A 131450-nucleotide genomic window follows, 5' to 3' on the forward strand; every position below is an offset into this window, starting at 1 on the left:
TGTTTTCAGTCTTCCTAGAGAGGGGAACTTGCAGGAAGGCTGGCATGCGGAGAAGAAACGCCAGCCTGGAATGTGGGGGTTCACATTTCCCTGCTCCATCTTGGGAGGCTGCAACAGGGCACCCCACCCGAAGGGTCCCACAGAACAGCTTCCCGACGATGGCTGCGCACGGGAGCAGCTCTAGGGAGTGGCGGTTTCCCTCCGCCGCGAACACCCCGGGTTCCAGGGACTGGAGCAGACATCTGCGCGAGCGCTCAGGGCCCGCGCATGCGCGCTCCGACTGCTTCCGGAAAGGCGCGGGCAGGAAAGATGGTTACTAGGAGACCGGGCGCACGGGTCGGCCGTCTGGGCGCTGCGTGGGCGTGCGCCTGCGCGGCGCGGATGGACCAGGGCAAGGCGGGCCGGCGGCTGGTTACGTCGCTACGTGCTCGGCTGCGCGCGCACGACGACTTGTAGTCCTCGCGGGAGGGCGTGTCGAGCCAGGTACGCGTGCGCACCGGGGCAGGGGGCGCGCCGGACGGAAGCGGAGCGGCGGCGCCGGGGAGGTGGAAGGAGTGGCCCCCTCAGGTACAGAGCGTGCGGGCGGGGCGCCGGCCGGCCGCCAGCTAACCGCTCCCGCCCTCTTCCCCGGGGGAGGCCTGCCGAGCGTCCGCCTCCGCCGGGGCGGGGCCCACGGGGTGGGAAGGAGGAGACAGGGGCGGGAATGGAGGGCGGGACGGGTCTGGATCTCCCGCAGGGCGGGCGGCCTCTCAGTAGCCGGGATGAGCTCCGGGGAGGACGACGGCCCGGGAGGCCGGGGGAGGGCTGCGGAGCTCCAGGGAGAAGCCGCGGAGGTGCGCTGGGCTACCGGAGAGCCACTCCCGGGCGGCTGCAAGCGGGTGGGGAAGAGTTGACGGGGAGCCCCAGGGTGGGCGTCGCTGCTTGAGCGGCTGCGTCGCGGGTCGCCGGCCGGGTGGGTTGGCTTCTAGGAGCAAACCTTACCCTAGTGTCTGGGGAGTTAAGGGTTGCGCCCAGTTCCCATGGTGATCGCTTCGCTTCCTGCCTCAGCGTGGTTGTCCCGGGACTGTTCTGCTTAGAGACACTGTGAGGTGAAAGCGAAGCTGAGGCTTTTGGGAGCTCAACCAGTTTTTTCCCCCCGAGCCCCACCCCTCACCCCCGGGTCTTTCCACCCCCTTTTCTTTACAGACTGGGAGGCAGGTGAAGGCAGAGTTTGAGATTTTGCATGAAAAACATCACATCATTTCGTTTAAGTTGTATAGAGGAAAGGCAGTGTTTGAAAGTTTGTTTGAAAGCTTATTTAAGCCTCAAATAGGCGTCAGCCGTGCACTTGATACCAAAGAACGCCGAAGTCAGTATGTACACAAGTATTCGTGTAATTGATTGTGTATATCCCCCAGCCAACGATTTAGACTTTTAAGAAAAGTTCGCACAAGTAACACTGTTCGGTGTTCTAACCCCTGCAGATCTGTGTGTCCCAGGATATTCGTTGTTTTAAATTTATTCGTTTTAGGGGCTGAGAGATGGCTCAGTGGTTAAGAGCACTGATTGCTCTTCCAGAGGTCCTGAGTTCAATTCCGAGCAACCACCTGGTGGCTCACAACCATTTATAATGTGATCTGATGCCCTCCTCTGGCCTTCCGGGAAACAAGCAGGGAGAGCAATGTATACATAATAAATACATAAATAAATAAATTTTTTTTAATTTTAGGATTTCGAGCATATTTTGTTCACTCAGGAAATCAAACGTCACGATAATTTCAAACAATAGTTTGTTTAAAAAAAGAATAGTATGTTAGTATAAAGGGAAATTCTCGCATTTAATTCTGCTTTAAGAATAAAAGAATTGTTTGCATTTTAATTGAGCAATGAACTAAATCCTTCGATCTTAATTATTTAGGAAGAAATAAGATGAATATTACAAAAATCAATATTCATTTCAAACCCCTAACCTTGATATTATTTAATAGGGATTTCAAAAACATGTTTTACTTACTTTCCAAAGAAGAATCACTGTTGTGGCCCAGAGTATAACCAGGAGAAGTGAGTCTCCGGGTTGTTTTCTGTCTTCTGCATAGTTTGGAAATAATTTGGTTTTAAAGTCCTCCACAAGTAGAGGCCATTAGAGGTGTTATTTATTCCTTCACGGATCACATGCTCTTCTGCTCCCCAGATTGGCACTGTTGGCCATTTCCTTCCTTCTTTCTTTCTTTACATTTGTTTATTTATTATTTATATAGTATTCTGCCCACATGTGCCTGGATGACAGAAGACGGCATCAAATCTCATTATAGATGGTTGTGAGCCACCATGTGGTTGCTGGGAATTGAACTCAGCACCTTTGGAAGAGCAGCGGGTGCTCTTAACCTCTGAGCCATCTCTCCAGCCCCTCCTTGTTTTTTCTAATAGTTTCATTATCTACTTAGGTGAACACACACCTTACACAGTCTGCCTTGTTACGGAACTTTATATCAGGGGTACTGTAACAGGCTCTCTACAGGGTCCTTACTCAGCACTTAAAGATTGTTTCCTTATTGTTTCTAGTTAGTTTGCTGGTTAGTGAGTATACCACAATTTACTCCTGGTAGACAGTAGGGTTTTTAAATTGTTTTTGGCAATACTCTCTGACAGACCTATGGGCATTAAAATCTATGCAACTCATGTTTTGAGGGGAGGCAGTTTGAAAGGTAGTTGTTTTTGTTTTAGTTACACTGTTAGTCTCAGTCTTACATTACCAAATCCCTTTGCTCCAGAAAAGCCTTCAGAAAACAACTAACTCCTTCTTGTGTTCCTAGGAGGTTTAAGCAAACATTGTCTCTCCACTGTTTCCTGCTGCATCTAGGAGATAAGTTGTTTCTTTAGAGACTGGATTGTAGAAACATGAGTTTAGAGCTTAACTTAGAATGACTAGAAAGATTTTGTTTTGTTGTTGGTTTTTTCACCTTAGGAAAAGTTTGAATATATTTTTAATGTTTTGTTTGAAGTGAATACTTCATACTCTCCCCAAAACATACTCACTTTTGTCATAAATATAAACATGCATTCATAACATTTTTGCATGGTTATCCAAATCTTGTGATAGGGAATTCTATCCTACTTTGAAGAGTCTGTAAATCTAAATTTTTGAGGAGAATTGTAAGAAAAGAAAACAAAGATTTAACCCTAGTTTAGCTTTTGCAGAACCAGCTTTCAGAATTGAATTGAAAACATTCCAGTTTTGTTTGTTTGTTTGTTTGTTTTCTGAGACTGGGCTTCTCTTTGTAACTTTGGCTACCCTGGAATTCAAAATGTAGAACCAGGCTGGCCTCTAACTCATAGCGATCCACCTGCCTCTGCTGCCCAAGTGCTGGGATTAAAGGAATGTGCCACCACCTGGCAATATTCCAGTTTTGCTTTTTATTTTGGTTTTTTGAGACAGGGTTTCTCTGTGTAGCCTTGGTGTCCTTGGACTGAATTTGTAGACCAGGCTGGCCTTGAAATCGAGACCCGCCTGCCTCTGCCTCCCCAAATGCTGGCATTACAGGTGCACACCACTGTGCTGGGCAAATATTCCAGTATTTTAAATTATTGTATCAATATAATAAGTAGACACTTGCCAAATATGTAGTATGAGACTCAGTTTGCTTAAGAGCAATGATACTTTGTGTGTTATGTGTGTACCTGTGCACATGTTATATGCACATATATACATGTGTGTGGAGGCCACAATTTGGCATTGGTTTATTTTAGTCAGTTTCTACCTTACTTTTGAGGTAGCATCTCTCATTGAGCCTGGAGTTTGTCAGTGCAGCTATTATGGTTGACCAGCAAGCCCCACTGACCCTCTTGTCCCTACTCCTTCAGTACTAGGGTTATAGGCACACTGAGTATTTTTTAAGGTTTATTTATTTATTTATTTATTTATTTATTTATTATATATACAGTGCCCTGCCTGCACATACACCTGCACACCAGAAGAGGGCATCAGATCACATTATAAATGGTTGTGAGCCACCATGTGCTTGCTGGGAATTGAACCCAGGACCTCTGGAAGAGCGGACAGTGCTTTGACCTCTGAGCCATCTCTCCAGCGCCTCCCCCAAGTCTTATTTTACATGGATGCTGTGATTCTTATACTTGTACAGTCATACTTTCCTGACCCTGATGATACATTAATTAATTTTTAAAAGTTAGTATACAGAACAGTCTCGTGATTCCATTTCATACACATTGTTGTATCTTGATCCTATGTGCCTCCCTATCCCCCCAACCCCCATCTTTTGCTGATTAAAAAAAAAAAAACACATAATCTTCTATTTCACTGAAAATTAAAATTTGTGTTATTTTGCTTTTTACATTCTTGTGTCAGAGTACGGTACATATTCTTTTGTTTGTTCATTTGTTTGTTTTGAGACAGGGTATCTCTGTGTAGCCTTGGCTGTTCTAGACTCACTTTGTAGACCAGGCTAGTCTCAAACCCACAGCAATCCACCTGCCTCTGCCTCCTGAGTGCTGGGATAAAGGCGTGCGCCACCACACCTGGAACAGTACATATTCTTAGCTTGCGTTTCCTCATGTTATTCACCTTTCTCCTTCTACTAATCAACATTAATTTATATGTCTTGTTTGTTTCTCTGCTGTAGGGCTTCGTTGCCTGCAAAGACTGTAGGGAATCCTTTCTTTTTAAAAATGAATTACATACATGTGCTTGCCTGGCTGCCTGCCTACCTGCTTGCTTGCCAGCATGTGCACATGCCACAGTACACATGTGGGGATCAGAGGATAACTTGTGACAGTTGGTTCTGCTCTTCTACTGTTTGGGTCCTGGGGCTCAAACTCAGGTCTTCTCAGCCACAGTGACTGTTGTGTTAAGTCATCTCACTGGCCCTGGCGTTAGGGAAATATTGAAGTGGGTTTGTATATGCAGGTTTGATATTATTCATGAGAATTCCTAAGATGAGAAGTGTTGCCGTTTTAGAGTGTGGAGACTTTAGGATGTTGCAAGTACATGCTGCATCCCAGGGATGGGGCCAGTGTAAACAAAAAATCCATTAATGTTTTAATATGAGCCTCATGCACATGGCCTGAAGGTAATTTTCTGTAACATTTTTGGTGCACTGAGGTTTTGACTTTGGCCACTCATTAGTGGTCAACTATAGAATTTTTCTTTTCCTTCCTTCTTTTCTTTTCCTTCCTTCCTTTCTTTCTTTCTTTCTTTCTTTCTTTCTTTCTTTTTCAAGACAGGGTTTCTCTTTGTAGCCCTGGCTGTCCTGGACTCTCTGTAGACCAGGCTGGTCTTGAACTCACAGAGATCCACTTGCCTCTGCCTCCCAAGTGCTGGGATTAAAGATGTGCGCCATCATAATCGGCTAGAATTTTCTATTTGTAACATCATGTCCTAACTCAGAAAGTTTTGGACTTGGGAGGATTTCAGGTTTAAAATTTCAGATTAAGGATGCTTAGATTTTATTTGCATTTTCTTGAGAGACCCAGAACTTGTTTGATTCTGAGAGGGGTCTCTTGAAAAGAATTATGTCTTCTTTTCTCCTCTTGGCAGCAGTGGACCTTCCTTAACCTTAGTCTTCTTCTAACTTTTATTCTGCCTCTTTGACTCTTGTAGTTATGCTGATTCAAAACTTATATTTTATATTTTGATTTTTTTGTTTTGGTTTTGGTTTTGGTTTTTCGAGACAGGGTTTCTCTGTGTATAGCCTTGGCTGTCCTGGACTCACTGTGTAGACCAGGCTGGCCTTGAACTCATGGAGCTCCACCTGCCTCTACCTCCTGAATGCTGGGATTAAAGGCGTGTGCCACTACGCCCAGCTATATTTTAATTCTTATTTATTATTAGTCCTCTTCAGAGGACTTTTATTCCACCACAGAAACTGCTTTGTTCAATAAAAATTCATTATTTTGAAAATGTTTTATTAACTCTAAATATTTATTGAGTAAATACAAATGTTTCATAGATGCACATTTGTGTGTGTGTGTGTGTTTAAGTTTTTTGAGACAGGGTTTCTCTGTGTTGTCTTGGCAGTTCTAGGCTTGATTTGTAGACCAGGCTGGCCTGGAACTCACATTGATTCACCTGCCTCTGTCTCCCAAGTGCTGGGATTAAAGGTGTGTACCACCACGCCCAGCAGCTAGCAACTAGACAACAGCTTAGACACCTTGAAATTTATGTATTCCAGTTGAAGGAAATAGACAGTAAACAGGTGAACATATAATGGTATAATTTCAAGTATTGATAAGTGCAGTTGCCTAAGTAGAGAGTGACCAAGAGAGAACCTACTTTAAGTAGGAACTGAGAGAGAAAAGACTTTTTGACATTTGAACCAAAGAGCTGATGTTGAGGGGCTGGGGAAATGGCTCAGTGGTTTAGAGCATGATTGTTCTTCCAGAGGTCCTGAGTTCAATTCTCAGCACCCACATGGTAGCTCATTACAACCATCTACAATGGGATCTGATGTCCTCCTCTGGTGTACAGATGTACATGAAGACAGAACACTCATGTACATCCAATATGTAAATAAATCTTTAAAAACAAGTCAGGCGTGGTGGTGCACGCCTTTAATCCCAGCACTTTGGAGGCAGAGGCAGGTAAATCTCTGTGAGTTCAAAGCCAGCCTGGTCTACAAAGTGAGCGAGGACAGCCAAGGCTACAGAGAGAAACCCTGACTCGAAAAACAAAACAAAACAACAACAACAGCAACAAAAAACCAAAGCTGATGTTGAGAAGATGCCAGTCAGGTAAAAGGCTGAGGAGAGAATGTTCCTGGAAGGGAGAAATGGGAAGAGAGCAACGGGAGTGGAACTCATTCTAGTTAATTTGTTTGGCACCGTTATAGCAAAACACCATACACTTGCTAGACAGCAAATATTTAATCCTAACAATTTTTCAAGTCAGAGCAACACATTGAAGGAACAGAAAGATAAACAGTAAAGTTGATTGATAAATGAAGAAGAAATTCCAGATCTTTAAAGAAAAGGCACCAACACATAGACTTTATCCTAATTATAGTAAAAAGCCTTTGGAGAGATTTTGAGCAGCCTTGCAACATTTTCAAGTGATTACTTTGGTTCTAGGGTGAAGGTTAAGTTTTATGAAGCAAGGGAAGGACAGGGCAAGCAGCAGGGAACGTGCAGTGATGTAGGAGGGGAGGTCGGCACCTGGTGTAGGCACATGCAGAGAGTGTGTTAAAATGGATGATGTCTTAGTTTGGGTTTGTATTGCTGTGAAGAGACACCATGACCATGGTAATTCTTACATAGGAAAACATTTGATTGGGGCTGGCTTACAGTTCAGAGGCTTAGCTCATTATTCTCATGGCGGGAAGCATGGTGGCACACAGGCAGCTACGATGCTGGAGAGGGAGCCGAGAGTTCTACATCTAGATCTTCAAGCAGCAGGAAGAGAGAGACACTGGGCCTGGTTTGAGTTTCTGAGACTTCAAGCCAACCCCAGTAGCATATTTCCTTCAACAAGACCACACCTGCTCCAACAGGGCCATACCTTCTAATAGTGCTACTTCCTATGGACCTATGGGGGCCATTTTTCATTCAAACAGTCACATTCCACTCCTTGGTCCCCATAGGCTTGTAGCCATATCATAATGCAAAATGCATTTAGTCCAGCTTCAAAAGTCCCCATAATCTATCACAATGTCAACACTGTGTAAAAGTTCAAAGTCTTTGGTGAGACTCATGCAATATCTTAACTGTAGTTTCTTATAAAATAAAAATTAAAAAGCAGATCAGATACTTGTAACAATATTATGGCACAGGATATATATTACAATTCCCAAAGGGAGGAAAGGGAATGTAGAGGAAATACTGAACCAAAGTAAGACCGAAAACCAGCTGGGCAAACTCCAAACTCTGCATCTCCATGTCTGACGTCAAAGCACTCCAGATCTCCAGCTCTTAGTTTCATTGACTACAATGCACTTTTTCTCTTGGGCTGATTCCCTTCTCTGTTAGCAGCTTTCCTTGACACCTTTCTGTCATATAAAGAACTCTAGAGGCTGGAGAGATGGCTCAGTGACTCATATGATAAAAGACGAGTTTAGATCCCAAGAACCCATGTGCTCCAGTTTGATTTAATTGATGTGATAAAATACCTTGAACAAAGAAACTTGGAGAAGAAAGGATTTATTTCTGCTTAGAGTTCATTTTAGTTAATTTTCTGTTGCTGTGACAAAATACTATGACCAAAGCAACTTACAGCAGAAAGGGTTTATTTGGAGCTTACAGTTCCAGAGGTGGGAAACATGGCTGCAGACAAGCAGGCATGGCACTGGAGCATCAGATAGCTCATATCCTGATCCATAAACAGGAAACAGAAAGCTCACAGCAGCGGATTCTGCAACCTTAAACTCACCTCCAGTGACATGCCCCTCTGACAAGGTCCTGCTTCCTAATCCTCTACGTATCCACCTACTGGAACCAAGTTTTCAGATACCTGAGACTTATAGGGGACATCTCATTCAGACCACCACAAAGTGACAGTCATGAAGAGAAGCCGGGCAGGAACCGAAGCAGAGACCATCGGGTGATTTGCTTGCTTGCTTGCTCCCCATGGCATACTCAGCCTGCTATCTCATACCACGTAAGACCACCTGCCAAAGAGGAGTTCCACCCACGCAGGCTAGACCCTCCCACAACAATCATTAATCTAGAAAATGTTGTACAGATTTGCCTACAAGCCAGTCTGATAAAAGCATTTTCTCAATTCAAGTCCCCTCATCTCATGTGACCTTGGCTTGTGTCAGGTTAACAAAAACCAACCAGATGGTAGCATGCCGCTGAAATTGCAGATTCTGTGCTAGGAAGTGTGGTGGAGGCAGGGGAAACCTTGGAAGCTTATGGGCCAGCTAGCCTGGCATATGCAGCAACAGACAAGAGACCCAGTGTAAAACAAGGTAGAACGGCTACAGCTGATACTTGAGATTGTCCTCTGTCCACCACACATGTAGATACACACACACACACACACACACACACACACACACACACACACACACACACACAAAGAGTCCAGGCAGACTGGTGGAAATATACTTTCAGAAATTGTTTACTTTTTAAAAGATTTATTTATAATGTATGCAGTGCTCTGCCTGCGTGTACACCTGATGCCAGGAGAGGGCATCAGATCTCATTATAGATGGTTGTGAGCCACTATGTGGTTGCTGGGAATTGAACTCAGGACCTCTGAAAGAACAATCAGTGCTCTTAACCCCTGAGCCATCTCTCCAGTCCCCAAAATTGCTTATTTTTAAGCTTCAAGTAAATGTTTAAAGAAGACATCTAGAAAACACGAATACCTAAATTGTTCTCTAATCTATATATGCATATGTGTATACATATATGTATACATGTGTGTGTCTTGTTGATGACATCATCATAGCATTAAATAACAGAAAAGATCTTAAGAATATAGAATTCAAACTGAGCTTTAAAATGTTAGTGAAGCGTGTTTCTGGGTGTATGTATTAAGAATGTGTAGAATCATTCTTGGTGCTAGTCATGGACTAAAGTTTTCAAAGTGGAAGGGAACAAAGTATGAATAACTTTGCATTTTGGGCAAAAATAGATCTTGGCAATTCAGAGTGAGGTGGGTAGGCACTAAGGACTATAGGACAGCTTTTTAGAGTTGCAGGATCTTAGGTGACTGTGACAGAGAGTCTACGTTTACACAACATTCCTTTGTGATTCATATGCTTACCAAAATTTAAAATTAGTTGCCAGAGTGTAAAGTTATTTATTCTGTTTTCCTGAGTGAAATATTTGTAACTAGGAGCACACTTCTCAATAGAAACTGTGTGAGAAATGGTAGGATTTTTATACAGCTCATAAAGTCCTAAATGATTGATAACATCAAGTAGTTTATGAGATATATGCTGACATTCCAGGTTGGATAGTAGCTAGAAACGAATATAAATGTATTTTCTATCTTTTTTAGGGAAAGAAAAAGAAGGAAGTAGATCTGCCAACCTGCTTCCTTGCCAGGCTGTACAGGGTGTACTTAGGCTATTAGTAGGGAGATCCCCCCCCATGGGGTTTCTCTGTGTAGCCTTGACTATCCTGGACTCACTTTGTAGACCAGGCTGGCCTTGAACTCACAGAGATCTGCCTGCCTCTGCCTCCTAAATGCTGGGATTAAAGGCGTGCGCCACCACGCCTGGCTTGTTGAATGTTTCTGTAAATATTAATATTCTTTCTCCAATTTTTCTGTTAGAATATTTCTTTTGTCTTTCTACTTATAGAACTTGTAAATGTTAAAGAAAGTATCCCCTATGGATGGGCAGCAAACTCTGTGTTCCTGTACAGTGGCAATAGCTAATGTGACTAATGGCTGCTATATTTGACAAGCACAGGTCTGGAAGTAGACTCGTGTTTGCTACCAACTCATATTCTTGAGGAATGTGATAGAATAGGGCATGTATCTTCAAAAAGCATGTTCGGTGTCAGTTTTATTTGGAAGGCATAGATGAAAATTGTTTCCTGTTGCCATATTTTTTCTTCCTTTTTAAATTTTTGGGATTATATTTTTTGTTTGTTTTTGAGACAGGGTTTCTCTGTATAGCCTTGGCTCTTTTGTACTTGCTTTGTAGACCAGGCTGTCCTTGAAGTCACAGAGATCTGCCTGCTTCTTCCTCCCCAAGTGCTGGGATTACAGACATGTGTGTCACCACACTCAGCTTAAGATTTTTTTCTTTTTTTTCGAGACAGGATTTCTCTGTGTAACAGCCTTGGCTGTCCTGGAACTCTCGTTGATCAGGGTGCCTCAAACTCACAGAGATCAGCTTGCCTCTGCCTCTCAGATCAGAGGTGTGCAGTACCACACCTGGCTTGAGAGTGTATTTTAATTACATTTCTCCCATTCCTTTCCTCCCTGCAAAGTCTCCCATATTCCCCTCCCCCTTCGAATTCATGGTCTCTTTTTTCATCAGTTGGCATTACGTGCGAGTATGTATTTGTATATATGTAAGTATTTCTTATAACCTGTTGAGTCCATATAACGTTACTTGTGTGTAGTTTTCAGGGCTGACAGTTTGGCACTGGAATAACCAATTGTTGGTTCTTCCCTGGGGAATATAATATCTCTTGCTCCCAGTTTTACTCAGTTGCCTGTAGTTCTGTGTAGGGTTGAGATCTCATGGGCTTTCCCCACGCAGTTTGGCATATTCTTTGGGGTCCTCCTTACTCAGCTCACATTTAGGCAGTCCTGTTGGTGAAATTTTATGAATGTAGCTTCTTATGTTACTAGGAGACACAGTCTCACAGCAAACTCTTTGATCCTCTGCCTCTTACAATCTTTCTGCCCTCTCTTCTGCAAGTTCCCTGAGCCTTAGGTGTGGGAGTGTTTTGCAGATGTGTCCACTGGAACTGGGCTCCACGACTTTGCCTATCAGTTGGTTGTGGTTTTCTGTAGTGGTCCCCATCTGTTGTAAAGAGACGTTCCCTTGGTGAGGGGTGAGGTTTACATTTATCTTTTGGGCATATGCATACGTGTTTGTACATTGTTGTTAGGGAGTATGCTGGCTAGTATGTTTGTAGTACATTAGTAGAGTCTCCGCCAATAACCTTGCTGTCACTAACACTGATTAGTTGTCTAGGTTTCCAGTACCAGGCATGAAATCTCTCTTGAATTATCTCTTTTGTTTCATTTTAAAAGATTTATTTATGTTTATTTATTTCTGTGTGTGTCTGTGTATTTGTGTGTGTTCATGTGCACACACTTGTATACATGGATACCCACAGAAGCTAGAAGGAGGCATCAGATCCCTTGGAACTGGAGGCATTCATGGGCTACCTCCACCCTAGAACTCAGTTCTCTGATTAAGCACTCTTAAGTGCTGGACCATCTCACTAGCCCCAGGTTTTATACCATAAAATCTTAAGGAAATATAACTTGGTAAACTCCACTTCACTGATGAGAAAGTTAAAAACATTAGAAAATAAGAATGAAATAGAATGTTACTAATTTTCAAAACTTACTGTTGTGAAAAGTCACACCTCTTTTTTAAATGGAGCGCCTCTCTATTATATTTCATTCTTTCTACTAGGTTACCACCAAGGAACATCAATTTGGTCTCGGGGGTCCAGTTTCTGAAGCTGGAAAAAGCCAGAATACTCTCCAACTAGAACAAGAAGTGAGAACCCAAGATAGATTCATCTCTACACTGAAATTACAGGTTGGGTTGGCCTTAGTTTACATATTAATTCTTCTCTTAATTAATTTGGCATGTGGATGTATTTTAAAACAAAAAATGGAGAGTAATTAGGTTGTTTAAATCTAATGATTTTAAAGTCACTTTTTAAAATAACCACTTTTATAGAATAGCTTCAGAGTTAGTGAGGGAAAACTATGTGTCATGTGGTGTCTTTTTTCTTTTTCCAGGACTTACCATGTTGGCCTCTATCTCATAAGAATTCTTTTGTGTTACCTCACAAACTCTGGAGTTACAGTATGGGCTGTGCCATGCACACCAGCTACTTGTTAATGTGGACTCAGCTGTTTCCAACCGTGTGAAATAGTGGTCATTTCTGTGACAGACATTGCTGTTAAAGTCCCAAGTGGTCAAGGAGTTACAACACTTAGTTAGCAAGAAACAAGTAGGATTTCTTTGAACTTCCAAGTTAGCAGAGATTTGAACTGTTACAGCCCAAGAATAGCTAGACAAACCACTCAGACTCTGGTCTCAGTCGGATAGGGATGGTTTATTAAACGCACACCCAAAAGACTAATAGTGATTAGGGACACAGAGTAGACTCATGAGCCAAACTGTGACATTGACCTGTTTTTAGGGCAGCCCTTTTATAGGAGAACCAAATGCAGAAGACAAGGTGAGGGAAGTAATACATTATATAATACATTTGGGCCAACTAGACAAAGTATAATCAGCTAGCCTTTAAGCGGACTGGTTCCAAGTGAGCTAAGGGGGGCAGTGGTTAGGGTCTTCCAGAGTACAACCAGAGTACAGCCAAGCGCAGAGATGACATAGAGTACAACCAGAGTACAGCCAAGCGCAGAGATGACATAGAGTACAAGCAGAGTACAGCCAAGCGCAGAGATGACATAGAGTGCAACCAGAGTACAGCCAAGTGCAGAGATGACATAGAGTACAACCAGAGTACAGCCAAGCGCAGAGATGAAATAGAGTACAACCAGAGTACAGCCAAGCGCAGAGATGACATAGAGTACAAGCAGAGTACAGCCAAGCGCAGAGATGACATAGAGTACAAGCAGAGTACAGCCAAGTGCAGAGATGACATAGAGTACAAGCAGAGTACAGCCAAGCGCAGAGATGACATAGAGTACAAGCAGAGTACAGCCAAGTGCAGAGATGACATAGAGTACAACCAGAGTACAGCCAAGTGCAGAGATGACATAGAGTACAAGCAGAGTACAGCCAAGCGCAGAGATGACATAGAGTACAACCAGAGTACAGCCAAGCGCAGAGATGACATAGAGTACAACCAGAGTACAGCCAAGTGCAGAGGCAGCAGGGCACGAGTTATGACACCACTTGGTCATAGTGAAATATAAGGTCAACTTCACCCTCTGGCAGAGTCTGTTAGTGTCAGCCATAAATGGCTACTTCTAGGAAGCAGTTAAAAACGTTTGAACTTAGTTTTACCTCATACACAAAAATGGGCACTGAATACTAAGTGGCTCCAGCTATGTTACAAAGAGCAGGCCTTAACAGAATATAGCACTCCGTATTACAGGTTTGGGAACGTGTATTCTCCCGGTGCCGGCACATGGTATAATAATGCCTCTTAGAACAGACCTTCTAAGGTCTGGGGATGTAGCCCAGCTGATAGAGTACTTGCCTAGCATTCACAGAGTCCTGGGTTGACCCCCAGCACCACATAAACTGGGAATAGTAGAGCCTGTCTGTAATGCTAGCACTCAGGAGGTAGAGACACGAGAGTCGCAAGTTCAAGGTAATCCTCAGGCTTCACAGTGAGTTTGAAGCCACGTAGGGCTACGTGAGACTCTGCCTGGGGTGGGGACTTCGGGAAAGGTAAAGTAGACGTATCATTCTCTTTCCTGTTTCCTCCTGTTCAATACAACTTCAAACTGTTCACGTTATATATAAAACAGTATAACACCTTTCTCCCTTTTATTAAAATAGATTCTTTTCTCATTCAATATAGTCTGAATACAGTTTCCATTCCCTCTACTCAGAGTTCCTTCCCACCCCCTCTCCTACCCAGATCCTCTCCCTTTCTGTCTGTATTGGAAAAGAACAGGCTCCTAAGAAATAACAACCAAACATAAAAATATAGTAACATAAAGCAAAAAACATCTTATTGAAAGTTGGATAAGACAAACCAACAGAAGAATAAAAGAGCCTCAAGAGCAGGTACAAAAATCAGAGACTCACTCACTCACACATTCAGAGGGCCCATAAAAGTATGATCTGAAAGCTGCAGTCTGTGTGCAGGTGACCTGGTATAGGTTCTGTGAGTTCATATGAGCTTTGCTTTGTTTGTTTGTTTGTTTGTTTGTTTGTTTAAGAGGGCCTTCCTCTCCTGGTGTCCTCTGTCCCCTTTCTCTCTCCTACTCCTTCCACCTCATCTTCCCTGGAGTTCCCTGAGCTCTGAAGGGAGGGGTTTGATGGTAAGTGACATCTTGTTTAGTGCTGTGTGTTTCAAGGTCTGTCTCTCTGTAATGTCTGGTTGTAGGTCTCTGTATCTGAACCAGTTTGCTGAGAAGGAAACCTCTCTGATGATGGTGCATATGGCACTGGCCTCTGAGTGAAGCAGAGTGTCATCAGAAACTATTTCATCTTTACTTTCCGCTTCATGAGGTTCCCGTACCACCCCTCAACTGCTCTTCAACTCTAGGTGTCTCTCCGCTCCCCACTAGCTTCCCGTTTTCATGCCTCCCCCACTCTGTCCCACCCATAAACTCTATTCTGTTTCCTTCTCCCAGGGAGATCCATGTGTCCCCTCCTATCCCTTCCTCTGTGGCTATCTTCTTGGGAGTTTTGGATTGTAGATTGGTTACCTTTTTTTTTTTTTTTTTGGTTTCTCTGTGTAGCCTTGGCTGTCCTGGACTCACTTTGTAGACCTCAGCAATGCACCTGCCTCTGCCTCCTGAGTGCTGGGTTTAAAGGTGTGTGCTACCATGTCCAGTGCTTATCATTTACTTAGTGGCTACTCTGCAGATATAATCAAATGCATAAACTGTGGACACAAGAATAAAGACGAGTTAGGGAATCTCAGCGCACACGCACACGCATGCGCGCACCCCCCGGCGTGCTATAGTTCTTATATTCTCTTTTCCTCAGTATATCCCAGAACTGATAGGCCAGCAATTTGAAGGGGCCGTAAGCACATGCAAAAAAAAAAAAAAATCTAGAAAAGCACAAGGCAGGTGACTGTAAGATAGGAACTTTTTGCTCTAAAGCAAGCAGATTAAAACTTAAGACTTTTCTTGTCAGCATAGGCCAGAGTCTAGACTTGAATCTGTGCTAGGCTGTGACAGGGGACCTCAGTTGTGCCTCTTCTTGACCTCATTCCTTACCTCTACCCGTAACAGGAGTTGGAATCAAAGAAAGCTGAGGGAACCAAGACTTGGATTTTCATCAGGTAGTAGGGAGGGACATGGTCTTTGGTCAGTAGAGACCACAGGGGTTTCAAGATACCTGCCTTCACCCTGTAGTAAGAGGCGGCGCCCTCTGCCAGGGCGTGTCAGAGGAGAGAGGCCAGAGTCAGGACTTCTCCTCACAAGGCCTCACTCATGATGTGAATCTGAGTTGTTCCCCACAGGCTCTTGTTTTGATTGGTCAGTCTCCACCTTGTGGTGCCATTTTAGAGTTGGGAGGTGAGATCTGGCTGTGGAGGTAGCTCACTAGGGATTGGCCTTTGAAGGTTATAACTGCCCATGGTTCTGGTCTGCACTCTGCTTCCTGGTCCACCCAGATGTGAGCCAGCCATTTGGCCTGTGTCAGAACATTTGAGTAAGGCTGAATTAGAAGGTAATGAACTAATTTGTTTGGTGGAGGAAATTTCACATGTTGTTGTTTGTATAGTGGTGGGAATCAAAGCAGGGCCTTGCTTGTGCTAGACAAGCGCACTGCTCATTGAGCTGTAGCCGCAGGTCTTGAACTAGAGGAGCTCCACACTGCAGACTGCTCAGCTGTAGCTTGATATTGTTCACTACATTTGGACAGCTTTATAAAGAGGATCAGGAAGAACAGAAAGATGCGGAAAATATGCAGTTTGGGGGCGCATGTAATGTGTTTAAAATTGCAGCAAAAGGAAGTGTGAACAAAGCAACTATAATTGTTAATGAAGAGAAGCCATTTACTGTGCACTGGGACAATAGGAAAGGTGCCTTTACAGGGAGACCTGACTCATGAAAGGCTCAAGGACATAAAACTGAAAACTTGTTTGATAGATTTTTCTATAAGAGAAAGCCTCAAGGGTTTCCTTTTTAAGGCAACCTAGGGAAGGCTCTCAGTGCACAGGCACTCCGAGGCCACTCACGCTGTGCTCCCAGTTCTTGAGCTGGCAACACACATGACATCATCTACATGATGCTAATTTTGGAGGCATGCAGAATGCAAAAATTTAGTTATCTTGGAAGTTAACACCAATATTTTTGACAAAAGTTCAGGAAGCTAAGCAGTGCATAGCTTGGTCAGATTTCCTGCTGGGAGTCCTTCAGTGGACTTGGCATGAAGCTTTGAGGGTGAAACCCAGGTTGTGGTGGAAGACTCAGGGTGTTGGAGATATGGAGAACGTGAGATACCTGCTGAGGAAGCTGCAGCATCAAGTAGATTTTTTCCAGAGAGTCTTTGTGCACTACACACAGCAGGGCATAGAAGCAGAGCTACCTAGCCTATTGGAGGTACACATACACCAGATTCTGGGCACAGAGGACTTTAGCCTGCTTCTTCTAAAATACTTATGCCATGAATTGAGTAAAAATAGGGTTTAGTATCAAGGACAGTAGGGAATTCATGTAATTATTGATGAACCATTTGTTTTATTTACCTACTTAACAATAAATTGAGCAACATGTACAGAATACATAATTCATGATACATAAAGTAGTTTTTTATGTTGCTTAGAAGTTAATGGAAAGCCGGGTATGGTGGCGCATGCCTTTAATCCCAGCACTCAGGAGGCAGAGGCAGGTGGATCTCTGTGAGTTCGAGGCCAGCCTGGTCTACAAAGCGAGTCCAGGACAGCCAAGGCTAACACAGAGAGACCCTGTCTCAAAAAACCAAAACAAACAAACAAACAAAAAGTCAATGGAAAGGACAGGTAAGTAAATTATTTTAATCCATCTTATAAAATACTAAGAAAGTACTGAGAAGTTAACTCAATGAAGTGCTTATACAAACCACAGAACTTGTGTGAAAAAGCCAGGCATGGTAGGGTTTGCTTGTATTTTCAGTTCTGAGGAGGTGAGCACAAGCATTTTGCTTGGATTCTCTGGCCATTAAGAGACCCTTTCTTAGTGGGGGCATGGCGGTGCACGCCTTTAATCTCAGCACTTAGGAGGCAGAGGCAGGTGGATTGCTGTGAGTTCGAGGACAGCTTGGTCTACAAAGCGAGTCCAGGACAGCCAGGACTGCAAGAGAAACCCTGTCTCAAAAAACAACAAAACAAAACAAAACAAAAACCACCACCACTACCACCACCACCACCACCACCACCACCAACAACAACAACAAAAAACAAACAAACAAACAAAAAACAAACAAAGAAAGAAAGAAAGAAAGAAAAAGCCAAAGTGAATAGTGCTTAAGGTATGACTTTTGAGTTTGTCTTTGGCCTGCATGTGAACACGTGCATACCACACGCATTCACAGCATGAAGCATGGGTTGCCAAGGAAGTAGCTCAGTAGGTAGAGGACTTGCTTTACAAGTGTGAGAAATCCAGATTCCCAGCACTCATGCGTGAGCTGGTAACCCTGTACTCAGGAAGTACAGCCAGGAGTCAGTTGGCTAGCTAACTGAGGCAAACCTTGGAGCACTGAGTTAAATTGAGGTACTCTACCTCTATGAGCAATGAAAGAAAACTCTATGTCAACTCCTGTGTTTCACATGTATATACATGTGCACACTTACTCTTTCATCACTGTCTGCCTATACATGTAAATACGCACGCATGTATGCCAAAAACCCTGCACAGTACAACCCACATAAGACAGATGAATTGGAATTGTTTACACTCACAACCTATGGTTTATTAAAGAATGGCACAGTAGCTGAGATGAGAAAGGTAGGGGAAATAAAGAAATTCATGGGATAACCATTGAGATGTAACAAGAATAAATTAATAAAAAATTAAAAAAAAAAGAAATTCAGTGTAATGATTTGAATGTGAAATGGCCTCCATGGGCTGGAAGTGTTTGGGTGGTGCTCCAGCACTCTTAGGACACCTTTGGAGATGGGGCTGGGTTTGAAAGTGAGTGACTTTAAGGTTAGAGCTGCCTGAGCGCACGGCCTCAATGTGAAGAACTCCGCCACATCCTTCATAGCCCCTCAGAAACCACAGCCTCAAATAATCATTTCTTCTCTTAAGTTGCTTCTCTCAGGTGTTTTGTCACAGTGACCAGAAAGGAAACCAATTCCCTTTGGAAAGGCCTGCCATGAGAATGACGATCAGATAGGCTAGCACATGGTTTCTGTTCAATTGGCTCGTTTGCATGAAAGGAAGCAGAAGGAGCATATTAAATACTCTGGCTAGTAGGCCCAGAACAAGCCAGCTTCTCAAAGGAGGCCTAGAGAGCTGAGGCCTATAGAAATTTCCTGAGGCTTCTCCTGAAGAGCATGTTGTGACATACAGAATATTATGCTGTAATACTTAATTTGTTCTAAAATGAGTACAGAGACAGTCTCTACTGTGCCTATAGCTTAGGTGCGTACACCACTGACTGAAAACCAGGCTGGACAGATGAGAAGGGTTGGGGTCACAAATGGTGACTTGGCATCACATTCTCAGTGACACGGTGACTTCCAGTTTATATTTTCAAAGAATTTCTTTTGAAATTAAAATAATTCCAACTTTTAATAGCTACACAGACTATTTTAAAGCAACTTAACATATATTCAGATTTCACATGTGCACTTTCAGAGATTCAGAGTGCTTTCTCCCATTGTTGTATGGTAGTAAGCCAAGCAGGAAGGGAATAGGAGATACTTCTGAAATACAGGCCTGTCAAGATAAAAGATTGAACTAGGGAAATATTTTATATATTTATAGATCCTCTTCCTTTTGCTAAAAAAATTCATTGCTTTTTGTTTTCTGGTTTTGATATTGTAGACTTTAAATCTCACATATTAGTATGCTTTACAAAGTGCCATAGTGAAAGTTAATTACCATAATGACTTATTATGTTTCTTAATGTAATTTATTCAGAATAATAAATGGCATCATTGCATATTTACTTAAGGTGATTTATTGTTGGATATGGTGATACATACCTTTAATCCAAGCACTCAGGAGACAGAGGCAGATGGATCTCTTGAGTTTAAGGTCAACCTGGTCTATATAGGGAGTTCCAGGTTAGCCAAGGCTGTGTAGTGAGACCATGTTTCAAAACAAATGTTTGCTTTTTGTTTTTTGTGACAGGGTTTCTCTGTGTAGCCTTGACTGTTCTGGTCTTGCTGTATAGGCTGGCCTCAAACTCAGAGATCCACCTGCCTCTGCTTCCCGAGTGCTGGGATTAAAGTCCTGCACCACCTTGCCTGCCTTTAGGATATTCTTCATGGAGGGACATACGTAATTTTTGTTCTTGATTTTTTGTTTTTTGGAGATAGGATTTCTTTGTGTGCCTTGGCTGTCTTGGACTCTTTGTAGACTAGGCTGGCCTCGAACTCACAGAGATCCTCCTCCCTCTGCAGTACTGGGATTAAAGGTGTTGCTACCATGCCTGGCTCAAAATACTGTTTTAAAAATAGTATTCTTTTATTTAAAAACTGCAGTTATAAAAAAAATTAATTTGGTGGCTAGGAATGTGGCTTAGTAGTAGGCTGCTTGCCTGGCATGCATGGTGGCCTAGATTTGATTCTTACCAGGTTGATTAGTTAATTACTATTTTCATATAGTGTTTTTTCCAAATTGGTAATACCCACATGGTACAAAATGAAGAAGATACAAAAGATTGTACAATTAAGGTATTCTTGCCTGAGAAACAGATGTGCTGTTCTGATTCTAACATGTATTTCTCAGAAGGAAGCGAAGGGACCTTTTAATGTGATTATTTGCTTTCTGATTGTAACAGATTCAAGATCTCAAACAGACAAATCATGACTTGGAAGAATATGTTAGAAAACTCTTGGATAGTAAGGAGGTGGTAAGCAGTCAATTAGAGGATTTAACCAGCCACAATGAGCATCTTTGTAAAGAGTTGATTAAAATTGACCAACTTGCAGAACAATTAGAAAGAGAGAAAAAGTTTGTGGTGGACACTGCTGACAAGGAACTTGAAGAAGCAAAGGTACTAAACTTACCACTGATAATATTTTAATTGTATTTTAAGCATGTGATTGTTAAATTAAGTTGGAAAAGTGAAAATTTCACATCATTTGGAAGCTTTTTAGTTTGCCATATGTTGTCTATCATAAGGATTAAGTTACATTTTTTCTCACACTTTGTTGTTTTACAAATTTTTGCTCATATTTCTCCATAGGTTTTATGATGCTATTATGAAAACTTCAAGCAACAGTAATAGTCTGTACATACAATAATGCTCTGCTTCCCCATTTCTTCTCTGTGTATGTCTACAAACAGATAAACTCCCCACCCCTTTTTTATAGTCTTGCTCCCTAGCCAGGCTTGCCTTGAACTATGGGTCTTCTTGCCTCAGCAATCTTTACCTGTTCTGTTCACTTAAAAAAAAATCTCTTGGGGGCTGAAGAGATGGCTCAGTGATATGAGGTGCTCTTCTTAGCACTCACATGGTGCCTCACAACCATTTATCACTATAAGATCCAGTGCCTCTCCAGATGTGCTGATGCACATGAAGACAAAACACCCACAGTCATAAAATAAACAAATCTTTAAAGAACTCAACTTAGAATGATACTATGTATTTGTTGAGTGACACAGATAATATTTGATATATATTTTGACTACTATCTTTTCCTTCTCTTTTTGACTAGATTATAAACTCCCCAGGGCAGAGACTTGTGTTTTGTTGCATTCATTGTGCTTCCCAGCATGAATCAACATCACATTGTCAGGCACACAGTAAGCCTCCACTAACCAGTTGTTAGGAAGGTGAAAAAACACTGGATTAACAAGTGTTTCTTTGGGCTAGTTGTAATTATTTTTCAGGGTAGGATTAGTACTTTTGTTATAAAGGTTACATATGTTTATGGGTATAGCTCAGTGGTAGAGTACTTGCCTAGGAAGGTTCAGTCCCCAGCACCAGGTGCAAACAAACGAGAAGATTTCAGTTCACCTAGGAAACCATAATGAAGGAAATGAAACCCACCACTGTCAGCCTTGTGTGAGACTCACTCTTTCTTCTTCCATTTGCACATTATTGGTTATGTATCGTCTGTATCTGTGACATTGTACTTATGCTTTTTGAGGAAGATCACACTAGATATTGTTTCACTGACTTTTCATACTCAAGAACAAAAATCTTTACACATTTTTATACTAGACTCATGCCTTTTTAGTGTTTGGATAGTCAAGGTTCTCTAGAGGAACAGACATAATGAAATGAATCTGTATTTACAAAGGGAACTTTATTAGAGTGGCTTACAGGCTGTGGTCCAGTTAGTCTAACAATGGCTATCTTCCAACGGGAAGTCTAAGAATCCAGTTGTTGTTCAGTCCACAATGCTGGATGCTGCTTCAGCTGGTCTTGCCAGAGTCCCCAAGAAGCAGGAATGAAAAAGCAAGGGATGCCGTGTTCTCTAGTGACAGCGAGGGCAAGCTGGCAGAGAGCAAGCACTTCCTTCTTCCATGTCCCTTATAGAGGCAGCCACCAGAAGGTGTGGCCCAGATTAAAAGTGTATCTTCCCATCTCAAAAGATCCAGATGTAGCATGGGTCTTCCCATCAAAAGATTTAATTTAAGAAAAATCCCTCGGGCTGGAGAGATGGCTCAGAGGTTAAGAGCACTGTCTGTTCTTCTGAAGGTTCTGAGTTCAATTCCCAGCAACCACATGGTGGCTCACAATCATCTATAGTGAGATCTGGTGCCATCTTCTGGTGTGCAGGAGTACATGCAGGCAAAAACACTATAATAAATAAATACATCTTGAAAAGAAAAAAATCCCAGGTGTGCCCATCTCCTGAGTTCTAGTTAATTCCAGATGTTGTCAAGTTGACAACCAAGAACAGCCAGCACAGTAGCATAAAATAGAACAGTGAAAAATTAATGATTCAGAGTTGTACATAAGTTTATACAAGCTCTAAGTTATATTCCAAACATTAGGTCCCTTAATATTTTATAAACGTCAGAGGAAACTTAGAAGGATAATAAAGAAAAATGAGACAGGGTTGTATTTAATTATACTGATAGAGCTCTTAATAAGTGTTTGTGAGGCCCAGGGCTTAGATCGTAGCAAAGATAATTGTTCCAGGAAAAGTCAAATTTAAATTGTAACATCAGTTCAGGATAATAATTTAAGAATGAGAGGATGTTAATGAATTATGAGTGTATTCATTGAACTTATTTATTGGCTTTACGCAAAGAGCTTTACGGTCGTAAAAACAGTCACTTGTTTTGAAACATACAGTATAGATGTGTCACATATATAGCTATACATGATAACTGTGCTGTAAAACCTAGTATGTGTTCCATGTCATAAAGTTGAAGGAAAAAGTGTTTGTGGGTTGGGTGAAGGCATTAAAGTTGTTTAGCAGAACCCCGTGTATACTCAGGTAATTAAGTTTATTCCTTCTCAAGTCTCTGATGGGGTTAAAGACCAGATAGTTTAGTTTTACAACTGTTTAGGGGTTGCTTAGGGGTTAAGATGTTTTTTGGTCTAGATGTTCTAAGTTGATAATGATAGATTCTGTTTTACATTCAGAATTTTAGATGCACCAAGATAGGAAAGATGTTTTCTTCAAGGCTGTCAAATACAAATAGCCAAAACACTAAGAATGTTACCTTTAAATAATTCCTGATTGTTTCATGGTTCTTCTTGCTGTAGGTAGTTTATTGTATATATGTGTAATAATATAAATGTATATATAAAAAATAAAAATATTTAATAATAAAAAAGGAAAAAACTTTTGAGAAATGGAAAAAAGTAGTTCAGAGAAGATTGATTGGGCAGTTTGAGAATACTCCAGTTTTTTTAAAATATTTATTTATTTATTTATTATGTGTACAGTGCTCTGCCTGCGTGTACCCCTGCAGGCCAGAAGAGGGCATCAGATCTCATTATAGATGGTTGTGAGCCACCATGTGGCTGCTGGGAATTGAACTTAGGACCTTTGGAAGAGCAGCCAGTGCTCTTACCCTCTGAGCCAGCTCTCCTGCCTTTTTACTCCAGTTCTTATATTGATTTCCTGTTGTAATCTTCAGAATTATAGTTAATTTCAACATTTTGATTCAGTTAATGAAGTAATTTGGTACAATATAATAAATTAATATTTTATGAAAAATATTGGGTAAAGGAACCACTTTTCCTTTTTATTTTCTTTTTAAAGATTTATTTATATATATAAGCACTCTATTGCATGTATACCTGCAGGATGGAAGAGTGTATCAGATAGAAGAGGGTATCAGATTCTGCTATAGATGTGTGAGCCACCATATAGCTGCTGGGAATTGAACTTGGGACCTTTGGATGAGCAGCCAGTGCTTTTAACCCCTGAGCCATCTCTCGAGCCCACTTTTTTTTCATCCAGGTTTTTTTTTTATTGTTGAAAGTACATAAGCACAAGGGACGATTACCTTCTGCTTAAAATATTTAGTCTATGTGCTTTTGTTTTAAGTGGATTTCTTTTTATATGCTTTCCAATTAAATCAGTTTAATTGAAATTCTGATTTTTCAGATTGAACTCATTTGCCAGCAAAATAATATAACAGTATTGGAAGATACAATTAAAAGGCTTAAATCTGTAAGTACATTTTTCATAAGTACTTGGTGAGCAGTCATTTTTACTTAGTTAATAAGCTACTAAAAGAATTAAATGTATTCTTTGATTTGTGCCTTTGTGTACAATTAAAATATTTTTGTTTTCTGAAATAACACCCACTAAAAGAGGTTTCTGGGCATCCGCATCTTCAGAGTGCCTCCCTGCCTCCCTTTCAGCACTGCTTTGTCCTCCTAGAGGTTAACGATAGTGCTTGGCTGGTTTTAGTGAAGAGCTTTTTAGCTGTTACCAGCTTTAAAATAGTGGCCTCAAAATTTGTAATTTTCAATATCTGAGGTACATTCTTCTATACTTTTAAGTTTTATGCCTTTTGTAATTAATATTTTTAAGTTATAATTTATGTTTTATTTATCTAAAATACAAAATGAAAAGTCTTCTGTTTAAACATTTTAATCTGTCATTTAAAATACTTAAAACACCATCTGAAACATGTCAACTTTTCCTCAGTACTAATAAAACAAATATAAAAATATTTTTTTAAAGTTTCTAAATATATCCATGTGAATGAGAGTTCATGGGAAGGCAGCTGAATGTATGGACTGCCCAGGATTCATTAGCATATCCATTCATTGGATGAGCACTGAACAAGCACAGACACTGGAACATGTACTTTAATAGCAGCTCATAAAGATTTCCAAAGTCTGTCATTTTGTTTCTGAGATTTGTTTCAGGACTGGATGTTTCTAAAATCACTAATTTTATTTCTCTCTTATCTCTCTATCTCTATCTATAATTATATATATGAAGTATTGTATTTTTTATATATAATTAATGTTAACTATATATGATACACTTTTAGATATTCTATTAATAAAAATACTAAATTTAATGTTTTGAAGACTCCTTTGTGTTTTTTTTTTAAAAAGGATGCTATAATTTAGCTTGAAATAATTGCTTAATTTTTTTCCTCCTTGGCAAGATAATTTTAAAGACTGAAAAAGCACAAAATAAATCTTCTAGACTTGATTCCTTTGTCAAGACTTTAGAAGCAGACAGAGATTATTATAAGACTGAAGCTCAGAATTTGAGAAAAATGATCAGAAATAGATCTAAAAGTCCAAGACGCCCATCTCCATCTTCCAGGGTAGGTTTGTAGAAATTCTTTAATCTTTTAGTTTGTTTACCATGTACTGACTTTTATGCTTTGATTTATCTAATTTGGGAATAACTAATTTGATTTTGTATGAATTACAGTATCAAGGAGGTGAGATACAGGTCTCTTGGATGAGTATAAGCTGTGGATGGGAGATAATTAGACCAATTTAGTGCAGTTTGACATTAAGTGATAAAAGAGGTAATTTTGTTGGTGTTCATTCTTTCCTTTCATTCTGTAGTCAGTTCACTTAAGTAGATCCCGTGCTTTCCCAGCAGCAGCAGCAGCAGTGGTGGCGGCGGCATGGTTTCTTCAGTGTCAGTGAGAGAGTGAGAGGACTAGCACAGGAACGCTGGGGCACAAGCACTCTCAGCAGTGGGAGGCAGGGGCAGAGGATTAGGAATGCAAGGCTAGCTCTGGCTTCAGAGTGAGTTCAAGGCCAGCTTGGACTACATGAGACTGTCTCAAAAGCAAAATACAAAAAACAGAAAAAGAAACAAGAACTTAAATATCTTAAATAATAATTCTAGGGTGCAAACTGTGATGTAGACCTATTGAAGTCAACTACAAGAGACCGTGAAGAACTGAAATGCATGTTGGAAAAATATGAACGTCATCTGGCAGAAATCCAGGGCAATGTCAAGGTTCTTACGTCTGAGAGAGACAAGACTTTCCTTCTTTATGAGCAGGTGAGTGTGCACACACACATGCGCGCGCGCACAAACACTCACACACACACACACACACACACACACACACGCACGCACACTGTGTAAGTGACAGCAGGCGCTCTAGGGCTTTGCAACTCTTCCTTAGGTCTATGACTGTAAGTAAACATGGTACTCAAATTAACATAACAATTGGAACGACAGCTTTTCCTAAGATACTCTCTTTTCCTTTTCTTCTATTGTGATGCTGGGAGTCAAAGCCCAGGACCTTGTGCATTCTAGGCAAGTATTCTACCACTGGCTACGTCCACAGCCCTGTTCAAGACACTCTTAGTGAAAGGTAACATAGTTCCAGTGTAGTAAGTACAAGCACACATGCATGTTATTCTTCTATCTGATAAAACATATACATGCATAAACAGCTTGATCTTGGGAATAACGAATGAGGATGGCTGCAGTTGTAGCTCACTGATGGAGTGCTTGCTGGCGTGTGCAGGGCCTCGGTTCTGATCCCTAGCACACCACACAACAGTTGTAGCTCACTGATGGAGTGCTTGCTGGCGTGTGCAGGGCCTCAGTTCTGATCCCTAGCACACCACACAACAGTTGTAGCTCACTGATGGAGTGCTTGCTGGCGTGTGCAGGGCCTCAGTTCTGATCCCTAGCACACCACACAACAGTTGTAGCTCACTGATGGAGTGCTTGCTGGCGTGTGCAGGCCCTCGGTTCTGATCCCTAGCACACCACACAACAGTAAAACCAAAAGAAAACCATAAAGAGAAATGAGAGTCTCAAATGATGGGATGGGGTATGCTCAAGGTAAAACCTTTAGGATTTGATTTGATGGGGGAAGGGTAAAAGATTCTGTTATATCACTTTGGTAACTACCATATATGATTTGCTTAAATTTAGAGATGAAAATAACTTTGTAGTTTATATCTACTTTCTACCTAATATGATACAGCTTTTATAAACTATTCACTCAATTAAAATTAAATCCTATTTATCATATTTTAATTTATTTGATAACAACTATTTTAAAAATAATTACAGTTACTATATCCAGGCTTTTGGAGTCACTGTGTGGGTCATGACTACATATAGGTCACAGAATATGGGAGTGTGAAAGTTTTGCAGCAGTGAAAATTTTCGAATATACAGCCAAAAAACTAATTAAGAGTCAAACACATAGTCAATTTTGGTAGGAACCTATATTTCCTTGTTGGCTTCACTGAGCCTTGCACAGCATGCACACTTGGTCCTCTTGTACTGTGTAACCCTGATGCTGCTTCCTGAAACTGTACTCAGATTTGACATCTTGTCTATTATGAGGTGCAGTGTTGTTACTGTGCCACAAAATTTTCTGCTTCTGCAAGAACGTAATGCTTTGTAGGGCACAGTGACCCACACCTATAATCCCAGGGCTCGGGAGGCAGAGGCAGGCAGATCGCTGTGAATCCAAGGCCAGCCTGGTCTACAAAGGGATTCCAGGTCAGCCATGGCTACACAGAGAAACCCTGTCTGGAAAAACCAAAAACAAAAACAAAAACAAAAAACAACCAAAAAGAATGTAATGCTTTACTTTGAAAAGCAAGTGGTTTCAATATTTTTCCATTGTCATTCCTTAACTTGTAGTACCAAATTATCTTTGAATTGTACTATATTAGAATGTTATTTTGAAATATATTTCTTTCTAATTTATAATCAGGAAGTACCTGATTGATGTGCTATGCTTATTTCACATACCTAGATACATATAAAATTTTCTCAGGTAAAAGAAATGAGTGGTAAAAGTTCCCATACTCTGAGGGGTAGAAAAAAATTAAAGTAGACCTTGGTTTCATTAGTATGTAATATAGTTGGAGAGTAAAGAATAGTATCTTTTACTATTTATTTTTGTAACTATAAGCTAATCATATCATTGTCTATTTTTGCACCTGTAAGGTATCTGCTTAGAATGCATCATAAAAAAAGAAGTTCTGGTGATTAAGGAAATTTTGTCAGAATATGTGGCACTTAAGCCCTGAATTATGATTTGGGACTTCTGTTATCCTGAAAGGGACAAGGAGGAATGTCCTGAAGGAACCGTGTGGGGCAGAGGAGGGCAGGAGATGACAGAGACGGACAGGACACTTTAGAGTAGGGTAGGCTGAGTGTGTCCTTGGGGGAAGGGGCAGTGAAGGCTTGGAAGGTGGACTGACTAAGGCAGAGCCTCCACCCCGCGTATAAAGTGTCTTCAGCCTGTAGACCATGCAGGCTGCAGGGCAGCTACTCAGTGCTGTTGCAGGATGAAAATGGCCACTGACCCCCCTCAGGAACAGTCATAGGGGAGAGGAATAAGGGGAAAATGGGAGGGAGGGAAGAATGGGAGGATACAAGGGATGAGATAACCATTGAGATGTAACAAGAATAAATTAATAAAAAAATTTAAAAAAATAGCCACTGACGATGCATGATAGAGCAAACTACAGTAAGCCTCATGGACACTGACATTTGAATTTTATGTTGTTTATCATTATGAAAAATTGTCCTTTTCATTTTTTTCTCTGACCATTTTAAAAATATGAAAAATGTCTGTAGCGTATCAATCTGGTTTTCCTTTTTCCTTTTTTTGGAGGCAGAGTTTCTCTGTGTAGCCTTGGCTGTCCCAGACTCGCTTTGTACACCATGCTGTTCTCAGACTCAAGAGACCTGCCTGCCTCAGCCTCCCTGCGTGCTGGGATTAAAGGTGTGCACCACCATTGCCTAACTCTTTATTTTTAAGCAATTGACAATTTATTATTTATTGAAGGCAGGAGCAATACAACCAAAATAGCTTTTAAAAAATAATTTTGGTCTGGTAGCAAATATGACATGATCTTTCTATATTAACATAGTAATTTTTCCTTCAAGAGAATAGAGGAGGAAGGGACCATGGTTTCCTTAGAGAATTGTTACAGAGGTTCATGCACGAAGCAAAGGCATTATCGGTGGAAATAAATACAGGAACAGATGCCAGATAAATTTAAGGACGATTTGACAAGACTTAGTTTAGGGGAGGACAGACAAATAGAAGTGTTTGAAATTTTGTTTTGAATGATAGAATTGTGAAACAGAAAGGGGAGAAATGAGCCACTGATTGTTTGAAGGAAACTTGTGTGCTTGATGGGGGATGATTGAGTAAGATGCTGTATGTTCCGGTGGTACCTGCTACCTAGCAGTAAGACACTGAGGACTGGAAGAGGGAGAGAGGTGGGTACTGAGTGTGCAGCTTCAGAAGCCAGCGTCTTAGAGGGCGTTTTGAGACCTCAGAAGGACTCAATTCTAAGTGAGAAGGCCCTGAGGAGAGCAGAGAAGTCAGCGTGTACTCTTCAAGAGGCAAGAACGAACCTTTGAAAGATAGAGAACAGGGACACAAAGGGAGAGTGGGAACCTAAGAAGAAAGGTCCTGAACCAGTGTGGGTGCTGCCAGAAAATAAAGGGGAGCAGGACCTGGGAAAAGACCAGTGCCGTTGACAGACTCCTTAGTTCAAGTTGTGCAGTGGTGGTGGCTGAAGAGAGAGGGGCAGGTGTGCAGTCCTGACAAAGGCAGAAGAGACCGCATGGTAGACGGGGCAGTAGGAGGCAATGGCAGGCTGTCAAGCTGAGGGAGAGAGAACTAGTCATGGTCAGGTGATGGGCTTGCTGGGGAGCAGGCTTAGGAAGAGCCAGCAGGAGGGCTCTGCTCAAGGTGAGAGGATATACTTATTATTAAGTCAGGAAAATTTTAGAAAACACTTGAAGAAATGTGTTTCTGGTGAAGGCTAAGCTATAGATACTGAAAAACTATCTCTCTCTCTCTTTTTTTTTTTTGAAACCGAGAAACCAGCTGAGTGATCAGAACTAAGAGTCAGGAAGCAGAGTGGGATGTGAAGCCATGTGTACATGCAGGAGATCTGGGCCCTCAGGATTGTTGACCAAGTGTTCAGAGGCCATGTTGGAGTGTGAGTAAGGAGTGCCGGGCTTTCTGTCAGGGTAGCAGTAGCCAAGACATAGGAACAGCTCATAGAGAGGTAAGAGGATGTCCAGAAGGGTCAGCACTGCGTAGTGCTCATTAGGCAAGGCTTCCACCTGAGGGTGCTGAATTCAAATTTACACCCCAAAGTAGGGGTGTGTGTGTGTGTGTGTGTTTGCTTGCACTTATTTGTAAACTTTTGAAAACAAAAATTCTACCATTTCTTTATTTCTTTGATGCTTGCATATTATTTCAGGTTTCAGTTTTAACCAGCTGGATATACTGTATGTGTAATTTAAAATTTTCTTTTTAAAAATTCTGTGTATGTCTGTTATAGGCACAGGAAGAAATTGCTCGACTTCGACGAGAAATGATGAAAAGCTGTAAGTCTCCTAAATCCACTACAGCACATGCTATCCTTCGTCGGGTAGAGACGGAAAGAGATGTAGCCTTCACTGACTTACGAAGGATGACCACAGAGCGAGACAGTCTGAGGGAAAGGCTAAAGGTGTGCAAGTGTTTTGTCTGTCTTCATAGGTTCAACACAAGTGCAATGACACTGAGTGCTCTGTTGTGTTTTGTGTCCTAAACAGATTGCTCAGGAGACAGCGTTTAATGAGAAGGCTCACTTGGAACAAAGGATAGAGGAGCTGGAGTGTACAGTTCATAATGTAAAACAAAGCCTCTTTGGTTCTGCTCCCCATGCTTTCTCCCTTTCTCCTTACTGTGTTAAGGACGATTCCTTCATTTTTCTAAGACTGTGTTTGTAGTCCTAAAATATTTAAGGTAGTATGTATGATGTGTTAATTTCTTAATCCCATGTCACCTTTCTCACAATTGTTTTACTCTAGAAACATGACTGCAGCTTTTTATTTTTGGTATTTGGTTACAAAGCATTTTTTAAAGTTTTTTTTTTTTTGAGACAGAGTTTCTCTGTGTAATGGCCCTGGCTATCTTGGACTTGCTTTGTAGACCAGGCTGGCCTTGAACTCACAGAGATCCACCTGCCTCTGCCTCCTCAGTACTGGGATTAAAGGCATGCTCCACCATGCCCAGCTGCATTTTTGTTTTTATTGTTAAGATATACCCTCAAGAGTTTGTTCTTGTTTTTGTTTTTAATTTTATATATTTTTTATTATTATTTAATTAATTTATTCAGATTACAACTCAATTGTTATCCCATCACTTGTATCCTCCCCTTCTTCCCTCCCACTTTCACCCTATTCCCCTCCCCTAGGTCTAAGACTGAGGGGGACCTCCTCCCCCACTATATGTAAGAGAAATATAGGAGATGGGGAAATAGAAGGACCCAGAGGGTCCTAGAAACCTACAAGAAGAACATCATGATGGGTGGATCAGGGCCCAGGGGGTCTGCTCAAACTATTGCACTAACCAAGGACAATACAAGTAGTAAACATTGAATCCCTACTCTGATCTACCCAATGGACAGGACATTCTCCACAGTTATGTGGAGAGTGGGGACTAAGTCTGACATGAACTCTGGTGCCCCATATTTGACCACCTCCCCTTGGTGGGGAGGCCTGATGGCATTCAAAGGAAGCATATAGCCTCAAGAGCTTTAATTTTCATTTTAATTTATTTATTTACTTATGGAGTGGGACACAGGGCCTCATTATGTAGCCCAAGTTGGCTTTAAACCCATGGTCCTGGTGCTTCAGCCTTCTGACTGTTGGCAGTATAGTACCGCTACATTTGCTAAATTTTCAGTTTTTCTAATCTCCCTGTTCTGTTAAAAATAATCTTGCCAAATAAGAGTATATTAAGCATTTGAGATGTTCCAGATACATGTTTGCAGTGTTTTAGGTACATAAACAGTTAAGAGTTTGAATGTACTGAAACATTCGTTGAGATATTTTGCTATAATAAGTAAAAAACAGACAAGAGAGAAGGAGTTTTATTTTATAATCCTACTTTATATGTAATATACTAATCTTGGATAACAAATGAACCTTTTTGAAAATTCAGTATGTATGGTCAAACTGAGATAGACAGGCTTTATAGAAAAGCTTTGTCGTGACTTCTTTTCATTCCTGCTATGTAATACTTTGCCTATAAAACCTTCCACAGTGCTCAAGTCTATCCTAGTAGATTGTCTCGTTGTGTAAATTGTGCCGTAGCCTGTGGTCTGTAGAAGGAGCGTGTCTCCACTGCTCAGACAGGCAGGCTCCTTGGGATGGTTGGTGACTGTCCTTCTACTCGTGCAGCTTGATGACGAACGTATGGAGCAAATGTCAAATATGACTCTGATGAAAGAGACCATAACCACTGTGGAAAAAGAAATGAAATCATTAGCAAGAAAGGCAATGGATACCGAAAGTGAACTTGGCAGACAAAAAGCAGAGAATAATTCTTTGAGGTAAAAACTACATTGCCATTTAACAACCAACAGTTTAGTTTACTTAACTGGTCTGCTTTATAGTGCATTTCATATTGAAACATAATTATCTTTTACCTTCAATTTATGAAAAGATTTATAGGAAGCAGTTGTAGAAACCTCAGCAACATATAATGATGTCCCCAAAATTACTTAGCTAGGACACACCCTTACACTCATTTTAACCTTACATTTGCAACATGTATCAAGTTTAATCAAGCAGTTTTTATAATATGAGAACTGAGATAGTTAACCTTGGCATTTTATTATTTAATGTACTTTTATAACTTTAAATTCTGTCCCAAGATCTGAACAATTTAGGAAAGCTCAGACTTAGAAGCTTAGGAAAGGATGGTTTCTAACACAGGAGTAAATTGATTAGGCTTTTCGTTACATTGGTGTAATGGCACAGAGATGGCCACTAGAGCACTGTGTGGGCACCTTTCTATATATATATCTGAGGTTCTACATATTTGTTAGTGTGAAACAAAGCTACTCAGATTTCAGTAGAGCTGAATTTCTCTTTATCTGTAGACATGAAAGATGGTAGTTGATGTGGGTGTGAAATACACTCTCAGGTCTACAGATAATATCGATAATATTGGACCGCGTGTGAGTTGGTCCCAGAGTCCCCTTGACCTTCCCAGGACCCAAGGTGCACAGTAGGAGGCACTTGTCAGACCTTGGAAAAACACTTCTTCCTGACAAAACTGTTATAAGCTCACACAAAATGAAACTGATATCCAGGCAAGAAACAGCAACAAAGCACACCTTAGGAAATAAAAATAAGTAAAGAAAAGTTAAAATCACCTGTAACTCCATAACCCATGGAAATATTAGTGCAGAACTGCTTCCAGCCAGATTCATGTCCATGTGTAGCATGGAAGTGTCCTGTGTAACTGGGCTCAGCCTGTGGCAGTTCATACATGTTCTTACGAAACATCAAAACATGTTAGTGTCTTGTAATATGTGTGCTGATCTGGGTGGAGTGTGTGCTTCGTCCCTTTGGTGCAGGATCTTGCTGTGTGGTTCTGCACTTTTGCAGGACCCTGCTTTGGTAGGCTCACAGTGCGCACCCTGCCCAACAGTTTTAGGGGACTTTTTTTTATGTATACTTATTTGAAACATTTCAGTGATGTATAACTGAAACATATACACTAAAATGTCAATATTTTATATATTAAGGTTGAAAATGTTTGAGCTTCAAATCCATTACTACAATCAAGATTCTGGCTTATTCTGAACTCTTAAGTGTCTTCCTATAGTTTTTCACATACTATGCTGATTCCCTGTTGACTATTGGTTTATTTTAGGCATATAGGTATTTGGATTTTCTAAAAATTTAAACCAATGAAATCATATTGTATATGTTGTTTAATCAGGCTACTTTCCTTCTTCATGTATTCGTATCAAGTATAATTTACACTCTCTGATTGCCAAGTTGCATTCCGTTGTGTGACTATGTGCATCCACAGTTCATTATTTCCAGTTTGGGACTATCATAAAAAAAGCCACTAAGCTCTTTCCTATATAAGTCTTTGTGTGGATATATGTTTTATTTCTCTGATTAATATCTAGGAATAAATGACTGAGACATTTGACACATTTTCCTTTCAGGGAAACCATTAAAGTATTTCTTAGTGTGACTATAGCATTGTGCATTTGCTCAAGTAGTGTTGGGTTTTTCAGTAGTTACATATCCTCACTGACATTTGGTATGCTCTTCAATTTTAATACCAGCTACTATCTTGTTGTATAGTTCTATTTTAAAATCTTATAAAAATTTTAGCTTTATTGTGGAATAATAAAAATTATATATTTAAAGAATACAGTATAATGTTTTGATACATATACATTGTGAAGTGATACTTCGTGCACTTGGCTGCTTCATTCACTGCCTCCCAGGCCCTGTCTATGCAGGTGAGTACCTACAGTTGCCATGTTGGCAGTTCTTTTCTGGCCCTTTGTGCCTTTCTTATCTTTGTAAGCTAGTGGCCTTCTGTATCGAGGCTTCAATTCCATTATCTTTTGTATATTTTGTTCAGTTCTTTATGGTTATCATGAGGTTTACTACTACATTGTACAGTTAGGACAGTCTTTTTAACTGATAACAATATCATTCATTGGAAATGCAGATGAATATTGGAGATAAGTATACTTCAGGTGCATATGCACGTAAGTGGCTTTGATAGGTCATTTTGGTAGGTGTATCTTTCAGTGCTGGAAGCCCTTTTTAAAAACTACACTCATAGATCAATGCCTTATTCAGCAATCTTCAGAGAAGCTTCTTCCTACAGCAGATAGGGACAAACACAGAGGCCCACAGAATTATGCAGAGAGTGAGAGACGTTGGAACACTCAGCACTAAGTGGGATGTCTTCATCAAATCCCTCCCCTCAGAGCTCAGGGAACCCAGTGGAAGACGAGGCAGAGAGAGACTGTAAGAGCCATAGGGGATGGAGGGCACCAAGAAAACAAGACCTTCTAAATCAGCACGAGCAAAGCTCATGTGAACCCACAGAGTCTGAAGCAGCGTGCACAGGGCCTGCATGGCTCCATGCCAGCTCCTCTGCATGAATATTACAGTTTCTAGTTTAGTGTGTGAAGGGGGGCAGGGGGTTTCTCTGATTCTTGTACCTTTTATTGGGCTCTTTTCCTTCTGTCAGTTTGTCTTGTCCAACTTTGATATGATAGTTTTTGTTTTATCTTATAATATTTTATTTTGTTATAATTTAATATCCTCTCTTAGAAGCCTGTTCTTTCTAATGAGAGACAGAAAGGGAGTGGATCTGGATGGAGGGGAGGTAAGGAGGAACTGGGAGGGATAAAGGGAGGGGTTTAAAAACAAGAAAAAATACACAAATAAAATAAAACAGTAGCTGACCTTACAGGAGTGAAATGGCATTGCAGTTTTGTTGTGTATTGTGTAACACTATGCCTGCTTTTGCTAAAACACTCTTGAAGTTTATATCTAGATGTCTATAATTTCCCCAGAAGTGGGGAGTTTTTGTCAGTGTTTCTTTAAGTGTTTGCCTTTTCTCTTCACCCCTACATGGTGAACATTAGCTCTCTTGAGGGTCCTATAGTCTTTTATTCCTCTTTACTCTTTCTTTTCTAACAGTCTCTCTAAGCACCATGCCTTTGTGTTCACAGATAATTCATCTGCTTCGTCACATTGACTGCTGGTACTAGTTCATTTTTAATCTTCATTGTTTTTAAGTCCAGAATTTCTGTTGGGTTAACAATTTTAGTCTATCTGCTGAATATTTCATCTGAATATATTTGTGTTCTTGATTTCCTTGACATGTCTATTTATGTTCTATTATGACTTAATTGCCTTAATCATTTATTTTGAAAAATTGGTCATGTATCTTCTAGATTTATATTTTTGAGGGATTATGTGAAGTTTTTTTTTAATGGTTCTTGGTTTGAGTTCATGTCTGCACATTTGAAAGCTGAGTTTCAGTAGGGAAGCATCTTTACATAGTAGCAGTACAGTATTTGGTTCACACAGTGGTGAAGGCTCCGCAGCTCAGTCTTCCCTCAGGTGTGTCAGCTGAGGTTGGTGTCAGCTCAGGCTGTGGGTGTGTCCTCAGCAGCCGGGGCTGTGATGTCTGAGTGATGGTGAGGGCTGTTGCAGTGCTTCTGCTTGTTTTCTCTTTTCTCCAAGGAGAGATTATGAATGAAGACATCAGTCTTGACATCAGTGTAGCATATGTGGCACACCTATCCCCAGAGCCCAGGTCCACACATCGCTGTGCTTGGCTGCTTTTGCTCCAAGGATATGTTTGCTGCAGCAATGGTAGTGATCCTTGTGGGATGACTGGGGAAGTCAGACATGAGGAGTGACAGTGACTCTGGAGCTCAGGGCATCTGCTGGCTCATTTCGGTGATATACAAAATATCTGGTCCTGGGTGTTTGTGGAGCAGTGGTAGAGTTATAGTGCATATTGTAGGCATATACACAACGTGTGGTGACAGGCCCAGGGCAGTATTAGCCTGTGGAAGTGCTGTTTCTGGCATCTGAGCTGCCCAGATCACTTATGGCTCTGTGGTTTGGAGCACATGTGGATTTTGGAAGAATGCTCACAGTCCAAGGGCAGAAACACAAACAACATAAAAACAAACAAACAAACAAACAAACAAAAATCAAATGTTAGCATGAATGTGTAGAAACTGAACCCCTTGCACACTGTTGGGGAGAAAATAAGACAGAACCCCTCTGAAAACCAGTGTGCTGGTTGGGTTTTTTCAATTTGACACAAACCTAGACATGTCTTTGGAGACAGAATCTTAATTGTAAAAATGTCTCCATAAGATTGGCCTGCAGGGAAGTCACCATGCCATTTTCTTGATTAATAATTGAGATAGTAGAACCTAGACCACTGGAGGCTAAGTGGTTGTGGGATGTTTAAGAAAGAAACTAGTTTGACTTTATTAAATCCGGTTTACAGAAAGGCACAGAATTAAAGGTGTATGCGAGGCCTTAGCCACACCATAATCACATGTTTACAATAAACAGAAAGTTCTTAGAATAAAGGTGTGTGTTAGGGCTGAAGCACACCAAACAAGAACCAGGTTTTTACAATTCACAATCTCAGGGTTCACAATGGGAGAAAATATCCAGCAGCAACATAGTTTCATTCTTTATGGCTACATAAAATTTCATTGTGTATGTATACCATATTTTTAATCCATTTTTCTGCTGATGGGCACTTAGTTGCTTTCATACTTTCCTCATAACTATTATGAATAGTGCTGCAATAAACATCAGTAACAAGTTTCTCTGTGATATGTTAGAGTTGTTGTGGTAAATACCTAAGAACTGTATAACTGAGAATATGGTAGATTGGCTTTTAAATTTCCTTCTAGGAATTTTCATGCTATTTCCAGGATGGCTAGAAACCTCCTTTTGAGTTACACATGTTAATCCTTAATGTATCCCATGTTTTAAAATACAATATACTCAGCCAGATGTGGTGGCACACACCTTTAATCCCAGCATTCAGGAGACAGAGGCAGATGGATCTCTGAATTTAAGGACAGCCTTGTCTACAGAGTAAGTTCTAGAACAGCCAAGGCTGTACAGAGAAACCCTGTCTCTAAAAACTAACTAAACATATAAAAATATAACATATTCAGTATGCTTACTTAATGTTTTAATTCTCTACTATATGTTTATGATTAATAGCAAGAAAATTACAGTTTGGCAAAACTTTCTTTTCTGTTATTTGTTTTTTTGTTTTTCTAGTCAGGGTTTCACTGATAGCCCTGACTGTTGTGGAACTAGCTGGGTAAACCAGGGTGGCCTCAAACTCACATCCATTTGCCTCTGCCTTTTGACTGCTGGGATTAAAGGCATGTGCTACCACCACCTGGCTCAGCAAAACTTTTAAAGACCATGGGGAAATTTTTTGTAATGATTTCTCTTTATTTCTTTATGTACACTGGTGTTTTTCCTGCATGTATGTCTGTGTGAGGGTGTTGGATCCCTTGGAACTGGCATTACGGACAGTTGTGAGCTGTCATGTGGGTGCTTGGAATTGAATCTGTTATCCCCTGAAAGAGCAATCAGTGCTCTTAACCACTGGGCCATCTCTCCAGCCCCCCACAGAAAATTTTTTAATAAATTATTAACATTTCTCTGCATAGACTTCTTATACAATCATTTTAGGATCCTATGGGGCTGGAGACTAAAATGACTACATGTGACTGGGATAATATGCTTTTTAAAAATATGGCCTATTGCTGGGTGGTGGTGGCCCACGCCTTTAATCCCAGCACTTGGGAGGCAGAGGCAGGTGGATCGCTGTGAGTTCGAGGCCAGCCTGGTCTACAAAGTTAGTCCAGGACAGCCAAAGCTACACAGAGAAACCCTGTCTTGAAAAGCCAAAAAATCCCGCTTATGTAAGTGGCTTAATCTTTTTATTTTAATTGCTAAGAACTACCCTGTGGGATTGGTAAAACTACATATGTTGATTCTGTTGGTGGATGTTTGGGCTTATTACTTTCCTTCTTTACTGTAAGGAATAAGTTAGGGAGTGTGTGTGTGTGTGTGTGTGTGTGTGTGTGTGTGTGTAAATCTTTTGTTTCTATTTCTGTTTTCTATATATGGGTATATTGCCTGTATATGTCTGTGCATATGTGTGCAGTTACTGTGGAGGCCAGACAAGGGCATCAGATTGTCTGGAACTGGAGTTAGAGTCAGTTGCTAACTGCCATATGGGTGCTGAACCAGTTGAACCTGGCTTCTTTGTACGAGCACCAAGTGTTCTTAATTGCTGAGCTGTCTCTCCAGCCCCATACATGTTGTTGTTTTTTAGCCATTTTTTTTTATTCTCTTGGGTCAATAGTAGAATTTTTTGGTTACATGATAAGTATGTCTTTAACTTGACAAAAAAATGACCAAATAGTTTTCTGTCATGATTGTTGATTTAATAATGCAACTAATATTTTATGAAGCCTGTCTTTTTAGGGCTCTCAAAGAGAATTAAGCCCTATGCCACTAAGATAACTATTATAGACAGTAAGCATCTTATGATTCTAGATTCTATAAATCTAATATGATTGTAGTTTGTACTATTGAGAAATTGAGACATACTACTATTGTAATTTTACTTAATTTTTCTAGAACCCCACTTCAGAAAGGTTTGTGGATGATTTTTGTTGTTGTTATTGTTCTGCCTTCTTGGGAACATTTATTATTGTCAGTATCTGATATCCTAAAGACATTTTCTACCTTTATGTAGCTCTTTGTGAGTTGATGCAAAGAGGCTTCTATAGCTCTTTGTGTATTTTTTACTCACTTCCTTTGTAGATACTTTATTTGGTTATTTAACTTTTCATATTAATTAGCATAGGATCCTAGAATTCTCATTCATTTGAAAACTTAATGGAAAGTTAACTTGTTTCTTCTGAATTAGGCCTTTTGAGCATAGACAGATTTCAATATCAGTATCTATTATAGAACTCTGGGTAGACCAGATGACAACTATGCTAGATGGAGGAACATTTTTGTTGGATTTCTTACCACAAGTCACTTCATAGTATACTTTTCAGGATTACTTTACATATCTATCATGTGGGCCTGATTATGAGCTATTTTTTGAGGAAAGCATACTATTCTGTGCATTGAAGTTCATTTTCAACTTATTTTAGACTAATTCTTAATGCTATCAGTTTCAATCTCTTCTAGTAATTATTTCTAATATTAAAAAAAATACTGAATGAAGAGAGTGGGCAGCCTTGTCTTGCTCATGATTTTAGTGGAATTGCTTTCACTTTCCATTTAGTTTGATGTTGGCTATCAGCTTGCTGTATATAGCCTTTATTATGTTTAGGTATGGTCCTTGTATCCCTGATCTCTCCAAGATTTTCATCATGAAAGGTTTGTAGGATTTTGTCAAAGGCCTTTTCTGCATCTAATGAGATGATCATGTGATTTTTTTCTTTCTGCTTGTTTATATGGTGGATTACATTGATAGATTTTTGTATATTGAACCATCCTAGCACCCTTGGATGCAGCCTACACTTGGTCATGGTAGGTGATATATTTGATGTGTTCTTAGATTCAGTTTGTGAGTATTTTATTCAGTATTTTTACATCAATGTTCATAAGGGAAATTGGTCTGAAATTTTCTTTCTTTGTCAAGTCTTTCTATGGCTTAGATATCAGTGTGACTGTAGCTTCATAAAATGAGTTTAGCAATGTTTCTTCTGTTTCTATTTTGTGAAATAGTTTGAGGAGTATTAGTATTAGCTCTTGTTTGAAGGTCTGGTAGAATTCTGTAATAAGCCTGGGTTTTTTTTTTTGAGGGGGTGGGAAACTTTTGATAACTGCTTCTATTTCCTTAGGGGTTAAAGACTGTTTAGATAGTTTACTTGATCTTGGTTTAACTTTGGTAATGAATACAGTACTTGAATTTCTAGCTAGAGCAATAAGACACCTAAAGGAGATCAAGGGGATACAAATCAGAAAGGAAGAAATTAAAGTATAACTATTCACTGATATGATAATATACATAAGTGACCCCAAAAATTCTACCAGAGAAGTCCTACAACTGATAAACACCTTCAGCAAAGTGACTGGATACAAAATTAATTTAAAAAATAGTACCCCTCCTGTATACCAATGACAAGTGGGCTGAGAAAGAACTTAGGGAAACTACACCCTTCACAATAGCTACAATAATATAAAATATATTGGTGTAAGTCTAACCAAGCAACGTCAAAGACCTGTACAATAAGAACTTCATGTCTCTGAAGAAAGAAATTGAAGAATATATCAGAAAATGGAAAGATGACCCATTCCTGTGGATTGGCTATCTCACCCAAAACAATCTGCAGATTCAATGCAGTCCTCATCGAAATACCAACACACTTCTTTACAGACCTTGAAAGAACAATTCTAAATTTCATATGGAAAAACAAAATACCCAGAATAGCTAAAGCAATCCTATACAATAAAGAACTTCTGGCTATATCTCCATCCCTAACTTCAAGCTATATTTCAGAGTAATAGCAATAATAATAATAGTAATAGTAGACTGGTTGATCAAGGGAATAGAATCAAAGACCCAGAAAAAACCCACACACCTATTGGCATTTGATTTTTGACAGAGGAGCCAAAAACCATACAATGGAAGAAAAAAAAAAAGACAGCATCTTCAACTAATGTGCTGGTCTAACTGGATGTCTACATGTAGAAAAATGCAAGTAGATTCATATTTATCACCCTGCACAAAACTCGTCTAAGTGGATCAAAGACCTCAACTTAAAACCAGATACACTAAATCTATTAGAAGAGAAAGTGAGGAAAAACCTTGAACTTATTGGCACAGGAGACAACTTCCTAAGAAGCTCTAAGACCAACAATTAATAAATTGGACCTCTTGAAACTGAAACGCTTCTGTAAGGCAAAGGACACTGTCAACAGAAGAAAATGACAACCTACGGACCGGGAAAATACCTTCACCAACCCTACACCCTACAAAGGGCTAATATCCAAAATATATAAAGAACTCAAAAAAATAAACACCACCAAAATAATTAAAAAGATGAGGCACAGAGCTAAACTGAGAATTCTCAACAGAGGAATCTCAAATGGCTGAGAAACACTTAGGAAATGTTCAGTGTCCTTAGTCATCTGGGAGATGCAAATCAAAAGGACTCTGAGATTCCATCTTACACCCATCAGAATGGCTAAGATAAAAAAAAACACCTCAAGTTACAGGACATTCTGGCAAGCATGTGGAGAAAGGGAAGCATGCCTTCATTGCTGGTAGGAGTGCCAACGTATACAACCATTTTGGAAATCAATCTGGCACTTTCTCAGAAAATTGGGAATGGTACTACCTCAAGACTCAGCTATACCATTCCTGGGCATATACCTAAAAGATGCTCTACCACACAACAAGGACATTTGCTCATCTATGTTCATAGAAGCCTTCTTTATTATAGCTAGAAGCTGGAAACAACCTAGATGTCCCTCAGCTAAAGAATGGATAAAGAAACTGTGGTGCATTTATACAGTGGAATACTATTCAGCTATTAAAAACAAAGAAATCATGAAATTTGCAGGCAAATGGGTGGAACTAGAAAAGATTGTCCTGAGTGAGGTAATCTAGACCCAGAAAGACTCACATGGTTTGTGCTCACTTATAAGTGGATTTTAGCCTTATAGTACAAGATAAGCATACCAGGAAGCACAGACGCAGGACAAGTAAAATGGAGGATCCGAGGGAGAATGCTTAAATCTCACTCACAAGGGGAAATAGAATAGACAGAGGTAGTGATTGAAGAGAGAAAAGAAGACAGGAGAGGGAGTGCCTCTGCCTCCTCAGTGCTGGGATTAAAGGCATGCTCCACCATGCTCAGCTGCATTTTTGTTTTTATTGTTAGCATATAGCCTCAAGAGTTTGTTTTTGTTTTTTATTTTATATATAATAATAATAATTATTATTATTATTTATTTAATTTATTCAGATTATAACTAAATTGTTCTCCCATCACTTGTATCCTCCCATTCCTCTGGCTTTCACCCTATTTCCCTCCCCTAGGTCTATGACCAAGAGGGACCTCTTCCCCCACTATATGGTCATAGGCTATCAAGTCTTATCTTGGTTGTCTGCTTAGTCTTTCTTTGAGTGTCACCAGGCCTCCCCACCATGGGGAGGTGGTCAAGTATGGGGCACCAGAGTTCATGTCAGAGTCAGTTTGTGCTCTCCACAGAACTGTGGAGAATGTCCTGTCCATTGGCTAGATCCAAACCCTGACACTATTGATGATACTCTGCTATGCTTGCAGACAGCGGCTCAGCAGAGTTGTTTTCTGAGAGGCTCCACCCAGCAGTGCTTTGAAACAAATGCTGAGACTCACAGCCAAACATTGGGTGACAGGTAAAGAGTCTTGTGGAAAAGTGGTGGGAAGGAGAAAAGGACCTGGAGGTGACAGGAGCCCCACAAGAAGACCAACAGAGCCAACTAACCAGGGCCCAGAGAAACCTGCTGAGACTGAAGCACCAACCAAGGACCTTGCATGGACCGGGCCTAAGCCCACCACACAGATGTAGCTGAGGTGGGAGTAAGGGATGGGTGCCGTCTCTGAGAAGGACTCTCTTGCCAGCTTTTTCATCACTTCCCCCTGGTGGGACTGCCTTGCCATGCCAGGGGACGAGGCCATGCTCAGTCCTGATATGGCTTGATGAACAGGGATGGATGGGAAGGGGACTCCTTTTTTTCTGAGGAATAGGGGAGGGGCATGGGGAGAGGGAGGGAGAGTGGCACTGGTAGATAGGAGGGATGGGGCTGTGACCAGGATGTAAAGTGAATAAATAAAAATTAAAAACCATAAAATACTTAATGGTGGATAGAAACTATTTTAAATGCATTATTACATATTATAGGTTGGTTTATTAGTTTCCTGTTATTCTAGAATTTTTGGGTTTGGTAGTTTCCCTGGAGATTACACCTGGCTTTATGTGATAGAAAAAAACATCAATTCAATAGGTCTGAATGAAGTTATCTTAGAACAGGGTAAAAATATTTCCATATGAGCAATAGTGAAAAATGCTTCGAAAGTATATACTCAGTGACTTTTAATAGTAAGACTATATGAAGAAATCAAGGAAAACCCATGAAGTAGAAAGTTTAGTTTTAGAAATTATCAGCAAATATCTACACAAAAATGAATAAAAAGTTCTTTTCTGGGGCTGGAGAAATGGCTCAGTGGTTAAGAACAATGACTGCTCTCTCAGTGGACTGGGGTTCAATTCCCAGCACCCACATGGCAGCTCACTGTAACTCTGGGATCCAACACCATCACATAGATATACAGAGAAAACATCAATAAAAATAAATAAATTTTAAAAATGCTTTTCTTCTGGTTGTTTTCTCTAAGTCTCACAAAATAGTAAATTGATATTTGCATATGTTCACTTGTGTACCTATGCTAACTGGCTTAGCTAACTAATTATTTGAGATAGAGTATTACCATATGGCCTTAGCTGGTCTGGGACTCAGAAATCTGCCTGCCATTGCATTCCATGCACCAAGATTAAAGGTACATGCTAACATTCCTAGTTTTTTTAAAGACTTGTTTTATTTTATCTTAAATTATGTTTGTTCTGAGCAGTGATGGTGCATGCCTTTAATCCCAGCACTTGGGAGGCAGAGGCAGGTGAGTTCAAGGCCAGCCTGGTCTACAGAGCGAGTTCTAGGACAGCCAGGGTTACACAGTTAAACCCTATCTTAAAAACAGAAAAGCAAAAAAGAAATTATATGTGTATGCATCTGTGTGTCTTTATATGGATCTATACACAGTGTAGGTGCTGTGGAGGTCAGGGACAGCGGAGCTTCGTGGAGCTAGAGTTACAGATAGCTGTGGGCTGGCAGCCAAGTGGGTCCAAGGGCAGTGCATGCTTTTGATTGCTGAGCAGCCCCGCTAACTGGTCCAGCAACAGTAGGAGTTTCTGAGTTTGAGAGATACAGTTTATCCTTTCTTTCTTTCTTTCTTTCTTTCTTTCTTTCTTTCTTTCTTTCTTTCTTTCTTTTTTCGAGACAAGGTCCCTTTGTGTAGCCTTGGCTGTCCTAGACTCTGTAGACCAGGCTAGCCTCGAACCTGCCTCTGCCTCCCAAGTGCTGGGATTAAAGGCATGAGCCACCACACTCGGTTGAGAGATACACTTTTTCTTTTTTCTTTTTAGAAAATTACAAGGCCAGTTGACAATAGAATAAATTTAACTACTTATGCTAAAACCTTATTTTTCTTTCATTGTGTTCAAAATTACACAAAATTACCACCTTAGCTTTTCTACATGTTATGTATAATACTATTAATCACAACCACATTTTATGTTACTACCCCATATGTTGGGGTGCCTGAGGAACTCAGAGTTGTCAGATGCCCTGAAGCTGGAATCACAGGCAGTTGTGAGCTGTCTGACATGAGCTCAGGGCCTTTGGAAGAGTAATGCCCACCCAGCTTGCTGACCCCTGGTCTCTAGTTGCTTGGTCTCTAGTACACTTGCATGTTGAAAACTGAACTATATCCATTCAGCAAGTCCCTTCTCTCCCTTCCCCCAACACCTGTTATTTACCGTTACCATCTACTTTCTTTTTCTGAGAGTTGATTATTTTAGGTAACACATTTAAGTCGAATCTTACAGCACTTATGTATTTATGACTGACTTGTTTCCTTCATCATAATGTTTTAATGTCTTCAGAGTTCATCCATGTTATAGAAAAAGACAAAGGATGAACCATTTTGCTCTTTCTTTCTCTATTCCTACAACTTGAGCTAAGATTTTAAACACTGTATTGAATAAGAGCAGAGAGAGTGGACACCTTTGTCTCAGAGGCAGTGAGACAGTGCTTACAGGTTTCCCCCATTTAGTGTAACATAGCTTTAGGTTTGTCACAGAACCTTTCTTATGTTGATGTGTGTTCCTTCCATTCTTAATTTTTTTCAGAGCTTTTATCATGAAGGGATGTTTACCTTTCTCAAATGCGTGTTCGGTATTTGCTGAGGTTACCGTGTGATTTCTAACCCCGAATCTGCTGATGTGCTGGTACATTTACTGACCCATCCTTACATTCCTGGAATGAAACCAGTTTGGTCAGAGAATATGATTACTGTACAGGCAGACCAGTCTCTATTTTCAGAGTTCCCTCAAAATTAAGCACTCAGCTAGAGATACAAGGACATGGGAGCCAAATAGGGCACTGAAACGTCATAATTCTTGGCTCTACAGCAGTGATAGAAGACTCTAGAGCAGTGGTTCTCAGCCTTTATAATGCTGTGGCCCTTTAGTACAGTCCCTCGTGCTGTGCTGACTCCCAGCCAGTAAATGATTTGCTACTTCATTGCTGGGCTTTTGCTCCTGTCATGGGCTGTAACGTAAATGCCTGATGTGGGAGCCCTGTGCGTGTGGTGTGAGACCACAGGCCACTGCTGTCTCTTTTCTGACCTCAGGCTGGGTATTAGAGGGCTCCATGGTTGTGCTCAGACGATGAGCTCATCGCCTAGCCCCAGAGTTGAAGCTACGGACCCCTTACCTTGCCCTGCGCCAGCTGGCCTTGCTCCTGTCTGAAATACTCCACTGGTCTGCACCCTAGCCACGCCTCCTTTGCCTGCCCCCTGGAGGCCTTCCCCTCCCCCACGGCTGCCTCCTGTGGTTGTCTTCCACCATGAGGCTGTGGCAAGTTGTCCCCAGGTTCCTTGATTTGTAGTTGTTGCTTGTTGTAAAACCCTCAAAGTCGGGAGGTTCTGTTAGGCCATTAGGCTTTCATCTGCTGAGCAATCCTGCCCTCTATATATGCACAGTTTCTTCATTGTTTCCACCCCCCGGGTAGCTTTGCACAAACCAGCTTTGTGGGTATTTCTGAGATCCTTTCTGTTCTTTTGGAAGGGTCTTGGTTTTGAAGTCTTCTGTCCAGATTGCACATAGATGAGGGGTTTTTGAAAATTATATTTGATGTTGATGATGATGATTAGTGTATGTGTACTTGTGCCACAGTGTGTGCTTAGAGGTCAAATGCGGTCATCTTGCCAATTCAGTAGTTGTTTTTAATATGCAAAAATGGGCATATGAGAAAACAACATATTAGGTAGCTTAGCCAAAGAACCTGGGAGATTTTCTCTGTTGTATTTTCTTACACTTGAATCATGAGATTTCTGGAATAGATTTTTCTTGAAAGTGTCTCATGTAGCATAGGTTGGCTTTGTACTCTGAGTGGAGGATGATCCTCCTGCCTTCACCTCCCGAGGGCTGCAATTATAGCCGTTCACTGCCACCCTATCATTGAATGCCTACTTTAAGGTTTGATTTAGTTAGTAGTGACTTACCAGTTTGTCTATTTTGATTACTATGTATATTTTCTCAATTTTTATTCTTTTTCTTGTATAGGGAACAAGTGTTCTATAGAGATCCTTTCATAAAAGAAAATATATGGTTGTATAGTTTTAATAATGCAAGGATAGCTAATGTATATAATAATGTTTTAAATATGCCTAGATGTGGGAAATAACCAGCTTTTTTCCTTTTTATAACATCTATTTTGTCATATTTACACTTTTGTATTTCTTGATGGATTAAATGAAACTCTTCAGACCTTTTATATGTATTTGTTTTATGTTTATGTGTTTTGCCTGCCTGTATGTATGTGCACAGTGTGCCCATCTGCTGCCTGTAGAGATCAGAAGATGGTATCAGCTCTCTGGATGTAACTTCCTTGATCTGGAATTACAGATGGTTGTGAGCCAAACTCAGACAGGGCAGGAACACAGAGTAGGAGCTGATGGAGAGACCATGGATGGTGCTACTTACTGGCTTGCTCAGCCTGCTTTCTTAGGGAACCAGGAGCACCACCTCAGGGGGTGGCTCTCCCACATCAGTCACTAATTAAGAAAATGCCTTACAGTCTTGCCTATAGAAGAATCTTGTAGAAGCATTTTTTCATCCTAGGCTCCTTTCTAGTGTGGTACTTTTTTTTTTTTTTAACTTTTGAAGATTATAGGATAATAACATTTTCCTTTTGATTTTCTCTCTCCAAACCTTCCTGTGTAACCCCCTTTTTTCACTAACTCTTATTGCATGCATATTTGTATAAACATATATATCCCTCAATATAGCCTATTTAGTCTGTATAATGTTACTTGTAGGCATGCTTTTAGCACTGACTAGTTAGCATTGAACAACAAATTGATGTGCTCTTCCCTGGGGGAATACTATCTCTCCAACTCCCAGTTAGCCTCAGTTGCCTTTAGCTCTTTGTGTAAGGTTGACGTCTCATGGGCTTTCCCTGTCCACTTTGGCATGTCCATTAGTGGCATCGTTGGTTAGCTCACATTTAGGTGGTCATGTTGGTGAGACTTCATGGGTGTAGTTTCTGATGTTACTAGGAGACACAGTCTCACAGCTTGATCCTCTGGCTCTTACAATCTTTCTTCCTTCTCTTTTACAATGTTCCCTGAGTCTTAAACGTGGGAGTGTTTTATAGATATATCTTTGGGACAACTCTGCATTTTTATTGGTTGTGGTTTTCTGTAATGGCCTCCATCTGTTCTAAAGAGAAGCTTCCTTGAAGATGAGTGGAGTGTAGGTATAAGAACAAATGTTTATAAATTGTTAGGTATGATGCTGATTTAGTAAATTAGTAGCTGTAGGTTCTCTTCCAGTAACCATGATTTCACTAGCACTGAATAGTTGGCTAGGTTTCAGGGCCAGACATGGAATCTCTCTTATAGAATGGGTCTTAAGTCCAGTTAGTGAGCTGGTGGTTACCACCAAGCTATGTGTACCACTACTGCACCTTAGGATTATCATGGCGTGCTGGTCATTGATGTGGATTATAGCCATCATCTCTCTATAGGACTGTTGGCTGCCTCTCTTCTTAGGAATCTTGCTTGATGCTTTCATTTTTGATTGCTTTCAGTCTGGGCCTGTAAAAGTAAGGCAAAACATATTCATTTGCTATGATTATAATTATGGCTTGATTCATTTGTTTAATTTATTATTGTTGTTGTTGTTTTCCAGACAGAGTTTCTCTGTGTAACCCTGGCTGGCCTGGACTCACTTTGTAGACCAGGCTGGCCTCAAACTCACAGAGATCCACCTGTCTCTGCCTCCTGAGTGGTGGGATTACAGGCATGTGCCACTGTGCCTGGTTTATTTATTTACTTTTTTGTTTCTTCCCTCTCTTTTCATTTCTTCAGTGTGTGTGTGTGTGTGTGTGTGTGTGTGTGATTTTTTACTGTCTGTATAGCATTTTTAGTAATTAGGTATTATTTGTCACATTTAACACTTTGAGTAAAGTATAAAAATATGCCTCTCTAGTTCTTTTTTTACCTGAAAATTATATAGACACATCCAATACATATTAATCTTATCTATTCTCCACTCTCTTCCTCTAACTCTTCTCCTTTCTCCCCAGTATATTTCCCTTCACGTTTCAAGTCATACACACATACACACACACACACACACACACACACACACACACACACAAATCCTCTATATATACAAACATATATACACACATACATAAATATAGTACACACATAAACACACACACACACAACACACACACACACACACACACTGCCCATTTGCATTTGCACATGGCTGTGGGGTTATCCACTAGGGGCATGGACAAGCTACCAATGACCACTGCTTGAAAAAAAGTAACTCTCTGTCTCATATCAGCAGTCAACTACTAGTAGATCCTTGGCTAGGAGTCTGGCCTTGGAAGCCCCTCCTCCCTCCATGCTGGAATTTTTAACTACCTTGACCTTGTGCGGGTAAGCATAGTTGTTGAGAGTCTGTATGTCCAACACTCATCTTATGTCCTGAGGATAACATTTTGTAGCACTCCCCTCCACCCTCTGGCTTTTACATTCTCCCTGCCTCCTCTTCCGTGGTGCTCCCTGAGCACTTATTCTCAACACTTTGAACAGATAGGAGTCTTTGCATTAACTACTACCTATTGCAGTAAGAAGCTTCTTTCCCAAGCTTGAGAACAGTTCAAACCTATGGATAAAACCAGAATACGTGAGTACAGTACCAAGCATGGAATCCCCTCTGTGGAGCAATCCAGTCACAACAACAGTTGATTACCCCCACAAACAACCTTGTCACTATTGTACCATTGTGTCATCTTGCCTGGCAGGTCAGAGTTTTAACCTGTGTAAGACTGTCATGTCATTCCTCTACTCCCCTGGAAGCCTACATAGCACCTTTCAGCACTGTGGAAGCTAAGCCAGCAGGGAGAAAATTTATTTGGTATCTTCAGCAATAGGGTCTTCGTGCCTAGTTATGGTGGTCAACCAAAACAGCAATGGCAACCACCTATATTGTTTTGGGTGTCTCTGGGGCAGTGATTCTCAACCTGTGGGTCATGACTCCTTCACAGGGGTCACCTAAGACCATCGGAAATAACATATTTACATTACAATTCATAGCAGTTGCAAAAGTACAGTTTTGAAGTAGCAACAAAAACAATTTAAGGTTGGGGTCGCTACAACATGAAGAACTGTATTAAAGAGTCCAAGCATTAGAAAGGTTGAGGCCCACTGCTCTGGGGTATCTCTGACAAATAATTCATGAGGAGGTGTCCCATGCCTAACACAGATTTTCATTTAATAACCCATGTCTTCTAGAGCATGTCTGTTCTAGAGCATACAAGATACCTGTTCAAGCTTATTTTTGTTGTTGTTGTTGTGATACTCTTTTTTAAAAATTGGTATTTCTTTATGTTTGTGAGTGTTTTGTCTGCATTTATGCACATGTACCACATGTGTATCTGGTGACAGAGGAGGTCAAAAAGGGCATCAGGTCTCTGGAACGGGAATTATAGATGGATGTGAACCAGTTTTAGGTGCTGGGGACTGAATTGTTGTCCTCTGCAGGACCAACAAGTGTTTCTACCTCTGCAGCCCCAGTTGTTATATTCTTAGTTAGTTAGCTCACTTTCAAGTGTATTTTCATAATACTTGTATATCCTAGATTTGGTTAATCTACCCCAACCTTCATTTCATTTCTTTGAAGTTCTTTTACCTTTATACACTTAGAATTACCGTAATAGACTCGGATCGATGCCTCCTTGTTCTAGGGTTTCATCTTTTATTAGCCATCATTCCTTTGAACATTGCCTTTATTCTTATCCTTCCATTTTGATTTGGTAAATCCCAGGCCTTCTCATTTCCATCATATGTCTCTTCCTCTCTCAGTTTCCCACCATCTTACTTGGTGTTCTTGATAAAGGTGATTTTCCCTCATCTGTTTGCTCCATTTTGCTACTTGTCTCTTTAGCTTTATCTGTTAACTTGTCCATTGAACTTTGTTGTTGTTGCTGGTAAAGTTTTTATGTTAATTTTATGATTAAGTCTTAAAAAGCTGTTGTTTTTCATTTGAATTTTGTGTTCTATTTTAATGTCTGTTCGATAGTGCTGTACTCTGAAATTTGAGGGTATCTAATTCAGTTATAAGCTATTATTAAATTTTTATTGTTTTCTAATATAATTTGTGATTTGAAAAGGGGATCATTTTCAGCAGGGCTATTTCAGAGCATTAGTTTTAGCCTAGATTGAAAGTGTTGTCTCCTGAGAAGTTTTGCCAGTGTCACGAGTTTATGTATCCAACTTGGAACCAACTTTGACTTTTATTTTCTTTTATTACTAAGATTTTTATCAGGAAGAATTCTCCAAGCTTTTAACAACTGACAGGTACTGTTGGCTGATCTTCCAGTAGTGGCATAGGTCATTGGCCTTATGTGGGCTATGTTAGTCTGTTTTTTGTGATAAAGCTATCTGTGGCATCTTTTTCTTTTTGAGGCTACTGAGACAGACAAACCCAACTATGACTAGTGTAAGTTTTATGGCTTTCATTATGCAGTAGTAGACATCCCTTATAAATCATTACACATTGTCCTACACTTAAAGCACTTTTTCTAGGGACTGATGGTGCATACCTTTAATCCCAGCACACAGGGCAGAGGCAGCTGAATCTCTGAGTTTGAGGCCAGCCTAGTCCACAGAGCAAGTTCCAGGACAGCCCAAACTACATCAAGAAACCATGTCTCATAAAACCAAACCAACCAAACAAACAAATAGAGTGGCTTCACTGTTAAAGTTATTTTTATAAAACTGTGTTTCTCCTTTTTTCTCTTAGCCCACTATCACACAAATAATTGAGACTCCGTTATATTATTTTAATAAGTTCCACAGCACAATAACTGAGCAGTTATTAATCTATTCTAAACCCTCTAAGCTAATTTGGCTTCCTCCCAGCATACATCCCAGATATTTTTGCACTGTGTAGCTTTTCCTGTTCTAGCTCTCTATCCTGGTCTCTCCTGGATATCTCCCATGTTTCACTCCCCTACTTCCTCTTTTAACTCCTCCTCCCCTGGCTAGCAGGAAGTCTAGTCCTATTCTCTCTCCTGCTCTGAGATTGGCTGTAAACTGCTTTATTGTCTTATTGGGACAATTGGGGAGCAGTATTTACACAACATTGAGACAGGAGATTCTTAGAACAAGGGTTGCAGCCACATATGGAGGGGGTACAGAAATCAGCGTTTGAATTACACAATAACCTTATGCCTGCACTTCCCACATTATCTTTAAATGCTTAAGTGTGGTTTTGGTGAAAGGACTTTCATATTTCTAGAAATGGAAGTCTGTTTACTTACTTGTGGACTGTGTACTTCCTGAGGGTATGGACAATGCCATTGCTTCCTTGACACCTAGTATTTAGACAATTCCAGACAGTAAATGTTTGTAGAGTAAGTGCTGTTCATAAGAAAGATAATTATAAAAGTGAAAACCCAAAGTAAACTTAAAAGTCTAATAGCAAGGAAAAAAAGTAAGTGATTATTACTCATGTGATACTTCCAGCCAGAAAAATCATGATCTGGAGAGCTGCAGTAGAAGACTTAAATTAAGATACTAAATATTAAGTATAAGTAAATGTGATTCAATTTAACTATATAGTATGATAACTATAAAATGTGTATAGCAAAACACAACAAAGCAAGAAACCTCACTCTGTGTGTGTGTGTGTGTCTCTGTGTGTGTGTGTGTGTGTCTCTGTGTGTGTGTGTATGTGAGAGAGAGAGAGAGGGGGGGGGGAGAGGTCAACACTGGGAGTCCTCCTCTGTTGCTCTCCATCTATTTTTGAGTTCCAGTCATTCTCTTTCTGAATCTTGAGCTTGCTGTTTGAGTAGGCACCTGTCTTCCCTGCCCTTGAGCTTGCTGTTTGGGCAGGCACCTGTCTTCCCTGCCCTTGAGCTTGCTGTTTGGGCAGGCACCTGTCTTCCCTGCCCTTGAGCTTGCAGTTTGGATAGGCACCTGTCTTCCCTGCCCTTGAGCTTGCTGTTTGGGCAGGCACCTGTCTTCCCTGCCCTTGAGCTTGCTGTTTGGGCAGGCACCTGTCTTCCCTGCCCTTGAGCTTGCAGTTTGGGTAGGCACCTGTCTTCCCTGCCCTTGAGCTTGCTGTTTGGGCAGGCACCTGTCTTCCCTGCCCTTGAGCTTGCAGTTTGGGTAGGCACCTGTCTTTTCCCTGCCCTTGAGCTTGCAGTTTGGGCAGGCACTTGTCTTTTCCCTGCCCTTGAGCTTGCTGTTTGGGCAGGCACCTGTCTTTTCCCTGCCCTTGAGCTTGCTGTTTGGGCAGGCACCTGTCTTCCCTGCCCTTGAGCTTGCAGTTTGGGTAGGCACCTGTCTTTTCCCTGCCCTTGAGCTTGCAGTTTGGGTAGGCACCTGTCTTTTCCCTGCCCTTGAGCTTGCAGTTTGGGTAGGCACCTGTCTTTTCCCTGCCCTTGAGCTTGCAGTTTGGGTAGGCACCTGTCTTTTCCCTGCCCTTGAGCTTGCAGTTTGGGTAGGCACCTGTCTTTTCCCTGCCCTTGAGCTTGCAGTTTGGGCAGGCACCTGTCTTCCCTGCCCTTGAGCTTGCAGTTTGGGCAGGCACCTGTCTTCCCTGCCCTCTCCCACCCCAGCGCTGGAATGACAAATGCATGCTTCTAGGCCAGCCTATCATTTGAGTACTGTGGTTCTGAACTCAGGTCCTCATGTTTGCACAGCAGGCATTTTACCGACTGTGCTATCTTTCTAGCTCCTTACTTAGTTAATTTTCTGTACTGTGGTTTTTAAATAATGACAGTATTAAAAGTGAAAACATATATTAGTGTCCTTAAAAGCTTTTAGATTTAAATAGCAGAGATAGTTTTATAAAATGGTATTTTAGTTTTTAAAGTATAAAACATGAAACTGTGTACAATTTTTTATTTTTATTTTTTGTTTTCTGTTTCAAATTTCAGTAAGCAGTTCCTAAAAAGTAATTTTTCTCCTTTTGTTAAAAAGATGTTTCACTTTTAATTTTAATAAAATTTTTTTCATAAAAAAAGCTTTTAGATTTAACTATACTAAAACATAAAAATTCCAGAATTAGTTTTTATTATTAAAATATTTGCAGACTTTTATATGAAAATACAGAAAAAGATCTTTCTGATACTCAGCGACATCTTGCTAAGAAAAAATATGAGCTACAGCTTACTCAGGAGAAAATTATGTGCTTGGATGAAAAAGTTGGTAAGTTTTTTTCTTTTATTGCCTTTTATATTTCTTAAGTTTGGTAGAAGTATACATTTTTCTTTTCTTTAGTTCTAATACATACATATATATACATATATATATACACACACACATATATATATGTGTGTGTGTATATATATACACTTAAGGAGAGGCCGTTAGGTTTAAGTTATGGCTTGAAGTTTGTAAGTAAAGAGGTAGTTAAAGCTACAGCTCCTTTTTCTTTCTGATAATTACTTATAATCTGATACTATTTGTATAATGTTGCAGCTTACTCAGAGCTATTGAGAGGAATTGTATATGTATTTCCACTTTGGGTAGAAAACATTCACATATTTGTTCAGTCTATAACAGTGTTTGAGTTTACAAAATCACTTTGATAAAAATTTTCATTTATGTTGATATAATCACATCTTACTGTCCTTTGAAGCAACAGATAAATTTTTGTCAGGATTATGGAAAACTAAAGAAGAGGAAATTAAGACTGGGCAGTCAGCCCACCACTGACTAACACTTTAATTTTATCACTGTAGGAGGTAGAGACAGGCAGATCTCTATGAATTTGAGGCCAGCTTGGTATACAGATCAAGTTCTAGGACTGACAAGGTTACACAGAGAAAACTCTCTCGAGAAGCCAAAAAAAAAAAATAAATTTTTTTTTAGTATTTGGAATTTTCAGGAAAAAAAATAGTCTTTCCCAGCAATACATACAAGTAACATTATAAGGTCTGAGCAGGTTGCATTTAAATATTTACACAGATACACACATAGAACAGTTAAAAAAAAAAAGAGGCCGTGAATTTGAAATATAGTAAGGGGGCTACATGTGAGGGCTTAGAGAAGGAAAGGCAAAAGGAGGATGTGTGTGTGTGATGTAATTGTGGTATAATCTAAGATAATTGCCTAACTCTCCCGTTGTTTAGGTAGCATGAGTAACTAGGTAGGTGGGGTTGCTGTTGATTGGGACAAGAAATACTCAGAGACAGTATAATAAGATACCATATATATAAACAGTATTTTAAAATCATGAAGTCACCTAGGGGGAGGAAAAACAAAACCAAACCAAAAAACAGGAGAAGGGAAGCCAATCTAGAATAAAAAGAAACCAAAGAAGTAGGAAGAAGACACAGAAGTGACTCTATTTGGAAAGAAAGGTGTTTTAAAGCAGAGGGTATGACCTCTTCTCAGAATCTTTGAAAAATAGAATAATATGGGGCTAAAAATATCAATTAGCTTTAGCATATTGGCAGTTTTCATAACGGTGACCAAAAAAAGCTCAGAGTGTTATTTGTGGAAGAGGCAGTGGTTTAGGAATGGATGAGAAGACAAAATATGCGCTCGCACACACACACACATACACACACACACACACTCACACACGCACACACGCCTTCACACTAAGAGGTACAGTCAGAATCCCTGAAGTGAGCCAGGAAAGCAGTAAGACCCACTTACACGTGGAATGTCCACTAGTGGCAGTGGGTGTTGTGAAGTCAAGCCAGCCTGCGCCTTTCTGTCAGGCTGGGGAGTGCATATGCCTACACATGCAAAACACAGGGCTCGACTCTTGAGACCTTTTGTGTTGGATAGTCAGTCAGTGTGCTCTTCTCTGGAGAATGCTGTTTTTTCTAGGATTCCAGATGTTAGAGATAATTTCATCTTCCATTCGCCTAACAAAAATTTATCTGGCATTTCTAAGAAGAGTAAGATGTGATGATATCAACACACAGAGGAACTTTTATCCAAAAGATTTTTTTTGTAAGCCCAAACAATTAAAAGAAAATAACAAGAATCCATCATGGTAGTTTGTGCTTACAGTCTCAGCACTTGGGAGGTTGAGTTCCAGGCAGTCTGGGCTACATAACAAATCCTAAGCCTGCTAGAGTTATGTGATGAGACTGTCTCAAAAACAAACAAAACAAAGAATTCATACAGACAAAATACAGTGAACTGAAAAGTAGCCAAGAACAGAAAATGGTAGTTTGAGTGAGATCTGAAGCTAAGGACTTTGTTTCCTCAAGGTAAGACTTAATAGATTTCTAAAGAAATAGATACCTGTAGTTTATAATTTCATTGCTGTGATAAAGTATTCTGACAGAAGAGACTTAGGGAGAAAGGGCTTATTTCAGTTCACAGTTCCAAGTGCCAGTTCATCATGGCAAGAGTCAAGACAGGTGCTTACAGCAACTGGTCACAGTATGTCTGCAGTCAGAAGAAAGCGACAGACACATGCTTGCTGCTCAGCTTGCCTTCTCTACTCTTTACACAGTCCAGAGCCTACTGCCTAGATGATGTCCCCACCCCCAATTAGAAATGTCTTTCCATATCAATTAACCTAATCAAGATACAGGCATGCCAAGAGGCCACTCTCTTAAGTGGTGCTAGCTTGTCATGTTGACAGCACCATGATAGCTAGATGATTGATTGATTGGTTTTCAGATATAAAAACACCAAAACATGTGTTGCCCGAGGGTCATTACTGCCTATATATGCAGAAAAACATGACATTGTTAAGTACTACATACTGCCATGTTAAGTACTACATACTGCCATCCAAGCGCTGTACCGGAAGGGCTGTGGGCAGAGATTAACTCTACCAGCACTCTCCTAGAGGTCTGGTCTACCAGCGTTCTCCTTCTAGAAACTCCTAGAGACTAACAAAGTCTGGCATTGGAGCCAGACTTGTTGGAGCTTTATGCCAGGTAATTCTGTTATCCAAGAACATCTACCTCTCCAACAGTTCTCACCCACTGTGCATTAGAATCACTGTGGGGTATGGGGGATGGTGTGCTTGTCAAAATACTAGTTGGTGTGCCCACTATCAGAAATGTTGATTTAGTAGGACCATAGAGAGCCTACAAATGTGTATTTCCTAAGTGGTTCTGACAGACCACAGTTTAAAAACCTGATTTGCACAAGTTATTTATGCCTTCAATATTGACATCAGTTTGTCAGCATTCTCACAAATAGAATACCACAGATGACTCTCTTCCTTAGGAATTTTAGAAAAATAAGGAAGAATCAAAATATTGAGATAATTGACTCTAAAGCTGATTTAACTGAATATTTTATTACATTTTGTTGTCAACTTTACATTCAGCAGACACTGTAGGCTAGGGAGGAGAGGAAGTTAATGGAGAAAATTCATAGGTGTTGTGATATTCCACCTATCTCACTCATTTCTGCCACAGATCACTCTGAGTAGATAGTGATGTAGAGCTTTCCTTTGCTATAATTCAAAGGTATTTATTGTGCTTTTACATTATGAGCATTTAGAACTTTGTGATTCACCATTGTGATCACAAACAAAAACATTTTATTTGGGGTATGACACTCTTAAGTGATTAGATAACATAGGGCAACTAGTTGGAAAATATTTCAACCTGATGAACTGAAAAAAGACTTTATCTTGATTAAAACAACACCTTTATGATTATTTAGATAATTTTACGAGGCAAAGTATTGCACAGCGAGAAGAAATCAGCATTCTTGGTGCAACCCTCAATGATCTGGCCAAAGAAAAGGAATGCCTACAAGCATGTTTGGATAAAAAGTCTGAGAATATTGCATCCCTTGGAGAGAGTTTGGCAATGAAAGTATGTCCTGGGAACTGGTAGACAAAATATGCTTAAATGAGATGTTTACATATTAAACTGTAATTTAATGGGTTACTTAATTAAAAATAAAAGAGTAGGATTTTCTTAGATTTTTCTAAAAAGCCAAAACTTTAAAATCTGAAATGTTTTAAGTGAGTTTTAGGAAACATGCATAAAATCCACGAACTAATGTTTTAAACTTACTTTTCCATCATGAATTAATGATACACGTTCACTGATAATTATTCAGTATCACAACAAAGTAGGTTTTTTTTTAAAACATTTTAAGTCTGTCGCCTGAGAAAGTCATATGTTCATTCCATTAAAATTGTCTTTTTGAGCCAGGTGTGTTGGCGCACACCTTTAATCCCAGCACTCAGGGAGGCAGAGGCAGGCCAGTCTCTGTGAGTTTGAGGCCAGCCTGGTCTACAAAGTGAGTCTAGGACAGCCAAGGCTTCACAGAAAAGCCCTGTCTTGAAAAACAAAAACAAAACAAAACAAAAACTGCCTTTGTGGTTGTAAACTAGGAACACATTTTTTTTGTTTTCTGTTTTTGAAACAGGCGGGTCTCACTGTGTAGCTCTGGCTGGCCTAGAACTCAGTATGTAGACGAGGCTGGCTTCAAACTTCCAAAGATCTGTTTGCCGCTGCCTCCCAAGCGCTGGGCTTAAAGTGTGCACCATCAAGCTCAGCTTATTTAAGGTATTTGGTACAAGCTTTAATGCTGTTGTCAGTCATTGAGAATGGGCCGTGTGTTGCTCATTCACAAAGCTACTTGAAAGGGCAACCATGTATTTTTTTTTTCTTGTTAAACAATAACAAAAGATTTCACCAGAAAGACAGAAAGATACAAAAGTGCCCTTTTAGCCCATAAACTGATTATGAAGGCAAGTCTAGTGTGTTTTTGTTTTGTTTTAAGATTGTATCATTGGATAAGGTCTTTCTCTATTTTAAGGGAAGTAATTCATTAATACATCCATCTGTCCATCCAGTCTTTCAGCAAGTACTCATTGGCATGAACTAGGTGTTATAATAAAAAACAACTGAGGGTGGTTGGGGGCCATAGACTGAGAGAATAAGATTTTGTTACTACAGGACAGGTAAGCACCATAGCGCGCAGGCGCCCTGTGTTAACTGGAGTTTGGCAGAAGCATGTTTGATTCAGCCTGGGAGTTGGGCCAGGGGAGGAAAAGGATCCAGGAAGTCTTCCAGGGAGGACATGGCTAAGATTTCATAAAACATGACTAGAAATGCCAGAGAAGGACTTAAGGGAAGAAGACGGTGGAAAGGCGACAGACAAGCAGCATAGCTTACACTAGTGTCCACTGCCTCTCGTGGGAGAATTTCAGGGCAGTTGTAAATAGTTTATGGTCAGAGCATAGGCTGCAAGGAGCTACGTAAGGACAGAGAAACAATCATGAAGACACATGAGATGCTGACTGGACTCTTAACGATGTGATAATGTGAGTGAAAGGTTGCAGCAGGCTCTCTTTTCAGAATGAATATTCTGGCAATTATAAATCTGCATAAAAGATGGAGTGTAAGGGACTGAGAGCAGCGAGAAGGACTAGTAAAGAGTACAGTGGTGAGGCCTGTCTTAGGGGGCATGAGAGAAACAGCTCTGTTAAGGACGCAGGGCTGAGACACGCTTCCTGCCTCATCAGTAGTCCTGCACACGAAACAGCATGCCTGGGAAGGTTCCTCATTCCCCAGCGGAGTTGGAATTGTCTTCGTGACATGTAAATTACTAGTCATAAGCTGCTGGAATTTTAGGTTTGGAGAGAAAATTGAAATGAATAGATTTGGAATAATGAGCACAGTTGAAGTCATGTAAGGAAATGGTGTGTGCATGTGTGTGCTTGCTTGCTGAAAAATGATCTTTTACAAATTTATGATTTCTTAGGCATCCTTATATTCAAGACAATAAGCACGATATCCTTTTAAAACACTTGACATTTAGAAATGACTTTTTCTTCTTTCAGAATACTTTTTTTCATGCAATGTGCACTCTTTCAAATTCCTCTTAAAGTGTGAATTGTGTTGTGTTTCCTTTATGAGGAAGACTAAGATACAAGTCCATTTCAAAATCAAAAACTTTAAGATTTTATGAGATGTTCATCCTCAGAATGGAAAATAGTGTGTAAGCAGCATTAGGGAGCTAAGAGTGATGGCCAGGCATCGTGGTACATCCCAGTAAACCTGGAGAGGCAGAGGCAGGACCATCTCTGTGAGCTCAAGGCCAGCTTGTTGTACATAGCAAGGTCCAGGCGAGTTAGAGATACATATACTCCATCTCAAACACCCCAGACAAACAAATGAGACAATGTTCTCTGCAGTGATATTTTAGAACTGATCTAACCAATGTCCACAAGTAGAAAGCAAGACTTCCCATGGTCTAATGGGAGGACATGGAAGTACCCTAACGTGGAGAGCTCTACATTAGAGTGAATATGACTATTTCCCCCCTGGTGATTTTAGCTTTTATTTTAAAGGTTTTATTTTTATTCATGTGTGTGTTTGTATGTGAGTGTGTTGCAAGTATGTGTGAGTGCCTGAGGAGGCCAGAACAATACGTAGGATCCCCTGGAACTGGAGGTACAGGCAGTTGTGAGCCACTTGTCATTGGCTGTGGGAATCCAGCTGTGGTCCTCTGCAAGAGTAGCAGCAAGTCCTCTTACTACTGAGCCAAGTCTCCAGCCCCAGTAATTCTAGTATTAAGAAATGTTTTGCTACTTGGTATCAGTTAATGGTAGAGAATTGTAGCAAGCTTGTAGATTAAAAACTGGAATTGGAAAGTTTCTTATTTTGTTTTGTTTGAGACAAGGTTTCTCTGTGTAGCCTGGCTGTCCTGGATTCACTTTGTAGAGTGAGTTGGCTTCAAACTCACAGGGATCCGCCTGCCTCTGCCTCTGCCTCCTGAGTGCTGGGATTAAAGGCGTGTGCCACCATGCCTGGCGTAGTTTTTCTTTTTTATAACTGTGTTTTAACAGTTCACATGAACGCATGTCCCTCACTAGAAGAACATACTCAGGTTGTACAAAGAATACTAAACTTTCTTTTTCTTTTTAGGAATATTAAATTTTCTATTGTTAGTAGGTTTGAAAAAAATGGTGGTACTAAAGTTCTACTAAAAGAAAAACTGTCTGAAAGGATATGTTACTGGATTCTAATCAATAATTTTTGGCTTGGATATTTTACAATGTTCCTACAGCATCTCACTTTTTTATCCTTTTGATAAAAAAAAAAAAGCCCTGTTTAGGGTTATAACGTATATTCCATGCTTAATCATGTAATGACTTTCAAGGCACTCGATGTTTGTTGATGCCTTCTCTGATTACAGAGTGAGCTATCTTCCCAGATCCCCAAGTATTCCATTTTAACGTGTGTGTGTGTGTGTGTTTCTTCAATTAATTTGTTCTTTAGGGGGATGGAGTGTTTTGTTAATGGCTGTTTTAATCGTACTCTGGCCAGGTGTGTTTGGTCACACTGTCAGTGTAGAATCTTCATCATTCTATCAAGGGCAGAAGCTAAAACCACCCTACAGTGGGCACATGAGTAAAAGAAGACCGTGCGTGGTCACTGAGAGCTTTAAAAGGTGCGATCATCGCACCAAAGGCAATATATTCAAATCCATTTCAGCCTCGAGCTTTAAAATATACTGGGACAGATATTTGAAGTTTATATTACTAATATAAGTAATACATTCAGTTACTTTTTTCTAAGAAATGAATTTCGTTGCCTACAGTTCTGTGTGTAGGACTGAGACAAGGGGAAATCACACCAATTGGGTGTCCAATACCAGATGTCAGCACTGTAAACATACATGCATACTGAGAAGTTTGTGTGTAGGAATATATGTGTGTGTCTGTATACATACATGTATATGACAAAAATTAATTTTAAAAAAAGGGGTCCATGAATTTGAAAGAGAGCCATGGGAGAGTCTGGAGGGAGGAAAGGTAAGAGATGTGACATAATTATATTGTATTATATTATACTTTAAAAAATAAATAATTAAAAAGAAATACATTTAGTTATATATTCACTTTTCTAAGTTTTATAACATGAGGAACATATGGAAGTAAATTAGTGCCATTTACTATAGGATATTTCATCACCAAACCATAGTGGCTATGGAAGTCTTATGTAACTGGATGATTACACAAATCTTTTAACAATATTAGTTACATGATCTAATAAATATATTAACTTTTCTGAGTGCAAATATGCACACTGATTATAGGCTTTAAAGTGTGGGGAAGAATATGGCATAAATGTTTAAAAGCAAATGAATATTATTGAGGGGCAATTTTTATTCATTTAGCTTTGGTAGAAATAACTTTTAAATGACATTAACTTAATGTTTGTATTAATTTTAAGGAAAAGACCATTTCAGGCATGAAGAATATCATTGCTGAGATGGAACAGGCATCAAGGTAAATCATTTAAAAACATTTGAGCATTTACTGGAGGCAAAGTACTTTTTATGTGTGATACAAAGGGCTTGTGTTATGTGTCAGATACTTCCTCTGAGGCCCAACAGAGGTGTAGGTTGGCTCAGGGAATAAAGGAGAAGATGGTATTCATCAGGTGAAATAAAGCGAAGGGCTTCCAAAGCAGAAATGATAGTAAAGGACCACAGTTTGTGTTCAAACGCTCCTTGAACTACAAGTAGGTGAGTATATTTGGGCCCTCAAGTATAAGAGAAGTGGAGGAGGGCTGGAGAGATGGCTCTGCTGTTAAGAGCACATCCTGCTCTTGCAGAGGACCCAAGTTCAGTTCCCAGCACTCACGGGGTGGTCCGAGGAATCCCACACTCTTCTGCTCTACAGCAGGCACACATGTGGTGCATATACACACATACATACAAGACATGCATACACGGGACATTAAGTAAATCTTGGGAAAAAAGAAGTGAAGGAAGGAGAAGCCAAACATGTAAAGAGGCCATTGCACTACACAGATGAGTCTTCATTATCATCCTCTGGGTAGTAAAGACCATTCAAGTTTTTAAATTTCTAAGATAATTTTTTGTTTAATTATCTAGGAGGAAGAAATGGTAAATTGGGCTTTAGAAAAGATAAGGGGAAACAGAAGGAATGAACTGTTTATGATGAGGGATTTTAGGAAGATGTCAAGCTGCCAGGTCCCCATTGCACATGACAGGAGGAGTATTAGAAAAAGATGATTTTGCCTCTGGATTTAAAAAGCCTGTGTGACCATGTTGCAGATATGTCCAGGAAGCATGAGTACGCGGTGTTAGCAGGGGAGCTAACCCTGGACACAGTGGTTCCATGGGCTGCATGGGGCCGGGAACTGTGTTAGGTTCTCTAGAGGACCAGACCAAATAGCGGCTGAGTACTCCATCATGGCTGTCTGCATGCTGTAGGAGCAGAGAGCTCCACAGCTACCCAGGCCACACAGCTGGATGCCTCAGCATCCTGAACTAGAGTTGGGGCCTAGAGCTCCTGGGAGAGCTGCTGGTGCTCTGTCTACGCTGGAGTACTGAAGAAGTTGACGTCTGATGACAGTCACAGCTGCCATAATTGCCTACATTCAAGAAGAAGGGCAGGGCCAGACAACACTGCTTTTTCCTGGAAGAGCCATTCAGAGAGTGCTGCCCACTTTGAGGATGGGTCTTCCCAGGTAGTTAAGCTTCTCCAGAAACACCATCACAGACATTTCCAGAGGTGTGTTTCCTGGGGTGTTAAGTGTCATCAAGTTGATAAGACTGGTTGTAAGAGCTCTACTCCTTAACAACTTGACAGTCGCACCCAATGTCTTTCTTAATTTATGAATGAATACTGTAACAAGATCATAAGTCCAGGTGATGTGAAATAACTATCCTGTGTCCAACTGAAAACACACTAATTCTTCCTCCAAAAAGATGGCAAAGTCCCTTGAGGAATACTTACTGCCTTGATAATTTATGAATTATGTTTCATAATATAGATATAATGGTACTTAAGTTCTGAAAGCATGTATTACATGCTAAAGCATATATAAGACAGGAAAGAAAACCACAGAAATCTGATTAATATGTATAAATGTACACACGTGTACATATGCACACATGTGTATGTACTCACACAACCAGGAAATATTGGTGACAATCAGAACCCTAGTTAATATATAACTGGTAATGTGGCTGTAGCTGATAATGTACGACTCCTTCCACATTTCCTTTGCCTTAAGAAAAACAAATCTAGCTGGGCAGTGGTGATGCATGCCTTTAATCCCAGCACTCGGGAGGCAGAAGCAGGTGGATCGCTGTGAGTTCAAGGCCTGGTTGGTCTACAAAGTGAGTCCAGAACAGCCAAGGCTACACAGAGAATCCCTGTCTTGAAAAACCAAACCAAACAAACAAACAAAACCCAAGCAACCAAACAAAAAAACAAACAAACCTTAGTAAATTGGGGTTCTTTATATAGAAGGCATGACCCACACCTTCACTCCTGAAGGATCTACAGTTTTTTATCATCCTCCCTAGGTTAAGTTGTAGTTTCTTTCCCTTTCCCTTAATCAAAGGGTATTGTAACACTAGGAGATGCACTGAAGGACTGCATTTCAGAACATGTTGTTTCTTTCCTCCATTGTGGGATACTATTAATCTTCCCCACCCCACCCCACCCCTGGGATCAATCACTCCTAATACTTTAATTCTGTCCATAGCATTTTGACTCAGGAACCCCAAGTGACCAGGGGGATGCTTTAGCTTTCAGACCAGTGAAATGGTTCTTGCACCTTCTTTTTTAAACACTCTTTCCTCTCTAGAACCAAAGCTTGTAGGACAACAAAGCATAGTTGTTGTGGAAATAGTAAGTAAACGTTCTTCTAGTGCATCATCAGGGATGATGGAGAGCGCTGCCATTCTCATTTGTATTTCTTAATTCTTGGACCATGAGTACTGGCTGGAGGGAAATAGAACCATATATTGGGCATTGATTCAGAACAGATACAGCCTTCTGGAAAACTCTGCCCTAGCCCTCTGGGTTATTGCCACATATTTGGTTCTGTAACTCCATCTTTAAAGGCTATTTCACTGTTCTGTCAAGTCAACTGCTTTGAGATGGTTGGGAACAAGCTAAGACCAGTGGATTCCCTGAGCATAAACCCACTCTTGGATTTATTTGGCTGTGAAATAAGTTCCCTGGTCAGAAGAATTGCTGTGTAATACCATGGCATAGGATGAGCCATTTTGTAAGCATTATGTGGAGGAAAAGTAAATCTATAACCAGAATAAGTACCTGTTCAGTAGGACTAAGTACTGACCTTTCTCTGATGTAAGTAATGCAACATGGTAAGAGCCAGATCCAGGTATCATCAAATTCATTAAAGAAATTCATGCTCATATTTCTATTGCTTTACACTCACTTCTGACAGCAAAGTCTTTATTAGGCAGAGTTCTTTGGGGAACACAACCAATAAAATGTATGTATGTATGTATGTTAAAAGGGAACTGCCTTACAGGCTTGGAGCTAGGTATTCCAGCAGTGCCAGTATGTTTACCAGAAGGGCATGGAACTTGGTGGCTGCTCATCTCAAGAAACAGGATGCCTCAGCTGTTCCAGATTGGCTGGGGACCTTGAGCTCCTGTAGCTTGTATTAGATGGAAGGCCAAAGAAGCAAGTGTGATAGCAGTCGAGGAAGGAGGCAGTAAGCATGAAAGCACACTTAGAAGTGCAGGTAGTGTGTGCACGACCTTCCTTCAGGTGACACTGCTTCCCCTCAGAAAGCCAGTTGGACAGTGTTGTCCACTTTGAGAGTGAGTCTTAAGCAATCAACTCGTTCTCTCTTGAGCCACTCTCACAGACACGGGGACCATGTGTCTCCTATTGTTTAAAACCCTGTCAAGTTGAAAATTAAGACTTGCAGGAGTCATGGACAGGACAGGGCATACTCTGGAGGAGTAGGACTGGAGGGAGAATAATGGGCCATGTACCCCGAAAAACAACTTTTAAGGTTGCAGAGGAAGAGGACTGCCGAGGAGAGTCAGCCATAATAGCTGGAGGTGTGGTGAAGGCCTTCCTATACGTGTTGGACGTTTTGAGATGCAGCTGGCTCTATAGAGCATGCTTTTCATACTGAAGTGGTGGGACTGCTAGAGAAACTGGAAATGTGGTCTTTGCAGGGTTTGTTCCTTTAAATGTAAACGTTTTCAACCTCTGCAGTGGTTTTCATTCTAATTGTCCATCTTCTATCTTGTGAGAATTTGTTATTCTATTTCAGTAAAATATCTCTTCTTATGTACTATTTGATTTGTGGAATAGACAGTCTACTGAAGCCCTAATTATGTGCGAACAAGATATTTCCAGAATGCGCCGGCAGTTGGATGAGACAAATGATGAGCTGGGTCAGATTGCCAGGGAAAGAGACATCTTGGCTCATGAGAGTGACACTCTTCAGGAACAGTTTAGCAAAACCAAACAAGAAAACCAGGTATACTTTTTCCCAGAATCTTTTATTCAAAGAAAAACTATTATTTCTTCTGAGGCACAGCCCTCATTTCATTTTGTAGAAAAGCTCAGACACTGCAACTAGCAACACTCTTGTTTTTTACTTTCATAACAGATTATGTCATATAATTTCTAGATGAAATTCTCAGACATAAAATATTAGATATTAAAGAGAAAGGAATGGGAATATAATGGATTTGTTTTAAACCTTAGAAAAACTTCCATACCAAAGGGTAAGTATTTGAATAACCAAAACAAACAAGAATTAAAAACTATGAGAAAATTTAAATCAGGGGCATATTTATAAGATACTACATATTACCGTGTTTAAATATTATGTATGGACTACCGTACATTTTTGGGGGACCTTTTTAGCACTATGATACTTTTTAAAAGGGAAATTCTAGTTTTATTCTGCAAGCCAATACATTTCATTCTGACAATCTTCAGCTATAATAACAGTATTTAAATTGAAGGTTAAAACATTCTATTTTTGAACAAACAAACAAACGAACAAAAACAACTGATAATATATCTCCTCAGGTGCTTGTCAAGCAGGTGTGAATGCCTGAGTCTGAGACCTAAACCATACAAATCTGGTATGGTGCTAGATGCTGCTGGTCCCAGCAGGCAAGAGGCAGAAGCAGGACCAGAAGCTCAAGGTCGTCCTTGGGTACACATAAGTTTGAGGTCATTCTGGGATAGGTGAAATAACAGCTACTATTGACATTTAACATATATTTCTGCTTATTTAATACAATTCAAATTATTAATACTGTTATTTACTTTCTATTGCTGTGATGAAACACCACGACCAAGGCAACTAACTCATAAAAGGAAGTATTTAATTGTGGGCTTGCTCACAGTTTCAGAGATTAGTCCATGATCATCATGGCAAAGAGTGTGACTCCAGCAGCCAGGCATGGTCCTGGAGCAGCAGCTAGAGCTTACATCCTGATCCACAGGCAGCAGGCAGAGAGAAAAAGAGACTGGATCTGGCATGGGATTTTGAAACCTAAATGCTCATCCCCACTGACACCCCTCCTCCAACAAGGCCGCAGCTCCTAGCTTCTCCCAAACAGTTTCATTAATGGGGGGTGGGGGGTGGAACCAAGCATTCAAATACTTGATCCTAAGGGGTCCGTTTTCATTAAGTCGCCACACTGCTTTTACATACACCTTTTAAATGTAGGTGGAATGGAAACTGTGCTACTTAACATCATGCCTCTTCTATTTGAGGAGGCAATAGAACCAGTTATTTAAGACTCACATGGGGTTGGCTCTCACTGCTAGGCTGTATTATAGTGCATTTTAAATCCTAAGAATCTAATAATCTGTAGAAATGGGTGATAAATGAAGCATTTACTGTAGTGTCCAGGATGCCACTTATATCTGACCATGTAAATTTCTCTGCCTCCTTCAACTGCATATTCATGATTGGTCATCAGAAGAACACTATCATCACAAGAGTTTACATATGTTCCAAGGTAGTTTTCTTCTCCCCTTAAGTCATGTAAGAGGGGTACTTCTTTACACCACAGGCTAAGAAACAGCACCATAGAAAGCATGGAGAATGGAGACCTTAGAGAGGTTTATCTTTTTTAACATCATGCCTTTCAACAGAAATGTATGTTCATCACAGAACTCTTCTAAAGAAGGAAAGGAAAAAATACTTCCCGGTGTCTTTACCATCCAGTTACTGTTATGTTAGCTTTTAGTGTGTATTTTTCCGATTTCATAGCAATTTACAATTTTAAAGATTGTAAATAGAGTGCTTTATATTTCATATATAGAGAGTGTCTTTTCCTTAGCAGCATTTGAGAATGCCTCAGTACATCTCTATGACAATGGTTCATGGAGTTCCTTTGTGAAAATTTTGTTTACAATAAACAGTACGTGGATATGCCTATTCCTCACCAACTGAAACTTTAGCTCCTCACTAACGTGGTAGGCAGACACTGTTCCATTGTCCAATTAGCCTATCTGTGGCTACTAGTAAAAGTCTAATTTAGTGTGACCAACTTGTGCTCCCTCATGATGACTTGTCTGTCTGGGTCCTGGGATGACTTTACTTGTTTTCTCTTTGGCTTGTTTCTTTACCACTTTCATATGGGTTTTTATATGGTTGTTATATTACTTTTATATAATCATCATTTCAAGTATTTATAATTTGCTTTAGATGTTCTCACATATAGGAATTTTTATTTATTATAGTCAAATCTAGCTATCTTTTTTCCATAGGCACTGGCCAAAAAATTGAATGATACTCATTGTGAACTAAATGACATAAAACAGAAGGTCCAGGACACAAATTTGGAGGTTAACAAGCTGAAGAATATACTGAAATCTGAGGTACATATATACATTTGTTCCTTGCTCCTTTGTTCCTTGACACCTACAGGTTTTCATAAGACTTAATTTAGTGATAAATTACACTCACTAGAATAGTGAACCAAGTCTTTCTTTACTCGGATATTGAAGTTTTGACTGTGGCAGATTAACTACATACACTTAGAATCACCAGTGTCCTAAAAGATGGCTCAAGAGCATGTTTCCATGTTCTCCTTCAGTACGCTAAACTCAGGGTAAACATCGCAGACAAGTAGATTCTTCCTACCTGAAGAATAAGGGCCATAAAATGCTATGTTTTCTGTTATAAATGGCAGAGAGGCTCTTCCTGATTGTTGGACAGGGCAGAATGGATCACATTGTTATTAGACCACCTGCTTTTAAGAGCCAGTATGTCATTGTCATTTGCATATCTCTGTCAGCCATTATTTGACTGGTCGTGTGTGTGCATGTGCGTGTGGGTGTGCATGGGTGTGTGAGCTCTGTAATATACAGCTCATCTCATCACAACAGAGATGTGCTTCAGTAAAATATCTAAAATAGTATAATAGATCACTATCAAAGATGTGGTGTTCCCTACATAAGACTCAAAGCATCAGTGGGAACTTCCCTCAGTTGTGTATTTTATTTAATATATCATTTGATATTCGTATGCAACCATATTTTGAGCATTTGTTCATAGTGTACATAAATTACAGTTTTAAGGGCTTGGGGAGGTAAGGCATCTTAGGACTTCTAGATTATACCCGTTGCCTTCAGGAGCTTTGGGATTTCTGTCTTGAGAAGCAGTACTTTAGCGTGTGCTTAGGTTAATAGGGTAAAGATCCTCTTCTAAGGCCACAAGATGGCAATAGTAACAGTAATTGTAACTGGGAGAACATACATTTGATTAGAAAAGATAAGTGTTACTGTGTTGTACTTTGGTTAGGATTGCTGACAGGGAAATGCACTGTTGTTGGGAAGGAGAGTCTCCTGACATTAGTGAATTATAACTGAAGTTTAGAGAACAAGCTAGGCGGAGCATGGTACTAAGGCTTTTTTCTTTCTGTGCATTTGTGTTCTGTGTTCTGTGTGTGTCTATCTGCATGTGAGTGTGAATGTCTGCAGAGGCTAGATTCCCCCTCAAGCCGGAGCTACAGGAAGTTGTGCCCATCGTAGTTGCTGGGAGCCAGACTCAGGCCTTTTGTAAGAACAATATGCGTGCTTAACTGCTGAGCCGTCTCTACAGCCACTAAGATAGAATATTATTTTGAAGTAGCTAGCAGTGGTAATTTAACATAGTGTATTATGTGTAGAACTGAATTTCCCCTATAAAAAGTGGGTCCTACTTAAATTCATTCATTTATGATATCACTTTGAAGACATAAAAATCTGGTTCCCACAGGTGGTGCCTCCAGCTCAGTGGTAAAGTACCTGGCTAGTCTGTACAAGGTTCTGTATTCAGTCCCTAGCACTGCCCAAAATAAATGTGGCTCTGTATTGTATGTACGACTTATACATACGTGTATATTATTAGTGTGCATTTCATATTTTACTTTGAGCAGTTTCTGACAACTTAGTAGAAGAAAGCCCAACAGAGATTATAGTCTGTGACCTCAGGGCCTGGAGACATGGCAGAGTGGTAAAGAGCACTCCTGCAGATGACCCAAGTCAACCCCAGGGACCCCAAGCCTCTGGTCGCCAAGGGCACCAGCACTCATTGTGCATACTCCCCCAGTTAACAATAATAAAAATAAATCTTATCAGACACTGACACCTAAGATATGAAAGAGTGCAGAAATTGTGTGGCCAAACCAGTGCAATGAACTGGTCGCAAGCAAGGGAGCACTGATGAGGTCAGCATCTCAGGCCAGCAGCAGCAGCAGACAGTCATGGGAAGGGTTCGCTCAAGAAGCAGCACAGGAACGTGCTTGTGCAGGTCCTGAGGGGTCAGTTGTCACGTCCCTGTGTTCCTTACAGGATGACTGTAGGTGAAGGGGAGTGGGATTCGTTCACAGTCACATTGTGAGTGACTTCCCAGTGGCCCAGACAGCAGTGTTCACATGCACTTTGCATTAAGTAATAACACAAGATTTACTCTTCAGGAATCCGAGAACCGGCAAATAATGGAACAACTCCGAAAAGCCAACGAAGATGCTGAAAACTGGGAAAGTAAGGCCCGCCAATCAGAGGCAGATAACAATGCCCTCAAGCTGGAACTTATTACTGCTGAAGCAGAGGGCAACAGATTGAAAGAAAAAGTTGACGCCCTTAACAGAGAAGTTGAACAAGTACGTTTGTAGAAATGCATCTACAGTACATCTTGTATCATAATTAAGTGAGCTTTGCTTGGCTTTTCATAAATTTAATGTGTTGATGAACAGTTAAATTATATAAATGCACTGTAAATTATAGCCTCTTAATTATTCTCCTAAGTACCCACAACCAGAATAATCATCATTTTTCCTTAAGTTGGGACCTGTTTCAAAAAAAAAAAAAAAGAACAAAATTAAAAAAAATAATGAATCAGATCTATTCTTATCCTACAGATATAAGAACATTAGTATGTTACCACATTTGCTTCATATACCTTTGCTTAAAGAAACAAAACATCGCCGAGCATAGTGGTGCACGCCTTTAATCCCAGCACTTGGGAGGCAGAGGCAGGCGGATCTCTGTGAGTTTGAGGCCAGCCTGGTCTACAAAGCGAGTCCAGGACAGTCAAGGATGCACAGAGAAACCCTGTCTCAAAAAAACCAAAAAAACCAAAACCACCACCACCACCACCACAACAAACATCAGAGTCAGGAGCAGTGGCTCAGTGGTCAAAAGCTCCTGCTGATCTTGCAGCGGATGTGAGTTACATTCCCAGCTACATGCGGTGGCTCAGACCACCTGTAATTCCAGCCCCATAGATTGGGTCCCTCTTCTGATCTCCATGGATACCAGCATCATATGGTGCATGCATGCACACATACACAAATAAGTAAGTAAGTAAGTAAATAAATAAATAAATAAATAAAACCAAACATTACAATTATAACTTCTCACCCACATATTGGGTGCATATACATTTCACATTATTTGGCTACTTTTCATGAGTTCACACACTTCCTGTGCACCTCTCACCTACCAATGATATATAATGCTTTCTGTTTTCAAGTCAGTCTTGTAGAATTGTATGTATGTGTGCACATGTCAATGTGGTGGCATGTGTGAGTGGAGGCTGAAGTTGACATCTGGCATCTTCCTCAATCTATTTCCTCAATTTGGTTTTTGAGACAGGGTCTCTCAATGAACCTGGAGCTTGACAATTAGCCTGACTGGCTGGCCACCAGGCTCCAGGCCCTTCTGTGTCAGCTGACCCAGTGCTGGGATTACAGGTGTATGCTACCATAACAGTCTTTAAAAAACATATGGTTTCTGAGAGGTCTAACTCATGTCCCCATGTTTCCATTACAAGCATTTTACTGACTGATGTAGCCTCCTAGACCTATGCCCGCCGTGTGTGTGTGTGTGTGTGTGTGTGTGTGTGTGTGTGTGTGTATGTGTAAGACTTTATTTTTAATTATATGTGTGTATGTATATGCATGTGTGAGAAAGAGGGAGGGTCTTTGTGTGTGTGAGTGCAGTTTCCACGGACATGAGAAGAGGGTTTTGGATCTCCTGAGTTACAGATGGTTGTTAGCAGCCTGACTTGGGTTCTGGGAACCAGACTTGTGGTTGACAGTGCAGTATGCTTTCTTAATTGCTAAGTCATCTCTCCAGTCCCTGTCATCAGGTACTTGCCTGGAACATCTGAAGGCCTGAATTTATGCCAGGCACTGCAAACAATTTTATTTAAGTAATAAAATGTACGAGTTATCTGTTTGCAACTAGCCTTTTTAAGGTCAGCAGCAATTCATTTGTTTTGTTAAAAACATACTTCAAAAAGTGCAAATATTTTCTTCCTTAAGTTATCTCCATATTAAGGGCAATATAATTTTTCCCTTTTCTGTAGTAAAGTGTTCTGTAACAAACATTATTTTTATTTCTCTTGGCTCTGTTTCTTAGGCTTATATCTGGAAGAAAGTACCTAATCTAAGACACACACAATTTCACTTAGTTTATCAAATTTTTTCTAAAAGTTTACTCATGCCAGAAATCATGGGTTATACTTTGTTTAAATACTATATTCAATATTATCAGCATTTAAATTTTTCCACAGTTGTGTTTTATGTTTCCTAGATTACAAGTAAAATTGAGTGTCTTTAAAAGCTTCTTTTTAAAAACTACAACTGAATCTTTTAATAAAATGATGAGTATTTCCTTTAACACCACAAAAATTATACAGAATCTTCAGAAGCAACAGTATACATCAGAAATTAATTTGAAAAATTTCCTTCCATATATTGTTAACAAAGTACTTTTTTGTTTTTCTTTCTTTCTTTTCTTCCTTCCTTCCTTTCTTTCTTTATTTCTTTCTTTGGTTTCATTTTTGCTTTTTTGAGACAGGTTTCACTATGTAGTCCTGGCTGTCCTGGAACTCCCTCTGTAGATCAGGCTAGTCTCAAACTCACAGAGATCTAACTGCCTCTGCCTCCCAAGCATTGGGATTAAAGGTGTGTGCCATTACTACCTGACACACAAAGTACTTTTTAAAATAAGTGTCTTCTGTGTGTTCTAAAAATATTTTGATGGGCGTGTAGGACTTTCAATATGGCTCAGATGTGTGAGGCTTTTCCGTCAGCAAGAGTGAAACCAGTACTAGAAGGCCAGTACTAGGAAGCTGGGCGTTCTTGGCAGAAGGCTGACACTTGCCTGTTTCAGATTTTGTCAGCAGCAGGTGGCACACACCTGATGAAGAAACAAGTTATAGGGTTTAATGTTTCTTGACCACTTAAGGTTCCTCTTAGATGGGTTTTCTCTTAAATTTCTTTTGAATGGGATTTGAATTTTTTAAAAACTTTTTGTGTGCATGAGTGTTTGTCCGGACGTATGTGTACATGGGGCCCATGTAGGCCAGAAGAGGGCGTCAGATTCTCTGGAACTAATTATAGATGACTGTGAGCAGCCGCGTGGGTGCTAAGGGCCAGACCCTGGTCCTCTGCAAGAGCAGGAAGTCCTCTCAACCACTGAGCCAGCTCCTCAGCCCACTGAATGCATTTCTCTTAAACATGTACACATTTTTCTATGCAATTGTTTGGTTGTTTATTTTTGGTTTTTCAAGACATAGTTTCTTTGTGTAGCCTTCTCTGTCCTGGAACTTGCTCTGTGGAAAAGGCTGCCCTCGAACTCTCAGAGATAAGCCTGCCTCTGCCTACTCAGTCCTGGAATTAAAGGCATGTGCCACTGCCACTTGGCTTTGTATTTTTCATATTAAGTATCAGGAGTCCTCTATATATTTTTTATTACAACCCTTTTGAAGACTTAACAGTTGCAAGATAAAGAGATGTTAAATCCCGATCACTTTGCATTGTTATTAACCTTTTCCCATATGATTTATAATCTTATGTTTTCTTTAAGGAATTCCTTAGTGTCCTATGACCTGGAAGATATTTTCCTATATTCTTATTTAAGCTTATATAGACTTTGAGACAGATAGGAGAGAGAAAGAATAGAGAAAATGTGTGTAATTGTTACTAAAGTACACTCAAGGGAGAGGGAGTGTGTGTAACTTCCTCAGTACTCTCACTTACTATACTTTACAGTAGAAATTAATGTCAAAGGAGATAGAACTGTTGATACCCTGATGGAACCATTGCATATTATATGGGTGTATTATATTCCACAAATATGTCAACTTAAAAACAAAAGTTATTCTAAAAATGTCCGCATGTGAAATATTTTTAAGCATATGTCTTGCATCCCCTCTTCTTTGACCTTTGGGGAAGGGGTGTAAGATACGTGTCCCATTTATGGTTGAGCATTCCAGACACTTATTCTCTGCATTTTGATCATTATAAGTTTCTACATTAACAACCATCCACTGTACAAAGACACATATCTGATGAGGACCAAAAACTGCACCAATTTTGACACTGTGTCCCTTTAGCAAAAATAATAGCAGGCTTACCCCAGAACCTGTGATCTCTCTAGCTATGGGTTCTTGCCCAGATTTTCAGTACTAGGTATGAATTTCATCATGTGTGGTGGATCATAAATCTGATGAGAAAGTAGTTGGTTATCCTCATAACAGTCACAGCACTTTTGCATCCAAGGTGCATCTTTTTAAAAAAGATTTATTTATTTATTATGTATACAGCATTCTGCCTGGATTCCAGAAGAGGGCACCAGATCTAATTATAGATGGTTGTCAGCCACCACGTGGTTGCTGGGAATTGAACTCCTGACCTTTGGAAGAGCAGCACTCTTAACCCCTGAGCCATTTCTCCAGCCCCCAAGGTGCATCTTTCCATGCCAGTTGTTGTTATAGTTGCAGGGTCAATACTATTATTAAGTCCTGACCCTGGGCAAGACTGTTGATGGCTCTCTACCCCTAGCAGCCTGCACAGCACCTCTAGTATATGATTGCTTCCGGGTCAGCTCCAGCTTGACCAAAGTGTGTGGAGTCTCTAGCTAGGGTCTCGCTGTCATCTTTTTCCCTTTGAGATAGGATGTCAGTGTATAGCCCAAGCTGACCTTGCCTGCTATGTCTCCCATATTATAGGGGCGCACCACCACACCAAGTTTGTACCTTATTCATTTATTGAGAATGATTCTTATGTCATACAGTTTGCCTATTGAAAGTATATTCACTGGTGTTTGGAATATTGAGAGTTATGGCCCTGTAAAAATGAGCACTTTTGAACATTTGCATCACTCTTAAAAAAAACAGTGTACTATTTAGCTATCATGGTCAGCTACCTCACTTTCTTTCATGTCTTTGATACATGTTGGGTTAAATTTTTTTAAAGGATTTCTTTTTTTTTTCTTTTAAAGATTTATTTATTTATTATTATGAATACAGTGCTCTGTCTGCATGTATACCCGCAGGCCAGAAGAGGACATCAGATCTCAGAGATGGTTGTGAGCCACCATGTGGTTGCTGGGAATTGAACTCAGGACCTCTAAAGGAGCAGTCAATGCCCTTAACCTCTGAGCCATCTCTCCAGCCCCCGGGTTAAATTTTATACATGGTATTAACTACAATTTTTTATCCTTAACATAAATCATATTTGGTCATATTGTGTGTGTGTGTGTGTGTGTGTGTGTGTGTGTGTGTGCTGAAATTTGTTTTCTAGATTTTTTCTGTTGTGGTTGAACTTTTTCTTACAATAGCCTGTATGGCTTTAGCATCCAAGTGATACTGAGTTGATACAGTAACTTAGAAGTATCCCTTCTGCTTGTAGTGTTTGTCAGATTTGTATATAGTTGCTGCCACCTCATTAAAGCGTTGATAGAATTGAAAGCTAAAGTCACCTGAACCTGTGCTTTTTGGGAAGTTTTAAAATTGCTAGTCAGACTTTTTTTTTGCTATAGGCCTGTTCTATTTCTTTTATATTCATTTAATAGTGCTTTTAGGAAAGTGTCAATTTCATCATCAAAGTTAATTTAATGATAGAGTATATCTTTATAATCCTTTTATTTAATAAATCATAATTGCTTGGTTTCATCAAATTGAGAATATTTACTCAAGTATTTTTTCTCCCTTGCCTTTTTCTCTAAGATTCTGAAATTTAAAGTACAAATATGTGGACCATTTGATACTATTGCACAGATTATGAAGGCACTGTATATTTTCCTAGTCTTTTCTTCTTTTTTGTTTCTTCTTCTATTGTTTATGTATAGTTGCTATTTTTGTGTGTTGTGGGTGTATTATGTGATAAATACATATGAGCACATTTGTGTCTTTATACAATGATATAATTCATTGAATAACAATACATTCATAAGCTGAATAAATTATATTAGTTGCTATTTGCCCAGTAATACCAGTTTTCCTCTATAGCTAGTTGTTGGCAGCCACAGGTGGTTCTTTTATTGTATTCCTCTTTACTAACAAGCACTTACTACTTTGCACCTTACATGTGTGTGTACATGGATAATAGAATGTCCAAGGAGAGTTTAGAATGTCTGTCGTCAAGATGGAGGTGGTAACCTGACACAAGTGCAAAAAGAATCTCAAGGGGACCAGATAAGACAAGACTCCTGAGTGCACAGGTGCAGAGCTGCTCGGGGCAGCGATGGGAGCAGGAATCCTTTGCCATGGCAGTTTCCCTGGACAGCATTTGGTCTTGGAGGGCTTCTTCTAAAGTCCCAGGAAAGGTTATATTTGCTTTCATAGATAAGCCCAGACATCTGTTTTTTTCTGATTTGGTATAATTTCTGGTGTCATTGTTTATTGCCATGATACTCAGAGCTCAATGGCTAGTCAGAGACTTCGTCTTAAAAAATAATGTAGAAGCCGGGTGTGGTGGCGCATGCCTTTAATCCCAGCACTCGGGAGGCAGAAGCAGGTGATCATCACTGTGAGTTCGAGGCCAGCCTGGTCTACAAAGCAAGTCTAGGACAGCCAAGGCTACACAGAGAAACTGTCTCAAAAAACCAAAAAAAAAAAAAAAAAACCAAAAAAAAAAAAAGTGGAAAGTGACTTAAGGAATACACTAGATGTTGACCTCTGATCCCCTCCCCCTCCACCCCCCATGATGTTAAACTCAGATTAAGGCTGTTGCTATGTAAGATGAGTCATTCAGGGTCAGATGCACACTGAAAGCTGGTATCCATGCAGCATAGACTCACCGAGGAGGCCCTCCATGTTCTTCCAAGTCATTGTCTCCTGGTACTGCCACCTCTGCAGTTTTTCATCTGTTTATAATGATTGATGTCCATTCTGGTTGTGGATCCAATTTTTCTGAAATTTTACATGTCTGGCATGTTGGGTTTATACTTGTTAGTTTTATTTGCTGAGACATTTTGATATATACTTGTTTGCCTTGAACTTGCAACATAGCCTTGAATTTCCAATCATCTTAGTAGAACCTACAACCTCCAGAGGATTCTTTTTCTTTTTCTTTCCGTGGTGTTTTTCAAGACAAGGTCTCTCTGTGTAGACTTGGCTGTCCTGGAATCGCTTTGTAGACCAGGCTGGCCTCGAACTCACAGCGACCCGCCTGCCTCTGCCTCCCAAGTGCTGGGATTACAGGCGTGGGCCACTGCGCCTGGCCAAGGTGAGCTTTCCGAAACCAAGAAGCTTGGCCAGTTCTCCTCACCTGGGAAGGTCACAGGCCACAAGCCCACCGTACTGGGCTCATGCATCTCCTGTTACTTTTCTGTGACTGTCGGCTCCACTCAGGGCAGCCTTTTCTCAGTTCTTGGAGTGTTGTTCTTGCATCCAAACAGAGCGGCGGCCCTTGGCATCTTTTCAGCTTGCACCGCCTCTCCCTGCTGTGTGTCTACTCACTATTCGTTTACTCAGGGGAGCCTTTCCTGGCTTTCTGCTTCTTCCAGCACAGGTCAGTTTTGTTGTTGTTGTTTCCAACTTTTTCCAGAAATATGTTCTTAATGTGTTTCTACATTCATCTGTAACATATTTGATTGATACAGGTCTTCTCTGTAGTAGAAGTTTGTGAGAGCAGAGCTAATTTTGCGTCCCACTGAATTAGTACAGAGTATCCTGCAAAAGTGTGATGGGTGGGTGGACAGATGGATGGCTAGAGAGAGGACGTGAAGGATGAGTGAGGAGGGCTACAGGAGGAAGGGAGATCGCGAGGGTGAAGGGGACATTGAATTATGCCCAAATAATGTGTGTCAGGAATTTTTAGTGTTTTATACTTGTAAAAGCACACACAGTTTTTGCCTCCTAGTTGTCCTTCATGTTACAGCAAACAAATACTGCTCTGTAGGTGGCAGTGCACTTACGTAAGCGTCGTGCTGGGGAAAAGGTGTGGAGAGTGGAATTATTTTGAACATTTGAAAGCATTTATGTAACTTGAATCTCGTATTACGGCTTTTAAAATATGCTTTTCCCATAATTGGTTGTGCTTAATTTGTACTTGATCAGAGCTTGTTCTCTCAGAAGTATTAGTGTTAGAAACTTGTCAGTCTTCATTGTAGGATGGCAGAACTGATACAGACGTGTCAGTCAAGGCTTGAGAAAGCGCTCTCTGAATGGGGCGGTGGCTATTATTTTGTTGTGGTGGTGGTTGTTGTTCTTTGCAGCAGCAACAGTTAATGTATTGTAGACCATGTAAACTGTGCAAATACAGATACAGCTGTAGACTAAACTCTGTATATCACAGTGGTGTTGAACCTGCAGGTATCTTAACAGGAAACTGATTTTATCTCCCTCCCAGCAGCACCTGTATTCCTGAGGTCAGCTGCTCTAACCCTGAGGGGTTCGCCCCACTGTTGTCCATGTCGACTTTCTTACCTGTGCATTCGTCTTGTTTTTGCAGCACTTAAATGCAGAGCGCTCTTACAAATCTCAGATTTCCACTTTGCACAAGTCTCTTGTGAAGATGGAGGAAGAGCTTCAGAAGGTTCAGTTTGAAAAGGTGTCTGCGCTTGCTGATTTGTCCTCCACGAGAGAGCTCTGCATTAAACTGGACTCAAGCAAAGAACTGCTTAGCCGACAGCTGGTTGCCAAAGATCAGGAAATAGAAATGGTATGGAATACTTTAGAATTGCTGTTACTTTAACAGTACTACAATTTTGAAAAAGGGTTTTTGTTTTTTATATAAAATATTATATCAAATAATTATGCCTTTTTGCTTTAAATTTTGTTTTTATTATACTTTAACATTTTTATTTGTAAAGTTTAAAAGGTTCGTTTGTGACAGCTGTGTTCTAAAGAATTCAAGAACATTTAAAAAGAGACAAAAATCTTCCTTTGAGCTTGTAGTTTGCAGTTATGTTTAGCTAGAATTATAAAGCACACTGACAGAGCTGTGAGCAAAGAACCATAGCCTTATCCATCTGAATTATAACCTTGTGACTTTCTTTCAGCTAAGCTTACCTAATAATTGAATGAGTTATTTTAAGTTACAATGCATTTGACTGTATCTACTTTTTGCCTACACTATGGATATAACATTCAAACCATACAGGCTCATGTTCTCCATGACTTCCCAATATTGACATAAAAGTAATTTGAGATGAATAGAGAAATAGGAGGAGTCCATAAGGAATTACTGCTGAGCATGGATGGGTGAGGCATCCCTCATGAGCAGTGGTCCATGTGGATTCTTGAATGAAAACGAGTACTTTTTAGTGACCAGTGTGATGTGTTTGAGAAATAACTGGTAGCAAATCTGGAGAGATGGAATTCAGCTCTTAATATAAAGATGCTGAACCGTTGGTCACCTTGGTTATTAATTATTACTAAACCTTACTGAATTTATTATTGGGTTAATCTATCCTTTATGATGCATTTGAGAATCACTTGTTTAGTTTATTTTATAAGAATATACTATTAATATTTTAATTATGTGGTATCTGCCCAAATCACCACTCTTTTTTTGTGGTTGCTGATTTTATAATTTTTTTATTAATTTATTCATATTACATCTCAATGGTTATCCCATCCCTTGTATCCTCCCATTCTTCCCTCCCTCCCATTTTTCCCTTATTCCCCTCCCCTATGACTGTTCCTGAGGGGGATTACCTCCCCCTGTATATGCTCAAAGGGTATCAAGTCTCTTCTTGGTAACCTGCTGTCCTTCCTCTGAGTGCCACCAGGTCTCCCCCTCCAGGGGACATGATCAAAGGTGAGGCACCAGAGCATGTGAGAAAGTAACATCCCACTCTCCACTCTACTGTGGAGAATGTTCTGACCATTGGCTAGGTCTGGGTAGGGGTTTAAAGTTTTACGGCCTGTATTGCTCTTTTAAATTATTTTTATTTCATCATGGACTTTTAAAAGATTAATTCGCTACTGTAAAAACTTAAAAAATATTTTATTTTACTTAAAAATTTACTTGATTTTTTTAATTGTAAAAGTGGTAGCATGTTACTGTAACAACTGAAATGATGTAAAATCAAAGTATCAGTTATAATCTCATAGTTTATAAAAATAGGATGCCACTTGCAAGTAGAGTACAGTCTTATTGTAATTTTAAAGTTTTAAATCCTAGCCCTCAGCAGAACTGTATATAAGGCTTGGTAACAACTTAATTGAAAAATTTTTTTTACTGTTTTGTAGCTTTCTCCTCACACAGCTTTTCAAAATTAAGTGTGACATTAACTACCATGACTGTTTCTGTATGTGCTTTTTTATGCAAACTATTTATGTAGATGTCTTAGTTTCTTTGGTAAGCTGTGATGTCAGATGCCAGGATCATCCTTTTATTTTTGTACCACTTCAGTTATCAAAGACATTGATCTTAAAAAAAATTTTGTGGTAGTTTAAATGAGAGTGGCCATCATAGGCCACTCATATGTTTGAGTGTTGTCAAGAACTGTTTGGAAAGGTTCAGGAGGTGTCACCTTATTGGAAAAGGCTGAGCTTTGGGGTGTCAGCAGCCCACACTGTTCCCAGGTAGCAGCCTTTCTGCCCCATTTGTGTATAAGGAGGTGAGCGCTCAGCTCCTCAGCACTGTGCCTGTCTGCCTGCTGCCTGCTGCCTGCTCCCTGCCATGATGGTGATGGACTGACTTCTGAAACCGTAACCCCCAGTGTACATTTTATACTATAAGTTGCCTTGGTCATGGTGTCTTATTACAGCAACAAAGACAACTTGTGGTTTCTAAGGTGATAGATTGGCCTTTAATAAATTAAATGAAGAGTACCTGTTACCTAGTTCCCCTTAATGATTACATTTTGAAAAATTATAGTCTGGTATAAGTATAGTATTAGCACTGGTCTAGGCAAACAAGAGACTTTCCACTGCAGATCTGTCCTGTTTCCCCTTTTCAGACTTGCGTCGTTCTCCTATCAGCATGCTCATTACCTCTGCCAGCCATCTACCTGCTCCCCACTTCTGTGATTTTTCTCATTTCATGGGTGAGGGACAATGAAAGAGGGCAGTCGGGGCGTACATATAAATACATAAATATCCTCTATTTTCAATGCCAGCTAAAATTAATTTAAAGGAATGTTAATATATACTAAATCACATGATACATATGTTTTGGCCACTGGCTTTTTTCTTCTTCTCAGCCTAAATCTCTGTAGTCTCAGGTTGTTGCATCTGCCATTGTTGACTTTTTACTGCTAAATTTCTGTGCTGTTGGTGTAACAGCTTAACTATTCTCCCGCTGAAGATCATCTGGGCTATTTTCAGTTTGGAATTTTTGAAAATAAAGTTACCATAAACATTTGTGGGAATTTTCTGTTGTTTTATTTGCTTTTTGAGACAGGGTTTCACTGTGTAACTTAGTTGCATGCACATAGGTCTTCATTTCACTGCAATGCTCACAAATGCTAGTTTTAGGTGATAGTTGATTGTATGATTACTTTTTTAGAGAAGTACAAGCAATTTTCCTAGGTGTTTATATCATTTTTTCTTGTCTATTAACAATGAGGTAATCTAGTTTCTCCACATCCTTCTTCAAATTTGGTGTTGTCACTTAAAATTTTTTTCTCTAGCATTCTTATGTGTGTAAAGTGCTGCCTGAGGGTGATTCAAATATGCATTCACCTACGGATTGCAAAGTGGCACTTTTCTTCATGCTCCTGTTTGCTATCTGTGTGTCTTTGTTGTGACATGTCTCTCGTTATTTGTCCATAGTCTCATTGCATTGTTTGCTTTCAAATGTTAAAACTGGCCTTTAACATTAAACTGCTTTTAACATTAAGTTAAAAGCAGAAAATTTGCATAAACCTCTAAACAAATATAAAACTTGAAATAGTAATTTGAAAGCTTCCAGAAAGCAAACTGAGGCCTCCATTGCTTTAGTTGTGAATTCTCTTAAATGTTTAAAGATGTGCTGATACAAAAATGTTTAACTCTTCCAAATAAGCGAGAACATTTCTTAACACATTCTAGGACTCCAGTGTAATGCCCAAGCCTGGCTAAAACCTACACTCAAATGTTGGTGTTCAATTGAACTGGCATGCTAGGTGTGTCTGTGCCTTTATGGGGAAAGCATTCAGGTGTTCATCATGAAGTATAGTAGTTGCTGTAGTTTTTTCATAGATGCTTTTTATAAGAGTGAGAACATTTTCTTGTGTTCCCAGCTTATAGTTTATTTTTACTTTTGTAGTGATTGCAAGAAAAAAAAAACCTAAAGACCAATATTTTTTTTTTCTGAGACAAGGTTTCTCTGTGTAGCCTTGGCTGTCCTGGACACACTTTGTAGACCAAGCTGGCCTCAAACTCACAGAGATCTGCCTGCCTCTGCCTCCCGAGTGCTGGGATTACAGGCGTGCGCCACCACCTGGCTCAAGACCAGTATTTCTTATGACTGTAAGTTCTTTAAAAAGTCGTAATGTGATAACTACAAAACCAAATACATAGCTAAGGAGATTCCATGCTATGTAAAATGCTTGCAGTTTACTTCTTTTTTACTTACTCCCAATAACCCGACTACAAGGTTAGGTTAGTGATTTGAGGTCTTCTGGAAAGGTCACAGACCTACACTTGGATCCCAGCACTCATGTAAAAGTTGGTCCCGGAGAAGCACTGGCAGGTGGGTGCCTGGAGCTCATTGGCCAGCCATTCTAGCCAATCAGCGAGCTCCAGGCTCAGTGAGTGTCTTAGTGAGTGCTGTGAAGAGAAGCCATGGCCACGGCAATTCTTACAAAGGAGAATGTTTCACTGGGGCTGGCTTACACTTTCAAAGGTCTACTCCATTGCTGTCATGGTGGGACAGTGTGGCATATGGCGAACATGGTGCTGGAGGAGGAGCTGAGAGTTCCTCATTCTGATCCGCAGGCAGCAAAAGGAGACTGTAAGCCGTATTGGCATTAGATTGGGCATAGGAGACCTCAGAGCTCTCCTCCACAGTGGCACACTTCCTCCAACAAGGCCACACCTCCTGATACTCCCTATGGCCAAGCATTCAAACACGTGAATCCGTGGGGGCATTCCTATTCAAACCACCACAGTGAGGAGCCTTGACTCCAAAAAAATAAGGTAGAAAAGCAATTGTAGAAGACACCCAGGTTGACCTGTGACCTCTACACACATGTTCACACACACACCCATATATGTGCATGCACACTCCCATACATGTGGACATACACATACACCTCTCTAAATCTTAACAGTCCATAAAATGAATTTGCACCCAATGAAATGGGAGTTGTCCCGTGAATGTAGGATTGGTTTGTACCTGAAATCAATGTAAAACATATTATAATAGTCAAAGACAAAACCTGAAAGATCTTCTCAAGTAGATGAAGAGAAAGAATTCGACAAAAATCCAATACCTTTATGTAAGAAAGAATAACTATAATTTGGGAATACAAGGACACTTTTTCAATTTTATAAAAAGCATCTCTGAAAAGCCTACAGTAACCATTATAGTTGATAGTGAACAGTGAATGTTTTCCTCCATAATGAGATGCCTAGCACACCATTTTGTTGAGGGTCTAGCCAGAGTAGCAAAGTAAAAAAACAGAAAAAACAAGCATTCAAATTGAAGAAGACATCTAAAACCATGTCTGCAGGTGACATGATCGTCTATGTAGAAAGGAAACTGCTACAAACTTACTAGAACACATAAACACTGTGAAATTGTAGAACACTCACCCAATATGTAAAAATTAATTCTATTTCTTACTTCCACCTATTAGCAATTATCAATTGGAAATGAAAATAAAAACAGTTCCATTAAATTAAATGACATAAAGTGATAGCATCTGCAAAGCACAAAGTTCTTGAGAATAAATGTTGACGTTTATTTGTTACCATGTGCATGATATGTACATGATACGTGTGTGGGCAGGTATGCATGTATGTGGAGATGAGAGGGTACCTGTGTAGAAGCAGTTCTCTCCTTCCTCCTCTCCAGGGCTGGGTGCCGTCGGGTCTCCAGGCTTGTGTGGCAGGTGCCCTCCCCTGCTGAGCCATCTTGCCAGCTTAGGAAGAAATGCATTTAAAAGAAGTATAAAACTCCCATTTAACAAATGATAAAAGACTGTTAAATTATCAGCTGAATAAGTGGAAAGACATCCAGAACGTGGTAAACCCTAGAGACATAATAGATCTAGGGATTGTTTATTTGTTTGCTTGTTTTTATTTTTTTTAAGTATTTTTTTTAAGAATCTTGGGTTTGTTTTATATGTATGAATGTTTTTCCTGGATGTTTATTACATGTATGTTTGGTGCCTTCAGAGGTCAAAAGGGGGTGTCATGTCTTCTGGAACTGGAGTCACATGGTTGTAAGCCACCATGGGGGTCCTGGAGTTGAACCCAGGTCCTCTATAGGAATAACAAGTGCTCTTAAACACTGGGCCATCTCTCCAGACCATCCCCCAATATAGGGTTTTTTTTTTACTACTTTTTGGGAATTTCATATATGAGTATTGTGCTTACATCATTTTTCCTTTTCACCCTCCAACCCCTCTTATGTTCCTCTTGACTCCCTCAAATTCATGACTTCTTATTCTTTATTGATACATGGGTATATATGTATGTATGTATGTATTGTGTATGTATATATGTTCTGGACATATTTAGTGTTGCTGATGCCTACATATGCTTAGGGATGACGGCTTGGGGTGGGATAGCCTACCAGTGGGCTTGTGCCTTGGAGAAAACAGATCCTCCTTCTGTGGGAGCCACAGGTCTTCAGCGAGGGGTGAGGCCGTGTGAGAGTCCCCCACCCACACTGGCATGTCAACTAGTGTGTGACTGTCAAGTCTTGTTTAAACATCTATACTTTTGAGATTTCATGGTTTTATTCTTTTAAGGATAATATTTTTACAGATATTGTCAATGGCTAATATTTGGTAATACTAATATGTTAGAAGTTATTGGATACTTTAATTTCATGAGTTGTATGGCATATTAATTATACCCCAATGAAGCTGCTGTCAAAGAAAGTGCTATCTTGTTTTTTAGTCCTGCCATCAGAACTGAGGAGTCCTTGTCCTATTTGTGTTGTCAGCATACACTGACAGAGTCACAGTCTGACAGACTGGAACAGTGTCTGGTTGGCTTTAAATTCAACTGCAGACACTTGGTAATATCTAGACACATTCTGCATTTACAGCGTGGGGAATGCCACTGCACCTAGTGAGGAGAGACACGGATAGTCTAGCATCCTGTAATGCGTGGAGCAGCAGTTACTCAAATCAAATGTGAATGTTAGGGCAAATGGGGTGTTGGAATAAGAAACTCTGGACGAGAAATAGCACCTTGCTTTATTTTGTAGCTGCCTGGTTACTAACGAGGCATTCTGCTTTGCTTTTCTGTGGCTGCACTAAATACCATGACCAAAGCAATTTAGGGGAGGAAAGAGATTGGTGTTTTTTTTTTTCTTCTTACACTTCACAATCTCTCATGGAGGAAAGTTAGGAAGGAACTAAAGGCAGGAACCTGGACCAGAAACTGGGAAGGAACACTGCTTACTAGGTTGTTTTTTTCTGGCCTTACTGGAGGAAGTGTGTCACTGGAGAGCCAACGCTAGGCCCAGTCTCCCCTGCCCACCATCTTGTGGATCAGAATAAGCTCTCAGCTACTGCTCCATGCCACCCCCGCCTTCCTGCCGCCATGCTCCTCACCATGATGGCCATAAAATAACCCCTAATCTGTTTGTAAGTCTCCAGTTAAATGCTTCCTTCAATAAGTTGCCTTGGTCATGGTGTCTCTTCATAGCAATAGAACAGTAACTAAGACAGGTGTTTTGCCTTCATGTACGTCTATATTTCACCTTCATGCCTGATACCGGTGGAGGGCAGAGGAAGGTGCTAGACCCCCTAGAACTGGAGTTAGAGCTGTGAGCTGCCAAGTGGGCGATGGGAGTGAAACTCAGGGCCTCCGGAAGAGCAGCCCCTGCTCCTCCTTACTGCTGAGCCATCTCTCCAGCCCCTCAACTAGCTTTCTAATGCACTAAGACCCACCTAGGCATGGTGCTACCTACAGTGGGATGGACCTTCCCTATCAATAGTCAGTCAATAGGATTAATCATGTGTCAGTCTGATTGAGACAGTTCTTCAATTGAATTTCCTCTTCCCAGTTGGCTCTAGGTCTGGTAAAGTTGGCAGTCAAAATTAACAATCCATCCCTTGTCAACTTAAGTACAGGCATGCCACTGTTTGACCGTAACCTTTTCTTGCTTTGTCTTCAAGAATGCATGCTAGTATTAGTAGCATAACACAAAACAAGTCCAACTTTTCAAAGTCCCACAGTCTTTAAATTTTCTAGTACTTTTTAAGAATCCAAAGTATCTTGTCTATGGGCTCCTATAAAATAAAAATTTTAAAAACATGTTAAGTACTTCTCATTCCAAAAGAGAAGAATTAGGGCATAGGAACAGTTAGATTAAGGCAAAGCCCCAAATCACCAGTGTAAATAAAATCCTGTAGTCCACCGTCCATTATCCAGGACTTACACACAATCTTCTGGGCGCTGGGGCACAAGCAGTTGTCTCTAAGGCTCAAGGTGGCTACATTTGATGCTGTCTTTGGCAGATATTCCACGGTCCTGGTCCTGGTCTCCACTGCAGCTTAGGCTTCACCTTCACCGCTGGCCTTTCTTCAGGGACTCCAATGCTAACACACTGTTCCGAGCCTCGGTTTCTCTTTGTGACCCCTGTAAGCATGGGGTCTTTATTGGAACAGGAGCTGTACCTTCACCAACGGCCTCTTCTAACTTCTAGTCTCTGCAGGGAGGGTTCCCTGTCACACAGTGCCAAGCCCATCCTCTCCATGACACCTCAGCGCCTTCAAAACTAGTACCACGTGAGTGACTCGTACACACAGCCAGGTTCAGCTGCCGCCTTGAGATGTTTCCTTCATCTCCTTGGACTGTAGTTTATTTGTTGACTCTGAGGAAATACATTTCTCTTCACAGGAGATGCCACCTTGATGATGTTGATCTGTTATTAATCACAGATACTCTTCAGCTCCAGAGCACCAGCATCCTAGTAAAGCACAGGTTTTGCTTGCACAGATTCCTAGCACAAAATGTCACATAAATGGCTCCGATAGGGTCTTTGCTTCCCACTAAACTCCACATCCCAGACATTCTGGTTAGTTTCACCTTAGAACGACCTCAGTCCCCTGGGAAGAGGGCACGTCTCTTGAAGAATGGCCCGGATCAGATTGGCCTTAACTGTGAGAGGTCGTCTTGGTTAATTATTGATGATGAAGGGCCCAACCCACCATGGGTGGTGACACTTGTGGGCATGTGGTCCTGGTCTGTGTAAAAAAGCTGGCTGAGCCAGGTGTGGTACCACGTGTCTTTAATCCCAGCACTTGGGAGGCAGAGGCAGGTGGATCTCGGTGAGTTTGAGGCCAGCCTGGCCTATAAAGTGAGTCCAGGACAGCACAGCTAAGGTTACACAGAGAAACTCTGTCTTGAAAAACCAAAAAAAAAAAAAAAAAAAAAAAAAAGCAAACCAAAACAAAAGAAAGCTGGCCGAGCATAAATAGAGAGCCAGTAAGTAGTGTTCCTACATGGTTTCTGCTCTGACTTCCCTCAGTTGCAGACTGTCACCTGGACATTTCAGCCAAATGAATCCTCTCCGGCTTGTTTTTGGTCATGGTGTTATCACAGCAGCAGAAAGAAAAGGAGAACAGAGGTTCCCTTTCCTGATGTGTTAGCTATCTAATTGTATTTCTTCTTTTGAAAATTTTGTGATCATAATTTTTTTTTATCTCTCCTTGGTTTAGAAAGTTCTTTTATTCTCTGTCTACTGTGGTACCTGTTCCTCCCCTAGTAATTTAATTTCTCTTTTATTAGCTTTTAAAGTTTATCTTTCATAAGTAGCCTATTTAAGTGCATTTATAATTTATTGTAACTTATATTACAGGATAAGAAATCATGCTTTTGGCTGATATTCCTCCTTTTGAAGAAATACTTAGCTTACTGAGAACATTTTGAGCTCAGAATACCCCTCAAAAGGGCAAGTTTCCCCTAGGTTTATGTTAGGGCCCTCAGACTCCTTAGCTGTAGAGCACAGTGACATGCCGTAAGGCATTTAGACCTAACTCATCCACTTCAAGGCGATGCTACAGGCATAGGCGCCATCTTGTCAACTGTGCAGAGCTATAGAAAAAGGCATCAAAACTGGAGATAGAAATTGGTTGCAGTTTGAGACTGATAGAACTTTTAAATTAGTGAATTCTCTGATATGGCCTGAAGGGTGGGGAAAGTGGCACCGCATGCGCATTGCTGTATGCAGTTAACAGGAAACAGCTTCACAGTGTGCCCCACAGAGACTCACGAGTTTCTGACAACAAGTCAGCTAAGTGGATGGGCGGGAGTAAGTATGGCTCTGTTCCTGTCACACAGATGGAGAACGAGTTGGATTCTGCGCGCTCGGAAATAGAACTGCTCAGGAGTCAGATGACAAACGAGAGGATCTCCATGCAGAATCTCGAGGCTCTGCTGGTGGCCAACCGAGACAAAGAGTACCAGTCCCAGATAGCGCTGCAGGAGAAGGAGTCGGAGATCCAGCTTCTGAAGGAGCACCTCTGCCTGGCTGAGAACAAGATGTGAGCTGGCCGCAGTGCACTCTGGGATCTAGGCATGGGAGCGCGCAGGGTGCCGTTAGTTAAACTGAGAGTTGGGAGGATTATGACTGGCCTAAGATTTAATACCGTGGCCTAGTTCTTGCTACCTAAGATTTTTAGATGTAACAATCTCTGCTGATAGTTTTGAGCTCATAGTTTTGGATATCATGAGAGTCTGATAGAAAATGCTGCCATTAGGACACGTAAAGCAAGCACTGTGAAACCACAAGGACTTTTACATTTTGGGCTGTCTGGTATTGCTACCTGTCTCCCCATTTGCCACATCGTAGTTGCCTGTGTGTCTGTAAGACTATATGCTGGGTGCCCAGAAGAACTGAACCCCACAACATTGGGCACACCCTCAGAATTTTCATCTTAGCATTTTTTTTAACCCCCAGTAATACTAGCCTTTAATTTGAAGACTGTTAGTTTGATATTCAAGTGGAAGTGTATGCTGGGTAGTGAAAGTATATTAAAATTGGCCACTATCGGGGTCCTCAGCCTCTGCTCCTCTGTGGCCCATCCAGACGACTTTGTCATCCTGCTCAATTCTCATGGCTGGGCCTGGCCCCTGGGCAAGCGTGGCCAGCACATTCTCAGCATTTCATCAAGGAGCCCCAAGCCAGGGCTGGTTTCCTTGACAGTACTCTTGGGTCATCTTGGCAGTGACTGGGTCATTCTTGTCAGCTCCAGCCAGTGAGGCAGTTGTGAACCTTGAGCAGGTCCCTGGGGTCCTTTTCTTAGACTGGTGGGAAGAAATCTATCTTGGTAAAGAGGCAGAATTTCCACCATGAGTTTCAGACTGCTGCTAAGTGCTGTGGCACGGAGCTGGCCAATGTGGGAAGCTTTTATAAAATGTATGGTTATGAAGAACATTTGCATAAATGAATAATAAAGGTTGATGATGTATAATATCGCCCCATTTGTGTGTACAGAAATGGAGACAAGAGTTGCTGAGGCTTTGCAAGAAATCAAGTTTATAACTGAATTTATCTAGAACATGCCAAGAAATTTGTCCACAAAAATCAGTGTGTGGCTTAGCACATAGCTCAGTTAGTAAGGTGCGTGCTACACAAACATAAGGATCCAAGTTTGTGTCTCCAGCTGAGAGCAGCAGCATGCGACTGTAACCCCAGCCCTGGAGGTGGAGACAGAGAGATCCCTGGGACTCATTAGCCAAACAGCATTGCCAGATGGAAAGTGAATGAACAAAATGCCCAAGTCAGCCTCTGGCCTCCCCTCCACCCCCCCACACACATGTGCATCTACACACACACACACACACACACACACACACACACACACACACACACCCATCAAACACAAAATAACTTGCAAACATCACAGTGTAGCTGGGATCTAACTAAGATGTCATTGCCAAATATGGTTTAATATATACTCATAGAATTACAAGCGTATTTTGAGTCTAATCAACTGTCACTCTCATCTTTTGCACAGGGCCATTCAGAGTAGAGATGTGGCCCAGTTCCGAAATGTTGTAACACAGTTGGAAGCAGATCTGGACATTACTAAAAGACAACTAGGCACAGAACGGTTTGAAAGGTAAGTTAGTCTCTAGGCAAGACTCAGTGTGAGCATGTTGTTTCTTAGCTAGCAGTAGGTTTCTTGTTTTGTTTTTGTCTTTTTTTTTTTTTTTTTTTTTTTGGTTTTTTGTTTGTTTGGTTTGTTTTGTTTTGTTTCTGAGACAGGGTCTCTCTGTGTAGCCTTGGCTGTCCTGGACTCACTTTGTAGAGCAGGCTGGCCTCAAACTCACAGCAATCCCCTGCCTCTGCCTCCCAAGTGCTGGAATTAAAGGCATGTGCCACCACGCCCTGTTAGCAGTAGGTTTTATTTTGGTGGACTTCTCTGTGTGTTCAGATACGTGTTATTTGTTTTTGTTTTTGTGTGTTTGTTTGCTTGTTTTGAGATAAAGTCTCACTCTAGCCCAGGCTAGCCTCAGACTGCTGATCCTCCTGCCTCAGCCTCTTAACACACCGGAGTTCTCTTGGCTCAGTTTATTATTTCATGATGAGTATGTTTAAAGTTTGAGTTGAGCTACAGTCTTATGATAGGTGTAATAATACCACTAAATGTAAACTTTAAACTTGTCACTATTTTGCCATAGGGAAAGGGCCGTCCAGGAACTTCGCCGCCAGAATTACTCAAGTAATGCTTACCATTTGAGTTCAATGAAGCCAAATACAAAATGTCACTCACCAGAACGTGCTCACCATCGATCTCCTGACCGAGGTCTCGACCGATCATTAGAAGAGTAAGTGTGCAAGAACCTGGACAAGTGCAGTGTTCACAGAGAGATTTGAGAGAGCGAAGAAACCGATATTTAAACCCGATTACATAAAAATAAAGGGTTTTCATCTATAAATATGAGTTTTATATGAATATTGTACTAAAATGAAATAACTAAGGTTTATCTAATATTTGTATATACTGTTTCATTCCTTTTCTTTTCTTTTCTTTTTTTTTTTTGTAACACTCAGGATGAAAGCTAAGGCCTCATACATACTAGACAAGCACTGAACACTGAAGTGCATCCTCGGCCTATGTGCCCTAGTGTCACAATCTGAGTTCCTATTTACTGCTGTACTGTTTCTCATGTACATTTACAAGATGGGGGTTAATTACTCTTGCACCACAGAATGTATGTGCAGTACTAAGGTATTTACTACTTGTTTTTATTTTAGACTAATTGTTATATTTCACAAATGTTTAAAAATTTATTTGGGAATAATTTAAAATTTGTATGATGTCACAAAAGTAAAAATACCTCTCACTCAATTCACTATTGGTAAAATTTTGTCCCATTTATTTTATTGTATAAAGAAATGTCTCATGTACCCACACCTCTGAGTGTTTCCCCATCACCTCTCTCCCTGTGTCTCTGTCTGCCTGTCTTCCTGTCTGCTTCTCTTTCTCTCTCTCTTACAAAGATACCAGTGCCTCCAGCTCCAAAGCATCACCACAGACTGTCTTAGTCCTTTTTGTATTTGTATATTCCTTGTGTTCCCATGAGAACTGAGGCTTAGCACCACCAGTGTACGTACCGTACCGTTGCTGACTCACTCGCCCAGCCAGAATGCATCTGAAACACCATCAGTTCAGCAAATAGACTAATTAAAAAGCTCAAGGTCTGTTCCCAGGTCATCATTCCTGCCCTTGTCCCTTGCATCCTGTTTCCTGAGAGCATTTAGCCAAATACCAAGTTCATGAACAGCTTACATTTATTCTTTTATTCCTCAATATCCACTGATATTTGTATTACGGTCAGTGTGGCCATAATGTATTTTCTGTAATAGTCTAAAATACTAAAAATTAAATATTAAAAAATCTTCTCAATTTAAAAAGTGTGTGTGTGTGTGTGTGTGTGTGTGTGTGTGTGTGTGTGTGTGTATACATGTCCATATGTAGATATATATGGGTGGTATTTTGCCTGCATGTATTCTGTACACCAGTTGTGTGCCTGGTGCCTACAGAGGCCAGAAAGGAGGGTCATCAGTTCCCCTGGAACTGGAAGTGCAGAAGGCTGTAATTACCATGTGGAATCAAACCCCAGTCATCCGGAGGAACACCCAGAACTCTTACTAACCACTGAGTTTTTCTGTAGCCCCTCAAAACCCCCGAAATTCAATGTACCAGTTTTGGTTTATTTTTCTCTTATTAATTTCTGTTCTTTCATTACTTCCTTCCTGTGCTGTTTCTTTCTGTGGTGGAGTTTCCTCTTAGCTCTTTGGGCTGGGAATTAATGAACTTACTGCTGTTCTTTGTTTAATTGGCAGAGATATGTAGGTCTCTGCATTTCCTCTGCTGCTGTTTTAAGTGATCGCAATGTATCCTTAAATGTTTTACTGTTCTCTTAATTCATTTGTGAAACTCTGCAGTTTCTGTTTTGTTTTCACTTCTACCAACGAGTTGATGAGAAATCGTATAATTTCCAGTTAGAGGCACGTGTTCAGTCTTGGCTTTGTTCTGCTGTTTGCGGCATGGCTAGGAAATGTCTCTATCACTTCTGCTTTACGAGCTCTGCAGTCTGCATGGTGTGCACATGGCGAGCTTTTTAGAAATGTGTGCACTTCAGCATGTACGTTTCTTTTTTACAGCATAGAATTGTATTTATAAAGCACTGAGTTCGTGGTTTTATGTTTGTTCATCCTTTTTTGTTGTTGTTGTTTTTAAGACAGGGTTTCTCTGGGTAGCCTTGGCTGTCCTGGAACTCACTCTTTAAACCAGGCTGGCCTCAAACTCAGAGATCCACCATCCCGAGTGGCATACACACCACCATCCTGCCCTTACGGTCATCTTTTAAGTAGATCTGTTACCTTTTGTCCACTTGGCCCGGCTTGTGTTGTGAGTAGTATTTTAAGGTCTCCTGTATGTTTTAATTTCTTGCATGTTTTAAAGCCCAGAATTTTCTGTTTATTTTCAGGAACAGAACAATACCCACAACATCAATTCTTAAAAGTCTGTAGTGATATAATAACGGGGTGAAATAAAAAGAGTACTGTTTATAGTAACAGGAACAAAGTTGTTTTCAGAGATGACAGATTTTTATATGCTGATAAGGAAGGATCTAGAGATAAAAATTTTGGAATTGTTAAGTATATTAGCACATAGTAACAAGCTTTTGGAATAAAAACCTATCAATATCTAATATTAGTCTACATGACACATCAAACAAAACACAATTTCAAAAGGCAGAATTTTCAGTGGCATCAAATACTGGGATTTTAATCTAACAAATTATTTTTAAGTAATCATAAGACACTAACGTGAGAAGTTCAGCAATGACAGTCTCCTGGAGCCAGCAGTACGTGGCCGGAGCTTGCTTTCTTTAGAAGTGGTGGTTTCCTCCACTTGCTTCTGGATTAAGAAGAGACTCCAGGCTCAAAGAATAATTTTCTTTGTGTTATGAGTAGGCATGTGCATGTTTGTGTAAGTGCATACAGAGGCCAGAGGTCAACGTTGGCTGCTGCTTCTCATGCGCTGTCCACCTTTTTTGTTTGTTTTAAGACAGGATCTCTCCCTGGCCTGAAACTCTCCAGCTGGTCTAGGCTGGCTGTCTAGTCAGCCGTAGGGATCCTGGTCTCTGCCCCCACAGCACTGGGCTTACAAGCATAAAACCACTGTGCCCAGGTTTTTTGTTTTGTTTTGTTTTGTTTTTTTAATTCTAAGGATCAAACTTGAGTCTTCATAATTACAAGGCAAGCACTTTACGAGTGGAACCATCTCCCTGGCCTTCATTTTCTTGACATCAGGACCACCTTGGAGCTTGGACAGGCTATCACTTCTGAATAGCCTGTCAGTGACCTACCAGGTCAGGCTCCTGAACTGAACTGAACTTGGAAGATGCTCTCTCATCTGTCATTTGGACAAACATAACATCTGTTTTGTGGGCATTCACAGGTCCAGCCTGCTGAGCAGGCCGTTGATGGCCCTCTCTCCTCTCTGCTTTTGGGTCTTGTATTTATATCTCACACTGGAACACTGCTCACACAGACCTTTTAAATATTATTTCATTTTCATATTAATTATTTTATATACAGTTGCTGCACCGGCACTCTGAACTGCCACCCTTCCTTGTGGCATATAACTTTTATGAAGCGCCTGTTTGTGAAACACTTGCAGCCTTTGCTTGCCTTGGTGTCTAACACTGTGTTCAGCTGCAGATCAGCCCCTCATGGTCTCCATTTTCCTGGTGTTACTTAGCTCTTTCAGGGCCTCTCTGTCTCGCTGTATCTCTTTTATGAAGTATTGATTTAAGTTTTGCTTTATATGCCATATTTAATTTTAAAAATATTTTTATTTAATTAATTTATTCAGATTACAACGCAATTGTTATCCCATCACTTGTATCCTCCCATTCCTCCCTCCCGCTTTCCCCCTATTCCCCTCCTCTAGGTCTAAGACTGAGGAGGACCTCCTCCCCCACTATATGGTCATAGGCTATCAAGTCTCATCTTGGTCATATTTAATTTTTTAATAGAGTTAAAAATAATTTAATAGACGAAAAAAATTTTTACACTGTTGCTATAACTCTTACTTTGGTTTCAAGGCCAACACAATATCGTATGTTTGCTGTTTGTGTTATGTTGGTTTTCTTTCTTTTAAAAAAGAATCAAATTTCTTATAATATTTAGAAAGTTTTGTACTTGATCATGTTACTTTTGTTAATAATATGCCCTTACCCTCTCTTTTAAACATTTTCTTTCACTGTCAACTTAAAACGTTATCCCTGAGGCTAGAGAGATTGCTAGGTAGTTATCACTCAGGAGGCAGAGGCAGGCGGATCGCTGTGAGTTCAAGGCCAGCCTGGTCTACAAAATGAGTCCAGGACAGCCAAGGCTACACAGAGAAACCCTGTCTCAAAAAAAAAAGTGCTTGCTGCTTTTCCAGAGGACCCAAATTCAGTTCTGTTTCCTCTGCCCCTAGTTTTGAATTGATATCATAGCGCATATAGCCTTTGGCGCTGGCACTGCCTCAGCATAATAAATTTTGAGTCTTATCTAGAGTCTTACATAGCTCTTTCAACTGCTAAATAGTATTTAGTATTCATCGTGTGGATGGATGAACACAAGTAAAAACAGTGCAGAGAATCTGTAGACTGTTTCCAGTCCCTACAGCACCAACACCCTTTGAAACAGATCAGCACTGGTATAATTCAATGCACAGACTTTATTAATATTTTCCTAACTTTTCACACATATTTATTTGTATGTGTGCATGTATGTGCAGTCTTTGTATGCACCACTTACTAAAAACTGAATTAACTTACTGAACTGTCCCATCACCACCAAAGAACTCACTTAGGAGGCAATCTGAAGAGAGGGTGTAATGGAATACATGGGACATGAAAGCAGAAAGGGCAACTATTATGGGATAGAGGGACCAGCAGATGGGGGAGGAGGCAATGGAGAAGGGGGGGCACTGAGGCAGAGTACAAAAAGGAAAAGGTATAATAACATGCATGTATGAAAATGCCCATTACTAACTTCAAACATTAATTGTAAAAGAGCATCCTCCCTTGTGGTACCCATGCCTTTAGAGTTTGAATCCATACCTCCTGATGGCTAACTAACATTTCCTCCATACTGCAGTTCTGTCAGCTTGAGGGTCCTGTGCAAATCTTATCATGCATACAGCACAGCCTTTGAGACTGACTGTTTACACTCAGCATAATATTCATGACAACCATCCAACTTACACATCTCAATAGCTCATTTCTTTTAAGTTAAAGTAGTATTCCCTGGCATGAATATACCATGGTTTATGAACAAACTCACTATATCATTTCCATTCACAGAAGCTGAGGGGGGGAAACCCCCAAGGACTGCTAAAGTAATGCATAATATATCTTTTTTTTTTTTAACACATGCTAGAGTTATTTCATTTAAAACCTTAATCTGTTTTTTTTCTATTATAGGAATCTTTGCTATAGAGATTTCTGACATGTGAAAAGATTCTCCACAGCCTTGGAAAGGTCAAAGATACAAACGGATTTTTTTTTCTATATGATTGCATCTATCTTTTGAATACTTGACAGTGTTGAATGTTTTTATTAACTTTATGCCTCTGAGTCTGTTCTCGAGTGCCACATCACAGTGATGTGGAGTGACATACGCAAACATAAGTGCACATGGCTCTTTCTATCCATGCAGTAATAGTGAGTGTAAAATCTGCTCACTTCACTATTGAGCACTGCTTTGTCAACTATCCAGAGTAAATAAAGAAGCTTAAAAAAGAGGGAAAAGTGTTTTTTACAAAACTGATTTCCTTTCTTTTCTTGCTATCTCAAAAACTGGTTGGTTAAATTTTTTTCTTTGTGATTTATATTCTTATGGCTGGAGAAGCTGTGCCAAGATGGGCCCAGCCCAGCAGCACTGGCCTGGGACCCAGGGTCACATTTTGGAACCAACCTGACATAACTTCCATGCAACAATCTACCTTCCAAGTAGGAGTGTTCCAGGGCTTTTAGTCCACACTGTTGCAACGCTCAGCCAAAGCACCATGCCTTTTTACAATTGTGTTCGCTCCTACTGTTGTTAGAAAGGCAGGCAATGATCTATCTATCCAAAATGTAAGATTTTTTTAAGATATGTATTTTTAATAAGTTTTTTGAAAACATTAAACTACTGCAATGAACTTAATTGCATTATTATTTTTTGCCTGTGGCAGCTGTCTGTAATCTAGAGTGACAAGTTGTTTCCCTCTCTCACCTGCATCTCTTCGGTCTCTTTTCTGTCATAGGCTTTGGTTTACTGTTGCTATTAGAGCCCGAATGCTACTGTATTTACTGATATAAGCTATTTGTATTCTTACATTTTAATAAAAAGGCAAGTCCTGTCATTAATAGTGCTCATATGATGGACAGTTTCTCATTGTATTTAGTCATTGCTCGAAATGGCAGTAGTGACCAGGGTAGTGGCCTCTTGAGCTCTTGCCTCATCATGACATAACCACTGGCACCTTGACACTTCATCATAACTTCACGTCACATGCTCACTTTAGTTTGGTCTTGAGGTTTATTCATCCAGTTTTAGACAATCATTACAGACTGGCTAAAAGGTAGGTAAAATAAGGTACCTGCTCATAGATGCTTCAAAAATAATTTACAAAACAACCGTTCTTGTTCATATCAGATAACATGATGATTTACAGATTGTGGAATTAACCTCTGTTAGGTGAGCCAAGTGACCTTGGCACTAGGTCACCACAGCATTAATATTACTCTCTTCACTCAGAAAACCAACAGGAGGTGGGTGGTCCCTGTGGTGAACACTTGCCAAGTCATATGCAGAGTGCAGGGTGTTGAGAGTGGGGTGTGGGGATAAAGTGTACGAAAGCATTTTCATTCTTGATTACAAGTGTACAGTACTTGGCCTATGTCATTATTTATGGACTGCTTCAAAGGAAAATGATATGTATATACAGAGGGGCCTCTGTTATCCAAAGGCAAGAAACTTTGCCCATGTTGTGTATTGAAACTTCAAAGGCAAGATTTTTTATCAAGGTAATATTCAAGAATACTTGTTTGGAATGGGATTCTTGTAGCTTGATATAAATACTTAGTAGCCTGTTGATGGTATAACCTGACTGCTAACCCAGTATACCAAACATATTCTTTCTTGGATAACAGTTAACAACATCTCCTGGAAAGGGCTCTAAGCCCAGAAGTGCTATGTTCAATACAAAATATCTACTCCTGCCCAAGCAAGTGTGTTGATAAAGAGAATGTTAACTCACTGAGTAATTTAAAAAAAAATTGAGCTGGGCATGACTATCATTCTAGGACTTGGAGGCAGAGGCAGGAGGATTGCCAAAAGTTTACGACCAGCCCGTCCTATGTAGTGACTCTTAGGCTAGTTATAGCTATATAGAACCGACCCCTCAAAAAACATTGTTGTATAAAAAGCCTATTTTGAACTTCTAGGTACTCCTGGGATTATTTTATTCTCTTTTAGTCAAGCCAGGCATGGTGGCACATGTCTGTAATTGCAGCACTCAGGGAGGTAGAAGCAGGCAGATCTCTGTGAGTTTGAGGCCAGTCTGGTCTACAAAGCGAGTTCAGGACAGCCAGGGCTACACAGAGAAACCCTGTCTAGAAACAAAACAAAACAAAAACAAAAGAAAAAAGAAAGAAAGAATGAAAGAAAAGTGAAAGTCATTAGCCTGAGAATCTGTGCTGAGGTTCATAAGATAGTCTCAAAGGGAAGGGTGTTTCCTTTTGATCTTTAGAATATAGTTGCTGGAGGTTTGGGATGTGGTTAAGTGTTAGAGCTTGCCTTGTATGTCCAAAGGCCCAGCTTCCTTCCCAGCTTTAGAAATCATTACCATAGGAGACAGGAGTTCCTTATTAGAGTTTGACAACAATATGACTAATGTGTTAATCACATTCAGACAGTATCAACTACATAACACTTAGGTTAAAATTGATCAAAATGTTACGTAAGTCATGAAAATCTGTTGCTTTCAGAGTCCTGATCAGTGTCTGCTCAGTTTTCCTGCCTTTGATGCATCTTCCTGGACAGTCTTGCTCTAGCTTTAATAGAGTCTCCTTGGCTCCCCAAATGCTATGCTCAAAGCTGCATTTCCTGCACCATCAGGGACAGTTTACTAGGCCGAGCTCAGGGAGTCCTGTGGAAGTGATGGGGGAGTGATAGAAGGACGGGCAGGGGGACAAGAACGCTACAAGAAGACCAGCAGAGTTAACTAACCTAGGCCCATGGGGGCTCACAGAGACAGGCGCACCAACCAAGGGCATGCACTGACCTAGGCCCCTACACATATGTAACCGATGGGCAGTCTGATCTTCATGTGGGTCCCCTGATGAGCTGAGTGGGTGTTGTCTATCACATGGGCTCTGCTGCCTGCTTTCCATCATGTCCCTCTAACCGGGCTGCCTGGCCTCAGTGGAAAAGGAGGAGCTCAGTCCAGATGTGACTTCGAGTGCTGGAGTATGGGGCAGTCCCCTTCTCTGAGGACAAAGGGGGGGGTCCAGGAGGAGAGGAGGGAGAGGCAATAATTGGGATATGAAGTGAATACATAAATTAAAAATAAATTGATTATTTAAATTTAAGAAGAAACAGTTTATAACTAAACTGATGAGGCTCATTTACTACAGTAAGATTGGACAAGCTCTGCCATTGAAAAGGGTCCTCACAGCCCATCCATCTGCAGTCCACTGCATTCTAGTACTCAGAGCAGAGATCTTCAGGTGGCTCCAGACAAACTGCAAACTATCAGAATGTAACTTTTTAAACCTTTGTTTGATCTGAACTTCAAAATGTGAAAAACATACCACAAATCATAAAAACCTCCAGATAGCTGATGCGCTCTCTCTCGGACCCTTCACATGTTACTCCTTTGCCCCTGCAAAAGTTTCAACAAAACCAGAGTTGAGTTAAACTAATTATCTTTAAATTTTATGTAATTTCCCAATTAAATTGGGAAAAAAGCACCATATTTTAAAAATATATTTTATTAATTTATTCATATTACATCTTAATTGTTATCCCCTCCCTTGTATCCTTCCATTCCTCCTCCCTCCCATTTTCCCCTTACTCCTCTCCCCTAAGACTGTGACTGAGGGGCACTTCCTCCCCCTGTATATGCTCACAGGGTATCAAGTATCTTCTTGGTAGCCTGCTATCCTTCTTCTGAGTGCCACCAGGCCTCCCCATCCAGGGGATGTGGTCAAATATGGGGCACCAGAGTTCGTGTGAAAGTCAGACCCCACTCTCCACTCAACTGTGAAGAGCATCCTATTCATTGGCTAGATCTAGGTAGGGGTTCGAAGTTTATTGCACGTATTATCCTTGGCTGGTGCCATAGTTTGCGCTGGACACCTGGGCCCAGATCTGCCCATCTTAATGTTCTTTTCATAGGTTCCTAGGACCCTCTGGATCCTTCTATTTCCCTCTTCTCCCATGCTTCTCTCACCTAGAGACCCAATAGGATATCCTCCCCTCTGACCCACTTTCCTGGTGAGTGAATAAAAAGCACCATATTTTATAAGAAAATATTTATGTTAAGCTGCTTCCAAAGAAACTTGTCTGAAGATATGATTCCCACAAAACACTCCCAAAGTCTTGCATCATAATCAGTGTCCTTTAAATGAATGACACTCAAAATTTACAACTCAGGATGTAAAGTTTGGACTTGTCTTCTTGTAATACATTCCTGAACTGAAAATGAATTTCTTGTTTATTTTTAAGGGAAAGTATTCTATAGGTGTGTTATAATTTAGGAAAGACTCCTTGAAGTCACAAGGCTATAGAACCAGAGTATGGCTGTGGTCACAACATCAGCCTGTCTTAGGTGTACCTCACTGGCCTAGAATTGATAGAAATAAACATGCTCAATCACACGATGAGTGTGCAGTCAAACATACTCAAGTGTGTACCTGAGTGACGTGGCCTCTTCTACTGGGCAAGATGTTTTAGGTTAGTTCTTGTTACAGGTGATGTGATTCCTCGGCTGAATATAAAATGAGCATCTACAGAAGCATCTGTAGTGCTGCGGTGTAGTGAGTCTTACAGTGCAGACTGCAGTGTGATGCACATAATAAGATACTTACTTATTGTCTTATCCAGTAATTCCTAGTCTTCATGTAGCAACCTAGACACCACCACGGAAGAAGTACAGTGATATTGAGTGGCCTAGGGCGCCAGCAATGTACCTGAAGCAGAGCTAAACATTATTACTCATTAGACTCTGACCAATTCTTGTGAGTTTTACAAACATAACTAAATAGGTTATGATAGATTTATAATACATTTCCTACCCATATTACATATGCTGTAGTATATGTTGCATATATTTCAAATTGTATTAAAAATTTGCAGCATTAGCAGTTTTATTTTGCCACTTTTATGAATTTCTAGAATTATGGGTTTTATTTTTTAAGATTTATTTTTAAAAATTGTATATTTTGTTATCTGAGTGTTTTGCCTGCCTGCATGTGTGTGTACCGCATGTATGCCTGCTGAGTGCAGAGACCAGAAAAGGGCATTGGATCCTCCAGACCTGGAGTTACCTATTTTTATTTTTTTAAACTATGTGTGTATGTGTGGTATGTACATGTGTGAGTGCAGGTGCCTGCAGAGTTCAGGAGAAGGCATCATATTCCCTAGAACTGGAATCACAGGTGGCTCAAGTCACTCCATATGAGTGCTGGGAGATGAACTTGAGTCCTCTGAAAGAACGGTATACATTCTGAACCACGGAGCATGTTAAAATTACAATAAAAGGTCCTTCCCAGTCTATGCTACTAAAATGAATTGTCTATTTTTGTGTACTGTAGTGGTAACCCCAGGATCATGTTGAGTAAGCGAAAGTTGCTCTGCTCTGTTCTAAACAACGCTCCTTAAACCTGGTTCTGTCCTGAGAGGATAGTATGTATTGGACACAGGCCTTACAGCCCACTTTTGAACATCTAGTGATTACCACACCTTTGTGGGGCCTGGGCATCTGTGAGGATGTTTAGAGGTGTGATTAATTAAACATCATATGCACCCAAGCCAACTGGAAATGTATTTGCCCAATTTACATAGATGAGTATCATTCTGAAACTGCCTTCAACTTTTGTTTTTGAGCACTGACTATTCACCATTAGACATTTTTGTGTTCTGTGCAGTGTCTACAACCAAGAGCTTAAGAAGGTCTAAGCACGTGGTAAGTCTCTAGAGAGTGATAGCTGTTATAGTACCTAGCTCAGCTCTACTGCAGATAAGGTGGTCTGTGTTTTTTTACTGCACTCATTGATGTTTAGAGCCGTTAAAACACTTAAGGGATGAATTGGAGAGACCCTGGCTGGCTAATCTTTTTGAGGGTTCAAGATGACCAAAAATGAGAGGTAGTAATGGAATTGTACACACACTATAACCCTGGGTAATTGTGTGTGTGTGTGTGTGTGTGTGTGTGTGTGTGTGTGTGTGTGTGTGTACATATATAAATAGGATTGCTTGTGTTTTAAATGAGGGTATCTAAGCATTTTTCATTGTTGTGTAGACATTTGCCAATCCTCAAGAAATTAACCAGGGTTTTGGGTTGAAGTGCCACACACAAATCCACACATTGATGGTAGTTAGTGGTGGAGCCTCCAGGAGGCAGCTGGCATTAGATGTGTTCATGAGGGAAGTGCCCTCTTGGTGGAACTAGCAGCTTTATCTAAGGGAGGGAGACTCACGCTTACACATTCCCTTGCTTTTACTGCACGAAGCACTCCACTATATTTAGTATGGCAAGAAGGCGCTCACCAGTGGGCAGCATCTCTACACTAGATGCTTTAGACTAAGACTACAGTAAATGATTTCTTTCCCTTATAAATTACCCAAACTGTGGTGTTCTGTCAGAGTAACAGAAAACAGACTAAGCAGCTGTTTGAAGGAAGCATGGTACATGTCATTTGGTTATGGGTTTATATAAGCCAATAAAAAGCGACTCCTTAAAAGTTAATACCCTCAAAAGCTAATGGTCTTCATTTATTAAAGAAGCAAAACACTCAGTTTGAGAGGGTTGTTTCTGAGAAGATTGGATGTTAGACCAGCAAGGTGGAAAGCAAAGAATTGTATGGTGGTGATGACTGTGCTTTCGACACCCCTCAGGGGAATCAACAGACCGAGTCCCCACTTCCTCCCAGTGTGTCTCAGGGTTCAGGCTTGTGAGAGCCTGTTCACTGCCCCATTTCGTCACACCTCAGTCACCAACCACACACCTAGGCCCTAGCTAGCTTTTCATTGTTAGCACAAATGGGTGAGTTTAGAGACCTAGTATTTACTGTATACGTCTAAACTAGCCAAGTCGGGTGACTTGCTGCTCACAAATGCTCCTGACATTTTCATATCTCATGCTCCCCCCCTTTTTTTTAATAACAATATGATCCTTAGAAAGTTCTGATCTCATCTTGCTCATCAAAACCATACTGGGTTCATACAAAATCTTCACCACACATTTGCTGACTGTTCACTGAGTTCTTTCTGGTCACCTGGAGTACACAGATCAAAGGCACAGTGTGTGTCCCTTGTGAGTTCACAGTCAGATTTTGGAAACACAGGCAAGTAGGGAATAATAGAAGGAAGGATCTGGGAAAGAACCTCCAGGATTAAGGAGAGTTAGACAAGCCTGAGAACAGCAAGTGATGGGCAGCCTGTTGTGAAAACGGAGGAGAAGCACTGTGTCGTGGGAAGGCATTGAGGACAGTACAGAAGCTGCAGAAAAGTTCCATAAAGTGGAGTATTATGGGTAAGTCTGCGTACTGGGGTTTTAAAGAAGGCATGTTATAAAGGGTCTTAATATACTAAGGAGTTTCAACATTGTTAGAAAGCCAGTAGAAATATATTTCAAGGTGCTAATGAAGGGTTTTAACTAGGGGAATGATAATTTAGGTTTGCATTTTTTAAAAAGATTTATTTATCATATACACAGTGTTTTGCCTGCATGTACACCAGAAGAGGGCCTCAGATCTTATTATAGATGGTTATGAGCCACCATGTGGTTGCTGGGAATTGAACTCAGGACCTTTGGAAGAGCAGCCAGTGCTCTTAACCTCTGAGCCATCCCTCCAGCCCTAGGTTTGCATTTTTAAAGAATTAATGAGGGGCCAGAAAGATGGCTCAGAGGTTAAGAGCACTTACTGCTCTTCTGGAGGTCCTGAGTTCAATTCCCAGCCATCACAGAGTGGCTCACAACTATCTGTAATGAGATCTGAAGCCCTCTTCTGGCCTGCAGGTGCATATGCAGGAAGAGCACTGTGTATATAATAATAAATAAATATTTTTTAAAAACAGAAAGAATTACTTTTACTTGAGATGGGCATGGTATAGGGTACAAGCCCCAAAACTAAAACAGTGGGGATGGGGCCATGTGGCTGATCACAAAGATATTTAGCAGGTAACAATGGAGGAGGGAGGGGAGAAGGGGAGGGGCCTTCCCGTTGCTCTCAGGGTTGCTGCCACCGGCCCCTGCTGACAGTCCGTTTGCCGCAACAGTGAACAGAAGATGAGTAGTGGGACGGATGCAGGTTCTCAGGGAACTGCATCCCTGGTCTTCCTTCAGATTCTTACATCTCTCCCTTTAAGTGATAGCTTTTTAGAAGGGACCTACTTTAGTCACTACCTCCTTGTAAACTGCCCCTGTCATCTCATCCGGTTCCTTAGCTTTAACTGCCATCCACCTCCTGGTGACTTCCTTATTTCTGTTTCCAGACGTGATCTTTCTCTTGAGACCAGATCTCAAAGTGCCTGCTTAATATCTCACTCAAATATTTGGGTTCAGGCTTCGTATGTCTAAAGAACAGCCGTCAGTATTTACTCCCAGAATCCTCTGTTTTTGCTTTCCAGAATGCCACTAAACATGGTCAGATAGCTTGAAATTTAAGGCCAGTTGTCATCCAACAAAACCTCTTTCTTCCTTGTTAGCTACAGCACTTAGCCCAAATGCCACTTCTTACTACCAGATAGTGCCAGAAGAAATTAATACCTAATTAGATGGAAAGACGGCCGGCACTTGTGAGTTAAAAGGCCCAAGGTCGGTAATGAGGTAATATTCCCCAAAGCCACCAATGGTTAAATGCAACAGAATCAAACCCCAGTGGTGTTCTTTTACAGAAATGAGACTCTGATCCAAATTTTTATGTGGGATTTTGAGAGACCAAAGAAAGCCAAATAGTTGTTAAAATAGAAAAGTAAAGTTGGAGAGTTCATGTTTCCTAATTTCAAATTTTCATTGGCAGTAGCCAAGCAGAACTGGCTTTAAGATAAACATACAGGTTAATGACATAGAATTTAGAATCTAAAACAAAACCCATGCATTTAGATCAGTTGATTTTTAATGCAGATACCAAGCCCCATTCCATAGGAGAAAGAACAGTGCCAGAAAACTGGGTATTCTCTTGCGAAATGATGAAATTGAGCCCTTGCCCACACTATATACAAAGAGCAAACTGAAATGGACCAAGCACCTGATGTTAAGAGTCAAATTATAGAATTCTTAGAAAGAGCAGAGAGCTGGAGAGCTGGTTTAGCAGTTAAGGGCTGAGCATGGTGACGCACGCCTTTAATCCCAACACTTGGGAGGCAGAGGTAGGCGGATCTCTGTGAGTTCGAGGCCAGCCTGGTCTACAAAGCGAGTCCAGGACAGCCAGGGCTATTACACAGAGAAACCCTATCTTAAAAAGAAATAATATTTATTTCCTACTCCAATAGAAGACCAGATCAGTTCCTAGCACCCACCCACTGTGCACGCACACACACACTAAAGATACAGGGACAAATCATTACTTTGAGGTGGTAATGATTTCTTAAACACAACTCAAATCACAAGCAACAACAGCAACAAAAATCATAGTTTTAAATTTTGGGTAACAGAAAATACCATCAAGAAGGTGAAAGGCAATTGACACACTAGGAGAAAATATCTGCACATGATATTTGACAAGCAATTACTATGTATAGTATATATTTAAAACCCACATCAAAGTCCAGTCCAATTAAAAATAAGCAGAAGTCCTTCAAATATTTATTCAATGAAGACCAATAATCACATAAAAAGATGATTTATGTCATTAGTCATCAGAGTGATGGGAACCAAACCCTTAAAATACTACATCATAAGCACTGTTATGTCTATAATATAAAGAAAAGGTGTCTAACATGTACTGATAGGAATATGGAGACATTGCAACTTTTGTTCCTTGTTGAAAATATAAAGTGATGTGGCCACTGTGGGAAGCAGTCTGGGAATCGCTAGTTCCTCAGTAAGTTTAACATATAATTATTACATGAACTAGACATATATCCCCAAATGAGTGAAAGGAAGTGTTCAAGCAAAAACTTTTTAAAGATGTATTTATTATTATGTATACAGCTCTCTGCCTGCATGTACACCTGCAGGCCAGAAGAGGGCACCAGATCACATTACAGATGGTTGTGAGCCACCTTATGGTTTCTGGGAATTGAACTCAGGACCTCTGGAAGAGTGGACAGTGTTCATAACCTCTGAGCCATCTCTCCAGGCCCCAAACAAAAACTTTCATACCAATGTGCATCACATTAACAATAGTCAAAAGGGGGTAGAGACCAAGAATATTAGTTATCTGGTTATTTGATAAGCCAAAAGTAGTAAATCCATAGGACAAAATATTATTGTCATAAAAATGGGAGCAGTGAGTGATATATGCTATCATATGGATAGTCCATGGAAACCTTATGGCGATTTTCAAAGTCCTGTGTCTGGGCCCAGGTGGTAGCTGAGCTAGTCAGCCCGCCAGCTCTCCCACACCTACAACACCAGGGTGAGCACTCCAGTTCTACCCTGGGTAGCTTACCCAATGCCACAACCAAGAGGGCAGGGCCAGCTCTCCCACACTCATACCCTCACCCACACCACTAGTGTCAGTTCTACTGCCTTGCCTGGGTGAAGTGCAAGGCCTACTCTCCCAAGTGCTGCAGGTGAGGAGCAGGACCAGCTCTCCTACTCATATGACCCCAGGGCCAGCTCTCCCACCTGCCCCAAGTGATGAGGAATGAGGAGGCCTCTCTCCTTCACCCATGCCACTACAGGGCAGATGCGTGCTTAGAGCTGGCTCACCTGCAACCTCCCTGCACCAAGCAGCCAGGTCCAGTTCTACTGGGCTTCCTGGGAGACGTAGGGAGGGTCTGCTCTTCCAAACGCTGCAGCTGTGGAGGGGCACGGCCAGCTCTCTTGCTCTTACCCCTTTGGGGCCAGCTCTTCAGCAATGCCAGGTGAACGCATTGTTCCATCTTGGCAGCAAACAGACTTCCCCTCCTAGGCTACAGCATCTAAGCGGCAATTGCAATATTCTGAGAGAAGAAACATTAGACTCCTCAGTGTGGTAGAACTCCTCTGCTTCCTGCTTTGTCCTAATGGTTTGTGGCATCTCAGAGATGACTTTAAAAGGGTCAGTTTCTTTAATGATCTTTCCACTGATGTTAGGACAATCGGAAACATAAGTCTGGCTCAAGGGCAAGTAATTAGCTCTGCGTGTGCAAGCCTGTGGTTCAGAGGAACACGTGTAGCTAAGTAGAGCCATCTGTTTATCTAGAGGGTTATGGCTGATGAGTGAAGTGGGAAGAATCAGAAACACCTTGTGGCTGCTTCTGACATTAAAAAAATAAGTTTAGGCTGGCATTTGTTTCCTTATAGAATAAGTCTATTTTTCTTTCATTAGATCGTTCCCTTCCTTCCCATTAAGTCCACATTTTGCACCAGTGACTTGGAGATGTTCAGTGACAACTGGTTGAAGGAATGAGTGTAAGTTGGTTTTTTGTTTGTTTGTTTTGTTTTGGGTGTTTTGTTTGTTTGTTTGTTTTTTGAGACAGGATTTCTCTGTTAACAGCTCTGGCTGTTCTGGAACTCACTTTGTAGTCCAGGCTGGCCTTGAACTCACGGAAATCCACCTGCCTCTGCCTCCCAAGTGCTGGGATTAAAGGCGTGCGCCACCATGCCCCACTGAGTGTAAGTTTTAATTCATCATTATGAAAGGCTTTTCTCAGGGCTGATCTGTAACTCCGAGGACTCACCAAATGATACACTCATGCAGCCAGGCTAATGTGTTTCTTATACCCTGCTGAGAGTTGGTAAACTGCACACCTGTCCAAAGGTCAATGCTCCTCTGGGGGAACCCTGACCATGGTTACAGTGACCCACTTCTGCCCATCTTCTAAAGCATCCTAAATGCAGATAAAGGTATTTCCCTTGTAAATAAGCATAGATTTAATAAGGCAATGTCATGGTTTAATCACTCAACAATTCAAAAACAAATAGCAGACAGTGGGTCTTCACAGTGAGAGGTGAAGGCAGATCTAAAGGGATAGTCACAACAGGAAAACACAACGTGTTCTGAGAAGCTGAGAATTTTAAGTTAAAGGCAGGTTGACTCATAATGGAACTCAGGTCTGGCCATTGTGAGGACTTCAGTAAATATTGACTGAACAGTTAAGATTGGGGTTTACATAGACTTGAGTACATTTATTAGAGGAAAAACTATATATAGTGCCTTTTAAAACACCCTTAATAACTACACGAACATGAGAGAGAGAGAGAGAGAGAGAGAGAGAGAGAGAGAGTCAGAACACTCAGTTGCCTGTTATAAAATCTATACCAATGTTAGAGAATTCTAAACCATATTTGTGATATTGCGCTTGCTCTAGTACAAGAAGAAAAATCTCCAATTCTGTACCTTGATTAAACTACAGCTATTGCTATAACTGATATGTATTTAAGCATGAGAGCCCTCCTAAGACAACTTTCCAACCCCTCTGCTTATCCATGATTCTCAGACATTTGTGAATTGGGTTGTGAAGAGAGGAGAATTTTTCAGGAGGTACATCAAAAGATACACGGCTACAGGTTTCAATCCATGCCCCTCAGGCAGGCTAGCTTTTGGAGGCTTTGAAATAAACACCTTGTGGGGGCTAGCAAATGAGTGACTCCTATGTGAAGCAACAGAACATCATCTTCCTTAATAGCAATGAATGGCAGAGTTCTAGAGGTTAATTCTTAAGGAAAAAGCATGGCTAGGCATCATCTGTTTGAGTTACCATAGCATCAAAGGCAGACAGGGCAGTCTGTTGTCTCCCTGGCTGCCTCTCTGTACTGTCTGTTCTCTCAGTGCGCTGTGTTCATTGTTTAAACGCTCTCTGGGGCAAAACAAAGCAGACATCTCTGGTGCTACAGTGAGGATGGAAAGACTTTCTTTCTCTGGAAAGCTGTCTCTTTGTGGCTAGGATCTCATGGGATCCTAGACCTGACACCTGATAGTCCAGATACATGGAAAAGTGACTAGACCAAGCTACTTGCTGGGATGAGAAGGGGCAGCGAGGCATATGGTTCTGATTTGCTTTATTTTAGTACTAGAAAAAGACTGTAAAAATAGAGTCAGTGATGCCCTTAGAATGCATCTTTATTACAAGATGTTACAACCTGGAGGAAAAGTACACAGTGCTCATGCAATCTGTGTAAAAATATGTGCTACATCAAACTTTAATAGTTTCCTTTGGCCCCAGTTTCAGTCACTATTCCCGTCTCCTCCACGTAACCAACACCCTGGTATCTAAGACTGATGATTCTGTTTATCCGTGTGGAGGCTTTCGTCAGAGAATCGTAGTCTCGTTTGCCTTTCCTCACTCAGTGTTTTATTCATGAGACTCGCCCATATTGATAGACATGGCGATAGCTCCGCCTTGTTCATTTCCACTATGCAGACATACTATTCCTTCTTCATCCTACTAACGATGGGCACTTGAGTTATTTCCTGATCTGTCCAGGCTGGAAAGGTGGCTGAGCTCTTAAGCACCTGCTACTCCCCCAGCGTAGCGCTGCTCCCCCTGCGTAGCGCTGCTCCCCCCACCCCGTCTAATGCTGCTCCCCCAGCGTGGTCCTCATGGAACGCACTGCCAACCTGTGACTCCAGCTCCAGAGGTTCCAGCACCTGCTTGTGGCCTCCTTGGGCACCTCATATCCACATGGCATACACTCACATAGATACAGACACAATAATAAAAAACCAATCTTAAAAAAAGAACGGCACTACAGTGCATGCCTTTTGGTGTGTGTGTTGGGTAGACATCCACACAGTAGAGTTGATGGACTAAGATGTCTAGTTGGGGAATTGTCTACCCTGTTATATTTAAATCCCTTTCACATATGTATATATTTTAGGAAGCTCCTACAGTAGTGGGTCTCCATATGGGCTTTTGAAAGTCGTCCCTTCCCTCCTTTGCCTGGTCTCTCATCCCCTTCCCTATTGAATCCTCCTAGTTTCCCCTTTATCTCTTCATAATACAGTGCTCCTCCCCCTCCTTGGGGAATTTCCCTCCTTCCCCCTGCTCCCTTATCGTGTACCTAAAGCTCTGTGCTCATCTGCATGGAAATCCATGTACTGAAAGATTAATAAAAGCTATCAAGTAAAACACCCAAGGCCAGGAATGCGTTATATCTTGTTGAATCATTGACTGAAGAATCTCCACGGAAACCCCCAAACATGATAGGATATTGCCAAGGCCATTGGTTACTCTGCTCTCACGGCTTAACCAAGCTGCTTTCTTATAGGCTGGCCAAAGCCATACTGTTTTTATTACTGTGACTCTGTAGTGTATCTTAAGATCTGGAGTGGCCATCTTTCTAGCATTGTTCTCTTGGCTCTCCAGGGTGCCTCGTCATTCCATGCGAATTTTAATAGTATTATTTCTTGTGAGTTTTTGTTGTTGTTGATGATTTTTTGTTTGTTTTTGTGGTTTGGTTTATTTTTGTTTTGTTTTGTTTTGTTTTCGAAACAGGGTTTCTCTGTGTAACTCTGGCTGTCCTGGAACTCACTTTGTAGCCTAGGCTGGCCTCGAACTCTGGAGATTACCTGCGTCTGTTTTCAGCGTGTCCCAGAGGTTTTGTTGTGTCATGTTTTTGTCTTCAGCTAGATCCAGGGAGGCTTTATTTCTCTGATCCGCTCATCATTCAGCAATTACTTCCTTAATTTTCTGTGAGATTTGTCTGCTGTCTGTCTTAAGTTTTATTGCGTTGTGGTCAGATAAGAGACAAGAAGTGTTTTCAGTCTGTTTGAGCTTGCAAAGCTTTGTGCTGTGCCTCAGCGTGTGCTCTGTACTAGAAAAGCTGTGTTGAGTAGAATATTTGTTCTTTGGTGTCTGAGTGGACTATTCTGTAGGTATGTGTTGTCCGGCAGGGAATATTATATAGATATCTGTTTAGTCCATTTGATGTATGATATAAGTTCATTCTGATGTCTCTGTTTATTTTTGCCCAGATGACCTGCATATTGGAGAAAGTGGTGTATTGAAATGGTCTATTATTAATGGATTCATGGTAATCTGTAAGTCCAGTCCTATGTTTTTCATGAAACTGGGTAAACTAGACTTTGGCCAATGCATTTTAGGATAGTGATGTTTTCTTGGTTAATTGTTCTCTTGAATAGAATAAAGTGTCCCTCTCATTAGATTGCGTTCCTAAAGCTAGCCACCAAGGTCTATTCCCTTATTTGACTACTTCCTCATCTTGAGTCTGCCTACCAAGATCCAGCTATCAAAGCACTGAAGCCCAGCAATCAAAGGCCCCTTTGACTCACCTAATTAAATGCCCAATTAAAATTAAACACCTCATCCTAACACAGGGTTTCGCCTTGTACCTTTATAAACGTCCATTTTTCTATGTGCTACATCAGTCCCGAGGCAGACCTTTGTCCTCCAGGACAAACACCCCTCCTCTCTCTCCCTTGTTCCCCTCCCCCTCTCCCTCATCCTCTGTCTCCTGTCCTTGTCTCTTATTCCCTGCTCTCTGTCTCTCTGTGACAAATAAACCTCCTATGTGCTGAGAACTTGGCCTTGGGGGTCCTGAGCTGATACTTTTCCTTTCACTGTTCAGCACATGTGCAGCTATTGATCTGTGTGACTAATAGATCATTCTCCCATTGAATGAGTCTACATAAGCCTTGCTATCTTCTGTGCCACATTCACGGCCCTGTTCTTGCTCAACAGCATCTCGTTTTATTTTTGCCTTAGCATTTCCACATAATACTGTGTGTTCCAGACCAGCCAAGGCTACATGGTGAAATTCTATTAGGATCTATCAAATCTGTGAATACAATATGGAGAAAACTGACTTCCTTGTAATATTGAATCTTCTAGTCTGTAAGCGTTATTCCTTGTTCATTATTTTCAGTAATGTTTTGTGCTTTTATGTGTGAAAGTATTGCACCATAAACTTTGAAAATGTGTTACTAGGCATCTGAATTTCCCCATGCTTTTAAAATACGCATGATAGATATGCATCATTTTCCATTTCAAATTTGCATTCTTGCTGATGTGTGATATTTTTTATTCTATCCTTCTAACATCTACCAAATAGTCTGATTTGCATTTCCTAAGACTCACAACACTGATATCTTTTCATGTATTTATTAACTATTTGTGTACTGTGAGAAAAAAATTTTTTTCCTATCAAAGGTGGCTAGTCTGACAAGGACCAATGTTTTATAAGTCCCACCCCCCACCTTGTAAAACTTTCATGCAAAGAAGTTCAAATCTTTTAATCTCCCTAGAGTAGTAAAGCATCTGTTTATGCAAAGGTCCTTCTCCATCCCCAGAGAAGGCTGGGAGACTCTGTGTTTCTTTGTGTGACTCCAAGAACATCCTTTTCCAATAATATGCCTTTGGAGAACTGTCTATATAAATCATTTGTCCAATTTTAATGTAGTTACTTGCTTGTCTATTATTGAGTTGTAGGAGTGTTTCTACATTCTGAGCACAAATCTCTTACCCAATACGTAGTTCACAGCTGTTTTGGCTGTTTTCTAACTTTGCTGATGTACATTGGAACACAAAAGTCTGTGGTTTTGACAAAATTTGAGCTCTTTTTGTGTATCATTGTGCCTTTTGTAGTCTCTTCAAGAGATAAGTGCCTATCCTGAAGACACAGAGGTTTACTCCTGTGTTTTCTGACAGTTTTATCGTGTCAGCACTAACGTTAACCCTACCGCCACTACGTCTTCTTATATGAGAGGAAAGGAATTAGAGTCATTCTCTGGAATGTAGTTTCCAGTTACCCCATCGTCATTTGTTGAAAAGATGGTTCTTTCCCAGGTGAGTCTTCTTGGCATTGTGGTTGACAATTACTTAGCCGCCAGTCTGTGTTGCCAATGCTACTCCTCCATATATATATATATATATATGTCTGTCTACAACTGCAGGGCACTGCCTTGGTTTCAGTCACTGTAACTTTTAAAACAGATTTCATTTTTTAATTTCTATGTCTCTCTCTCTCTCTCTCTCTCTCTCTCTCTCTCTCTCTCTCCTCTCTCTCTCTCTCTCTTTCTTTCTCTCTCTCTCTCTCTCTCTCTCTCTCTCTCTCTCTCTCTCTCTCTCTCTCTCTCTCTGTGTCTGCCAAACCCAGCAGACAGCACTGACTCTCCCAGAGCTGGAGTTACAGGAGATTATCAGCTTTCCAGTGTGGGTGCTGGAGTTGAACTTGGGTCTTCTGGAAGAATAGCAAGTGCCCCTAACCACTGAGCCATCTCTCCAGCTGCCTTCACTGTAACTTGAGGCTGCCTATATTTGTTCCTTATCTTCAAGATTATTTTAATTCCTCTGAATTTCTTTTGTTTTCCTACAAATAGGTTTTTCAGTTGCAGGTGGGGGTGATGAGCTAGTGTTTGATAGCCATGGTGTTAAATCTGTAAATCAATATAGAGTGCTTGTTATCCTAACAATAAATAGTAAGAGTGGCTGTGACTAGCTTTCTACCTATTTATATTATCTTTAATTTGTTCCCACCGACGTTTATGGCTTCTATTGTTAAATTTATGTCTCTGTTCCTATTGTTTTGATGCTATTATAAATGGAGTTTTCTTAACCTCAAATTGTTTATTGTCAGAATACTATTGGTTTTTTACACGGATCAGTGTTGAATTTGCTTATTGGTTCTAATACCTCTTGAATAATTCATATAAAATAACATCTGCAAATGTAGTGTTCCTTTGGTGTCTTAGTTACTGTTTCTCCGAGGTGAAGAGACAGTGCGACCAAAGCAAGTTACAAATGAATGTGTTTAGATGGAAGCTTTCTTACAGTTTCAGAAGGTGAGTCTGTGTTTGTCATAATGGAGCCCATGGCAGCAGCCAGGCAGACACTGAGAGTGCACATCTTATCCACAAGTAGAGGCAGAGAGAAAGAGACTAGGCCTGGTGAGGGCCTTGGAAACCTCAGGTCCACTGCCAGTGACACACCTCCTACAACAAGGCCACACCTCCTAGTCCTCCCCCAGTCTACCAACTGGGAACCAAACATTACAGTGCAAGAGCCTATGGGGCCTTGCTCATTCAAGCCACCACACCTGGTTCTACTCCCCAGGACAATACTGGATGGAGGCAGAGGCGGGGAAAGCAGCTGTCTATTTTCTTCTAGCTCTTTCTCAGAGCAGTGTTTCCTCCATTAGCATAAGCTCCGCTGTCTGATTACCCCAGCTCACTTTGTCAGGTTGAGATGTTTTCCTTCTAAATCCTAGTTCACAAGAACACAATGGTCATGATGTTCAGTCCTTTTTGTGTGTTGTTGAATTATCTTAGGCATTATTTTATTTTATTTTTTAAAAGGAGGAAATATTTTAATTGTTACAAAACATGGGAGGCATATTTGATCATGTCCCTTGGATGGAGATGCCTGGTGGCACTCAGAGGAAAGATAATAGGTCACCAAGGAGAGACTTGATACCGTATGAGCATATTCAGGGGGAGGAGATCCCCCTCAGACACAGACATAGGGGAGGGGAGTAGGGGGGGGAAGTGGGAGGAAGGGAGGGATGGGAGGATACATGGGATGGGCTAACAACTGAGATGTAATATGTATAAATTAATAAAAATGTATTTTAAAAAAAAGAATATAAAAGAAAAAAAAAAACAAAACATGGGAGGCATGAGCTAGAAACACACATTTCATGAGCACTTCGTTACAAATATTTTGACCGTTATTTTCATGTGGATCCCATTCTTTCAAAAACATACTACTCAAGATCAGTAAAGCAGCTTTACCTTAATGGTATACATATATTTTTAATGTTTATTTATTTATTCACTTCACTTCACACTCAGGAGGCAGCCCCATCCCTCCTCACCCCCCAGTCCCACCCTCAATCCCTCCCTCTCCCCCACCTCACTCCCCTACTCCTCAGAAGAGGGTAACACCCCCTCCATAAACCCAGCTCATCAAGTTGCACCAGGAATGAGCATACCCTCTTCCCCTGTGGCCTGGCAAAGCAGTGGTGGCAGGGGAAAGTAATAAAAAAGCCAGCAAGAGAGTCCATGCCAGAGAGAGCCCCTGCGCCCCTCAATAGAGGACCCACATGAAGCCTGAGCTGCCCATCAGCCACATCACTGCAGGGGGCCTAGGTCCTGTCCATGCAGGGTCCTTGGTTGGTGCTTCAGTCTCAGCAGGTCCCTCTGGGCCCTGGTTAGTTGGCTCTGTTGGTCTTCTTGTGGGGCTCCTGTCACCTCCAGGTTCTTTTCTCCTTCCCCCCACTTTTCCACTAGAATCCCTATGCTGTGCCCACTGTTTGGCTGTGACCCTTAGCATCTGTTTCGAGGCACTGCTGGGTGGAGCCTCTCAGAGGACAGCTATGCTAGGCTCCTATCTGCAGGCATAGCAGAGTATGGTTAATAGTGTCAGGGGTTGGTTGTCTCCCACGGGGTGGGTCTTGGGTTGGGCCAGGCTTTAGCTGAACATTCCCTCAGTCTCTTCTCTATCTTTATCCCTGCACATCTTGTAGACAGCATGAACTTTGAGTCAAGGTTTTTATGGGTTGGTTGGTGTTCCTCTCCTTCTACTAGGAGGCTTGTCTAGTTAGAGGGTGTCCTCTTCAGTCTCTATGACCCCTGCTTCTAGGAGTCTCAGCTAGAGTCCCCCCTCATATCCCCCAAGGACCCTAACCTGACTTAGGTCTCCAGCTTGTCACAGCGATGCCCCCACCCACCCACAGTTTCTCTTTTTCTGTACAGGCCTTTTGTCCTCGCCTTCCGCTCTCCCCGTATCTCATATCTCTCTGTGTTTCCTCTCCTACCTTGTTCCCTCTCTTCAGCCACTACCTCTGTCTATTCTCTTTCCCCATCTCAGTGAGACTTAAGCATGCTCCCTTGGGTCCTTGTTTTTACTTCTTTGGTTTTGTTCATTATAGTGTGTTTATCCTGTACTATATGACTAAAATCTGTTTATAAGTGAGTATACACCATGTGTATCTTGCTGGGTCTAGGTTTACCTCACCCAAGATGATCATTTCTAGTTCCATCCATTTGCCTGCAAATTTCATGATTTCTTTGTTTTTAATAGCTGAATAGTATTCCATTCTGTAACATGTATCACAGTTTCTTTAGCCATTCTTGAGTTGAAGGACAGCTAGGTTGTTTCCAGATTCTGGCTATTACAAATAAAGCTTCTGTGAACATAGTTGAGCAAATGTCCTTGTTGTATGGTGGAGCATCTTCTGGGTATATACCCAGGAGTGGTATAGCTCTTTCTTGAGGTAGAGCTATTCCCAATTTTCTGAGAGAGTACCAGGTTGATTTACGAAGTGGTTGTACAAGCTGGCCCTCCCACCAGCAATGGAGGAGTGTTACCCTTTCTCCACATCCTTGCCAGCATGTGCTGTCACTTGAGACTTTGATATTAGACACTCTGACGGGTGTAAGATGGAATCTCAGAGTAGTTTTGATTTGCATTTCCCTGGTGACTAAGGACATTGAACATTTCTTTAAGTGCTTCTCAGCCATAGAGATTTCTCTGTTGAGAATTCTCTGTTTAGCTCTGTGCTCCACTTTTTAATTGAGTTGTTTTGTTTGTTGGTGTTTAATGTTTTGAATTCTTTATATAATTTGGATATTAGCCCTTTGTCAGATGTAGGGTTGGTGAAGATGTTTTCCCAGTCTGTAGGCTGTCATTTTGTTCTGTTGACAATGTCCTTTGCCTTACGGAAGCTTTTCAGTTTCAAGAGGTCCCATTTATTAATTATTGACCTGAGAGCCTGGGCTGTTGGTGTTCTGTTCAGGGAGTTGTCTTCTGTACCAATGAGTTCAAGGCCTTCCCCCACTTTCTCTTCTAATAGATTTAGTGTTTCTGGTTTTATGGTGAAGTCTTTAATGCACTTGGACTTGATTTTTGTGAGGGTGATAAATATAGATCTATAATGATATATTTGTTAAAGCCTCGAGATTTAAAAACAGCAGTGAGGAACCTCACGGTCTTTATACAGTACACAGTGGAAAAAGCCATTACACTCTTTGGCATCTAGAGCAAATCACTACCACAAACCAAGCTCTAGCCCGGAAGGCTGACGTGACTCCGCAGTTGCCATGTAGAATTACTCGTCAGACTGCAGGAAAGCTTTGTGATAATTAACTTATGAGGTGACACCACCAACCAAGCACACAGAAACACAAACACCCAAAATGATGTGCTTTGCATGTGCAACAGCTATACTTGAGGCATGCTGTAAAGCAACAAGATACATTTTGTACAGATGGCCAGAAGGGTCCCAACATGTGAAAACTGTCTGTATGGAAGAGGCTGGTTTTTTTTCTGAGAAGCATAATTATACAGCAATTCCAAGGAAGGTCAAATAATTTTAAAAATTAAAATCTTTAATATCCTGAGTTAGGCCAAAGGCACAGTTACTTTTTAGTGAATTCAGAACAGTTTGGGGAAGAATGCTCTCTCTCTCTCTCTCTCTCTCTCTCTCTCTCTCTCTCTCTCTCTCTCTCTCTCTCTCTCCCTCCCTCCCTCCCTCCCTCCCTCCTCCTCCTCTCCTCCCTCCACTCCTCCCAGTGCCCCTCCTGCCTCCCTTCTCCACACCCCCACCCCCATCTACTGCTGTTCCCTTCCCTTCGGAAAAGAGCAGGCCTTCCAGGGATATCAACCCGACACAGATAACAAGATGCAGTAAGCCAGGCACAAACCCTCAAATCAAGGCTGGGCAGGGCAACCCAGTAGGAAGAAAGGGGGTCCAAGAGCACAAGTCAGAGATACCCCACTCTCACTGTTAGAAGCCTCACAAAAGCCCCAAACTAAACAACGCATATGCAGAGGACCTAGTGCAGACCCAAGCAGGCCCGATTATCGCCGCTTCAGTCTCTGTGAGCCCCTATTGGGTCTGTGGGCCGTGTTTTCCTGGTGCCCTTGAACCCTCTGGTTCTCTCTCTCTCTCTCTCTCTCTCTCTCTCTCTCTCTCTCTCTCTCTCTCTCTCTCTCGTTCTCGTTCTCTCTCTCTCTCTCTCGTTCTCTCTCTCTCTCGTTCTCATTCTCTCTCTCTCTCTCTCTCTCTCTCTCTCTCTCTCTCTCTCTCTCTCTCTCTCTCTCTCTCTCTCTCTCGATTTATTTATTTATTATTATGTAGTGTTCTGCCTGCACGTACACCCGCAGGCCAGAAGGGGGCATCAGATCACATTAGAGATGCTTGTGGGAATTGAACACAGGACCTCCGGAAGAGCAGCCAGTGCTCTTAACCTCTGAGCCATCTCTCCAGCCCCCTCTGGTTCTTTTTAGAAGCTTGTTCGTTTGTTCTTTTTTTTTTTTTTTTTTTTCTGATCCGTTGTTTCTTTTGTTTTAAAGAGTCGTCTTCAATACAGCTGGATTAAGACCTTTTTCTCCTTTTTGTTTCCTTCAGTTTTATTTTCTCAGCGCATCCTCCACGTCTCTTCTCCATTTATTATTTTCTCCTGCAAGTCTGCAGTTTGTTCAGTTTCTCACTCTCTTCAGCACTGCCCTCACTACTTGTGCTGCTGACATTCAACACAATGTCCCTTTTGGGGTCTACTCAGAGAAGTCAGACAACCAGGGAAGCCACTTTTTTTTTTTTCAGCCTGCACTGAGGTCCTTGTAGCAACCTGAGACTGCTATGATGCAGGCACACATGCGACATGAAAGGAGAAAGAACTGTTTGGGAAAAGCACAGGGACCAAGAAGTGGGAAGACAGTAGTGGAGGGGGACAAATGAGGACAGAGTATGTTGATGTATAGGTGTGGAATGGAAGCCAGGTGAGGAGGCGCACGCCTGTAATCCCAGCTCTCCGGAGGCAGAGGCAGGTGGATCTCTCTCAGCTTGAGGCCAGCCTGGTCTATAAAGCTAGTTAAAGACAGCCAGGGCTACGCGGAGAAACCCTGTCTCAAAACAAAACAAAATGGTACAATGAAATGTATTACTTCTGTATGATAATTTAAAAAATAAAGTCACAGTATCAATCTGTGTTTACATGCATAATAGTTATGTATTTATATCAGTAAAGGTTACAACAGTAATCAATATCAATACATAGATCTAATAATTTTTAATTTAAAATTTTTATTTTAAAAAAATTTCCTACACGAATACTGCATTTACATTATGTCCTTCCTTTCCTTTTCCTCTTCCAACTCTTCCTATATCTCTTCTCTCCCTCTCACATTCATGACTTCCTCAGTTCTCTCTCTCTCTCTCTCTCTCTCTCTCTCTCTCTCTCTCTCTCTCTCTCACACACACACACACACACACACACACACACGGATGCTACTAGTTGGGTCCACTTACTGTTGCTCACAGTGTATTTGTTTCGGGCTGACCTTTGGGGTCGAGAAACCTATCAATCAGGAGGCTTGTCCCTGGACAGGACAGATTCTCCCTCTCCTAGAGGCAATAATCACCCATAGCTCTTCATCTAGAGGTGGGCCCTGTAAGATCTCCTTCCTCCATGTTAGCACGTCCATTAGTGTTGTCATTAGGTTGTGATTGGGCAGCTGTGTTTTTGAGATTTCATGGGTGCAACTTCCTTTCCATTGGTAGGTGACACTGTTTCTTTCCACCCTTTCTTCCGCAATGTTCCCTGAGCCTTAGGTGTAGGGGTTACATTGTAGACATATCTTTGGGGACAGGGTTCCCATGGTCACCTGTTCTCTGCATTGACAAGTTGTGAATATCTGTGACAGTCTCCATCAGCTGCAAAGGGGGCTTAATGACGGGAGGTGAGAAGCACAAGTGCACGGGTCTAAAGATGTGTGTTTAGAATTCAGCCAGAGATTGTGCCGGCTTAGGAGGGTGGCAGTGGTAGGCTTTCTCGGGTCCCCTTCTCTTTTCATTATGTTTATATCTTTCTTCAAGTGTCTAAACCTGGTTACACTGGTTGCCTTACTTGTCTGTTTTCTCTGTAGCCTATTCATTTCCGCATCTGTCCCTGTTAACTGGGTTTCTGTCCATTTTGACTATAGTTCACATTTTCTTGGCATAACACATGTTTAGTTGCATGCTGGACAGTATACACACCTGCCATTGAGAGTCTTGTGGGCTTTTGTTGATTTTTTTTTTTAAGGTTAGGTCTGATGTAGCCGAGGTTAGCCTTGAACTTCTGCTCCTGTGCCTTCATGTCTTGAGTGTTGACACTACAGATGTGTAATACCAGGCTCAGCTAAGGGTCATGATTTTGTTGTCTTTGTGGGTTTTAAAAAAATACATATATTTAAATTTTTTCACATGCATTAACATAAACATTTTCTTCAAATAGATTTTAAAATTCTGAGAGAAATATTCTAAATTATTTTTCTATTTATGAATATTAATTCAGCCTATAAAGATTTTCTTCTCCTGTAGTAATGTGTATTTTAGTTCATTTGCTGGAACACCCTTTGGTATGCATTCATAGACTTATAACTTACATATATCTCTTTTTGATACAGAAAGCATGCTTATAACAAGGGAAAAGAGAAAAACAGCCCCTTGGGCTTAAAGTAGAAATAACTAGGTTATGAGGCATGTGGTGTTTGAAAATGCTAACCTGGTGAGCCATAAGTCCTAAATTTGCATTCTGGTTGTCATCCTTACCTGTCTGTATCAAGCTTTGCTTCCTCCAGTGTCATCAGGTACCCTTATCCACAAGGAGGACTAATTGGGAATGGAGTGGGCTTTTGAAACCTCAAGCCCCACCCAGGGGCCACACCTCCTCACCCAAAGGCCACACCTCCTCACCCAAAGGCCACACCTTTTCACCCAAAGGCCACACCTCCTAATCCTTCCCAAACAGTTCCACAAACTAGGGACAGAGTATTCCTCACAGATAGGATGGGCTAAGACTGAGGAGCTCTTGTTACATAAATATTAGCATCATGTGCATTGACTATTAACACCTTGTACATGCACTGTCACCCTTCACTGTTCAGGAAGAGGCTCCTCATCCACACAGCCTTGTTGGACTGTGACACTTGTACTGTGGAGGTGACATCTCCGGCTTTTTTTTGTGGGGGGGAAGAATCTTGGGAGAATTTTGAATATTATTTCTCAGAACCCTAGTGCTTCTCTAGCAACCTTAAATTTAAAAATTTATTGAAGGGCTGGAGAAATGGCTCCGTTGTTAACAACACCTGCTGCTCCTCAAGAAGACCCAAGTTTGATTCCTAGCACCCATGTTAGGAGATCTACAGTTCTTTACATCTCCAGACCTCTGACCTCCACCGGCATCTGCACTCGTGATCACACACTCACATGCAGACATATACACTAAAAACAGTATTCAGAGTTGAAAATATTAATATATTTGTTGTAAGAAGAAGAAGCCACACAGTATCTTATCCCATCATGGCTACACAGCAGTGGCAGAGGAGCAGGTGTCTCTGAATCATCATGCTAACTTTGTCACATCAAAACTAAACTAAAGAGTTCATTGGTACCTGTGTTCTCTCTAGGGCTTGGGATGAGTTGTTGCCTACTCCTGACAGCCCTGTTTTAAGAAGGAGTAGCCAAGAAAAGTTGCTTTCTTCCTTTTCTTCTTCTTCTTCTTCTTCTTCTTCTTCTTCTTCTTCTTCTTCTTCTTCTTTTTCTTCATCTTCTTCTTCTTCTTCCTCTTCCCCCTCCTCCTCTTCCTCTTCCTCTTCTTGAGACAGGATTTCTCTGGGGAGTCTTGGCTGTCCTGAACTCAATTTGTACATCAAGACTTGGACTCACTTTGACCCACCTGCCTCTGCCTCCCCAGGTGCTGGGATTAAAGGTATGTGCCACCACTCCCGGCTACTGCTCTTTTTTAAGGTTTCATTTTATGTATGTTTTGCCTGCTTGTATGTGTACCATATGCATGCAGTGTCTTCAGAGGCCAGAAGAGGGCACTAGATACCCCTGAGACAAGAATTACAGACAATTGAGACCTCCAGGGTGGACTCTGGGAATCAAACCTAGGTCCTCTGGAAAAGCAACCAGTGCTCTACCACTGAGCCCCCTCTCCAGCCCCCAAAGGTACTTTTTGAAAAGACTTGTTTCTAGCTGGGCATAGTGGTGCACACCTTTAATCCTAGCACAGGGGGAGGCAGAGGCAGACAGATTGATGTGAGTTCAAGGCCAGCCAAGCAAGTCCAGGACAGCCAAGACTACACGGAGAAACCCCCTGAAGTTGGAGTTACTGGCAGTTACGAGCTGACCTGGCTATTGGAAATGGAACTTGGTTCCTTTAGGAAAGCAGACAGTGCTCTTAAGTGCTGAGCCACCTCTCACCAGCCCCTAACCCACCTGTTCTGCATCTAAACACATGCAGTAAAGAGCAAAACATTTCCCTCCACACCCCAGCCCTTTTCATTTTTTATTACTTTGCTTTTCCATAAGACTTTCGTCTGAGGTTTTATCTTCATTATTTTTCTGTTGCCGTGACACAACACCACGACCAAGGCAACTTATAGAAGAAAGAGTTTATTGGGGCTTACAGTTCCAGAGGCTGAGTCCATGACCATCATGGCGGGGAGCATGGCAGCAGGCAGGCATGGTGCTGGAGCAGGAGTTGAGAGCTTACAACTTATCCATAGGTTAAAGGGAGGGAGAGAGGAGGGGGGAGAGAGAGAGAGAGAGAGAGAGAGAGAGAGAGAGAGAGAGAGAGAGAGAGAGAGAGAGAAAACTAGGAATGATAAGAACGTTTGAAACCTTAAAGCCCACCCCCAGTAACACACCTCCTCCAACAAGGCCACACCTCCTAATCCTTCCCAAACAGTTCCATCAATTAGGGTCCAAGCATTGAAACATATGAGACTATGAAACCTATTCTCATGCGGACCCCTACACTTCATTTCCCGGCCATAGCCTTGCCGCCATGTCCCAGTATCGAATGCGTGTCCTCCACCTTCAAAACTCTCCATCGTCTTCCCGTCTCAAGCCAATCTAAAGTCCTAAGCACTAAGTCTCTTCTGGGACACAAGGCAATCTTTTGACTGTGATACAATGTAAAATTAAAGAAAAAGAAAATTACATACAACCGCACAAAATATACACTACCATTTGAAGCTTTTCTGGGCTTTCCTGACCAACAACTTGAGAGGTGCTTCCCATGTCTGGTGCTGGCGTTTCTGTTAGTGAGTCTGTAGCTCTTGGACATATAGTGTTAGCCCAGGAGGCATAGCTCCTTTAAACTATGCAACTATGTATACAACATACACACACCTTACATGCAATTAGGTAAACATAAAATAATATCATTTCCTGTTTTTTCAAACACCCTTACTACCCCTTTCCTTTCCTCTCCCTTTGCCTAATATTTTGATTCAACATGTATTTTTTAAGTAAATATTCAACTTTTTGATGCTGAGAATCTAGGGGAGGCAACTCAACTGCAAACTGGCTGAGCCAAACAAAGCTTGCACACTGTCCTATCCCCTGTGTCTGCCATTGACCACTCCCTTCCCCTCACCTGCTCTTAGTTTCTGCGTGTTGCTTTTCCAAGGCTGTCATAACGAAGTTCCCCAGATGGGGGGACTTGTATGACAGAAAGGTGTCCCCTTGCGGTTCTGAAGCTGAGGCCACGGCGAAGGGGGGAGTGTGGCTGGTTCCTCCGAGAGCTATGAGGAGTCTCTTCCTGGCTCCTTAGTTTCGTGGGTTTGCTAGATACCTGTGGTGTCTTTGGCTTTCACATTCCCCACCAGGATCTCTGTCTGTGTGTTTGCATGGCATTCTTCCTGTGTGTGTCCATCTCTAAACTGCCCGTTTTATAAGGGCACCAATAATGTTGTGTACTAGATAATATTATGTCAACTCGACACAGGCGCCAGTCATCTGAGAAGAGGCAACTTCAATTAAGAAAATGCTTCCTTAAGGTGAGGCTGTAGGCAAGCCTGTATCAAATTTTCTTAATTAGTGATGGGTGGCGGGGGGGGGGGGGGATGGGCAGGGGCAGCAGCTCAATGTGGATGGCGCCATCCCTGGGGCTGGTGGTCTTGAGTTCTATAAGAAAGCAATCTGAGCAAGCCGGTAAGCAGCGCTCTTTTATGCCCTGTTTGAGTTCCTGCCCTGACTTCCTTCGATAATGAACAGTGGTGTGGAAGTGTAAGTCAAACAATCCCTTTCCTCTTCCAGTTGTTTTTGGTCGTGGTGTTTCATCATCCTAAGACACATGGGATTAGGAGTCCACCCTTGATCCATTATGACATCATCCTTGATAAGCCTATCTATAAAATGTTGTCTTCCAAATATGGTCATATTCATGATGCTTGGGGCTAAGGTGTGAACATAAGATCGTGAGGGGAATGAAGTCAGCTTGTAGCACGTTGCCTGGTTCGTCTAAAAGGTGACTGACCTGGAGAAGCTTCAGTGACCCTTTGGGCGTCTCCAGCTACGAGCTAGGTGTGGCTTTCATCAGTTCATGAGCAGGTTACATCTCGAGTATCCTCAAATCTGTGTGAGTCCTGGGTACCATGTGTGGTCTGCAAGGCCCCAGTCACCATTGCCCAGCCCCCTACAGCCCTTCTCCCTCCCCAGTGCCTCCTCCCCAGACCCGCCCTGCAAATCTCAGCTCCTCCAACCGCCCTAAATTCCGAGAGCTCCATTTCCTTAACTCAGCAAAGCTGCCAGACTCTGGGCTCCTTCTCTCTCTCTGCCCACGCAGTGCAGAAACCACCTTCAGGCAGGAAGCCAAGGTGATCTTCAGGCTCAGCACTCATGCCTTCTTTCTTAGAGATCACACTCCTGGGCTGCTGCGTCAGGCAAAGGAGCATGATTATGTCCTGTCTTCCTCCTCAGTGTCCGGTTCTTTACCCTTCTTATACCACCATCTTCACCTGCATTGACCTCTTTTTTTTTTTTTTTTTGGTGTGTTGAATACTGCAGTGTGGTATGTGTGCCTCACAGCTGAGCTAAAAGGACCACAGAGCCATATTCTCACAGTTCTCACAAACTCTGATGACATCTCCTACCGTCGCCTAACCATTGGCGACACCTGGAAGCAGGGAAGTGTTCACTTAGTATAGTCCCCTCCGTGGCCAAGGGGGAAGGCAAGTGGCGGGAGTGCGGCACCCCTAAACTGCGGGCAATCCTAAAAAAAGCATGGCCCCTGTCTTGCCATATGTAGCTGGTGAGTTCATTGTTACACTCCACAGACTGAAAGGCATCCAAGTTTCTGTCAAACATTCAAACATCCAACTCAATACTTTCTCTAAATTCTCTTTAAAGGGAGGAGATTTTGATATGAGTGTGGCCTCATCCTAAGTGTCTTGGGGTCCGGCCACTGGGTCTCAGTTCCTACTTGGCCATTTACTGCTGTTTGAACTTTGGCAGGTTCCCTCTGGGTTTCCTGGTGGCTGGGATGAAGATTATATATTACACAACTGTATTTTAAGTATAAAATGGAGCATATGTGTGGCAGCCATCACTGGCTTTGCCACTGACTCATGGGAAAGCAGTCTGTGCTTGGCATTGCAGTGAGAAGGTCCCAGAAGGACCTGTATTCCAGCATTTTCCACAGTGCCCTTGCCTGTGCTTTTCACCAACATCCCAGCACCACTTCAGGCTTTTTGCATGGTTTTAGAAAATTATACATACTCTCATTAAGCGGAAGACTTCAAATCAATGCTTGCTGTTGATCCCTTTGAAGGAGTTGGTTTCCAGTTGTTGCTTCCCGTGTGGAAATTTATACAAAGGCGTATTTGAATGAGGGTCTGGAGGGGGAGGCCAGGGTTGCTTCAAGCTGTGGGAGGACTCTCATGTGTGCACCAAACCGAGACCAATTGTATCACAATTCCACACACAGTTCCCACCCCGAGGTGAGTCTGTATAGACTCAACACTGATCAAGCAATAGACAACTGGAGCCAAAATACAGTCAAGAAAACTTGTCACATATGCATGAAATAAACCACAGACCCCCGCCCCCACCCCGACTCCTAGACACTCTGGAGGGCAGGAGGTGACAAGATTATTAGTCTGGGAGTGTCTGTCAGTGGAGGTGGTCCCATTCCCCTTGCAAGTCTCCAAATCTGCCCGAGGACTCACATCACGGATTCACATTCCCTCTCCTAGTTTTCCATGGAAACAATGAAAAAATTATTCCACATCCTCCTTTCACTCCAAACACTATTTTTAGTGCTCCCGTTTGCTATAGAAACACTGGCTTCGTTCTTTCACCTCAATGCCACAGCATCTCACTGACAGCGATGGGGAACAGCTGCTTAAGCGGTCTTCAGAAGAGTGTGTGTGTTTTGGGTACCAAATGCCTGCTTTCTGAACACATTTTGTTTGTAATCAGCCACAAATTAGTAACAGCCCAAATATTGGCCATTAAAATATTTTTGTGATTAGAAATGCATTCTAAAAATTTATGCTCTATCAAATCAGATGTTATTTTCCTATCAAAGGGGGCTAAGGATGTGGCCATTTGTACTGCTGTGAAGATAGTTGTCTGTTGAAATGTCGTGATGACCAGAGAAATTCTGCAAACTGCAGAGCTGGACCAGCGGTAGGCTGTCTGGAAAAACAGAGGGTGGGCAGGGGTTGTGTATGCTCCCTTGCCTTCTGGATGCTGGTGTGAGGCTGTGCGTGCCTGTCAGCGTGTAAGCTTGGAGCAGGCACTCCCTTGTCCTCCAGAAAATGAGGATGGAAAGTGCATTCTCCACGATCCTGGGCAGATCTAATCTGAGTTCCAGTCACGTAGCACATCGTGCTGGGGAGGCAAGAGGCGCTCCAGGAGGCCGCAGCTAAAGGAAAACCGCGAACGGCATTGGGTACCAGAAACAGCAGTGCGCTCATTGGCAGAGATTATCACTTATTCAATGCCTTACATTTAGACTCCCACATTTGTTCTCCTTGCTTCTAAATTAGTCAGTGTAAAGACTTTTAAAAGATTAGCTAGTTTCAAGTCACATTTGCAAAAAGGAGCTATGTGGGCCAGCACAAGAATCGACACATGCTTGTTATATTTCTCTGCCTGAGAGAAAAGTAGTGGTTTCTCTTGATAAATTAGCATTCCACGTTCTCTTATTTTAAATATTATTCCATATAAACACATTATTATTATTATTATTATTATTATTATTATTATTATTATTATTATTATTAATGGTATTGGTCCTGAATCATCTTCCAGATGATTCCATCTTCGGAACCTAAGCACACATTTGTATAAACAAAGTAACAAGTATTTTCAGAAACAATTAGGGTTAAGCATTCAGCCACAGCGTTTTATGGAAAGTAGGGTTAGGTATGAAATATGCACCACACAGCACATGTGGTGTAAGATTTATTGTAGAATAGGAGCAAGGAGAGAGGGAAGAGGGGGAGGAGCACCCCAGGGGGAGAGACGGAGAGACAGGCAGAGAGAGAATGGGGGGGAGAGGGGGGAAAGGTGGGGGGGGAGAGACAGAGACAGAAAGAGAGAGAGAGAGAAAAGGAAAAAAGGAGAAGAAGAAGAAGAAGAAGAAGAAGAAGAAGAAGAAGAAGAAGAAGAAGAAGAAGAAGAAGAAGAGGGTTTGCCCTTTTATATCCTGGGCCGCCAACACACACTTGTTGGCGGGCTGTGATGATGTCAGAGGTTGCTAAGTGACCTTGAGGCAGGTATGCTAACAAGTATTATTATTAATAATATCTAAAACAACACAACTCTGATGTTTAGATGTCATGTATAAAAGGGGGAAAGAGTAGTGATAACTCCTGTAGCATCTGACTGAGTTAAATGGAAATTATTTTGGGAGCATTGTGACGAGATCTGAGGGAAGATGGGTACATTGCAGAAGAACCTGCACATTGCTGAACAGGGCACCAGTGCTTAGCATCAAAAGCAAAACAAAACCAAAACCAACAACAAGAGGAACAAGTGATGCCTTTAGCCAAGACTCTGAATCCTACTAAGCTGGGGCAGTGATAACCTTCATTTGGAGTAGTTTATTCGGGCAGCATTTGACCCCAATGTCTCTGATGAGCAGGGGCCAGGGGATGGAACCCAGGAATGCAATGGGAAATCTAAATAAATGTCACCTATCATTGCAATAATATATTACCACAAACTTAGTGGGGGGAACGTGTCGTGCGTGTGTGTGCGCGTTTGCGTGTGCGTGTGTGTGTGTGTGTGTGTGTGTGTGTGTGTATGTGTATGTGGTGTATGGTGTAAGCTTGTGGAGAGCGGAGGGAAGTGTGTGATGTCCTTCTGTAGCGCTCTCCCCCTTATTTCTTTGAGGCTCTCCTGGAGCTGTTCGGCTGTTTGGGCCAGGCTGGTTGGCCAGCGATCCGCCTCTCTCTGCCCCATTCTGTGGGTGCCAAGGATCAGGTCCCCTCACTTGTGCAAGCACGTTACCAGCTGAGGTATTTCTCTAGCTCCAGATTGGTGGGTTTTTTTTATTTTTTATTATTAATTAATTTATTCAGATTACAACTCAGTTGTTCCCCCATCACTTGTATCCTCCCGTTCCTCTCTCCCTCCCACTCCCACCCTATTGCCCTCCCCTAGGTCCATGATTGAGGAGGATCTCCTCCCCCACTTTATGGTCACAGGTTATCAAATCTCATCCAGATTGGTATTTTAAGTAAGCCAATCCTTTTATAGTTCTGGGGTTTGGGGTCCTGGTAGGCGTCTCACTGGGATAAAATCAAGAGGTTTTCTTAAAACATCTATCTAGACCTAAAAACATCTTAACCCCTAAACAACTAAGCTTAATTGTAAAACTAAACCATCTCGACTTCAACACCATCAGAGACTTGAGAAGGAATAAAAGTGATTACCTGAGTACATAAGGAGTGCAGGTTAATAGCTTCCCAAATGAGAAGATGACAGAGACAGTTTGTTACCTGAGCAGTCACCCAGAACTCTCTATAATGCTGGAGCATCATCTTCAGCCTTCTGGCCCAGGATATCTGATAGACATATTTGTGAGGCAGGAACTATTGAGGACTTTAGATAGATGTTTTAAGTTGATAATGATGAGATATGATAGATACTGATTTACATTCAGAATTTTAGATGCACCAAGATAGGAAAGATGTTTTCTTCAAGGCTGCCAAATACAAATAGCCAAAAAACACTAAGAATTTATAGAATTTATATAATTATATAATTTATATAGTTCCTGATTGTTTCATGGTTCTTCTTGCTGTAGGTAGTTTATTGTATATATGTGTAATAATATAAATGTATATGTAAAACATTAAAAAAATTAATAAAAAAAGAAAAAAGTCAACAGATTTTATTGCTAAAATTGATAAAATCAAGGCTTATATTCTTCTGGAGGCTTAAGGGGGGAGAAACTGTGTCCTTGCCTTTTCATATTAGTGAATCCCCACTTCCCTGGCCTTATGGCCCCCGCCTCCACCCTAAGGCAGTATTCGGTGGAGTCTCCAGGGCTCCGGCAGTGTCTCGGGACACTATCTGCCCCTTCTCCCATGAGCAGCTTAATGACTGTGCTGGACCCACCCTATGATACAGGAAACTCCTCCCATCCTGCCCTCAGCTGATGAATGACCACATATCTGTAACCATTTAATTTCTTGGGAAGAAGCAAACCCATATACAAACCCTTCACAAGCTACTATGGTGGGGGGGTGGGGGGGCGCAACTGGGAATACACAGCACAGAAGAGCAGCCAAGGCTGGCAGGGAGCCACCCTGGGGACACATGAAAATGTGACCAGTGGGTACCAGAGCCTGGGCTCATTCATACCGACTCACCAGGGAACCCCTCACTGCAACTCTCCTAGGAAGGAGGTGCCAGCAAGCACACACTGATGGGTCACCTCCGAACCATCAAGGGATGCTGCAGCACACCCTGGAAGCAAGGCAGTGATAAAATACTGAACATTAAGTTGTGAAATAGCCACAGAGCAGAATGGTAGCAAGTCGTTAAGAATTTATACTTAAGACTTCATTACCACACAGGGAAATACTTGTATTTTAATGTAGTTCTTTAAAGAGAATATAAAATTGGGTGCTTTAACCTCAACTATGTGGATTTTTTTTTCGAGGGGGAGGAGGGTGGGTGGGTTTGAGCCTAGGCTTGGGGTGTCCTGAGGTGTACCCCCTTCCCTGTGCCTTAACTTCAGCTCTGTAGGAAACAGTCGGATGCCCACTTTATAATAGCTAAAAATGGAAACAAAAAAAACAAAAAAAAACAAAGAAACCCAGGAGTAGCACTGACCTGTGGAGTTGGGGTTGCTGGTGGCCTTGCTTACTCGTTGATGCAGGGCCCATCTGTCATTCCAAGAGTAATGAAAGGGTCAAAGAAAGGCCTGGCGAGGCTATAGAGCTCTTCCTGTGTTCAGTCTGAGCGGCTCTGTGCATTTTCTTGCCATGCAGGCAAGGCCTGGCTGTAGGAATAGAGGAAGTTTGTGTAGGTTGTGGTTTTAAACAGAAAAGCTTGAGGAGAGGACCAAGGGCTCGGGGGTGCTTGCTGCCGGTGCCTGGGAGAGTGGGGTTGCGTAGCTTCCGGAGCTTCCACAGGGAGCAAGGCCAGTGAGACGGCGAGGGGCCGGCTGAGGCAGAAGGAAGGCACAGAGCAAACTTTGAGGAATGTAGGGAGTTTGAAAAGGGAGTTTGAAATGGAAGAGTGGGTGCTACAGCGTCATATGTGGGGGTCCCACACAGCTGGTCACGGCGGAACCTCATCGTCCCTTGATGTTCCTCAGACAGCGGCTATTTGAGAGCTCTGCGCCAGCTGGCAAATTAGGCAGTGGTACAGCCATCCCAAAGGCCCCTAGGACCATGGGAAAACAAGAAACCTCAGAACCACCCTAAAATATGTCGCTGTCATCAGAAGCATGTCACTGTCACCACCAGCCGCCAAGATTCAGGTCCCCCTGTCACCTGTGCACTTTCTGCGCACGCGCCAGGTCACTTTTGAAAGAGGGCTCACACCAATCCTCTCTTTCTCTTTCTCTCTTCCTTTCGTCTTCCAAGAGACCATCTCTGTACACCCTTCCAATAAAGCCTCCTACGTGGGTCTGCCACGTGGTGTGATTTGTATATCTATCAATGGCAGGTAGGCAGACTGAAGCAGAATCCTAATATTAATACGGCTGGAAACAGAGTCAGACCCTACTCTCTTAAAAAAAAAAAAGTCAACTAGCCAGGCAGTGGTGGCAAACGTCTTTAATCCTAGCACTTGGGAGGCAGAGGCAAGCGGATCTCTGTGATGTCTATGAGTTCCAGGACAGCCAGAGCTACACAGAGAAACCCTGTCTCGAAACACCAAAAATAAATAAATAAATAAATAAATAAATAAATAAAAATCAACGTACTTATTTTAAATTTTTCTTTACTTAGTTATTTTATTATATTTCTACACGTGTATGGGGGAGCATGCATGTGGAGGACAGAGAACTTGCAGCAGTTGGCTTTCACAGTGTGAGTCTCAGGATTGATCTCAGCTTGTCAGCCTTGGTGGCAGGCACCCTTACCCACTGAGCCATCTCGCTGGTCCACGAACCTTTTTAAGTGCATGTAGGTGTGTTTGTACGCGTGTGGGGGTACACGTGTGTG

At 41.2% G+C, this 131450-nt stretch overlaps 1 protein-coding gene across 6 annotated transcripts; it reads left to right on the plus strand.

Annotated features, from left to right (window-relative positions):
* The first annotated feature begins 554 nt into the window (after window positions 1-554).
* Window positions 555-97070, plus strand: TSGA10 (testis specific 10). Of its 6 annotated transcripts, none has more exons than XR_014773696.1 (21): window positions 555-567; window positions 12045-12173; window positions 20235-20450; window positions 23974-24039; window positions 24995-25159; window positions 25699-25857; window positions 30147-30317; window positions 30403-30480; window positions 32035-32186; window positions 53668-53783; window positions 57228-57382; window positions 61763-61818; window positions 65653-65821; window positions 68080-68190; window positions 70272-70457; window positions 78543-78752; window positions 88490-88692; window positions 90169-90273; window positions 90836-90982; window positions 91209-91386; window positions 96146-97069. XR_014773696.1 is itself a non-coding variant. In XM_084753261.1 (20 exons), exons 1-20 carry the CDS (start codon window positions 762-764, stop codon window positions 96168-96170), a joined length of 2691 nt encoding a protein of 896 aa, XP_084609387.1. In that variant the 5' UTR covers window positions 733-761; the 3' UTR covers window positions 96171-97068. The 6 variants fall into 6 exon arrangements, 2 of the variants coding, with proteins under 2 accessions (XP_084609387.1, XP_084609386.1); XR_014773698.1 differs by lacking the exon at window positions 555-567 and adding an exon at window positions 733-833; XR_014773697.1 differs by lacking the exon at window positions 555-567 and adding an exon at window positions 733-833 and having other exon boundaries at window positions 90836-91386; window positions 96146-97070.
* Window positions 97071-131450: the final 34380 nt, after the last annotated feature.

The sequence above is a fragment of the Acomys minous genome (assembly GCF_964271855.1).
Source record: "Acomys minous genome assembly, chromosome: 13".
NCBI classification, from domain to species: Eukaryota; Metazoa; Chordata; class Mammalia; order Rodentia; family Muridae; genus Acomys; species Acomys minous.

Excerpts from the sequence above, each read along its gene's own strand:
- TSGA10 (XM_084753260.1), top strand. The coding sequence starts at position 762 with ATGAGCTCCGGGGAGGACGACGGCCCGGGAGGCCGGGGGAGGGCTGCG. Across the intron at positions 12,174-20,234 it reads TCTCTACACTGAAATTACAG|ATTCAAGATCTCAAACAGAC; the intron begins GTTGGGTTGGCC and ends TGATTGTAACAG. Across the intron at positions 88,693-90,168 it reads TGCCTGGCTGAGAACAAGAT|GGCCATTCAGAGTAGAGATG; the intron begins GTGAGCTGGCCG and ends TCTTTTGCACAG.